Raw genomic sequence first — 118,629 nt, 5'->3', positions numbered from 1 at the left:
ATGTTAAACTGCTGTCTCTAGTAGTCCACATCAGGATTATTTTTATAGTGATGCTTGTTAGCTCTAACATAAACATTCACATGATAATAACTTCCTGACAAAAGTATACAGCTAAGCTAAAACTCCATTCCGCATGTTTCCTACTAGGACTTCCACAAAGACCATACAGATATATATTTTATTTACACACTTAAACAAATTACTTTGCATGTCATTGCACAGTCTCCATTTTATTCAACATCTAAAGCAAAATATGCTGGGAATAGAAATTAGATAAACAGGCATTCCTCATCCAACAATATCTTTGCAATTTTCAGAGATAAGCTGTGCGAAACTTGTGAGAGGAAAAAATCACTAGTATTTCTATTGAGCTTAATCAAAAATTGGAAAAGAAATACATACATTTAACTTTGTTAAGTATAATAAGCACCTTGTTATGACCCCCATTTCTCACTATGCATGGATCAAGTGAGCCAATGAAGTGCTGACTTCTTAACTATCCCAAATTTTGGACACTTATTTTTATTTAAGAGTATTTTAGGAAAATCACACTTGTTCTAATTTTCAGACAGTTATGGTGGCACTTTTCTATCAAGCTACTAAAAACTTTCACTTATATGCAATGGGTAGATAACATGGCATAATTACAGTTACACATATGAGTAGTTAGCAGAGGAGAAACTACCCTGTTCTTACACCAAGGGAAAAAATGTAAGGACTACATAGCTCATAAAGAATATTAACATTTTCTATCACAAAATAACTAATAAGACTGGAATTGTATCAATCCACATTATAGAGCTTAACATTTAATATTTTTTAATATATTTTCTTTTTTTGGCCACACTGCACGGCATGGAAGATATTAGTTCCCCAACCAGGGATCAAACCCTTGCCCCCTGCAGTGGAAGGGCAGAGTCTTAACCACTGGACCGCCAGGATGTTCTCAAGCTTAACATTTTAGTTGAGGTATTAAAATAAAATAAGGCTTTTAGCTTCATATCAAAACTTATTTGGATATTTACATAAGTATTAAAAGCATTTTCTCTCTTCATTTGTGGTTTGATTTCATGTAGTGCCTTATATGTTGCTATCTTAACAGTTTCTTAATATAATGGATAATTATTAGAATATAATTATAAGGAATGACAGAATTCTATATAGTTACTTGCAGAGACATTTCAGTGCAAAATCTCATTCACATGTAAACCCAAATTTATTTGTTATCTTAATCTATACTTTGTCAAATGCAAACAGTTTAATTTTTGCTAATTCTTAACTTTAACCAAAGGCCTTGACATTTTAAAAATTTATTCTTATCTACTACTGTATTTAGAAAATACTTTAGTTCACTTTTAGTAAGGTCATTAGAACCCAATTAATCAACCAACTTCTAAGTACATTAAATATTCTACTATAAAGTCTCTCCCAAGTAGAATACACAGATCAAGTATTTTCGTTATTTTTATTCCTTAAGCTTTTACACAGTATTTCAATGTTGTTTTGTCTACTGCTATAAAAAAAAAAGCCCACCTTCCTTCCACCAGTTACTATAATAGTAGTGTTACAGGTTTTTTGTTTGTTTGTCTGTCTTTTTGCGGTATGTGGGCCTCTCACTGTTGTGGCCTCTCCCATTGCGGAGCACAGGCTCCGGATGCGCAGGCTCAACGGCCATGGCTCATGGGCCCAGCCGCTCTGCGGCATGTGGGATCTTCCCGGACCAGGGCATGAACCCGTGTCCCCTGTATTGGCAGCGGACTCTCAACCACTGCACCACCAGGGAAGCCCAGTGTTACAGGTTTTTAAGGAAGTGGGTGGGCTCACTTGGGGATGATATGCTTCAAAAGAACAGATTTGCCAAGCTACTGATACGTACTTAGAACCATAATAGCATAATGTACAATTTAGTGGATTTAGGTATTTTAAAAAATATGCTTCCCACTTCCCTGCTAAATGAAATTAATCATCACCTTTGATTTAGTTCTGTCTCCAAGAGGTATGAATAGCATGTAATAAATCACCTCTTTTATTCACAAAGTCTAATGTGAGAAAAGCAAATATATGCTGTATATACCATGCACTAAACTGTTGTTTTTAATTCAATAGTATTGCTTTTTGTTGTTGTTAAAACACAGTATTTACTCTTGTAGCTAAATTGCACATCTAATATCATAGAAAAATCTTCTAATGGAATAACTTGTAAAATCTCTACCCCAACAAAGTTAATTCAGTGTCTAGGAAGCACCCTATTGAAAAATAGTGGATTAAGTCCTACAGTGCCTGTAATTGAGTTTTAAAAGTGGTGTCCCTTGTCAAGCAATTATACTCCAATAAAGATGTTAAAAAAAAAGTGGTGTGTTGCTATACTGAATATAAAAATGTGATAGAAAGGATTCAGGCCTTATAAATGGTTGGAGAAACTCTCATCTGTATATCTAATTAATTCCATTAGACTTCCTGGGTAGTAGCTTGGTTCAAAATATTGATTGGCTTTAGTTATGGAAAAATAACAAAGTACTAATGAAGACAAAAAAAATTTCCTTTGAGTTGGAGATTCATTCACGGCTAGAAAAGAAAAAAAAAGTCAGTTTAGAATGGGTTATAATTAATTTAAAACATTGTAATTGTATGCACACAGTTGTAAAAATGATTTAAATTGATATGAATAATACCAAGGGAAATGTATGGCACAGTTTGGGCAGTTTTTATATGTATATTCAATGAAACAATGGTTTGTCTGACTTTAGCCAAAGTATATGTTTCAAATGATTTTAAGCACAAGGGAGGGAGATGTGAGTAGATTTACTCCTTGGTGTCATAGTTAGAAGTTAAATATGTCCAAAAGTCTCTGTTAATAAGTACAGATCTATCATCTGTGAATTTACTTAAATATATTTTGAATTTGCTATCAGTATCTAGTTCCTTCAGATATTGAGTTTGATGTTCATTGCTGTATGCTGTTAATGAAAGGAGAAGTAATGACTATTATTCTGTAGACCCTTTATTTGGTAGGTCTTCACATTGATGCCACCTCTGAGACACATGTGGTTAGTAGCAGCAATTGCTTCTCAGTATTAAATTTCAGAATCAAATAAACTTTGAGTGACAAATTTTAAATCCTATGCTGACTTTCTCTTGTTGCTCAACTGGTTCTTGGGCCACAAAGCACCCTTTGTCAATTAATAATTAGTAATAAATAATTCTCAACTAATTAATGACCTAAGAAGCACAATATATTTCAAAGGTTAAATTTTTATCTTAGGATTACTAAGTGTTGGTTGCTTTCAGTGATGATAGATAATCATGTATACAAGATTGATGGCTTTATTGTAGTCAGAGAAGTGCTTCAGAGCTATCAACTTTCTGAATTTTTTGGTTTATTCAAATATTTGAGCTTGTTCAACCAAAAGATAATTTTTTAAAGTGAGTTATTTAACAGATATTTAATTTTATTAACTACATCTGTAGTAATTTATTAGTTATACATCTGTAGTATTTTATTAATGATAAATCTACATTTAAAAATTTCCTCAAAAGGTTGTACAGAATAATTGATTGACATACATTTATCTATTGCTCATCATGATATACTTAAGCATTTTAAGACTTTTATTGAAGTATAATAAACATAGGAAAAGTGCACATATAGGTGTACAACTAAATGAATTTTCCCAAACTGAACATGTATATGCAACTATCACTCAGATCAAGAAACAGCATATTATTAGTACCCCAGTAGTCCTCCTTTTGTTTCCTTCCAATCAGTACCCGACCTTGAGGATAACCAACCACTTCCTGACTTTAATAACCATGGATTAGTTTTACCTGCTTTCAGTACCTAAGAAGTTTTTAACATAACAAGACAAAGACTGTCATTTTCATAGTGTTAAAAGTGAGATTCTACATCATTTTAGAATGTCCTACAATGTGCAGGGAAGTCCCCCCACATCAAATTATCCAGCCCAAAATGTTAATAGTGCTGAGGTTGAGAAACTCTGCTAACACAACACAATGGCCTTAGGATTTTTTTCTCCCTAATTATATACTCGAAAAATGCCCAAGTGAACTTACACAAGTCCATTTGTCTTCTATTTTCTCAATCACAATAGTCTGTGTGTCACTACCTGGTGGTATATATTCATAGTCATCATACAGGAGGCCTAAGATAGGATATTGTGACCTGTACCTATATAGAAAAAAAAAGTTAGTTTACAAGCTGGACAAGAAAATAACTCTCATTACTTTTTAGTCACTCCTAGTTTGATCCTCCTTATTTAATTAATTTGGCTTTGAATGACTTTTAACTCTTTCTAAAAAGAAAATCACCTCTCAGTGGTACAAAGATTTACTATGGCTATTTTCAAGAGAGTAAGAGGGAAGTACTTTTGCTTCTGGCAATAATGGACCACTGGCTGCACAATACAGTGATCCCAGAGAAGGGAAGCAAATGACATGAGCACTACAAGTGCCTAGCTCATGGCCTGGAGTCAGAATATGTGGAGCAGAATACCAGACAGGAGAGAGCTACATAGTTGGAGAGAGGTCATGGGATCTGTAGAGAGTTCCCCCACAAGTCCTTGGGTGAGCACTGATCAGTATAGGCTTGTGAAAAAGCTACTGAGGCTAGGGAAAGAAGCACTGAAAAAGAGCACTCTTCAAATTCCTGGAGTTCACATAGTAAAGGGAACTCCAATCTGTGTTCCACTAACCAGAGTGGAAAGACCTCCTAATACCAGAGGGCATCAGGCAAATACTACAAAAGACTATCACCTTAGTAGTGAGAAAAATTACCAATGGCATTTTTCACAGAACTAGAACAAAATATTTCACAATTTGTATGGAAACACAAAAGATCCCAAATAGCCAAAGGAATCTTGAGACAGAAAAACGGAGCTGGAAGAAACAGGCTCCCTGACTTCAGACTATACTACAAAGCTACAGTCATCAAGAGAGTATGGTACTGGCACAAAAACAGAAAGATAGATCAATGGAACAAGATAGAAAGCCCAGAGATGAACCCACACATATGTGGCCTTCTCATTGATAAAGGAAGCAATAATATACAATGGAGAAAAGACAGTCTCTTCAATAAGTGGTGCTGGGAAAACTGGACAGTACATGTAAAAGAATGAAATTAGAACACTCCTTAACACCATACACAACAATAAACTCAAAATGGATTAAAGACCTAAAGGTAAGGCCAGACACTATAAAATTCTTAGAGGAAAACATAGGCAGAACATTCTATGCCATACATCACAGCAAGATCTTTTTTGACCCACCACCTAGAGAAATGGAAATAAAAACAAAAATAAACAAATGGGACCTAATGAAACTTAAAAGCTTTTGCACAGCAAAGGAAAACATAACACCAAAAGACAACCCTCAGAATGGGAGAAAATATTTGCTAATGAAGCAACTGACAAAGGATTAATCTCCAATATTTAAAAGCAGCTCATGCAGCTCAATTTCAAAAAACAAACAACCCAATCCAAAAATGGGCAGAAGACCTAAATAGACATTTCTCCAAAGATATACAGATTGCCAACAAACACATGAAAGGATGCTCAACGTCACTAATCATTTGAGAAATGCAAATCAAAACTACAATGAGGTATCACCTCACACCAGTCAGAATGGCCATCATCAAAATAATCTACAAACAATAAATGCTGGAGAGGGTGTGGAGAAAAGGGAACACTCTTGCACTGTTGTTGGGAATGTAAATTGATACAGCCACTATGAAGAAAAGTATGGAGGTTCCTTAAAAACTAAAAATAGAGCTACCATACGACCCAGCAATCCCACTACTGGGCATATACACCAAGAAAAACATAATTCAAAAAGAGTCATGTATCACAATGTTCATTGCAGCTCTGTTTACAATAGCCAGGACATGGAAGCAACCTAAGTGTCCATCGACAGATGAATGGATAAAGAAGATGTGGCATGTATATTCAATGGGATATTACTCAGCCATAAAAAGAAACGAAATTGAGTTATTTGTAGTGAGGTGGATGGACGTAGAGTCTGTCATACAAAGTAAGTCAGAAAGAGGAAAACAAATACCATATGCTAACACATATATATGGAATCTAAAAAAAAATTGTACTGAAGAACCTAGGAGCAGAACAGGAATAAAGATGCAGAGGTAGAGAATGGACTTGAGGACACGGGGAGGGGGAAGGGTCAGCTGAGACGAAGTGAGAGAGTGGCATGGACATATATACACTACCAAATGTAAAATAGATAGCTAGTAGGAAGCAGCCACATAGCACAGGGAGATCAGCTTGGTGCTTTGTATCCACCTAGAGGGGTGGGATAGGGAGGATAGGAGGGAGATGCAAGAGGGAGGAGATATAGAGATATATGTTTATGTATAGCTGATTCACTTTGTTATACAGCAGAAACTAACACACCATTGTAAAGCAATTATATTCCATTAAAGATGTTAAAAAAATAAAATGAAATAAGCTGTAAGGATATATTGTACAAAACAGGGAATATAGCCAATACTTTATAGTAACTAAAAATAGAATATACTTTAAAATTGTGAATCACTACATAGTGTACTTAAAACTTATTTAATATTGTAGATCAACTATACCTCAATAAAAAAATTTGGACTAAAAAAAGTACATATAAATGAAAAAAATAGCAAAAAATCATGAAGGGGAAATGGAAGTATACTACCATAAAGTTTGTATGCTACATGTGATGAGGTATATTATTTGAAGATAGACTGTGATAAGATAAAAAGGAATACTTTAAAACTTATACCAATTATAAGAAAGTAATATACGCAATAAGCCAATAAAATAGATAAAAATAATAATGAAAGAACATTTAAAATATCACTAAAATTGATATAGTTCTAAGCAGACTAGTTAGCAAAGAAAGAGCACACAATTAACTGATATTAAGAAAGAGAAGCTATCACCTCACACATGTCTTAGAACGGCTATTATCAATAAGACAAGAAATAGCAAGTGTTGGCAAGATGTGGAGAAAAGGGAACACTTGTGCACTGTTGGTGCGAATGCAAACTGGTGCAGCCACTATGGAAAACAGTATGGAGAGTCCTTAAAAAATTAAAAATAGAACTAGCATATGATCCAGCAATGTCACTTCTGGGTATTTATCAAGAGGAAATGAAAACACTATAATATATCTACACCCTCATGTTCACTGTGGCATTATTTACAATAGTCAAGACATGGAATCAATGTAAGTGTCCATCAATATTAGAATGGATAAATAAAATATTATATATATAATAAATGTATAATATATATATATACATATATTTACACACATACTGGAATATTCTTTTTAGTTTTTTAAAAATTTTATGTTTATTTTTAAAAAATACAGCCGGTTCTTGTTAGTTATCTATTTTATACATATTAGTGTATATATGTCAATCCCAATCTCCCAATTCATCCCACCACCACCCCGCCCCACACTAGAATATTATTCAGCCAAAAATGAAGGAAATCCTACCATTTATGACAGCATGGACGGACCTTGAGTGCATTAAACAAAGTGAAATAAGTCAGAGAGAGAAAGACAAATACCATATTTTCTCACTTATACATGGAATCTAAAACAAATGAACTCATAGATAAAGAGAATATATTGATGGTTGCTAGAGGTGGGGGGTGAGAGTGGGCAAAATGGGTGAAAGTGGTCAAAAAGTACAAACTTCCAGTTATAAAATAAATAAGTCCTGGGGATGTAATGAACAGTGTGGTGACTATAGTTAATAATACTGTATTGGATAATTGAAAGTTGCTAAAAGATTAGATCTTAAAACGTTCTCATCACAAGAAAAAAATTTGTAATTATGGATGGTGACGGGTGTTAACTAGACTTATTGTGGTGATCATTTAGCAGTATACACATAGTGAATCATTATTTTGTACATCCAAAACTAAAATAATGTTATGTTAATTATATCTCAATTTTTAAAATTTTAAAGGAGATACTTTGTCTTGAAAACATAATAAAGGAGTATTATGACAATTTTATGCCAAGAAAACTTGATAACTTAGATGACATGCACCAATTCCTCGAGAGACACAAACTACAAAACAGAGCTGACAGAAGACCTCAAACTTCCGAAAAGACAAGAAAACCTCCACATAACCTGATAAGACAAAAGGAAAAAAAAAAGGAATCAGGACAGGGAGGGAACTGGGAAAGAAGAAAGATTCCCGCACCTTGGAAAGTCTGCTCACCAGTGGAGAGATCAGACTGGATGAAGGGGGAGTTTCGGAGCCTAAGAGGGGAGAGCAAACAACCAGTTCGTGTAAGGCAAAATGGAGAGTAACCTGCACAGAGGGCTGGAACTGCCACCCTGCACTCCCCAATCTGAAACACTCCTCTGTTGGTGAGGGTGGGAGTTGGGTGCTTAAGCTCAGACTCTGAAGTTCGGTCCCAGGGAGAGGACCAGGGTTAGGTGTGGAAGCAGCCTGAAGAGGTCAGGCAGTGGCAACTGAAGGTATACCATGAAGAAGCCTTGGCCAACCAGAGAAACAAGGCACCATTATTGGGAGGTGCATGAGGAGAGGGATGTGACCACAAGCTTCTTTCCCTATGAGTGCTCCCAGTCAACAGGACACTGCCTAGAGGAGTTCTCAGGGTGGGCGTGAGTCACCACCTCCATCTTGGTCTCCAGAGGCAGGTACTGGCCACCTCTTCCAGACCCACAGGCAGACACTGGAACCCATCTGACTGTCTCAGGAGTGCCCTGATAGCTCTCACTACAAGGAAATCCACCAGTGGGTGCTGGGACTGTCAGTGTGTGCTAGGACTTCACCCGCTGTCCCAGGAGCACACAGAAACCTCTCACTACTAGGAAATTCATCAGCGGGTGCCAGGACCTGCCCCACTATCCAGGGAGCATGTGGATAGCTCTCGCTACAGGGAAATCTGACAGTGGGTGTCCGGACCTGCCCCACTGTCCCAGAAGGAGAGGGATAGCTCCCACCACTAGGAAATCCACCCAGAGTAGGGGCTGAAACCACCACTGAGAGCCAGGGGTTGTGTGACTAAGGAAGAAGAGCTGAAATCTCTCCTCGGAGCTGAACGAACTGTGGAGTTACACCTCTGCTGATGGCTTCCTAAATTCAGCACCTGTGAAACATCCAAAAGGACAACAAGAACTCCTGCACTTGGATGGATATGGCACTAGTAGCTGTGGGATTTGTGGGCATGTACACATGGGGAATGTGCCAGACCAGAGTCTGAGCAGCCTCCATAGCTCCCATGGCAGGTCCAGGTGAATGAATGCTGCAGTCCTAGGAACTGACCTCAGTGGATCTGTGCCAGTGACTGGGTGAAAAGAATGCCTGAGAGTCACCAGGGCCAATTGCTGGCATACCCACAGTTAAGGTGGGACCAAGAGCAGTGCCAACAACAGTGTACTTTGTGAGTCCACACAACGGATGAAAGGGGACACAACAGAGCACATTCACAGTGAACACCTCCAGAGGAGGAACACTCATTAGCTTCTCTCTCAGTGGGAGTCCTCCAATCCCACATACTTCACATCACACCACAGATCAGAATCACAGCAAAGAAAAAGATCTAGGGACCTCTACTCCAACAAATAGAGAAGACCCCACCCCTCACAGGGCAGTAACAGCCACTGGGAGCAAAGGAGAGGTCCTCTCAATATCCAGGGCAGGCTCTGATCACCACAACACCAATCAAACACCTTACCAACGGGATAACAGCAAAAGCCAATGGACCAACCTCACCCACCAGGCGGCAGACAACAGAAGCAAGAGGAAGTACAATCCTGCAGCCTGTGAAAAGGAGACCACAAACAGAATAAGTCTGACAAAATGAGATGACAAAGAAATATGTTGCAGGCAAAAGAACAAGAAAAAAACCTACAAGAACAACTAGATGAAGAGGAGATAAGTAATCTGTCTAAAAAAGTATTCAAAGTAATGATAGTAAAGATGATCCAAGATCACAGAAAAAGAATGGAGGCATGGATCGAGAAGATACAAGAAAATTTAACAAACACCTAGAAAAACTAAAGAACAAACAGAGCTGAACAACACAATAATGAAAATAAAAATACACTAGAGGCAGAGGACCTTTAAGAGGGCAGAGGAGTAAAAAGTGGAGAACACCTTCCTCCCCACAAATACATCAAAAATACATCTACATGTGAAACAACTCCTACACAACACCTACTGAACACTGGCAGAAGACCTCAGACTTCCCAAAAGGGTGTGTGAGGAGAGAGGATTCAGAGCACCGCCTAAACGAGCTTCAGAGACTGGTGTGAGCCTCAGTTATCAGTGCATACATCACAGACGGGCATGAAACGCTAACACTGCTGTTGCAGGCACCAAGAATCCTGTGTGCAAGCACAAGTCACTATCTACACCACCCATCCCAGGAGGCTGTGCAGCCCGCCACTGCTAGGGTCCTGTGATCCAGGGACAACTTCCTCAAGAGAACACACAGCACACCTCAGGCTGTGGCAATGTCACTGCGGGCCTCTGCCACCACAGGCTCGCCCTGCATTCTGTACCCCTCCCACCCCCTGGCCTGAGTGAGCCAGAGCCCCCTAATCACCTGATCCTTTAACCCCACCCTGCCTGGGCAAACAACAGATGCCAGAGGGTGACCTACATGCAGAGGTGGGGCCAACTCCAAAGCAGAATCCCAGGAGCTCTGTGAACAAAAAAGAGAAAGGGAAATTTCTCCCAGCAGCCTCAGGAGCAGCGGATTAAATCTCCACAATCAACTTGATGTACCCTGCATCAGTGGAACACCTGAATAGACAATGAATCCTCCCAAAACTGAGGTAGTGGACTTTGGGAGCAACTATAGAATTGGGGTTTTCTTTCTACGTCTAATTTGTTTCTAGTATTATGTTTATCTTAGTTTAGTATTTAGAGCTTATTACCATTGGTAGATTCGTTTATTGATTTGGTTTCTCTCTTCCTTATATATATATATGTATTTTGTTTGTTTGTTTTTTCCTTTTTCCATTTTTGTGAGTGTGTATGTATATGCTCCTTTGTGTGATTTTGTCTGTATAGGTTTGCTTTTACCATTTCTCCTAGGGTTCTGTCAGTCTGTTGTTTTTTACTATAGTTTCTAGCACTTCTTATAATTGGTGGATTAGTTTATTGGTTTAGTTGCTGTCTTCCTTCTTTTTATTAATTACTTAATTTTATTATAATAATATTTAAAAAAATTTTTTTACTTTAATAACTTTAGGGTTTTTTTTTTCTTTTTTCTTTTCTCACTTTTCTTCTGAGCTGTGTGGCTGACAGGGTCTTGGTTCTCTGGCCGGGTGTCAGACCTGAGCTTCTGAGTTGGGAGAGCCGAGTTCAGGACAATGGTCCACCAGAGACCTAAGAGCCCCTCATAAGATCAATCAGCAAGAGTTCTCCCACCGATTTCCATCTCAATGCTAAGACAAAGTTTCTCTCAATGACCAGGAAGCCCCAGTGCTGGACACCCCATGCAAAACAACCAGTAAGACAGGAACACAGCACCACCCACTAGCAGAGAAGCTGCCTAAAATCATAAAAAGTTCACACACACCCCAAAACACACCACTGGACATAGTCCTTCCCACCAGAAAGAAAAGATCTAGCCTCAGCCACTAGAACACAGCACCAGTCCCCTCCACCAGGAAGCCTACACAACCCATTGAACCAACCTTACCCACTGGGGGCAGACACCAAAAACAAAGGGAACTATGAACCTGCAGCCTGCAAAAAGGAGACCCCAAACACATCCGGTTAAGTAAAATGAGAAGACAGAGAAACACAAAGCAGATGAAGGAGCAAGGTAAAAACCCACCAGACCAAACAAATGAAGAGGAAATAGGCAGTCTACCTGAAAAAGAATTCAGAGTAATTATAGTAAAGATGATCCAAAATCTTGCAAGTACAATGGAGAAAATACAAGAAACATTCAACAAGGACCTAGAAGAACGAAAGAGCAAGCAAACAATGATGAACAACACAATAAATGAAATTAAAAATTCTCTAGAAGGAATTAACAGCAGAATAACTGAGGCAGAAGAATGGATAAGTGACCTGGAAGATAAAATAATGGAAATAACAACCACAGAGCAGAAAAAAGAAAAAGGAATGAAAAGAATAGAGGACAGTCTCAGAGACCTCAGGGACATTAAACACACCAACATGCGAATTATAGGGGTCACAGAAGAAGAGAAAAAGAAATGGACTGAGAAAATATTTGTAGAGATTATAGTTGAAAACTTCCCTAATATGGGAAAGGAAACAATCGAGTCCAGGAAGCGCAGAGAGTCCCATACAGAAAATATCCAAGGAGAAACATGCCAAGACACACAGTATTCAAACTATCAAAAATTAAATACAAAGAAAAAATATTAAAAGCAGCAAGGGAAAAGCAACAAATAACATACAAGGGAATCCCCATAAGGCTAACAGCTGATCCTTCAGCAGAAACTCTGCAAGCCAGAAGGGACTGGAAGGACATACTTAAAGTGATGAAAGGGAAAAATCTACAACCAAGATTGCTTGACCCAGCAAAGATCTCATTCAGATTCGAAAGAGAAATTAAAACATTCAGAGACAAGAAAAAGCTAAGAGAATTCAGCACCACCAAACCAGCTTTACAACAAACGCTAAAGGAACTTCTCTAGGCAGGAAACACAAGAGAAGGAAAAGACCTACAATAACAAACCCAAAACAATTTAGAAAATGGTAATAGTAACATACATATCGATAACTAACTTAAATATAAATGGATTAAATGCTCCAACCAAAAGACGTAGACTGGCTGAATGGATACAAAAACAAGACCCATATACATGCTGTCTACAAGAGGCCCACTTCAGACCTAGGGACACATACAGACTGAAAGTAAGGGAATGGAAAAAGATATTCTGTGCAAATGGAAATCAAAAGAAAGCTGGAGTAGAAATTCTCGTATCAGACATAATAGACTTTAAAATAAAGACTGTTATAAGAGACAAGGAAGGACACTACATAATGATCAAGGGATCAATCCAAGAAGAAGATATAACAATTGTAAATGTTTATGCACCCAGCATAGGAGCACCTCAACACTTAAGGCAAATGCTAACAGCCATAAGATGGGAAATTGACAGTAACACAATAATAGTAGGAGACATTAACACCCCACTTTCACCAATGGACAGATCATCCAAAATGAAAATAAATAAGGAAACACAAGCTTTATATGATACATTAAACAAGATGGACTTAATTGATATTTATAGGACATTCTGTCCAAAAACAACAGAATACACTTTCTTCGCAAGTGATCATGGAACATTCTGCAAGATAGGCCATATCTTGGGTCACAAATCAAGCCTTGGTTAATTTAAGAAAACTGAAATCGTATGAAATATGTTTTCTGACCACAACACTATGAAACTAGATGTCAATTACAGGAAAAAATCTGTAAAAAATACCAATACATGGAGGCTAAACAATACACTACTAAATAACCAAGAGATCACTGAAGAAATCAAAGAGGAAATCAAAAAATACCTAAAAACAAATGATAATGAAAACACGACTACCCAAAACTCATGGGATGCAGCAAAAGCACTTCTAAATGGGAAGTTTATAGCAATAAAATCCTACCTAAAGAAACAAAAAACACCTCAAATAAACAACCTAACCTTACACCTAAAGCAATTAGAGAAAGAATAAAATAACCCCACAGTTAGCAGAAGGAAAGAAATCATAAAGATCAGATCAGAAATAAATGAAAAAGAAATGAAGGAAACGATAGCAAAGATCAATGAAACTAAAAGCTGCTTGTATGAGAAGATAAACAAAATTGTTAACCATTAGCTGGACTCATGAAGAAAAAAAAGTAGAAGACTCAAATCAACAGAATTAGAAATGAAAAAGGAGAAGTAACAACTGACATTGCAGAAATACAAAGGATCATAAGAGATTACTAGAAGCAAGTGTATGCCAATAAAAAGGACAACGTGGAAGAAATGGACAAATTCTTAGAAAAGCACAACCTTCCCAGATTGAACCAGGAAGAAACAGAAAATATAAACAGACCAATCACAAGCACTGAAATTGAAACTGTGATTAAAAATCTTCCAACAGGGCTTCCCTGGTGGTGCAGTGATTGGGAGACCACCTTCCAATGCAGGGGACACAGGTTCGTGCCCCAGTCCGGGAATATCCTACATGCCACGGAGTGGCTGGGCCCGTGAGCCATGGATGCTGAGCCTGCGCATCCAGAGCCTGTGCTCCACAATGTGAGAGGCCACAACAGTGAGAGGCCCACGTACAGAAAAAAAAAAATCTTCCAATGAACAGAAGCCCAGGACCAGATGGCTTCACAGGTGAATTCTTTCAAACATTTACCGAAGAGCTAACACCTATCCTTCTCAAACTCTTCCAAAATATATCAGACGGTGGAAAACTCCCAAACTCATTCTACAAGGCCACCATCACCCTGATACCAAAACCAGACAAAGAGTTCACAGAGAAAGAAAACTACAGGCCAATATTAGTGATGAACATAGATGCAAAAATCCTCAACAAAATACTAGCAAACAGAATCCAACAGCACCTTAAAAGGATCATACACCATCATCAAGTGAGGTTTATATCAGGAATACAAGGATTCTTCAGTATAGGCAAATCAATCAATGTGATACACCGTATTAACAAATTGAAGGATAAAAAACATATGATAATCTCAATAGATACAAAAAAAGCTTTTGACGAATTTCAACACCCATTTATGATAAAAAATCTCCAGAAAGTAGGCATAGAGGGAACTTACCTCACCATAATAAAGGTGATATATGGCAAACCCACAGGAAACATCATTCTCAATAGTGAAAAACAAACCATTTCCACTAAGATCAGGAAGAAGACAGGGTTCCCCACTCTCACCACCGTTATTCAACATAGTTTTGGAAGTTTCAGCCACAGCAATCACAGAAGAAAAAAGAAATGAAAAGAATCCACACCAGAAAAGAAGAAGTAAAGCTGTCACTGTTTGCAGATGACATGATATATACATAAAATATCCTAAAGATTCTACCATTAAACTAGTAAAGCTAATCAGTGAATTTGGAAAAGTTGCAGGATACAAAATACACAGAAGTCTCTTGCATTCCTATACACTAACAATAAAAGTTCAGAAAGAGAAATTAAGGAAACAATCCCATTTACCATCACATCAAAAACAATAAAATAGCTAGGAATAAACATACCAAAGGAGGCAAAAGACCTGTACTCAGGAATCTACAAGATGTCGATGAAAGAAAACAAAGATGACACAAACAGCTGGAGATATACCATAGTCTTAGATTGGAAGAATCAATATTGAGAAAATGACTATACTACCCAAAGTAATCTACAGATTCAATGCAATCCTTAACAAATTACCAATGGCATTTTTCAAGGAAGTAGAACAAAAAATTTTACAATTTGTATGGAAACAGAAAAGACCATGAATAGTCACAGGAAACCTGAGACAGAAAAACAGAGCTAGAGGAATCAGGCTTCCTGATTTCAGACTATACTACAAAGCTACAGTCATCAAGACAGTATGGTACCAGCACAAAATAGAAATATAGATCAATGGAACAGGATAGAAAGCCCAGAGATAAACCCACACACCTATGGTCATGTAATCTATGACTAATGAGGCAAGAATATACAATGTAGAAAAAACAGTCTCTTCAAAAAGTGGTGCTGGGAAAACTGGAGAGCTACATGTAAAAGAATGAAGTTAGAACACTCCCTAACACCATACTCAAAAATAAACTCAAAATGGATTAAAGACCTAAATGTAAGGCCAAAAACTATAAAACTCTTAGAATAAAACATAGGTAGAATACTCTTTGATATGAAGCACAGCAAACTGTTTTTCAGTCCACCTCCTAGCATAGTGAAAGTGAAAACAAAAATAAACAAATGGGATCTAATTAAACTTAAAAACTTTTGCACAATGAAGGAAGCCATAAACAAAACAAAAAGAGAATCCACAGAGTGGGAGAAAATATTTCCAAATGAAGCAACCCACAAGGGGTTAATCTCCAAACTATACAAATAGTTCATGAAGCTCAATATCAAAAAAACAAAAAATCCCAATCGAAAAATGGGCTGAAAATCTAAATAGACATTTCTCCAAAGAAGACATACAGGTGGGCAAAAAGCACATGAAAAGATACTTAGCATTGCTAATTATTAGAAAAATGCAAATCAAAACTACAACGAGGGAGGCTTCCAGGAAGATGGCGAAAGAATAAAATGTGGAGATCACCTTCCTCCCCACAGATACGCCAGAAATACATCTACACATGGAACAACTCCCACAGAACACCTACTGAATGTTGGCAAAAGGCCTCCGACCTCCCCAAACACAAGAAACCCCCACGTACCTGGATAGGGCAAAAGAAAAAAGAATAAACAGAGACAAAAGGATAGGGACGGGACCTGCACCAGTGTGAGGGAGCTGTGAAGGAGGAAACGTTTCCACACACTAGGAAGCCCCTTCGTGGGCGGAGACTATGGGTGGTGGAGGGGGAAAGTTTTGGAGCCGCGGAGGAGAGCACAGCCACAGGGATGCAGAGGGCAAAGTGGGGATATTCCCGCACAAAGGATTGGTGCCGACTGGCACTCAGCAGCCCGAGAGGCTTGTCTGCCCACCCGCCCCAGTGGGCACGGCTGGGAGCTGAGCCTCGAGCTTCGGTCGGAGCTCCGGGAGAGGACTGGTGTTGGCGCCGTGAACACAGCCTGCAGAGGGTTAGTTCACCACAGCTAGCCAGAAGGGAGTCTGGGGAAAAGTCTGGACCTGCCGAAGAGGCAAGAGACTTTTTCTTCCCTCTTTGTTTCCTGGTGCGTGAGGAGAGGGGATTAAGAGCGCTGCTTAAAGGAGCTCCAGAGACAGGCGTGAGCCACGGCTAAAAACGCGGACCCCAGAGACGGGCATAAGATGCTAAAGCTGTTGCTGCCACCACCAAGAAGCCTGTGTGTGAGCCCAGGTCACTATCCACACCCCCTTTCCAGGGAGCCTGTGCAGCCCGCCACTGCCAGGATCCCAGAATCCAGGGACAACTTCCCTGGGAGAATGCACAGTTCACCTCAGGCTGGTACAATGTCACACCGGCGGCAGCGCGGGCTCGCCCGGCATTCCGTGCCCCTCCCTAACCCGCCCCCTGCCGGCCTGAGTGAGGCAGAGTCCCTGAAGCAGGGCTCCTTTAACCCCATCCTGTCTGAGCAAAGAACAGACGCCCTCTGGCGACCTACATGCAGAGGTGGGGCCAAATCCAAAGTTGAGCCCCGGGTGTTGTGAGAGCAAAGAACAGAAAAGGAAATCTCTCCCAGCAGCCTCAGAAGCAGCGGATTAAAGCTCCACAATCAACTTGATGTACCCTGCATCTGTGGAATACATGAATAGACAACGAATCATCCCAAATTGAGGAGGTGGACGTTGAGAGCAAGATTTATGATATTTTCCCCTTTTCCTCTTTTTGTGAATGTGTATGTGTATGCTTCTGTGTGAGATTTTGTCTGTATAGCTTTGCTTACACCATTTGTCCTAGGGTTCTATCCGTCCATTTATTATTTTTCTTAATAATTATTTTAATAAGTTTATTTTACCTTACTTTATTTTATTTTACTTTGTCTTCTTTCTTTCTTTTTTCCCTTCCCTCCTCCCTCCCTCCCTCCCTCCCTCCCTCCCTCCCTCCCTCCCTCCCTCCCTCCCTCCCTCCCTTCTTCTTTCTTTCTTTCTTTCTTTCTTTCTTTCTTTCTTTCTTTCTTTCTTTCTTTCTCTTCTCTTTCTTTCTTTCTTTCTTTCTTTCTTTCTTTCTTTCTTTCTTTCTTTCTTTTTCTTTCTTTCATTCTTCTTCTACTAATTCTTTCTTTCTACTTTTTCTCCCTTTTATTCTGAGACGTGTGGATGTAAGGCTCTTGTTGCTGCAGCCAAGAGTCACTGCTGTGCCTCTGAGGTGCGCAAGCCAACTTCAGGACACTGGGCCACAAGAGACCTCCCAGCTCCACATAATATCAAACAGCGAAAATCTCCCGGAGATATCCACCTCAACACCAGCAGCCAGCTTCACTCAACAACCAGCAAGCTACAGTGCTGGACACCCTATGCCAAACAACTAGCAAGACAGGAATACAACCCTAACTGTTAGCAGAGAGGCTGCCTAAAATCATAATAAGTCCACAGACACCCCAAAACACACCACCACACGTGGATCTTCCCACCAGAAAGACAAGATAGAGCCTCATTCACCAGAACACAGGCACTAGTCCCCTCCACCACGAAGCCTACACAACCAACAGAACCAACTTTAGACACTGGGGGAAGACACTAAAAACAATGGGAACTACGAACCTGCAGCCTGCAAAAAGGAGACCCCAAACACAGTAAGAAAAGCAAAATGAGAAGACAGAAAAACACACAGCAGTTGAAGGAAAAAGATAAAAACCCACCAGACCTAACAAATGAAGAGTAAATAGGCAGTCTACCTGAAAAAGAATTCAGAATAATGATAGTAAAGATGATCCAAAATATTGGAAATATAATAGACAAAAGGCAAGAAACATTTAACAAGGACCTAGAAGAACTAAAGATGAAACAAGCAATGATGAACAACACAATAAATGAAATTAAAAATACTTTAGATGGGATCAATAGCAGAATAACTGAGGCAGAAGAACGGGAAAGTGATGTGGAAGATAAAATAATGGCAATAACTACTGCAGAGCAGAATAAAGATAAAAGAATGAAAAGAACTGAGGACAGTCTCAGAGACCTCTGGGGCAACATTAAACACACCAACACTCGAATTATAGGGGTTCCAGATTAAGAGAAAAGGAAAGGGACTGAGAAAATATTTGAAGAGATTATAGTTGTAAACTTCCCTAAAATGGGAAAGGAAATAGTTAATCAAGTCCAGGAAGCACAGAGAGTGCTATACAGGATAAATCCAAGGAGAAATATGCCAAGACACATATTAATCAAACTGTCAAAAATTAAATACAAAGAAAACATATTAAAAGCAGCAAGGGAAAAACAACAAATAACACACAAGGGAATCCCCGTAAGGTTAACCACTGACCTTTCAGCAGAAACTCTGCAAGCCAAAAGGGACTGGCAGGATATATTTAAACTGATGAAGGAGAAAAACCTGCAACCAAGACTGCTCTACCCAGCAAGGATCTCATTCAGATTTGGTGGAGAAATAACAACCTTTACAGACAAGCAAAAGCTGAAAGAGTTCAGCACCACCAAACCAGCTTTTCAACAAATACTAAAGGAACTTATCTAGGCAAGAAACAGAAGAGAAGGAAAAGACCTACAATAACAAACACAAAACAATTAAGAAAATGGGAATAGGAACATCCGTATCCATAATTACCTTAAATGTAAATTGACTAAATGCTCCCATCACAGAAACAGATTGGCTGAATTGATACAAACACAAGACCCATATATATGCTGTCTACAAGACACCCACTTCAGACCTAGACACACATACAGACTGAAAGTAAGGGGATGGAAAAAGTTATTCCAAGCAAATGGAAACAAAAAGAAAGCTGGAGTAGCAGTTCTCATATCAGACAAAATAGACTTTAAAATAAAGACTATTAGAAGAGACAAAGTAGGACACTACATAATGATCAAGGGATCGATCCAAGAAGAAGATATAACAATTGTAAATATTTATGCACCCAAAATAGGAGTACCTCAATACATAAGGAAAATACTAACAGCAATAAAAGGGGAAATCGACAGTAACACATTCATAGTAGGGGACATAAACACCCCACTTACACCAATGGACAGATCATCCAAAATGAAAATAAATAAAGAAACACAAGCTTTATATGATACATTAAACAAGATGGACTTAATTGATATTTATAGGACATTCCATCCAAAACAACAGAATACACATTTTTCTCAAGTACTCATGGAACATTCTCCAGGATAGATCATATCTTGTGTCACAAATCAAGCCTTGGTAAATTTAAGAAAATTGAAGTTGTATCAAGTATCTTTTCTGATCACATGCTATGAGACTAGATATCAATTACAGGAAAAGATCTCTAAAAAATACAAACACATGGAGGCTAAACAATACACTACTTACTAACGAAGTGATCACTGAAGAAATAAAAGAGGAAATGAAAAAATACCTAGAAACAAATGATAATGGAGACACGATGACCCAAAACCTATGGGACGCAGCAAAAGCAGTTCTACAAGGGAAGTATTTAGCAATACAATCCTACCTTAAGAAACAGGAAACATCTCGAATAAACAACCTAACCTTGCACCTAAAGCAATTAGAGAAAGAAGAACAAAAAAATCCCGAAGTTAGCAAAAGGAAAGAAAGCATAAAGATCAAATCAGAAATAAATGATAAAGGAATGAAGGAAACGATAGCAAAGATCAATAAAACTAAAAGCTGGTTCTTTGAGAAGATAAACAAAAGTGATAAACCATTAGTCAGACTCATCAGGAAAAAAGGGAGAAGACTCAAATCAATAGAATTAGAAATGAAAAAGGAGAAGTAACAACTGACACTGCAGAAATAAAAAAGATCATGAGAGATTACTACAAGCAACTCTATGCCAATGAAATGGACAACCTGGAAGAAATGGACAAATTCTTAGAAATGCACAGCCTGCCAAGACTGAATCAGGAAGAAATAGAAAATATGAGCAGACCAATCACAAGCACTGAAATTGAAACTGCGATTAAAAATCTTCCAACAAACAAAAGCCCAGGACCAGATGGCTTCACAGGCGAATTCTATCAAACATTTAGAGAAGAGCTAACACCTATCCTTCTCAAACTCTTCCAAAATACAGCAGAGGGAGGAACACTCCCAAACTCATTCTATGAAGCCACCATCACCTTGATAACAAAACCAGACAAGGTTGTAACAAACAAAGAAAACTACAGGCCAATATCACTGATGAATATAGATGCAAAAATCCTCAACAAAATACTAGCAAACAGAATCCAACAGCACATTAAAAGGATCATACAACATGATCAAGTGGGGTTTATTCCAGGAATGCAAGGATTCTTCAATATACGCAAATCAATCACTGCGATACACCATATTAACAAATTGAAGGAAAAAAACCATATGATCATCTCAATAGATGCAGAGAAAGCTTTCGACAAAATTCAGCACCTACTTATGATAAAAACTCTGCAGAAAGTAGGCATAGAGGCAACTTTCTTCAACACAATAAAGGCCATATATGACAAACCCACAGCCAACATCATCCTCAATGGTGAAAAACTGAAACCATTTCCACTAAGATCCAGAACAAGACAAGGTTGCCCATTCTCACCACTCTTATTCAATATAGTTTTGGAAGTTTTAGCCACAGCAATCAGAGAAGAAAAGGAAATAAAAGGAATCCAAATTGGAAAAGAAGTAAATCTGTCACTGTTTGCAGATGACATAATACTATACATAGAGAATCCTAAAGGTGCTACCAGGAAACTACTACAACTAATCAATGAAATTGGTAAAGTAGAAGGATACAAAATTAATGCACAGAAATCTCTGGCATTCCTATACACCAATGATGAAAAATCTGAAAGTGAAATCAAGAAAACACTCTCATTTACCATTGCAACAAAAAGAACAAAATATCTAGGAATAAACCTACCTAAGGAGACAGAAGACCTGTACGCCGAAAATTATAAGACACTGATGAAAGAAATTAAATATGAAACAAATAGATGGAGAGATATACCATGTTCTTGCATTGGAAGAATCAACATTGTGAAAATGACTCTACTACCCAAAGCAATCTACACATTCAATGCAATCCCTATCAAAACACCATTGGCATTTTTCACAGGACTAGAACAAAAAATTTCACAATTTGTATGGAAACGCAAAAGACCCCGAATAGCAAAAGCAATCTTGAGAATGAAAAATGGTACTGGAGGAATCAGGCTCCCTGCCTTCAGATTATAGTACAAAGGTACAGTCATCAAGAAAGTATGGTACTGGCACAAAAACAGAAATATAGATCAACGGAGCAGGATAGAAAGCCCAGAGATAAACCCACACACATATGGTCACCTTATCTTTGATAAAGAAGGCAGGAATGTACAGTGGAGAAAGGACACCCTCTTCAATAAGTGGTGCTGGGAAAACTGGACAGGTACATGTAAAAGTATGAGATTTGATCACTCCCTAACACCATACACAAAAATAAGCTCAAAATGGATTAAAGACCTAAATGTAAGGCAAGAAACTATCAAACACTTAGAGGAAAACATAGGCAGGACACTCTATGACATAAATCACAGCAATATCCTTTATGACCCACTTCCTAGAGAAATGGAAATAAAAAGAAAAATAAACAAACGGGATCTAATGAAACTTCAAAGCTTTTGCACAGCAAAGGAAACCATAAACAAGACAAAAAGACAACCCTCAGAATGGGAGAAAATATTTGCAAATGAAGCAACTGACAAAGGATTAATCTCCAAAATTTTTAAGGAGCACATGCAGCTCAATAACAAAAAAAACAAATAACCCAATCCAAAAATGGGCAGAGGTCCTAAATAGACATTTCTCCAAAGAAGATATACAGACTGCCAACAAACACATGAAAGAATGCTCAACATCATTAATCATTAGAGAAATGAAAATCAAAAGTACAATGAGATATCATCTCACACCAATTAGAATCACCATCATCAAAAAATCTAGAAACAATAAATGCTGAATAGGGTGTGGAGAAAAGGGAACACTCTTGCACTGCCGGTGGTAATGTGAATTGGTACAGCCACTATGGAGAACAGTATGGAGGTTCCTTAAAAAAGTGCAAGTAGAACTACTATATGACCCAGCAATCCCACTACTGGGCATATACCCTGAGAAAACCATAATTCAAAAAGAGTCATGTACCAAAAGGTTCATTGCAGCTCTATATACAATAGCCCGGAGACAGAAACAACCTAAGTGTCCATCATTGGATGAATGGATAAAGAAGATGTGCCCCATATATACAATGGAATATTACTCAGCCATAAAAAGAAACAAAATTGAGCTATTTGTAATGAGGTGGATAGACCTAGAGTCTGTAATATAGAGTGAAGTTAGTCAGAAAGAGAAAGGCAAATACTGTATGCTAACACATATATATGGAATTTAAGAAAAAAAATGTCATGAAGAACCTAGGGGTAAGACAGGAATAAAGGCACGGACCTACTAGAGAATGAACTTGAGGATATGGGGAGGGGGAAGGGTAAGCTGTGAGAAAGCGAGAGAGAGGCGTGGACATATATACACTACCAAACGTAAGGTAGATAGCTAGTGGGAAGCAGCCGCATAGCACATGGAGAGCAGCTCGGTGCTTTGTGACCGCCTGGAGGGGTGGGATAGGGAAGTTGGGAGGGAGGGAGATGCAAGAGGGAAGAGATATGGGAACATATGTATATGTATAACTGATTCACTTTGTTGTGAAGCAGAAACTAACACATCATTGTAAAGCAATTATACTCCATTAAAGATGTAAAAACAAAACAAAACCAACAAAAAGACTACAATGAGGTTTCACCTCACACCAGTCAAAATGGCTATCATCAAAAAATTTACATACAATAAATGCTGGAGAGGGTATGGATAAAGGACAACCCTCCTACACTGTTGTTGGGAATGTCAATTGGTACAGCCACTATGGAGAGCAGTATGGAGGTTCCTTAAAAAACTAAAAATAGAACTACCATATTACCCAGCAACCCAACTCCTGGGCATATTTCTGGAGAAAACCATAATTCAAAAAATACATGCAGAACAGTGTTCACTGCATCGCTAGTTACAGAGCTGGGACATGGAAGCAACCTAAATGTTCATCAAAAGAGGAATGGATAAAGAAGATGCAGTACATATACACAGTGGACTCTTGCATAAATAACAAAATAATGCCATTTGTGGCAACATGGATGGACCTAGAGATTGTCATAGTGAGTAAAGTAAGTCAGACACAGAAAGACAAATACCATATCATATCGCTTATGTGTGGAATCTATAAAAAAGTGTACAAATGAACTTACTTAGAAAACAGAAGTAGAGTCACAGATGTAGAAAACAATCATTGTTACCAGGGGATAAGTGGGGGAGGGATACATTGGGAGGTTGAGATTGACATAAACACACTACTATATATAAAATAGATAACTAATAAGGACCTACTGTATAGCACAGGGAAATCTACTCAGTACTCTGTACTGGCCTGTATGGGAAAAGAATCTAAACAAAGAGTGGATATATGTATATGTATAACTGATTCACTTTGCTGTACACCTGAATGTTAACACAACATTGTAAATCGACTATACTCCAATAAAATTTTTAGAAAAAGAAATTAAAGAGGATCTAAATTGAAAAGGATCCCATGCTTATTGACCAGTTTTGTTTACATGGCAATAATACCTGAAGTGTCCTACATATTCAATGAATTTTCTGTAAAAATTCCAGTGGGATCTTTTTTAACAGAAATTAACAAGCTTAACCTAAATCCCATATGGAAAAGCAAAAGACCACAAACAGCTAAAGCTTTCTTGAAAAGAAAAGTTTAGAGACTCACACTCCTGCTTTCACAACTTCAATAAAATGCTATAATAATCAAGACAGTATGGTACTAGCATAAAGATAGATAAATAGATTAATGGAGTGAAACTGAAAGTCTACATATTTGCCCTTACATTTATGGTAGTTTGATTGACAAGGATGCCAAGTCAATTTAATGGGGGAAAGGATAGCATATTCCATAAATGAGTCTGGGACAACTGGATATCCCCATGCACAAGAATGAACTTGGATACCTAATTTACAATATATAAAAAATTAACTCAAATGGATCCTAAATCTAAATGTAATAGATAAAAATATAAAACTCTTTAGAAGACAATGTGGGTGTAAATATTAATGACCTTGTATTAGTCAATGGTTTCTTACATATGATACCAAAAGCACAAGTGAGTAAAGAAAAAAATAGATGTATTGGACTTTCTCAAAATTAAAAACTTGTGCTACAAATGATACAATCAAGATAGTGAAAAGACAATCCATGGAATGGAAGAAAATGTTTGCAAATCATATCTCTGATAAGGGACTTGTATCCAGAATATATAAATATCTCTTGCAATTCAACAATAAAATAGCAAATAATACAATTTAAAAATGAAGAAAGACTTTAGTCATTTCTTCAAGAAGATATACAAATGCTCAGTAAGCACATGAAAAAATACTATGCAACACTAATTATTGGAGAACTACAAATCAAGAGTGCAATGAGATACCACTTCCCACCCCTTAGAATGGCTACAATCCAACAGATGGACAATAACAAATGTTTGGGAGGATGGGAGAAATTGGAATCCTCTTACATCACTGGTGGGAATGTAAAATGGTGCAGCTGTTTTGGAAAAGTCTAGCAGTTCTTCAAAAAGTTAAACAGAGTTACCATGTGCTCAGCAATTCTACTCTTCTTTATATACTCAAAGAAATGAACACATATGTCCACACAGATTTGTACCCAGATATTTACAGTAGCATTTTTCAAAATTGAAAACAGCCCCTAAATGTCCATCAGTTGATGAATGGATAAATAAAAGGTTGTACATCCATAAAATGGACTATTATTTAGTAACAAAAATCAATGAAGTAGTGACACATGCTAAAACATGGATGAATCTTGAAAACATGCAAAGTGAAAGAATTCAGCCACCAAAGACCACATTTTGATTATCCCATTTATGTGAAATGTCAAAAACAGACTTTTGCTGAAACTATTCATAAAGAGTCACTTTCTATTTGGTTTTGCTAAATTGTTGAGATGTAAGCTATGGTCGTACTGCTAACATGAGGAGAGACCCTGCCTAAGAATGACGTCTATCCAGGAAAGAGCAGAGCCAAAAGATATACAGATTTCTGAAGATATATTTTGATCACACAAATCCATCTGGACACCAAGCAATCCCAATTACGTGAATTAACTAATTCCCAGTTTAAGTGGGGTTTCTGGCATGTGCAACTGAAAGAGCCCTGACTAATATGGTTGGTTAAACAACTAATTATTTGCTTTTCACTTTCATTGTATTTACTGTATTGTAAATACAGTAAAAGCGTGCTCTTGAATTTTATTGACCATAATAGCTATGTCTTTTTGTGAACATTCATTCTTCAGTAGAATTATTGGCCAGCAGAAAACACCAAACTCTGTCTAGGGGCATATATATCAGTTAAACATGCTATAACTTGGATTATAGCATAACCAAAGTCATATCCAAATTTCATTAAAAATACATTACTTTCTAGTGGTAATAGTTGTCCTTCCACCACTGGAGGGTTGGTTATGAGATGAATATATTTCTTGTCTCAACTTCGAGAGTTCCTTACAAATAAAAGACAATATAATCATTTGAAAACCATAGAAACATGAGGTAAGAGGTATGTTTGATAATTTAACAACGTTACTAAAGAATAATTACTTTTTTCCCTTCCTTTTTAGCCTTGAGGTAAGAATGTTCCAATCCCACTTGTTGAATTCCATATAGTCTTGCTTCATGGTACCTAATCAGTTACATTATAAGTCTCTGCAGTAATCCACTAACTGGTTCTATACTTAAGGGATAACATGAGATAGAATGGGCATGATTCTCAAGATGAAGATGTGAAAATTTTTGTTCCAAAAAGATTTAAATGTGTATCTATAGCAGAAAAATATGAAATTTCAATATGGAAGTAGATATTGTTTCATAACAGAAAATCTATCACTGAATGTTACTACAAATACCATTTGTTCAATAACAGCAATACAACATTAGCCACGATTTGGGTAGTTTCTTCCTTCAGTACCTATTTTATGACAGATCTTGGGCTACATGCTACAGACATAGAAAGGAATATAACACAGTCCCTTGCTGAAGCAGCTCACAGCCTTATTGGGAGTTTGACTGCCAATGAGGTAGAAAATCAATGTCTTAAAATTATTAAAGGCACAATAGCACATATTTTTTGCTTCAATTCTAGCTTTCATTTGAATTATTTCTCCTGAAATGTGAGTCTTCTACTTCTCGTAGGCACTCACATTCTACTTCATGAATAAAGTAAGTCTTGGAAACATGTCTTTTTATAGTTTGTGGGAAGTATTTATCCTACAGGGCTGAGTTGTATGGTTTGTCTCCACCTTGACCCCTTCTCTGTTACCTCCGATTGATGCTTTATAAGGGAATCCTTCTCTTCCAGCAAGCTTGTCAGTTCATGAATCTTGAATTGGAAGTCACTGCAACTTCCTTCTCTTCTTGAAACATCTTTTTGGTACTGATTTAATTGAGTCTAAGGATTTAAAAAGAACTAAGAATTATTATAATTCTCATTAACAAAATGGGTAACTGAGTTCCAGAGAGGTTAAGTGACATAAAGTCATACAGCTAGTTATGAAATGAAGAGCAAAATACCAATAGTTATAAACATTTAAAGAGCTTTATGAATGTAATATGTGAACTGAAATGCCAATTAGGAATTTCTCACTTTTTTAAGATTTATTGTTTATTTTTGGCTGTGTCGGATCTTAGTTGCAGTACATGGGATCTTCATTGAGGCTTCTACCTAATTGTGGCATGTGGGGTTTCTCTTCTCTAGTTGTGGCGCGCAGGTTCCAGAGCACATGGGCTCTGTAGTTTGTGGCAACGTGGGCTCTCTAGTTGAGGTGCACGAGCTCAGTAGTTGTAGCATGTGGGCTCTAGCTGCCCCATGGTATGTGGGATCTTAGTTCCCTGACCAGGAATCGAACCCGAGTCCCCTGCATTGTAAGGTGGATTCTTTATCACTGGACCACCAGGGAAGTCCAATAAATTTCTCATTTTTAAAAGGTGACTTTACTATTTAGGCTTAAGCATTACTTAAGTAAAAGTCCTAGGCAACAAGAATTAAAATAAAGCTAAGAAAACAGGTACTTTATATTCCTTCAAATACTAATTAAGGAAAACTCAATAACAAATACTATATCATAATTTGCAGTTCACAACATATTCCTCCTGCATGACTCATCTCAGTCCTCACAGCAGCCCTCCGAGATAAGTATTATTATAATCTTTATTTACAAAACAGGTAAATGAGATCCAGAGACACGAAGGCACAACAGCTACTAAGCAACATAGCTGCAACTCTATGACAAGTCTTCTGACTGCAAATCCTGTCCATTTCCCTTTTTACTGCATTATGTGTGCACAGATGGCTGTTTAGGTTAAAGTGTTATTAGTAACGTTCAGATGGAAAATAAACCAGTGGAGGACATCTGCAAGAAACATCAGCAGACTTTTGAACAAATTCTATTTTGTTTCATTTTGATTTTTGGTAAAGACTATACATTATATTTGGAGAGAAAAAACTGTGGTCAGTTTTTCTATTAAAATATTTGAGTTTATATAACTACAATTAGGAATCAGTAAATTAAGGGTTAGTCAATTTGACCTAGAATGACAAAATAAGGCAATGTATATTTATTCTCACAAATATCACCTTAATTTTGATGCCAATTACAGGTATATAATTCAACAGTTCTTATCCATGTGCTTGACAAAACTCTTGCTAGCTATCATCCTTCAAAATCAAGTGAGGATATTTATGAAGTCAAATGCGGCTTCACTGGATAATCTTGAAAGTTGCTTGGCTGCATAGAGCAAGCTTTAGGCAAGATCATAAAGTGTTCCCCTGTCACCATAAATAAATAAATAGAAATTAAAAATCAACAACCCTGCACTTAAGGTCTTCTTTTGCTTTCCTAGAAAAGATGAAGCTAAATTACAAGACAATTTAACAATATTCCCTACATAGTGATATGTATTTAAAGAAATGGTTCTATGGCATACTCCTAAAACTCTACCTTTGGTTGATTTTTCTTTGTAGCATTAAACTTGAGACTATCATTATCTTATTAGAAAGTTTGTGCTGAACTGTGTATTTATGCAGTGTAGGATCTACATACCCTTAGTTTGCAGATCTCTCTATCTTTCTCCATTCTTAAGCTTTTTACCATCTCCATGTAATAGTTGCCAATCTCAGCCATTTTAGCCTGCAGCATCGGGCCTGTGCAAGTCTCTGAGAACTACACAAGACAAAATAAATTTCTGTAGTTAGACTGTTATGAAGGAAACACATATTATATTACAAGACATTAATAGATGAAAACCACTTGATTAAACAAGACATTGAAATAATGAGAGTGATTTTTAGGAACTGCATTATACAGCTCAGATGGCAGTGAGTTAAGACCTAACTGCATGTGAGATCATCAGAAAGCAGTCTACATATTTTCTCGAGATGAATTGGATATATGTGTATATATATATATATATAGCCAATGCTAGGATTACAACCATATAACTAAGACAATAACACACATTTAAAACAAAATTTGAATACCTGCACTCTAAGATTTTTATTCTCTTGCTCTAAATTACGCTTACAGTATTCCAGTTCTTTTAGTTTATATTCTATGTCTGATAGTGTATGCCGAAGAGAAAGATTGTTTTCTTCCAATGCTTGGCATTTTGAGGTTGAGTCTTGAAGTCCTTGCTGTAAAGACACAGTAAATAAGACAAATGGATTCTACTTTTTGGGAGAGAGTGCTTTTAGTTGATTAATTCAATGAAACAAAGCAAATATTGATATTTTTCCATGCCCAGTTTTCTTATATATTTAACCTTAAAAGGTAAGTTAAGGGCTTCCCTGGTGGCGCAGTGGTTGAGAGTCCACCTGCCGATGCAGGGGACTCGGGTTCATGTCCCAGTCCGGGAAGATCCCACATGCCGTGGAGCGGTTAGGCCCGTGAGACATGGCCACTGAGCCTGCGCGTCTGGAGCCTGTGCTCCGCAACGGGAGAGGCCACAACAGTGAGAGGCCCGTGTACCGCAAAAAAAAAAAAAAAAAAAGGTAAGTTAAATCAGCTATGAAAGACATCATTACCTTCACTTGCCTATCTTGAGTGAGAAGGAATCAAGATCAGATGAATTTTCAGTGTACCAATCTAGCAACCTGACTCTTGCTGCTTTTTGACAATACCGTAACCTGCCTTTTAGTAGGCACCAAAATGACCATATGCCTGATTATGTGACAAATGAAAACTCAGCCAAATTTGGGACTGTCATGGGAATGAATTTTAAGAATGGACTGGCCTCAGAGACTCATTACGATTTCCTAAGAATCCTCTCTGCTCAGGTATCTGGAGAAATCTTCTAGAGTTCATTCATTCAGTTATTCATTGCACAAACATGTGTTAAGATCTACAAAAACTTTTTTATTGACACATTAGTAGATTAAATGAACGAGTGAACTTAGATTTTCAATATTTATACAATTTTTGTCACCCAACAAAACAGATAATTGTGGATAGTATATACTTTATATCTAAAATACTTGGGGTTATCTATTTTTCTGAGAGGGCTTCAGTATTTGGAAATACCTAAAGCCACTCAATTCCCATATGAACAAATTGTTCCATCATATTTAATTTTCTGGATTATATCTCATAACTCCAATGTGCTAGTAATTGTGCATATGAAAAACTATCAAATTTATTATCAAAGAAAATGTCAACTTACCTGCTGCTGGCGATTATTTGCTCTCACTGATGCTAAGAGTTCTTCATACTCTTTTATTTGAGTTTCTTTGAATGCCAAGTCTTTCTCAAGTCTTATCTTGTCATTTTCCAGTGACTAGAAGCAAAATTATTTATGACTCAGAATTACAGAATCCTGTCAACAGTTATGTAATACAAAGACCTGTTTACATTGGAAGGTTTAAATAAGCACTTGTTTCATTTGTAATTGTTTAATAAAACGGAATTCTTAAAAGTTAATCAAACTATGGGATACAAAGGATTGAAAATTTAAAAACCTGCATCAATGGACATTTTGATGAATTGACTAATTGTAAGTACAATGAAGCAGAACCTTTTGAATTATTTTAATGTTTTTCTTCAATCTACAAAGACCCTTGTTAATCCCAGCAGGTGGTGAATTTTCAAATTAAGAGTCTAAATGTGTTCATCAGAACCCAGAAACAAGAAAGCCCACTCCAAAGTCCCCAAGGAGTTATTCATTGTATGGAAAGTATTCTGAATGTATCTAGCTGATGTCATGAAGAGCACCAATTAAAATAGAAAATGTTAAGTTCTTAGAGAAAGAAGTTTTCAAGTATTCAAATAAATTCAAAGTATGCTTTATTATTACAGAAAAGGGGAAATTATGAATCAGAGTCAGATTATTGTAATTTTACAAACTACTCCCTGGTTTTAAGCATTAAATTACCTTAGCGGTAAACTAAGTAGTAAGTGTTCACCCAACTTTCATTTTCACATTGGATAATTCTTTACTCCTCTCTCCCAACCCCAATTAACTATTTCAGGAAAATAACTATATCTGGGTGAGCACAATGTTGATGTGTTGTATTAAATTTTAAAAAGGTATACTGAATGCTTTGATTTCTATGTTATGAAGCTAGGATCTAGAAAAGATTTGGAAAGAAAAATCAAAATAAATGTTACTGTCAAGTCATTCTGAAGATTTCCAAGTTCCTCCCGTATGTTGCTGAATGTGGACAGCACTAGCCGGAGTGATTTATCAGACATACCCCTCATCTGGAGGAAGAAAATTATTGATGGTTTATTTTTACTAGCATTTAAAAATAGGCAGTATAAGTAATAATAATCTTATTTTTTCTATTCCTACAAGCAAACTTATTAACAGTTTCATTTTTGATATGGCAATATTAGAATAGTGATGCAGGGCATTTGGTCAATAACATGCATTAGTAATCCAAGCAATATCACTGAAGAGTACCTGAAGAGATCATAGCTATGCTATTAAAACAAGGGTCTCTTATTTTTTCCATGATAAAGTATCATCTTTCTCATGACAGAAATGTATCATCAAATTCTTAAATTTACTTTTCTTCTCTATTTAAAGATTAGAAAAGATGAGACAGTCAACCTTCAAGTAATAAATTGCATCTCCCTAAGTGTGTTGTCAAATGCATAGATTTTGCCTGAGTTGAGAAGAATCTAATACAAATTAAGTTTAACCTTGAAGTATAGAAATGTCTCAAAATTTAAAGAGGGAGAAAAACCCTTTAACTAGATTAAACTCATTTCTTCAAAGAAAAGTGGTTTTGAAAACAGGCAACTTCTGTTTCTGAAAAGATGGAGCAGAAATACTTTTCTCTATTTTTCCTGCTAAGTCTAACTAAAACCCCTGCACTTTATGTATAAAACAAACATAAAAAGACTCTGAAAGTTAAAAAAGAAGAATGAAGTCTGGTTGAGAACATTGGGAGCTAAGGAATAATACGGAAGTGATTTCCTGGGTTTTCTTTTTGCTTCATATATGAGTGGTATTGGGCAAACCAATAACAAAGAAACACCAGTGGATACAGACAACAAAAGTCCCTAGAAAAGCCTGCTCTTTCTACCCAAAGTACCATGAAAAGGGCAGCCTAGCAAGGCAGATAGCATTTAGATAATAACCAGTCTACTCCAGCCAAACACCACAGAAAAAACCTGCAACTCTATTCTACGCCCACCCAAACCATCAAAAGCCAAGAAGGGAACGTAGACTCTCTCTCTCAACCTCCCTGCTTGGGTGATGTCAGAGAATTCTTAGTGAAGTGTCAAGACTTTCATCATTGCCCAACAGAAATGAGGCCACTCACATTGCAGTGTCAGTAGAGGCCAACAAGGGAACAGTAACACAACACACCTCCCCATCCAAACCAGGGTGTTTTCAGTGGAAGCCTAGTAGAGAGCCACACTTCCTACACCTGCCAAGGAAGAACAAAGAGCTACTCCCCCAACCTGTGTCAACAGAGGCAGAATGGGGAACCTGGACTTCCACCCCCACGTGGCAGTAACAAGTCATGCCCCTACTTTCCCTGTTGCTCAGTATCAGAGGAGGTCTGCTAAAACAGAAGATGTGAAAAAGATCCAAAGTCAGAAAACAGTACCCAAAATGTCCAGGTTTCAATTTTAAAAAAGTCACTTATTCTAAGAACCAGGAAATCTCAACTTGGTAAGAAAAAAGGGTTAATACATGCCAACATCAAGATATCAGAAAAGTTAGAATTATCTGATAAGGATTTTAAGGCAGCCATTTTAAAAAGGTTTCAAAGTGACTAAATGTCCATCAACAGAGGAATGGATAAAGAAGATGTGGCACATATATACAATGGAATATTACTCAGTCATAAAAAGGAACAAAATAGTGCCATTTGCAGAGACGTGGATGGATCTAGAAACAGTCATACAGAGTGAAGTAAGTCAAAAAGAGAAAAACAAATATCACATAATATCACTTATATGTGGAATCTAGAAAAATGGTAGAGAAGAACTTATTTGCAAAGTAGAAATAGAGTCACAGATGTAGAGAACAAACTTATGGTTACCAAGAGGGGAAGGGAGGGGTGGGATGAACTGAGAGATTGGGACTGACATAAATACACTACTATGTGTAAAATAGATAATGAATGAGAGCCTACTGTGTAGCACAGGGAACTCTACTCAGTGCTCTGTGGTGACCTAAATGGGAAGGAAATCTAAAAAAGAAGGGATATATGTGTATGTAAGACTGATTCACTTTGCTGTACAGCAAGAAACTAACACAACATTGTAAAGCAATGATACTCTAATAAAAAATTAATTTAAAAAACACACCAAATTAAAAAAAGTTTCAACAAGAAATTGCAAAGATTTAAAACAAATAAAAAATAGAAAGTCTCAGCAACAAAACAGAAAATCTCAGAAAACAAACAGAAGCTATAAAGAGTAACTAAATGAAAATTTTAGAACTGAAAACTCAATAATTAAAAAGCAAAACAAAAACAAAAACCTCAGTGGATGGACTAAAAAGCAGAAAGGAAAGCATAGAGCAAAGAATCAGTGAACTTGAAGACAGAACAATAGAAAATACTGAGTTCTGAACATCAGAGAGAAAATAGGTTGGAAGAAAATTGAACAGAGCCTCAGTGTCCAGTGGGAGTATGACATATATCTAACATTCATGTCATCAGAATCCTAGAAGGAAAAAAGAAAGAGGGGGGAGCTGAAAAAGTATATGAAGAAATAATGGCTGTAAACTTCCCCAAATTAGCAAAAAAAATACACAGATTTAAGAAGTTGAGCAAACCCTAAACAGGATAGACCCAAAGAAATCCATGCCTGGACATATGAGGCAAACTTCTTAAAACTGAAGATAAATTTAAAATCTTAAAAGCAGCAAAAGAAACCTTAACTATTGGGAATAGCAATTCAAATGACAGCCGATTTCTCATGAAAAATCATAGAGGCCAGAAGGAAGTGGCATACATTTTTAAAGTGATGAATGAAAAGAATTGTCAACTACAAATTCTGTATGCAATGAAAACAACCTTTAGGAATGAAGGAAAAATCACATTTTCAGAGGAAAAGAAAAAGAATTTTTCACTAGCAGACCTACCCTTAAAAAAATGGCTGAAGGAAGTTCTCTGAAGAAAAAGAAAATGATAAAAGAAGAAATTTGGAATATCAAGAAGGAAGAAGTAACACAATAAGCAAAAATATAGGTAAATACAGTAGGCTTTCCTTCTCCTTTTGAATTTTCTAAATTATATTTGAAGATTGAAGCAAAATATATATATATATATATATATATATATATATATATATATAACACTGTGTGATGTGGCTCTCAATGCCTGTAGAGGAAATATTTTAAAAATTATAAATGTGGAGGTTAAAGAAAGATAAAAGAAGCAAAATTTTCTGCAGTTCACTGAAACTGATAAAATGTTGACACCAATACACGGGGATAAGTTATGGGTATATAATGTAATACTTAGAGCAACCCCTAAAAAAGCTATACTACGTGATACACTCAGAAGCACTAGAGGTAAATCAAAATGGAATTCTAAAACATATTCAAGTAATCCACATGAAAGCAAGACAAAGAAAACAGAAACAAAAAACAGAACAAACAGAAAACACAATGGCAGATCTAGCCCTAACATATCAATAATTACAACTTGGTCTAAATACACCAGTTAAAAGACAGATTGACAGAATGATAAGAAAAAACATGACCTCACTATGTGTTTTCTATAAGAAATTCATTTCAAAGATAATGAAAATTAAAATATACATAATGAAATTTAAAAGTTGGGAAAAAAGATATACCATGCAAACATTAATCAAAAGAAAGGAGTGCTATTGATATTAGATAAAAATAACTTCAGAGCAAAGAAAATTACCAGGAACACAGAGGGACATTACATAATAAGAGTCAGTCCACCAAGAAGACATAGCAATCCTAAATGTTTATGCACCAGACAACAGAGCTACAAAATGTATCAAACAAAAACTGATAGAATTGAAAGGAGAAATAGACAAACCCATAGATATAACTGAAGACTTTTATACCCCTCTCTCGGCAACTGATAGTACTGCTTAGAAGAAAATGAGCAAGAATACATAATACAATAATTCAACAATACCATCAACCAAAGGATCTAATCAGCATTTATAGAATACTTCATCCAACAACAGATGCACATTCCTTTCATATACCCATGGAACATATACCAAAATAGATCATATCCTTGACTATCAAACTTAGCCATTTCAAAAAAATTAATCTCATATGGAGTATATTTTCTGCCCACAGTGGAATCAAACTAGAAATGAATAACAGAAAGACAATAGGAAAATCTCTAAACACTTAGAAAGTAAACAATAAACTTCTAAATAATCCACCAGTCAAAGCAGAAGTCTAAAGGGAAATAAAAATATATAAAACTGAAAGAAAATGAAAATACATATCATAACTTGTGGGACACAACTAAAGCCATGCTGAGAGGATATTTATAGCACTAAATGCTTACATTAGAAAATAGAAAAGGTGTGAAATCAATAATCTAACTTTCTATATCAAGAAACTAGACAAAGAAGATCAAAATAAACCAAAAGCAAGCAAAGGAAGGAAATAATACAGACGAGAAAAAAAATCAATGGAAGTGTAAACAGGAAAACAATAGAGATCAATAAACTAAAATATAGTTCTTTGAAAAAAATCAATAAAATTGATAAACCTCCAACAAGACGGACAACAAAAAAAGAAAGAAGACACAAATCACTAGTGTCAGGAGTTAAATAGGGAAGAGTAATACAGACCCCACAGACATCAAAAGGATAATAAGGGAATACTGTGAATAGTTATGCACATATAAATTTGATAATTTAGTTGAAATTGACTACTTCCTTGAAAAACACAGATTACCACAACTCACCCAACACGAAACAGATCATTAGACTAGACCTGTAACTACTAAGGAATTGAATTTAGAATTTTTTTAAACTGCTGAAAAATATATATCCATGCCCAGATATTTTCACTGAAGGATTATACCAAATGTTTAACGAAGAGTTAACACTATGTCTATACATTTTCTTCCAGAAAACAGAAAAGGAAGAGACATTTACCAATTCATTTCATGATGCTAGATTATCCTGACACCAAAATCAAAGCAAATACAAGAAAACTACAGACTAATGTTTCTCAGGAACTTAGATGCAAACATTCTCAGAGTTTTTTGAGGAAATAGGCCTTGAATGCACTTTGGATGGACATCCTGCCACCAGAAATAATATCAAGGATGTATCCAAGATTCAGGTTCTGCAGAGCATATGTGTTCCCCATACCACTGTCTCTTTATAATACAGACTGTGTGCCACTAAAAATATTTCATTTAAGTTTCACAGATAAGATGTCAGGTCCAATATCTGGATGATCAACAAAGATTTGAGACCAAATATCAAACTTAGAAATTTGCCTCACTAGACAAAACTAGAGTATCTTTAGAATCCTTTCTTGCAAACACATGTACTCTTCATTTTAGCCTTATTTCTTTAGCACCTATCTTGATCTGTCTTGGTCTGTCTCTCCCTTCAGTGTAGGGGAATTTACTGCTGCAGTGGTCTCTAGCATTCCACAATTCAGGAAAATCAAGTCATTGGCCTTTCCATCTGCCAGGGGTAGGGTAGGGAGGTATAGAAAGTAGAATGGAGAAGAGGAGGGCAAATCCTATAAGTTAGAGTCAGGTTGTGCTACAGCAGTGAGGAGAGAATAAGGGCATTCCACAGCCCGGAATATTTCTATAATGATTTCCTGAATGCTAGTCATTCAATACTAGTGTTTGATAGTCTGACCAAACTATAATGCAACCCTTGTTTAATCAAAATGCAATCAACTCTTGTGAAATAGGAATTTTATTTGGGACTTTCTGTCCTTAATTAAAGGAAACATCCTGGGCTAGTGGTTTGTTAGTGTTGCCTTCACAGCCACTCTTGACCCCATCTCACCTGCAGAATATAGCGAATTTGCTGTTTTGTAAATTCTGACAATCCTTTAGGAATCAACGATTCAGTGTCTTCTGACTGTAAGAAAAGAGAGGCTTATCTTTCAACAGATACATTTTAGTGTTTTAATCAGAGAGTCAGCAGACTTTTGTAGAGAGGGACGTGTTTTTATGGATATCAGAAGATTACTTCACTTTCTGGGTAATAGTTGCCACAAACTTTACTTCTAGCATTATCAGTTCTTACTTTTTAAAAAAATCATTGTACTACATACACCATGGAAAGAACCCTGAATTACAGGAAGTTTAGGGGGAAGTTTGGGGCAATCAATCAGATGTCCCATTTCTATTTTTTAAAAAGAGCAACTTAAAAACAAAAGGGTAGTCACTTAAATCCCATTACCACTTTATTTCCATGTATTTTTTAACAACTGGAAGTTTAGTTGGGTGGTAGATATGACACTTTAAAGGCTGATTTTTTAAATAATGAAAATTTGAGTAAATAAAATAAAATTAAAGGTTTACTGAGAATTTGCATAGAGCTGCGGTGACTTTTGAAAGATTATGATGTTGCCACAGCAACATTAAGAAGCTTCAACAAATTTTAAGTGAGAAGCTGAATTGAATTCAGTACTTCATAAAGACAATTTAGGGCTTACTGAATTATTGTAACAAATGCAGTACGTCAATACTTTGGAAATAAAGATGAAAATTAACATAAAAGAAGCCATTGTGATTGTTACTTTGAAATCAGTTCTTTCTCTATTTGATGACTTATTCCATTAAAAGTAACTATTACCAAAATGTATATACATAATATTTAGAATTGATACTTGAAAATATTTACTTCAAGTTGCTGGCTATTTGGCATGGGACATACAAGTTTTCGAAATACATTAAAACTAAATTTGCTATTTAATTAGTTAACGTAGATTTCAGTTTTGTAAAACAGAATATGTAGTCAATGAACTTTTAAATGTTCTCATAAGCAAAGACAAGCTAAATCATAAGGTGACAGCTGATAAAACATTTTTTGTGTGAATGATTATTACTTTTACAATTATCACCTTTAAAGCCATTACAAAGATATAAATGGTTATATCATTTTAAAGGCAAAAGGATCATTATTTCTTTCACTAACCTGTTTCCAGTCTAATAAAAATACCAAACTAAAAACAATATTATTAATGCAAGTATCTGCTTTGTTATCTGCTTTGTTATCAACTATATTTGATTTTCAACTCTTTTTGCACTTACCTCATCTGTAGACTCAAAGTCCTGTTTGCTGCAAGAATGAAAAAAAAAAAACAGACAACCTTAGGAAAATATATACATTGATCATATATAAATGTTAGTGTTCTAAATATTTTACCTTACTTTTTGATATATAACATATCAAGTGAAATTTATAATCCTAATGAAAAATTTAAAGCTAACTAAAATGGCACTTGACAAAAATAAAGTTAATTTTCCTGGAATTAGCTAATCTATTAAAAATGAACAACATCCAAATAACAAGCCAATATAATATGCAGAATTACTACCATTCATTAACACCGGTTTATTTGTGACTAGATGTAGAAGTCTTCAGTTTGGCAAAAAATACTATCTGAGTGAACAAATAACAATAAGTCATTTTCTATTTCCACCTTATTTTTCTCCTTGTATTGCTCCCTTTTAATGCTGATTCCAGCTTCTCCCTACAGTGTCTTTAAGTTATTCATACCCTTTTAGTCAAAACCAAAACTTGTAAGACTTCGCAATCTACACTAATCATTCAATCTACACTACAGTATGTATAGCAATGACAAAGCTTAAAAGGATATTGGAATGTTTACATAGGGACATAGCCTTAAGCAACATCACCAAAATTCTAGTGGGAAAGTAGAATTTCCAGCATCAAAATGAAGGTTTGTCCATGAGGGTTGGAAGGCCCTTTGTGAAGCCATGTTAGGTAGGCAAATGCTGCAAGCGAATTGTTAGTTGTTATACCAGTCCGGCACTGGCTCCTTTGGGGAATGGTGAAAGCTGGGAAGGATACAGTTCTAGCGTTGCCAGTGGCAACAGATAGGCCTTTATTTTTGCCTACTTGTTCCCCCTGCACTTCGTGGAAAAATTGGGTCCAAAATACATACGATGAACATACTTCTCAAACAAACAAACAAAAAACTGTACACATGTTCTGACAGCAAGACAAAGTATGTTAAAGTAAGACTATCTTAGGAAATCATAGATATATGACTGCCATATTGTCAGGTACAACAGAAACATATTTTAGAGATATAAGCTAGTACATTAGCTCCTACCTTTACCTTCTAAGTAAGTGCTTATGAGTAATATATTGCTTACAGAGATAAGTGGGTCACTCACTGTGCGAAACCTCTCGCATGCATTTATAGAAATACACAAGCTAATGTGGAGAATGAGAACTGAAGATTTCATTTCCTGAGGCACGACTGCATATGTGCAATTGTCTGTATGTATGTATGTGGTATTTCCTGGGTTGCTCAAAATATAAATTTTGGGGAGGCCCTAGCGAAAAAAAATGAAGTATCTTCTACTTTTTTAGTGTGTTACTGAAGTAACTGCATGCATATATTGGAAGCTAAAAGAAGTTAAAATATGACTCACAATGCAGGTATAGTAGTCTTGCATTACTGTTAACTGGAATTATTATCACAATATTAATAGACCTTTTATGTTTAAAATCCCAATTCCAATGCCAACCTAGTACACATGTCCCTAGCCACTTACTTCTTTCTACAAATAAGAAAACAAAACAAAGAAACAAACAAGGAGCAATCAACAGCACTTAATACTGGAATTTACAAATGTAACCAAAATGGTTTCATAAGACAACCTTTCTTAATTCTGACCTTCCAGTCTACTTATTGCTGAATTGCAATTTAGAAAGAGAAGAAAAGTGGAGACAAAGGGGTGGGAGAGAGAGAGAGAGTGGAAACAAAGAGAGCAGAGGCGGGAGGTGGAAAGACCATTGTGGATTATATCTCCATTCAGTACAAGGTGATGGTGACTATAATTACAGTGGGCAGAAAAAAAAAAAGAGAGGCACTCACTATGTCATCTCACCTCCTAGGAAGGAAGGAATGCAATAAGGAAAAAAACAAAAGAAGAAATAAAAGGCAGGTGGAATGAAGAAAAAGAAACTGACAACCTTCTGACAAACAAAAACTCTTAAGCACCAAAATTTTATGAGACCCTCTCCACTCTGGAGTGTTTACTAATGTGGAGACCCCAGCTTTCTATTTTCTTTTTAGTATTTTTAGCTACTCTAGAAATTAAACTCAATGTTTTTCAGTGCTTAATTACACATTTAGGTCACCCATATACATTTATCAAAACCCTCAATGACAGGGAGTTATTTCAAAACCCCAGATTACATCTCTACCTGGTTGGTCATTATAAAACAATTTAACTTCCCTTGCTCAGTTACTTTGTCTACTTCTAATTAGTATGAGACTAATACATTTGGAATATATTTAACTCTCATTCTATAAACCTTTACTGAGTAGCGACTTTGTCAAGGCCATGTGCTCTGGATTTCAGCAATCCAAACACAAATATTATCTTGTCCTGTACGTGACACAAACATAAGTGATCTAAGGCAAAATTTGAGCAATGTAAAATTGGTCTAAGTCCTCCAACGTTTTCAAATTTGATGATTCAAAAATTGATAATTTCTTTAATGTGTCTGCAATATGTTAAATAATTTAGAGACACATATCTAGTATGAAAGGTTAAGTGATTTGCCTAAGGTAAAAAGGTTCTCCCATAGGTTCTAGTCCCAGATTTGCCACTTTTGTGGCCTTAGGTCAGTGGTTCTCATACTTTAACATGTATCAGAATCCTCCAGAGGGCTTGCTGCTTGGCCTTACCCCAGAGTTTTTGATTCTACAGGTCTGTTTCCAGACCTGCATTTCACATGATGCTCCTGCTGCTTGTAAGTACATGTCTTAAATAAATCACTTATTGCTTATAACAAATCTATGAAATAAGCATTATTATAATCCCTATTTCACAGATGAAGAAACTGAGGTACAGAGAGGTTAAACAGGTTGCCTGATATTACACATCTAGTATGTAACAAAAGCTGGGACATGAACCCAGGGTATGAACCCTGCATCTACAATCAGGGTACTTAAGAATATATGTCTCTATAGGCTCTTGATTTTACCATGTGATACTTTAACAGAAATATTCACAAGACATGATTAATACACAGAAGAGGAACATCTAGACAAAACAGTATCTAGAGAAGGCTTTGCAGAAAAGCTGAGTCATGGCTTATAGGTATAAGAGTACTCAAAACTGTTTGAATCCATCTCAAGCACTTAGTAGCTATGTGATCTTAATAACTTATTCTCTTTGGGTGTCCATTTGAAACTTTCTATGGTTACTGTACAAATTAGATAATATTCAAAAAGCACTTAGCACAGTGTCTGGCACAATAGTGGACACTCAATACATAATAGAGTACTCAGAATGAGGGGAAAGATTTTAAGGTAGTGACATTATGCAAATGAATGAATGTGTGAAATAGTTGTTTGGATAAGGGGAGAGGATATTGATTAGTATAAAACACTGATGAAGGCCTAGCTGAAGATGGAAACCATGCGTTAATAATTACCATGCGCTTTTCTCTGTGCTCAACTGCATGGATGTAGCATAAAGAAGGCATTCATTCATTCATTCAACAAATATTTATTAAGCACCACACTAAATCAGTCACCACACTAGGCACCAAGGAAACCAGGGTAAATGAAACAGCCCTCGGGGGGTAGTGTCTGAATTCTAGGGGTAGTGGGCAGTGAGTACTGGATAGAGGAAAAAAAGAAAACAATAGATAAAGCAGAGAGCTAGACTGATCCAGAGTTGGGATTTTGCTAAGTGGCAGGGACAATATGATAAAGAGGCAAGGCAGTTGAGGGTGATGCTAAGAGAATGGTTGCAATCATGAATAAGAAAGCAAGAAAAGTTGGGGAGGAGGGAGCTAATAAACAGAATTGTAATAAGCAGAGAGAAAAGAGAGAAGAGATTAAAGATCTCTGAGAAGTAGAAGAATCTAGTTGGTGAAGTTTATACTGACTTTTCTTTAACCTCCAGATTTTTCTGAGTTTATGGAGCTTTCCTAAATTTTGCCTGACAGATGACCACATATATGATGTGACTATGTAGTAGAAGGCAACTTTTGGAGTATAGCTTATGAAATTCATTTCATGACATAATGTGCTCTCATCTACACATGAATAGTTGATAAATTGTTTATGTTTATATATTTAAATAAGTATTATATATTATTATATAATATTATTGTATAATATACATATTTACATTAACTTATAAATAGATATTTGTATAATTTATATTTCATACATTATATGTAATATATAATATTAAAATAATACATGACATTTATAATAATACACAACCCTAAATGTATATTAAACTCTGGTCTTCATATGTTGAGCACACATCAATGGAAGATAAACAGTAGTGTGTTGGCAATGGGACTGTATCTTATATCATCAGTGTAATATCTTAAAACAAGTCATCGTATGCCACACATTTTTGGAGCTCCTTGTCTAAGTGGTTGCATTTTTCATCAAAGTACGTTAGAAAAGAAGATCCACGTAATTCTTTACTGACCCCAAAATAGCTGGTAAGATATCTTCAATGATTTTCATTAAGTACATTAACTCTTAAAATGAGATATTTCCTCAGATCTGCTCATACAGTTGCCTGTTTCCCCATTAAAAGTACTCAATTTTTGCTGTAAACCTAAAATTGCTCTAAAAAATAAAGTCTATTAAAAAATACCAGGGTATTGTAAAATGTTTGAAAGCTACAACGCCAAGCAAATGATATATTTACAGTACCTTCCTCCAATTCTCTGCAAATGTTCTAATAAGCAGTGATATAGATTTGTATTTTTACGGCATAGATCAGCAAGCAACTCTCCAAAATACTTGGGGTCCAATTTTTCAGGGCCATCATCCTGAATTATCACCTGAAGAAAATATCAATCACAATTATAAACAATATTAAGTTCACAGATATTTTGCTGTGAAATGAAAAAAGTGAAATAACCTATTAATACAAGTAACTCATCACAAAGTCATCACATAAATGAAGCCACTAAATTTTCTTTGTAGCTGATGTATACATTTTTCAATATGGGAGGAATTTAAAGGAAAAGCAACATTGTAATGGCATTTTCAGTTTCATTTCACTCAAGCCTAAGTGATCTAATGAATGCAAACCTTGAATAATTTACATAAAAATTCTTGAATATAGATGCTTAAATGAAAAGTAAAACAAGTAAATCAAAATCTCTGAGTTGCTCATTATCATCACATGGCTTATCCATCTGTCAGTGTCATTCCACTGATCCTCAGGTTATCTCATTGCTATAGCTAGCCAGGTAGATAACGCCTTCCGGCCTCACCTCTCTATATGTGTTCCTTCCAAAACCATTAACTTTCCCAAGTAGAAAAGGGCATTTCTTTAGCCAAGGACATTCAAGTACTGAGCTCCCTGTTAGAATCTGCACACAAGTAATTTGATACACTTAGTATTTTGCCTATTTTTCTCTCTTAGCCAATTATAATGCCCTCATAACGCTGTGAAAACCATGGAGTTTTTATTTCCTTCCAGTTTAATTTGACAGAGTAATTTTATAGTTTCAAATTATCTTAAAGTATTTATTCCTTTTTTTATTTTTGCACAAATATTCTCCTGTCATTGCACTGTACACTAGTTAACATGTTGGGTATACAATTCTTTGCCCACATTAGTAATTTGTGCCATTACTAAAACTCTTGCTCTTGTGATTTCAGTGTGGCACCCAAATAAAGAGTCACAGAGTCCAGGACGGGGAACGATTTGCATCAGCCTCGTGTCTGTGTTCATAGATAAAAAGAGGTGTTAAAAGTTACCAAAGGAAAAAAAAATAGTTACCAAAGGGAGGTGATTTTATTTTGAGAAATGATAACAATAACTAATATTTATTTAGCTCTTACTATGTGCCAGCCATTGTGCTATGAACTTGACATAAAGATTAAATGAGGTAATGTTCTCTTGTAACCACTACACAATATTGCCTCCCAGAAGACCTCTTGTGTTTGTTTTCTCAGCAACTTAGGAATTACACTGCCCCTAACTGCATTATTTTGGAGGTTAGCTGGGCTAGGAGTTGAAACAGTCAAGAGTTTGATTTTCTTATTGTGAAACCATGTAAAATATGGCTGAAATTCAGTTAATAAATTTTAATCAGTTAGAGAAAAGGTGAGAGCATTAAAATTGAAGAATGGGTTCTTTTGACCAAACAGCCATCAAGGTAGAATAGCAAGAAACAAAATTTCACTCCTTTGTATATATATTCCTCCTTAGTTGTATACAGTCCACAAGTTACAGTAAATTTGAGTAACACAGTAAAAACCAAAACCCACTTGGGTTCAAAAGTGTGGAGGGGAGAGGACAGACAGAAATCAGATTCTCTTCTGCTGTTAAGTCTTTGACAGGACTACACTCAATAATAAAATGAAATTTCCTAACCATAAACTATGACATGCCAGTTAGCAATATTTTCATTACTAAATCACAGGTCAGTAGATTTTAGTTTTATTGGAACTGTTTGTAGGTGTGCTTTGACATTTCTTTTAGAGCTGGCTCAAAACCATGTTCTTGTTGACTTGAAAAAGCCAAGACAGGGAGCCTCCCAAGGAAACATGAATGTTTTCAGTCAGAATGGTAGCTCTAATGGATGGAGGTTTTCTCTCTGTGACAATATTGAGTTGATAGGATACTTGAAATAAAATTACCTCACATCAGCATTTCTGCCTGATGAATGAGAGCTATCTTGAATGTCAATCTAAGATAATAGCTTTAGCTTTCACATAAAAATAGGGCAGGAATACAAACTGTGCTGAAGAATAGTTGTTCCAAGATACACAAAATGTGATATTTCTCAAAAAATTACAAAAATTATTAAAGATTCTTCAGCATGCATCAATCAAATACCTTTAATCAGATCACTATTTGACCATAATAATGGCTAAGCAGTCCAACTCCTTGCGTCTGATTGCTAGTAAAAGCCTCTGATTAGAATTACTGCCACAAACCCAAGGCAAGCAACAATGTTTAAGTGTGAAACCAGAGGCAAATCAGCAGTCATTTTTCAGAAAATCTATAGAAAGGAAGTACCTTGTAAAGGAAAACCATGGGCTTCACCTCACTACTGCCTTGGAAGTTCTTGTCTTGTTTCTAGTCTGGAGTTTTGTTTCTTATTTGTGGTCTATGAGATTCCAGGTGTGGAATTTCTTTTGTTAGTATCTACATTATATAAACTTTGATATTCAAAGATGATACTTTTGACCAACCATATTTACAAAGTTCAGTGGTAGTGATTATAGAGTCCTACCGATAGTAGACACACAATAGTTGCAGATTTCAGCTGAGCTATCTATATTTTCTTCCCTGGCCCCCTTCAAGCTTAGTGACACACATTTTTGAGAATACTGTTCAGGACTAGGGATAGCCTGTGATGAAGGCACAAATCACAATCTAGTAGTAATCTCGTAGTAGAGGGTACTGGCTTAATTAAATTTATCCCCACTAGGTAACTGGCTTATGTATGCATTTTTCACCTATTTAGAATGGTTGCTTAGTGGATTCAAAAGTGCTTAAAATGCCATATTATATAAAAGCAATTATACATAAATGCCTAACCCTCTAAAAGGTCATGGACATGTTAACTAATAAGGTCTTCTGTGCTTAGACCCTCCTGGGTAGTAACTTTTTGCTACATGACAACAGAAAACATCACTATTAAGGAAAGTTTACAACGTATAGGTTGTAATAATAGGATAGGATAATAGGATTAATAATAATCCTAATAATAGGATAATAGGATTATTATTAATATAATATATTATAATATATATTATATATATATAAAATATATATATATTATATATATATTATATTAAGGAAAGTTTACAACGTATAGGTTGTAATAATAGGATAGGATAATAGGATTAATAATAATCCTAATAATAGGATAATAGGATTATTATTAATATAATATATTATAATATATATTATAATATATTATATATATATAATATATATATAATATATTATATATATAATATCCTAATAATAGGAGAATAGGATTATTATCCTGCAAACCTTATATGGTGACACTTGTAGATAAATAAGGTTACTGCTTCATTAATTTTGCTTTGATTTGGGACGTTTAATAGCTGTCAGATAGATTGAAACCATAGTTAATCCAGTTGGCATTAATCCCCATGAAATGAAATGCATTTTATGTACAATGTCATTTAGCTAACAAGGTAAAAAAAAAGCAATAATTGGTCTCTTCCTATTTTGTACCACAAGAAGAAATCCTAGGAGAAAAAGTATCAGAATTTTAGGTTCTGAAAATCCTCAGTGCTATTTTAATCTCCATAGATATTTTAGTAAAGAAATGTTGCACTATACAGTACCTGGTACACAGAAGATTTTCAATAAATGTTGTCACTGAATTGAATGTACTGTACAATAATTATAATTCTAAAATGAAGACTTGACTCATAACAACAGTCCTGTACTTGAAATAAAGACCTAATTTAATTTCCTGTGAGTAACTCTAGGCAGAAAAGTGTTGCAATGAAGAAAGAATGGAAATTGGAGCCAAAAGTGGAGCGCCCACTTCCTAGTTGTGGCCTAAGTGTATGTACTGCTTAACCTCTCTGAACCTCGGGTTGCTCAACTGTAAAATGCAGGTAATTTAGTACTTATTTTATAAAGTTGCTGGAGGTATTACCTTGGAGGGGGGCAGGTAAATTATTAAACTGTCATGTAAAAACCATTGTATAAATAATGGTTTTATTTAACTTAACACATATGGACAATTGGTTATTTGAATAATGATAGGAGTGGAAGATGGTTATAAATTTTCTACATGACTCTCAGCTACTGGAGAGTAGAGACACTCTTTTTATACATTTCTTTAATTCCAGCACATACCATAGAGTCTGAGTATAGTAGATCCTCAGTAAACATTTGTTGCATGAGGAAGTTGTCATAAAGGATGCAATTTGGGCTAAATGTTAACTATAATAGATGGAAAAGCACTAATTGGAAGAGGTGCTTTAACAAGGCAACTGAAGGGCTTCCCTGGTAGTACAGTGGTTAGGAATCTGCTTGCCAATGCAGGAGACACAGGTTCGAGCCCTGGTCCGGGAAGATCCCTCATGCCTGGAACAACTAAGCCTGGGCGCCACAACTACTGAGCCCACGTGCCACAACTACTGAAGCCCATGTGCCTAGAGCCCATGCTCCACAACAAGAGGAGCCACGGGAATGAGAAGCCTGCACTCCGCAACGAAGAGTAGCCCCTGCTCACTGCTACTAGAGAAAAGCCCGTGTGCAGCAACAAAGACCCAATGCAGCCATAAATAAATAAATAAATAAATTTTTTTTAAAAAGCAGCTGAAATTGACTTTATCCGAAACCTAGTCAATGCTGTCCTTGCTCCCTTTTTAGTGTATATGTATAGCTTTTGACATGTTAGTATAAAACAAGATGATTCTTCCACTCCTCTAACAACTAAAAATAAGTAGATGGTTTGGATTGTCATTTTATAATGAATCCAGGTGACTAATTTGTAACTGCTTAAATTATTCTCTCTGACTGGAAAATAAAATATATTTTCCTATAACACACGTGACTACTGAAAACTTATGAAGCTTTTTCTCATGAACAATGGGAATTTTGCCACTAATCATGTTTTTCCCCCTTGTGGCTTCCAGAAATCTCAGAGCCAAGTTTTTAGCCCATTTTTACTAATGACATGGAACTCTGTGGCCTGCATTTCTGTGTACTCTATTTTCCTTCTGGTGTTATTGCCCCATTATATTTACACTGTCCTTGACATTTCTTTTTCTGTTCTATTACATCTTATTTGTTCTTTTAAGCCACTCTAAATACTTTTTGTAATGAAGCAGGAGATATATCCCAATGAAATTAATTTTAAATGAATATGTATTTTTTAATGCATAACTTCTTGGAAACATCTTTGTTGCTACTTTTGTCTCTTCTCCACCTCTCTGCCATTTCTCTATTCTGCCATTCCTTAGTATGTAATTTGTTCAAGGAATGGAACCAGTTCTTTATTATGTAAGTAAAGCCAATGGAGGAACTCACTGCACATATGTAGTAGCTCTTTCAGTGTACTGATAATTTATCTTACATTCTAACATTTATTCTTAACACAAAGGCTAAAATCTATACCCCCAAGCCACATGCAGGATTTAAAAGGTCTCAGTGGCATGATGCTTTCATTCATTCAGCACACATTTACTGAGAACTTACTAAGTACTGCCTTATGGTACAGTTTTAAGCACTACTGGGGGAAAAGACATAAGATACTCTCTCCTCCTCTCTCAAGGACCTTATGGTCTTTTAGAAGAGCTAAGATATGTATCTAAATAACTTTATATGATAGATTGCCCAGTTCATAAGAGATACGAAGAGAAGCACAGATCAAATGGTAAAAGAGTGCTCTCTTCTCTTCGGCAGCACATACACTAAAATCGGAACGATACACAGAATATTAGCATGGCCCCTGCGCAAGGATGACACACAAATTAATGAAGCGTTCCATATTTCTATGGGCGGGATGTGAGCCCCGGAGCCTTCTCCCCGTCCTGTGGTGTCTCCCCAGGTCTTCCACAAGCTGGCCTCCTACAAGGGCTGTTTGTTGTCTAGCCTCAGCATGATGCTGAAGACGTGGGTTAGACTGCAGCCCAGGGCAGTCTCCTGAGAGCCCTTGTTGCCGAGAAAGCCAACTGTGAGACGCCTTGCTGGCTGCTTGGAGAAAAAACCCTAAATACCTGCTGGCCGAGTACTGCGAGTGGCTCCCGCAGGCCATGCAGGTTGACCTCGAGAAAGCCTGGCCACCCACCCCTGACTGCTGACCCAGTGCCTGCCTGAGGGGCCAAGGACTGGCCTGCGGACCCAGGGGGACTGGCAGCGGCCGGTGTCCGGCACAGTCACCCTGACCCCAGACCGCGCCCAGGAGGCAAGTCGAGCCTCTGGACACCCTCGTTCATCATGGCTCGATTCTGCGCACGACGTGCTGCCTTCCCTGAGCAGTCTGACCCAGGGGTGACTTTTGTAACTAGTTATCACAGGGTGGATAATGGTTTTATCTCCCATGCTGGCCCCATTTTAAATGTGCTCTATGTACTACATTAGTCCCTGTAGAGCAGCAGGGCTGCTGGGCAAAGGCAACCACAGGCCCTTCCTCTGCTCTCCGTTTCCTGTGAGTGTGGTGCACCCTCCCCACAGCCAGGGAGGGCCCCCAAAGCAACTGCTGGCTCCTGTGGAGTGGGTGTCTCCTCCCCAGGGGTCAGCCCCCCACTGGCTATATTACTGTATAAACCTTAGCTATGATGACAACAACAAAAATGGTAAAAGAGTTATAGGAAGGAAACCCAACTTTCAGCTATATGAGAGTGGTTTTATGTAGGAAGATTCTTCAGACTATGACAACTGATTAGGTGTGAGGTGGCAAATGAGAGGGAAAGTAAAAAATAATCCTAAGGGACTTCCCTGGTGGTCCAGTGGTAAAGAATCTGCCTTCCAATGCAGAGAATGTGGGTTCAATCCCTCGTCAAGGAACTAAGATTCCACATGCCGCGGGGCAACATGCCAAAACGTGCCCGCATGCCGCAACTACTGAGCTCACGCACCTCAACTAGAGCCTGCGTGCTGCAAACTACAGAGCCTATGCACTCTGGAACCTGGGCGCCACAACTACAGAGGCCATGCGTCCTGGAGCCTGCAAGTCACAACTAGAGAAGAGAAAAACCGCTGCCACAACTAGAGAGAGGCCTGTGCACAACAACAAAGAGCCCACATGCCACAATGAAAGATACACGCACCTCAACAAAGATCCTGCGTGCCACAACTAAAACCTGATGCAGCAAAAATAATAATAATAAAATAAATAAATAAATAAATAAATAATCTAAAAAAAATAATGCTGATTTTTTTCTTTTTTTGGCGGTACGCGGGCCTCTCACTGTTGTGGCCTCTCCCGTTGCGGAGCACAGGCTCTGGACGTGCAGGCTCAGCGGCCATGGCTCACGGGCCCAGCTGCTCCGTGGCATGTGGGATCCTCCCGGACCGGGGTACGAACCCGCGTCCCCTGCATCAGCAGGCGGACTGTCAACCACCGCGCCACCAGGGAAGCCCAATAATGCTAAATTTTAAGTCTGGTGATTAGTGCACTGAAGATATCATTAATAGAAATGGAGGGCATAGAATGAAAAGCTGGTATATGGTCAGTTGGAGGTGACTGTGGGATAGCCAAGTAGAGACATCAACTAGTCCATTAAAAATTATGGATTAGGGCTTCCCTGGTGGCACAGTGGTTGGGAGTCCTCCTGCCGATGCAGGGGACGCGGGTTCGTGCTCTGGTCCGGGAGGATCCCGCAAGCCGCGGAGCGGCTGGGCCCGTGAGCCATGGCCGCTGGGCCTGCGTATCCAGAGCCTGTGCTCCTTGGCAGGAGGGGCCACAGTGGTGAGAGGCCCGCGTCCCACACACACACAAAAAATTATAGATTAGAGCTTCGGAGGGAAGTTTGGGGAGTTGTCCATGTAAAGGTGATATGTAAAGGTAATAGAAGTCAAGCTTTTACACCATATAGTCAAGGCAGAAGGGGTAGAGAAAGGAGAAGAAGGCCAAGGGGATGTGTCTTTGGGGAAGATCTGATGAAAGAAGGAAGAGGAGACTGAGAAGAATTAGAAGCAGCAGTACAGTATAATGGAAAGAAAGAATATCAAGAATACAATGGATCAACATTATCAACTATTCCATCTTATTCGAACTGGAATAAGATGAAAATGAAGCAAAAAAGGAAGTGGAATTTGCAACTTAGAGGTCAATAAAAGCAGTTTCAGAAGAATGTTGAAACTAGAAACTGGTTTTCAAGGTGTTAAGGAATCTGTGGGTAATGAGGAAATGGCAGCAGTGAGTATGCCTTCCTCCTTCAGGGATTTTGCAAGTGAAGGGAACAAAAATGATTGAGATCATAAGTCAGTAGATTGGTAGGGTTGCTAATGGAGTCACCTTGAAGACAAGGTTAGATTATTAATTCTCAAAGATCAGAAGAATCAAAAGTTCACCGAAAGTACAGAGAAATTTTTCAATGAAGTAGGGTGTTGAAGGAGTTCGCATAGTGAACTCAAATTGTGGTCCCTGGACCAAGTAGCATTAGGATAACGAGTGAACTTGGAAATGCAAACTATCAAGTCCCAGCAATCTATATTTAAGCAGGTCAGCCAACTGATTCTGGTACACATTAAAATCTGAGTTCCACTGCCCATTCTTGGTAGAAGGGAAGGCTACCTGCAGAAAGTAAGAGAACAGCAATGGGACCTGGAGTGTGAAGAGGGAAAAATAAAGACTATATACTGAGGACTGGGGTGGCAAGTCAATCAGAATTAACTAAAAGGACTGTCTAGCAACAGAAGGAATCCAGCAAGACAGAGATAATCTGTACTAGAATAAATTGGCCTAGTTTGCGAACTTTCTCTAGCACACGAAGTCAAAATCTAGGTGCAGAGAAAGTGGATGGCAGTCTATCCAAAGTAAGAGATTAGCAAAATGAGGACTAATCAGAGAAGGCAACAATTTTAAGGGTTTCTAGCAAGAGCATTGTTGAATCAGCTGACAGGGGACACCAGCCTTGTTTGGAACTGAGGGCTGGAGAGCTTGTTGAGGGCAAGGCTCAATGGGAATTAGGGAGGAGGAGATGAAGTAAGAAAGTGATGATAAGAGAAAGAGAGATTCAGAATTCCAGATGAAACAGTTTCAAGTGATGTGGAGGTTCAAGGAGTGGCCAAAGTCTATGAGAGCTGAAGATGTAGTAGAAATGAAGAAATTAAAGGTGATGAAGAACCATGAGGACAGAGCATGAGAAAGATCTATCATTTGAGTGGAGAAGTTCTCATAGATGATTCCAGGGCAGGGGTCAGGGGAAAGTGGGGAGAAGATTGTAAGCGTGCCAGTGAAACTGTTGAAGGATGATGAGAGTGACTAGAAGGTCAGTAGTAGTGATAATATGAGCCAAGAGGAGAGGTGTATATGGATTGCAGGGTTTTAAAGAGAGGAAATGGTTGATCAACAAAAACCAGAAGACTTGACTGTATAAAATTGTACTGAGAGGGCTTCCCTGGTGGCGTAGTGGTTGAGAGTCCGCCTGCCGATTCAGGGGACACAGGTTCGTGCCCCGGTCCAGGAAGATCCCACATGCCGCGGAGCGGCTGGGTCCGTGAGCCATGGCTGCTGAGCCTGTGCATCCGGAGCCTGTGCTGTGCAACAGGAGAGGCCACAACAGTGAGAGACCCGCGTACCGAAAAAAAAAAATTGTACTCAGAAAATAATTAGCAATAGATACATAGAAAACCAAACAAATGAAAACATTTAGGGAATTATTAACACCAGCAAATAATAGTTATACTAATAAAAGCAGCAAAATAGTACACAAATTGGTTCAGCAGTAAATAATACTTTCATAGCAATAATAATATAAACACTGAATAATGATTTAGCCCAAAATATGGGGATTTAACTATACTGAGATGATGAAAGGGATGTAAACAGGTAGATGGGTAATTAATAGAACTAAATCCTTATGTACCAGAATTACCAACAGATAATATACAACGTTGATAAATCAAAAAAATAGCAGCATAAGTATACCCATATTATTTAGCTATATGGAAGTAAAGACAAGAAGAAAAAAAGCTGAGTTGAAAATTGTTGCCTCTAACTTCCGCCCTTTTGGCTCTCTGAGCAGCACCATGGCAGTCGGCAAGAACAAGCGCCTTACAAAAGGGGGTAAAAAGGGAGCCAAGAAGAAAGTCGTTGACCCATTTTCTAAGAAAGATTGGTATGATGTGAAAGCACCAGCTATGTTCAATATAAGAAATATTGGGAAAACACTATCACAAGAACTCAAGGAACCCAAATCGCATCTGATGGCCTCAAGGGTCATGTTTTTGAAGTGAGCCTTGTTGATCTGCAGAATGATGAAGTTGCATTTAGAAAATTCAAGCTTATTACTGAGGATGTTCAGGGCAAAAACTGCCTAATTTCCATGGCATGGATCTTACCCATGACAAAATATGCTCCATGGTAAAAAAATGGCAGACCATGCCTGAAGCTCACGTTGATGTCAAGACTACCGATGGTTATTTGCTTCGTCTATTCTGTGTGGGTTTTACTAAAAAATGCAACAATCAGATTCAGAAGACCTCTTATGCCCAGCACCAGCAGGTCTGCCAGATCTTCAAGAAGATGATGGAAATCATGACCCAAGAGGTGCAGACAAATGACTCGAAAGAGATGGTCAATCAGTTGATTCCAGACAGCACTGGAAAAGACATAGAAAAGGCCTGCCAATCTATTTATCCACTCCATGATGTCTTTGTTAGAAAAGTAAAAATGCTGAAGAGCCCAAGTTTGAATTGGGAAAACTCATGGAGCTACATGGTGAAGGTAGTAGTTCTGGAGAAGCTGCTGGGGATGAGACAGGTGCTAAAGTTGAAAGAGCTAATGGATGTGAGCCACCAGTCCAAGAATCTGTTTAAAAATCAGACTTTTAATGGTGACAAATAAAAGATCTTATTTGTGATAAAACAAAACAAAACAAAAGAGAAAATGGTTTCCTCTGGGCATCAGGCGTGCATGGAAAGGGTTGGGACAGGAACTTGCTGTTTGTTTTATGCCATTTAATAATATTTGACCTTTTATGCTATCTATATGTATTATTTTGATTAAAAAAATAAAAACTTTTTAAAAGAGTAAATAAATAACAATTCTTGTTTGCCACAGAACAAGAGTTCAAAAGGGCACAAGAGCAGGAGGTAGCTGGAGACAGATAAGGGTGGTGTTGGAGAAAAAATGGGTCCAAAACAGATATCAATTAAATTTGGGGAAAGGATAGCAGGGAATAGAGTTTTGCACAAAAGACACTCATTTTCAATAATGGGGATGGAGAAGGCAATAAAGATGGAGAAGAGGGCTTCACTGGTGGTGCAGTGGTTGAGAGTCCACCTGCCGATGCAGGGGACATGGGTTCGTGCCCTGGTCCGGGAGGATCCCACATGCCGCTGAGCGGCTGGGCCCGTGAGCCATGGCCGCTGAGCCTGCGCGTCCGGAGCCTGTGCTGTGCAATGGGAGAGGCCACAACAGTGAGAGGCCCGCGTACCGAAGGAAAAAAAAAAAAAGATGGAGAAGGACTGGAGTCACATGTGACTGAATGAGGGAACAGGCAGAAATGCTGAGTTTATTAAGCTAAGCAGCCCAGAGTTTCCATAATTAGTGAACGACTTATGTTAAATAAACATTGTAACAAGCTTCCTGGATACTTGTCAGAGAAAGCACCTGACACTAAGATCTGTGCTGTCTTGATGTTGACAAAAATTAAATTTTCAAATGACAGAAGAAAGGCATCACAAGTTGGAGAATTTTCCATTGGCAATAGCACTATCCAAGTGAGCAGGACTCTTCCCTTGACATCTTCCCATGACTCAAAGTTTTCTTGGAAGCCTCAAGCCAAGTGCAAAAGAGTTGTACATGCAATATATATAATTATTTGAGTCTTTCTTATAAACACCACCTGTATAACAACTTGTAAAACGAGTCCAGCTGAGCTTTTCCCTGTCACTAACATATGTGAAATTATCTGTTCCTTGCTAATGGCAGGAAAATGATCACAGCATGTTATTCTTAATGTCCTCGGGGAAAGAAATGTGATTGGTGCTGTTTCGAATTTGAAACCAAAATAATGATCTTTCTAAGGAGAACCATGGAAAACATACATAAATTAGTTTTATTAGAAATATTTTGGAGCCAGGTTTTTGGACATCTAATTTTCAAAAATATTTTAATGCCTTTTGCTTCTTGGAAAGCACTTTAAAGGTGATTTAGTTTCATTTAAAAATATCATTACAGGGACTTCCCTGGTGGTGCTGTGGTAAAAAAAAAATCCGCCTTACAATGCAGGGGACGCGGGTTCAATCCCTGGTCAGGGAACTAAGATCCCACATGCGGAGCAACTAAAGCCCGCGAGCCACAGCTGAGCTCTTGCGCTTCAACTAGAGAGCCCGCGTGCCGCAAACTACAGTACCCATGCACCCTGGAGCCCGTGTGCCACAACTAGAGAAGAGAAAACCCACACACCACAACTAGAGAGAAGCCTTCGTGCCGCAACGAACGATCCCACATGCCTCAACTAAGACCAGATGCAGCCAAAAATAAATAAAATAAGGAAATAAATAATAAATCTTAAAAAGAATATCATTACAATGGAAACCAATTTTTTATTTTGATGCTTTGAAAGATTTGGGGACTGGGGATGGGGGAGGAAAAGGCAGAGAATCAAACATTCATTTGTGTACCTAGTATGTGCTTGGCACTAAGCTGGATACTTTACATATTTTACCTCATTTAATCCATTGTAGATACACTGCACATTAAGTGTGATTCTCCCCCTCTTTTATAGATGGGGAAATTGAGGTGCAGTCCAGTTAAGTCGATTACCTCAGTCCAGTTAAAGTCAATTACCTAGGATCATGCAACTCAGTAGAATCAGGTTTTATAAACCCAGATAATTGAATTGAAAGTCTGTGTTCTTTCTACCTTATTATACTACCTCTGAATTACAATTTAACTCTAAACACAAACTGAAAATGGGTCATCCTTTAGTTTTAAAGAAGCCTAACTGACATCTGCTCTATTACTCTTCAGAGACTCTTCCACTCATGTGGAAGACACATGTAAACACCAAGGAGCCTAGGTGAGACAACTCATTCTCTGCCCTACTTTGTCCATGGGATCTGCACAATCGGGTTACCCCATCCCTACTCTGACCAGAAATGGATCCAATCCTGTGTAATCCACATAGGTGGAAATTACCAGCTCTAAGCTTCCCAGGGCACTATTCCATTTTCAGAAGCACTTCAACTTTATCCATATAAAATACTGAAAAACCAGAAGAAAAGTATACAAAAAGCCTCCAGCCTTTAACAAAGCTAAGTCGGAATCTCAAACTAAAAGATGAATAATAAAATAGAAAGTAATATATTAGTTACCAATCTCTGCCTATTTTCTAAACAGACAATATCTGGTCTGGTCAAATATATTATTAGTTGCACTAAGCTAATGAAAGGATATCATAGCATTACCATTGTCACTGTACAAGATTCTTAATCCTATGATATTTTTCCCATCTCTGATAATTGTTCCTCACTCCATTCCTACTGTCATTTTCCTAGTTTAAGTTTTACACTTTGACTACTGGAATATTTAGCTTTTAATAATCTCTCTGCAACTTCTTCTCTGTGGTATTTTTTCATGTTGTAGGCTTTATAGTTTATAAAGCATGTCAAACATATATTTTCATTTAGTCTTTGCATCAACCCTGTGAGGTAGACATCACTACCAAAATTTATGGATGAGGATATTTCTGAGAGATTTAGTATCTATTAAGAACACAAAGCTTAGAAGGGACATAGCTGGAACTGGAACCCAGGTCTTCCTACCCTGAAGCTAGTCCACTTTCTGTTATAGCATGAATATCTCCCCAGTGGCAGACTATTAATCCACTGTCCTATTCATGTTTACATTATTGACCAAGGACTCTCCACATTACTGACTCAACTTCCAGAGGGAACTCTCAATAAGCTCTGGAGTCAGGCTACCTATATATGAATCCTGGCTCTACCACATGCTAGAGCTATGCAAGCCTTCACAAGTAACAACTTCTCTGAACCTCAGTTTCCTTCTCTTGAACAATAAAGGCAACAATGATACCTTCTTCATCTGATCATTGTGAGAAGAAAACTAATCAATATTTCAATCTATCTTGTGCAAAGCTTCTAGAATTAACCTCCTAAATCATACCTATCAATATTTTCCTACTCAATAACCTTCAACTTTTCTCCATTGTCTGCCAAATAAAGTTCAAAATTTTAAACTTAACATTCGGGAATTCCCTGGTGGTCCAGTGGTCAGGACTCTGTGCTTTCACTGACGAGGGCCTGGGTTCAATCCCTGGTTGGGGAGCTAAGATCCTGCAGTGGGAAGGACCTCATGATCTGGCCTTAAGGTATCATTTTAACCCTACACTCTAGTACTCTTCATCTCATGTCTTCCTTGCCATACAAACCAAACCACTATTCCTGAAACCCAAAGTGTACTTTCCCAAATATATGACTTTTTTCATGTGATTCCCTGTTCTTAGGATGTCCATGCCACACACCACAATACCACGTTTGGAAATTCTGCTCACTCTTCAAAACCCAGGACAATCTCTTCTTCCTCAACAAAGCTTTCCTAGATCTCCCAGCTGAAATTAATTTCTTCTCTCTTCTGTTCCCAAAGCACACTGCATGATCCTCTTTTATAACAGACAACACTTTGCTTTGTATAATGTTTTATGTGTTTGCGACTTTCCCCTATTAGACAATAAGCACCTAAGAGAAATGTGACAATGTCTTACCCACATTTGTATTTTTCATAGTACCTGGCATGAAGATTTAATGCTTACAAATAATAATTACTACTAAAAATTAGTAATTACCATTTAAGTACTTACCATCAGCACTCAACAATGGTTAAGTGCTTAACATACATGACATAATTTATTCTTACAATAACCCGGTAAGAAATGGATGATGAATCTTTATTTTATGATGAAGAAACTGAAGCGTAATGAAGTTAAGTATTAGACTGAACCGTATGAAACTGTTGCTCTTTGATCAACTTTGACCTATAAAAATGACAATTTCAAATTATTTAACCTAATAAAATGTCTTTCTAATGGCTATTACTAATCCATTTAATTTAAGAAATTCAACACCATCTGGACCATGTTTTAGAGTAATTCTAAAGACCAGTATTTCCATACATGATAATTTAAGGCTTTTTTAGATTGGAAAAACGTGGGTATTAAATTTTTTGTGCTTCTTTTTTACCAATATGGCCAAAGTGTATATTTCAAGTTTCAGTCCTTAGAAATAATCTCATTCATATTTAATATAAAACAATCATATTCTTATGTGGGCAGGCTCCCTCTTTATTTTTTCTTATTCTTTTTCTTTTGTCTTTCTGTAGGAGTTGCCTATGAGAGCGGTCAATTTGAGCAAGCTATTCTTTATTAGAAAAAAATATGAAAAAATACAAAGGGTGGATTATTCCCCACAGTTCCAGTTATAATTGTTAGTTTTTCCAAGAAACAAGACAATCTTTTTTCCTTTAACACATGTATAACAGAGGTTTACAAGATTCTAAAGTATTCAGAACATAAATTAGTCACTGATGATTGCATCCCAAGATACTTCTTCTTAGCAAGTAAGTTTTAGTTTCTATTTTGTTGATGTAACAAATAATAAAATGTATGCCTATTCTGACTTAATATGCCATATTTTCAAAGAAAACATAAAAAAATAATGGTCACATGGTAACCATTATAATCATCTTAGACAATATCACTTCCAATTCATTATTCACTTAAATATCATACTTCATGAAAATATTTAATGTTGCACAACTGTTGGACCCATTTCAGAACTGAGGATCAGCTAGAAATTAAGTGTTCATTGATCAGTTCTTAACTCCCCTCATAGATTTAATGTATTAATAAACCTGAATTATTTTGTCTTCTGAGAAGAGATGGAAAATTTTGTTTTAAAAATGCCATAATACATATACCCTGAGAAAACCATAATTCAAAAATAGTCATATACCACAAGTTCATTGCAGCACTATTTACAATAGCCAGGACATGGAAGCAACCTAAGTGTCTATCAACAGATGAATGGATAAAGAGGATGTGGCACATATATATAATGGAATATTAGCCATAAAAAGAAACAAAATTGAGTTATTTGTAGTGAGGTGGATGGACCTAGAGTCTGTCGTACAGAGTGAAGTAAGTCAGAAAGAGAAAAACAAATACTGTATGCTAACACATATATATGGAATCTAAAAAAAAGTGGCTCTGATGAACCTAGGGGCAAGACAGGAATAAAGACACAGACGTAGAGAATAGACTTGAGGACACGGGGAGGGGGAAGGGTAAGCTGGGACGAAGTGAGAGAGTAGCACTGACATATATGCACTACCAAATGTAAAATAAATAGCTAGTGGGAAGCAGCTGCATGGCACAGGGAGATCAGCTCAGTGCTTTGTGACCACCTAGAGGGGTGGGAGGGAGACGCAAGAGAGAGGGGATATGGGGATATATGTATGCATATAGCTGATTCACTTTTTTTTTTTAACATCTTTATTGGAGTATAATTGCTTTACAATGGTATGTTAGCTTCAGCTTCACAACAAAATGAATCAGTTATATACACACATATATTCCCATATCTCTTCCCGCCTGCGTCTCCCTCCCTCCCACCCTCCCCATCCCACCCCCCCAGGCGGTCACAAAGCACCGAGCTGATCTCCCTGTGCTATGCGGCTGCTTCCCACTAGCTATCCACCTTACGTTTGGTAGTGTATATATGTCCATGCCTCTTTATCGCTTTGTCACCGTTTACCCTTCCCCCTCCCCATAACCTCAAGTCCATTCTCTAGTAAGTCTGTGTCTTTATTCCTGTTTCACCCCTAGGTTTTTCATGACATTTTTTTTTAAATTCCATATATATGTGTTAGCATACGGTATTTGTCTCTCTCTTTCTGACTTACTTCACTCTGTATGACAGACTCTAGGTCTATCCACCTCATTACAAATAGCTCAATTTCGTCTCTTTTTATGGCTGAGTAATATTCCATTGTATATATGTGCCACATCTTCTTTATCCATTCATCCGATGATGGACACTTAGGTTGTTTCCATCTTGATTCACTTTTTATACAGCAGAAACTAACACTACACTGTAGAGCAATTATACTCCAATAAAGATGTTAAAAAATAAATATATAAAAATGCCATAATAAAACATGAATCTTCATGGTATAACTCCTCAATATTTTGATGAAAAAATAATGTGGGTACCTATACAGTGGTGTGAGCAGTGTTTAAGAGATTATTTCAGTTTTACAAGGAATCAGCTCATTAATCTTACCTGCTCATGTGTATGGTTTGAGTCACTATGATACAGTTCAATTCCAGTGTTTGTAGAAATTGAATCACTTCCTGTGATGGTTTGGATTTGCTGGCTAGAATGGGATTGTTGATAGTGTAGAGAGTGGAAGATCTGGGGCTGTTAGACAATGTGATGATGGCACTGAACCTGAGGATAGCATTCCTAAAATACATGCACATGCCAAAAACAGTCACTCAGAATAAAAATAACTAATAAAAGAAAAGCCAACTGAATCCACTTTAAAAAATTTAATGTGTTCTTTCACAAGATAATTCAAGCCCTAGGATTTATAGTTTTAATAAGTGATATATTATTTTTTCCAATTATTCCATTGCGAAAAATTGTATTGAACTCTATTTTTATTTGACCAGGTGGCTGTAAACATCCAAATACTTACCTAAGTTGGCTAGAGAATTGCATGTTCTGATTAAATTAATATTACAGTTATACTTAACACTAAAACTATAATGAATATTAATATTAATATTTCTTTGATGATTCAACAGGCACTTCAGGATCTAATTACAAAATAATACTGAAGATGTTGATGGATATAAATTAGAAAATAATATAATGTAGTGATTTTCAATGTCAGGAAGCATATTAGAAACACAGTGGGGGTAGGTGAAGTTCTTATGCTTGTGAAAATCAAGCATAAATTTAAAAAGATTGGAAAACAGTGACTAAGCCTTCAGATTCAGAAAACATGGATTTTAACTCTGATTCTACCACTTACTCTGTGATCTTGAGAAACTGTATATGCAACCTTTATAAGCTTCAGTTTCCTCATGTGTAAAAGTGGAGATAGTATGTACCTCACTGGGTTGCTATGAGGAGTAAATTAACTAATGTTTGTTAAGTGCTTAGTACAAAGTAGGTGGGTAATTAACATTTATTATTATTATTATCATATATTATCATTGTCATCATCATCATCAACTTAATAATCATCCACCCCATTAATTCTGCAGGTGAAAAAAAAATAACCATGAGGTCCAGAGAAGTAAGATGATTTACTTATAATGACACAAATAATTAATGGCAAAATTGGGACTGGAACTCACGATTTCTTGCTCAGAGTTCTGTCAGAACATTAAACTGAATTTGTACTGTCTTCAAAATATTTTGGAACTTCTTTTCAAACTAAATCTTTGCTATCTGCTTGCTTATTTACCATGGCTTTTTTCTGGTAAGTGTAGAGCACAGAATAAAAATAGATATCTGGTTATAGTTTGGGGGATTTCAGGTATGCTTGAATTTTCTATATTATTTTGTTATTATCCTACTTTGAAAGCAGGCACCCGAAAGCCAGTTTTCAAAGAAAAACATACTCTATTTGAATCATAATGCTACATTCATGCACATACAATTAACTTTGAAAGTATAAATTCAATGCTCTATTTCCTTTTGACTGTTGGAAAGGTGACCTATATTAATAAAGTAAGGCACTTCAAATTTTAAGTTTTATATGGAACAATTTTCAAGCTATATTAAATGAAGAAAGCAAGATGCATAAGGATGAATATAATATGCTCCTTTTGTATAATATTTTTAATGTACATACATGTGTATTTACAAATATATACAGCTGCTTTTAAATGCATTAATAGAGCAAAAAACATTTTAAGAGTAACTGCCTCTGGGAGGAAGAACTGAGGGACAAGAGGATCAAGATAAAGAAGCTGTTTTTTCACTATATACATTTTAATTCTCTTTTCACACTCTTTTTGTACCTTTTTATACTTTTTATGCTTTGAAATTTTTTACCATGTATACAAATATCTTTTCATGTATACAAAAATTTTTTGAAAGAAAAAAATATATATATAAAGAAACACATTTTACAAGTAGACACTGCCTTGGTAGACATATAGATAATAAAGGTCATAGAATCAGTTCATAGAATTATTTTCTCTAGGCTCTTTTCAAATATGACCTACTTTACAAATATGCTAGCACTAAGTAAGAGCTCTACAGTTTAGAAGCCTGACTGTGTACTATCAGTAACTTTTGTACAAATTTTGGGGGTGAATGTATCATCTGTTCTTTTATGTTACAAAATACCTTCATACACTAGATTAGGATAAAGTCAGAGTGATAGTCAGAGAACGCTTTCACCAGTGGGGAGCTTGTACACTACTGAAGTAGAATTCCTCCTGAAAAAATAAATGTGTCCCTTAAAAAGCAGATTAGGAAAAAACTTGAAAGGACAATAAATAAAACAAAACCCATTTCTCAATCATCTTTCTTTATTAACGCATCAGTTGAATAGAATGCTGACAGTTTCTCCATCTGGGATGTCTTGTGGTTTTCCTGAGCCTATTTGGCATCTGAACCACTCATTGGTACCACTAAAGTCTTAGCAGGTTTTCAGTTTCCATTCCTCACACCTGACTACTAAAATTATTGTTCCAAAGCAAGATATTCATACATTTCTCATACTTTTGAAGTATACCACAAGCTGAGTTTTTAATGTACAAAAGATCAAACATTTCTGATTTACCATATATCTTATCTTTTTTGCTCAAGAAAAATATACACAGAGTACAATTTATATGAATTGGATAATTATCTTGAAACTGACACCACTTTACCACCCTTCTACTATAAATACCTCTTTTTTTGGACAGGTCCCATCTCCTAAGAGCTAGTCCCATTTGGATTAGTTTCATATGACATTAAACAGGTTCATCCAGACTCTGGCTTTATCCAGCCCATCCCACTGTATTTCTGTCACTGAGGAAACTCAGCTAGGTCAAAGCAGTTGTATGCATGTTTCCTTTTACCTTGGGCAGCCTCCCATGGCAGTTCCAAAACTCCCAAATCATTTAAGTCATTAATAAGAAAAGTGGACATGTAAAAGTAAATATTCTAGTTAACAGTAAGTAGCAGCAATGTTCTATTAAAGGAATTCTTCTTTAATTGTTCCAGATGCATAGCAATAATAATGTATAGGATATTCAATATTTTCTTCTAGGGCCAAGATTTAGAAAAGCTGTTTATTCTCTTTGAAACAAGAAGTTGGAAGCAGCATGAAATGATGTGTCTCAAACATTCCTTCCTATTTAAAGTGTGTCAGACATTGTTTTGGCTGTCCAGTTAGATAAAGGACAGATGTTATAATCTGGTAGCTTGAGGAAAATGCCTTTTGAAGAACTAAAATATTTTGAGAAATTTTTCTATTTGGTATCATAATGTCCAGAAATATTCTGCAGTTCTTTTGGAAAATATGTATTTAATATGTACTCTACTAAACCCTTCAGACTATATACAGTTTTCCAAGCAGACTAGAATCTTAAAGATTTGGATATTTATGATCCTGAGAGTTTACTCTTTTTCATTTTTATTGGGTATCAAATGAGTAATGATGTATTAGTTCCTATGAATTGGGTAACAACTGCCCATAAATGCTCATAAAAATAAGACATGTTCTCATGCCAAGAAAAATGAAAAAAAGAGAATTTAGTATATTTTAATGTTTCAGTTGTATATGAGAAAAATGATTTTGTGATCAAAATTCATTTGATAATATTTAACTGCCTGTTTTGGGTTGAATTGTGCCTCCCAAAAAAAGATTCATTGAAGTCCTAACTCCCAGTACTTCGGAATGTGAACTTATTTGGAAACAGGGTCTTTACAGAGGTAATCAAGTTAAAATGAGGTCAACAGGATGGGTCCTAATCAAACATGACTGGTGTCCTCATAAAAAGAGGAAATTTGACACAGAGACAAACATGCACAGAGGGAAGACCAGGTGAAGACACAGAGGGAGGGTGCTATGTGACACTAGAGAATTAAAATTACACACCTACAACCTGAGGAACACTTGAGGCCACCAGAAACTAAGAGATAGGCAGGGAAGAGTTCCTTCTATAGAGGCTCTAGAGGGGGCATCGCCCTTTAAACATGGCAATTTCATAGTCCTGGCCTCCAGAACTGTGAGACAATAAATCTCTGTTGTTTCAAGCCACCCAGATTGTGATACTTTGTTACCACAGCCCTAAGAAGCTAATACACTGTCCTAGTTCAAGAGATAAATCCCAGGATTTGTCTGGGCTGCGAATGCTTGTACCCACTGAGGAGATCAATGTGAAACCTCTTCTGGTTACAGTAACAACTCTGCTTAAAGGACGGAAGGGCAGAGGGAGAGAGGAGCTCTAGATGCCATGGAATTACCATCACCCTGCTGCAGTTTTGTACTCTGTACTTGGTCTCTCAATTTAGCTTAATGGAATTTCAAAAACTGACTTCAAGCTTTAGCTTTCTAGACCTTTTACAGTATACAGTATTTTACAGATCTGTTCATAGATAGTGTTCATTTAAAAATTCACTTCATATTAAATGAATTAAGATAAAATTGCAATGTTTTATGATTTTTGTGAGCCTCGTTTAAAAGAAATATACAAAGCGTTGATATATCTATATTAAGTTCAGATTCTTAATTTTCCCCGTGACTGGACATATCTTTATTTTAGTTTCCCTTTCAGTAAAATGCGGACAATACTTCAAATGAGGAAATGGAAATGAAAGTGTTAAGGATAATACAAAGGGCTGTAGATATAATGAGGTATCATTATATAGCGAGCTTGCCTGGCACTTGACAATTGAAGGTCATTTTAGCTCTATTAAAATATTCATAATTCAAAAGTATACACATAAAATAAGCCTTAAAACAAATTTCACTTACCGGATCCGTATTTAGCTTCTCCACTTTTCTTATAGTTTTTTCATAAATGACATTATTTCCTGGAAAGAAATGGCCTCCTCTTAGGAATGGCGACAGTGGTTCCTATAAAGACAGTAAAGACTGTGTTTTGCTTTGAAAGTTACCTTTTCAGAGGAATCTGAACTTAAGCAAATATGCATTCTCCAATAAAATCTGAAGTAGTGGCAGACTTTAGGAGGAAAGTGGAATGACATCCCAAAAAGGTTCTGAGAGATATAAGGATATAGTAATAAAAATAGTCCATTTTCTCAAACAGAGCAAAATGTATCTCCCACTACATTTTACTAAGCCTAACAGTGTTTTGGGGAAATTGGAAGAGTGGTAAAGATTTTTTTTCTGTTCCTAAGGCAAGATAAGTTTCCTCTGAGGTAGACAGGCATGAGGTCAACCTCATCTAAACTGCGTTCACTGGCAAGTTACTTTCTATGCCAAAGTATTATTAGAGAAATGCAAAATAAACATAATTCAGCACCACTGAGCCATAAAGTAGGTAGAACTGTATTAAAAATTTTTTTTCTTGGAACTCAGTTTGGGTTCCCTTGAAGTGTACAATTCCTACTTGTGATTACAATCAAAGCTAAGGCTCTCAGTACAAAGTATGTTTTGAATACTGAGAATAGAGTAGAGGCTTTAAGAGCCACTGTATCTCCATATAATCAACTAAATTGATGTAGGATTATCCAAGTGCTTAGAAGTTGTCACCAATGTAATAATGTGTGGTGACATATCCAAGATCTGAAAGAAACCAGGAAGGGTTAATAAGAATCAGACCAGGAGTCCAAAATAAATGTACTGTGTATTATACTCCTCTCCTTTCTTTTGGTTTTCATATGACTTTTCACTTGTATAGGGAGAGTGAGGGTTATTTTGTTACAAACCAAAAATTGCATTCATTTATTTTTGTAATGCAAGGGAACAGTAGAGAAGGGGATTGGCTAAACCTATTACCAGTTAATGTGCTTAGGACCATTTCAAAACCAACAAAATATGATAGCATTTTTGTAGTCTGCTATTGTAAAAACTGTTAGAACTGGACTAAAACACTGGTTGTTGAGAAAGCAAGACACTCTTGAACCCAAAGTATACACTTCTTGTATTCAAGTTTGGATAAAGGGTGCTTTAACTTAATGTTCCTGGGATACTTTGGTAAAACAAACATATAAGTGATTCATTTTGACTAGCTGATGAATTACCAAATCTAAAGATGGATATATATTTAAAAATTCCCCTAGAAACTATTTTGTGTTTGTTTTTGTAAAAAAAAGCCTCTTTGGTAATACATGTAACACATGTTTACATTCATGTAACATGTTTAAGAGCTTACTATGCACAATACACTTTGCTAAGTATTATAAGGCATGAAGCAAAGTTAGATTATTACTAGGAGCACTGAATATTGATCAGGGTTCAAACTGTAGCCAGCAGCCTATACTTGTAATATTCTCAAGCTAAGAATGGTATTTATATTTTTAAAGGATTTTAAGTAAAAAGAAGGAAGACCAAGACCCTATATTTCTAAAGGACTATAAGTAAAAAGAAAGAAGACCAAGACCCCATGTGGCCAACAAAGCCTAAAATATTTACTATATTGCCCTTTACAGGAAAAGTTTGCTAATCCCTAGTCTAGATGATATATGAACACAAATACCTATAATACAAGGGAGAAAGAGGCAAGGGCCAATAAAAAGTACAGAGAAATAACTTATGGGATGGAATTCAGAAGAAGAAAAACCAAGTTCCATTGGCAGTGCTTGGGTAGGTTACTTGGATCAGGTAGCATTTAAGAGAAGGTAAAGGTGGGCTTTAAATATAAGGAGGTGAAAGAAAATGGTATTTGAAGTGACGGAAACAAAGTCAAGACACCAAGGTTGGAAAAGTGTAAAGTTATATGTAGGGGTCATACTTGGCAGATGGAGCTTGGTTCTGCAAGCAGTGAGATGCCTTTGAATGCTTTTAAACGGGGCTGTGATTTGAACATAGGTCTACTTCAAGAAGATTAATTGGGGAATGGAAAGAATACAGGTGAGGAGACCAGTTAGAAAATTATCCTAAATCAAGGACAGCACTTTTCAAAGAAGACTCCGAGGTCTTGAACCTGAGGAATCTACTATATGGTAAATGGGCTCAAAAACTAAAACAGTAAAAGTGGAGACACATGGAGTTTTCTGTGCTCCTGGTAAGAATCTAGGTCAGATTCATGTTTTTATTCCTCATAACACTTAGCAAAGTATATAGTGCATAGTAATCCCTTAAACATGTATTAACTTATGGCAAATAACTAGCAAAAGAACTCTTTTACAGCACACAGTTGAAAACACATGTCTGGAACTAAGTGGGGATTTCATGGCTATTGTTCTAGATTTCAGAATCATATGTTTAGAAGTTCTAGTTAAAACCATGCAATTGCTGAAAAGGCAAATGAAGATCAAAGACAGAACTACAAATCTTCAGACATGAGAATCATAAGAGAAAAATGTCATACAGTCAAGAGAAGAGAAGTTTTTAAGAAGCAATAGGAAGGTGAGTGAAGGTATAAATGCTTCAGGGAGGTCAACAGGTGAGAAATACAAAGTAGATTGGATTTGAACTACTATGAATCTATTGGATTTGACTACTAAAATTAATGGAAATAGGTATAATAAAAAAAATTTCTGGGTTAATAAAACCTATATTCAGTTCTGCCTCTATCACCTACATGCTGTGGAAAGTTAGGTAAGTCATTTACCTTCTCTGAGGCTCAGTTCCTTTATCATAAGGATAGTAATGCAGGGTACTTTATGCCAAGCAAAATATGTATGTTAAAGTACCTTTAATCTGTCATGTAAATATATAAAAGGCATTGGTTTTGAATAATACAGTAATATAATATTTAAAATCAATACTGGTTTTAAAATAATTTATGAGAATCTTGTTAGAACTTTTCTAGGATATCGAGTTTAAAAATACACAAAAGTAAGCTTGTTGAGGACAGGAACTTTATCCATCTTAAATACCCCATAGTGAATGAACAGATGATTGGATGAGAAGGGACGATATGAACTTTTATATAAGGATATAAGCATCTTCTAATAGGGGAAAAAAATTTAACAAAAGCATGAAATTTTCTTCTCTATGAACTAAAATTCACTCTAAATGCTGAACTATTATTTTTTAAGAAGAAAAAGGACTTAGGTGCTAAGAGTATTAATTCTCCCTAAACTGTGTGTTGGACTTATTTTAGACGATCTACTGAAAGAAAAACTTCTAAATTTAGGGAACTATTATTTTCCCCAAATCTATAAGAAAGTAAAACCAAATATTAATATGAATAGATCACTCTGCATAAAACAGGTCAGCAAAATTAATCAAAAGTTTTAGATTTCTAACAAATGAGTTGCTTAACAGTTTCACTATTTGGTAGCTTATTTTATTTTTCTACCTATACATTGGAATTGGTGCCAGACCCACCCTAAAATTTAACAGGTGTTTTCAAAGATGGCTGATCTTATAATTTAATTGTTACTTTTAGAACCTCTGGGAGTAGTTCTCACATCTAACAAAGTACATATTCCCCAGCATCCACTTTACTGTTTCCAGGCCATGAAACCTTGTTGGAGAACATTTTTTTAAAAAGATTTGCTGATGTGGCTCAGTACGAAATCAAGTTATCCAACTTTAAGAGGCCCTCCGACATTCATGGTCATACTTGTATTCACCAAGTTCTCTATAACTACTGTTAACAAATATTTTTTTTTCCTCAAAGCCCCATGCTCATGTTCGTTCATTCACCTTCTACTTACTGAGAAAACCAATATAATCTGTCCAATGAGATTCCTCCATTTTCCTCCCCATCTCAAAAATCTCTTCAGTTTCTGCTCGTTCCACTCATTATGGAATAACAGACCCCTCTTTTATCTGGAAGTCACTTCTCTGTCTGCACCTGGAATCCTATCCACTCGACTCTTCCAGAATTGTGTCCCCTTTCTTCCCTTTCTCTGCTGCATCATAACTTTTCCTTACTACTAGTTATTTCCCTGTCTATAAATCTCTCAGATCTCCAAGATTCTGTGCTACTATCCCACCTCTCCTCCTTTGACCAATATCCTTTTTAGGAGAGTAATCCTCACTTATTTCCTCCACTTCGTGATCCAGTCACCCATTAACTTCTTGCATCTGGATTTTGCCTCCATATGTATACCACAACTGCTCTCTCAAACATCACCATTGCTTTCTTAATGGTCAAACTCTATTTTCAAACCTCATCCTCCTTGGCCCTTTGGCCATTTGAGATGGTTGACCACCCCCTTTCTCTATTTGCTTCAGTTAGTCTGTGTTCACATCCCTCTCTGACCGCTCCTCTACCTGTGAAAGTGGTTCCTTCCTTCTGTTCCTTTAGAGTAGGCATTTTAGGTTCTGACCTCAACCCCTTCCATTACCCCTCAGTGATCTCACTCATTCCCACAGCTACAAAGATAACTTTAAGAGGAATAACTCCTATATCCTTATCACAAATGTGACCTTCCTCAAGTCACTTTTTAACTGCCTGTTGGGCATCTTCGCTGCCATGTGTCTCAAAGGCTACTGGTTCAAACAGATCTCAGTCTCCCCGTTTCCAAAACCAGCTTCTCCTCTCCCCTACTTCTTACTCCTTTTAATTGGGCTACCATGTTCCCTGTATCTCAAACTGAAAAGCTTAAGTCATATGTGACTTTTCTTCTTTTAACCCCAAATCTAATATAGGTTATCAAAACTTGTCAAAATTACCCCCAGAATAACTGTCAGAAAAGATAGAGAGTGACACATTTAGTCAGAAAACCTAAGCAAGTCACACTTATTTAAGCTTTTGTTTCCACATTAGTAAAATGGTACCAATAATGATGTTCATTGTAATATTTCCTTAAATACCACAATAAATCATTTTCTGATTTCCCAAACAAATGTGTTATCTCCAGCCTCTGAACTTCAGTAAGACTTCATCTGTATTTCTCTTATGGCATCTATCATACACCTCATCATATATTTTACATAGCTGTTTGTGGACATAATCTTATTCCCCTTCCTGAGAGGAACTGTAAGCCCCTTTAATTCAGGAACCATGTCTTATTTCCTTTTATTTTCCAATTTGAAGGCTGTAGAGTGCCATTCTCAAAGTAGGAGTCTGTGAGTGGAAAATTAATGAAAATGATTAATATAAATTGGGTTATATCTACTGATTGAATAAAAATACTTCCCCATTTCTGAGTCATGTTATATACCAGAATGCATAAATCCCTTGACTAAAATGACAATAAATGGAAAATAAGGAAGATCAGGAGCAACCAAAAATAAAAAGGCTGAACAGAGTTAGGATATCATGAGAGAAGTGGATTGAGATCAGTTTAATTATGGGGAGAAGAAGTAAAGATTAGACAAACTGGAAGGTGAAAGAGGATAAAGTTGCCATTTAGGAGGCTCAGCTTATTATAAGTATTGTAATTTAGCCAGAATCTTCTCCTGAGAGAATTTAAAAGAACAAACAAAAAGCCATATACTTAGATAAATAAAATGTATCTGGACAGGATTTTCAAGCTGCTCTGCAAAACCAGTTAGATTATTTTTGTTTACAAAGCATGGGGATTGAAATTTGTTTTACCCCTCAATAATGTAGAGTTAAAAGCTGAAAATGTTAAAGTTAAAATGATCATTTTTCTTTAACCCTCTGCTGCATCTTCTCCCTGAGAAACTATTTGCTTCTTTGCAGTTGAACACAACCATAATGAGGCAGGCTCAGTGTTACAAATGTTATGTACTTGCATACATAATTCTGATTTCTCTGCTTTTGTGATTACACTCTAGCTGGTGAGGATGGGGGAGAGAAGTGGTATGTGGGTGGGTCTCTGGATCCTAGTTCACCTACATCATCAATCATCCTTAATTCCCAAATGTTCCTCTCCCATATCTGCATTGTTCAATTTCAGTCCAAACTCTGCTGTTTTGTAACCGAATGGTTTGGGGTCAATTAAGAACTTCAGTTCCAAGAAGGTTGCAACCTTGTTTTGTTCACTAGTCAATCTCCAGTTCTTGGGGTAATTTTTGGTGCATAGTGGGCAATCGATAAAAATTCACTGAATAGGTGGGAGCTTCAACAAAAATTCACTGATAGGTGGTAGTGGGCGGCCGGGCATGGAGGGGCAAAGCTGCCGGGTCCTTCATGGTGAAAGATTTGGGGGCATTTCTCTCTCCATTGTGTAGTTGATAGTTTGGGCATTGAAGAGATGGCGGACAGTGTCAAAATTTTTCTACAGGACCTTGCCAGGGGAATCAAAGACTCCATCTGGGGAATTTGTACCATCTCAAAGCTAGATGGTCAAAGTCAACAAAAGAGAGAGGAGCAGCATCGAAGAAGGGCAAGCAGTGTCCTGGCTCAGAGGAGAGCCCAGAGTACAGAGAGGAAGCAAGACAGTGAACCACATATTGTTAGAATTTTTCAGTGCTGCACTTGGAATGGCGGAGTATTCTGGTTGTCTCCTCTTGTTTTATTGAGTGTTTATTCCTGTGCTTCAGTCAGCAGTGGGCCAAATTTTGGTGAACCATCACTCCCTCGGGATGTTTTGTTGTGGCTAGAATTCTTCCTCACGTCAATTTTCAGTACTCTTTGGGTGCTCCCCGTTTGTGCTTAGCAAAGTTGTGAACGTAATCTGGTTTCAGGGTATAACTGATCTGGCATTCGAGGTATCAAGGATGAAGGCTCACCATTCGTTAGTTTCAGCAAAATAATTGCTGACATGCTCTTCAACCTATTGCTGCAGGCTCTTTTTCTCCTCCAGGGGATGTTTATGAGTCTCTTCCCCATCCATCTTGTTAGTCAGCTGGTTAGTCTCCTGCACATGTCTCTTCTCTACTCGCTATACTGCTTCAAATATCGTTGGTTCAATAAAGGAATTGAAATTCACCAACAGTTGTCAAACATAGAAAGAATTGGCCTTACTACTTTGCATTTGGTTTGCCCTCATCTTTCCTCAAAGCAATGCAGTACTCCTACGTTGTCAGTGCCTGCCTCTTCTCTATCCTCATTCCTTTATTCATTATCAGTGTCTTCCCAATTGCACCTCTTCTCCTTGGTGGTTTTCTTAAGCAACAGATTCTTCTGCAAGACAGTCTACCTGCAGTCTGCCCTGAGTAGCTCAACTTCTGCAGAGAACTTCCCCTCACCTCACCCATGCCCTGCCAAACTGAAAGCTGTTGTAGGCCACTGAGTCAACTGCCATCAAGAGGAGATGGGCGGGATTACAGGAGCACCATGGCAGCTCTTTTCCTTGTTCACCTCCCTGACCAGGGAAGGCAACAACTCTGCCAAGGGCACTGTGCATATTCCGCTCTTTCTGAGAAATCGGGCATTTTTTGTTTAACATCTTTATTGGACTATAATTGCTTTACAATGGTGTGTTAGCTTCTGCTTTATAACAAAGTGAATCAGCTATACATATACATATATCCTCATATCTCTTCCCTCTTGCATCTCCCTCCCTCCCACCCTCCATATCACATCTCTCTAGGTGGTCACAAAGCACAAAGCTGATCTCCCTGTGCCATGCAGCTGCTTCCCACTAGCTATCTTTTTTATATTTGGTAATGTATATAAGTCCATGCCACTCTCTTTGACTCAGCTTACCATTCCCCCTCCCCGAGGCCTCAAGTCCATTCTCTAGTAGGTTTGAGTATTTATTCCTGTCCTGTCCCTAAGTTCTTCATGACAATTTTTATTTTTTTTATTCCATATATATGTGTTAGGATACAGTATTTGTTATTCTCTTTCTGACTTACTTCACTCTGTATGACAGACTCTAGGTCCATCCACCTCACTACAAATAACTCAATTTTGTTTCTTTTTATAGTTGAGTAATAGTCCATCGTATATATGGGCCATATCTTCTTTATCCATTCACCTGTCGAAGGACACTTAGGTTGCTTCCATGTCCTGGCTATTGTAAATAGAGATGAAATGAACATGGTGGTACATGACTCTTTTTAAATTATGGTTTTCTCAGGGTATATGCCCAGTAGTGGGATTGCTGGGTCTTATGGTAGTTCTATTTTTAGTTTTTCAAGGAACCTCCATACAGTTCTCAATAGTGGCTGTATCAACTTACATTCCCACCAAAAGTGCAAGAAGTTCCCTATTCTCCACACCCTCTCCAGCCTTTATTGCTAGTAGATTTTTTTGGTGATGGCCATTCTGAACGGTGAGAGGTGATATCTCATTGTAGTTTTGATTTGCATTTCTCGAATGATGAATGATGTTGAGCATTCTCTCATGTGTTTGTTCACAATCTTTATATCTTCTTTGGAGAAATGTCTACTTAGGTCTTCTGTCAATTTTTGGATTTGGTTGTTTGCTTTTTTGATATTGAACTGCTTGAGCTACTTGTACATTTTGGAGATTAATCCTTTATCAGTTGCTTCATTTGCAAATATTTTCTCCCATTCTGAGGGTTGTCTTTTGGTCTTGTTTATGGTTTCCTTTGTTGTGCAAAAGCTTTGAAGTTTCATTGGGTCCCATTTGCTTAGTTTTGTTTTTATTTCCATTTCTCTAAGAGGTGGGTCAAAAAGGATCTTGCTTTGATTTATGTCAGAGTGTTCTGCCAATGTTTTCCTCTAAGAGTTTGATAGTATCTGGTCTTACATTTAGGTATTTAATTCATTTTGAGTTTATTTTTGTGTATGGTGTTAGGGAGTGTTCTAATTTCATACTTTACATGTACCTGTCCAGTTTTCCCAGCACCACTTATTGAAGAGGTTGTCTTTTCTCTGCTGTGTATATTCTTGACTCCTTTATCAAAGACAAGGTGACCATATGTGCATGGGTTTATCTCTGGGCCTTCTATCCTGTTCTGTTGATCAATATTTCTGCTTTTCTGCCAGTACCATACTGTCTTCATTGCTGTAGCTTTGCAGTATAGTGTGAAGTCAGGGAGCCTGATTCCTCCAGCTCTGTTTCTCTTTCTCAAGATTGCTTTTGCTATTCGGGGTCTTTTGTGTCTCCATACAAATTGTGAAAATTTTTGTTCTTGTTCTGTGAAAAATGCCATTGGTAGTTTGATAGGGATTGCATTGAATCTGTAGATTGCTTTCGGTAGTAGAGTCATTTTCACAATGTTGATTCTTCCAATCTAAGAACATGGTATATCTCTCCATCTGTTTGTATTATCTTTAATTTCTTTTATCAGTGTCTTAAAGTTTTATGCATACAGGTCTTTTGTCTCCTTAGGTAGGTGTATTCGTAGATAACATTCTTTTTCTTGCAATGGTAAATGGGACTGTTTTCTTAATTTCACTTTCCGATTTTTCATCATTAGTGTATAGGAATGCCAGAGATATCTGTGCATTAATTTTGTACCCTGCTACTTTATCAAATTCATTGATTAGCTCTATTAGTTTTCTGGTAGCATCTTTAGGGCTCTCTATGTATAGTATCATGTCATCTGCAAACGTGACAGCTTTACATCTTTTCCGATTTGGATTCCTTTTATTTCTTTTCCTTCTCCGATTGCTGTGGCTAAAACTTCCAAACCCATGTTGAATAATAGTAGTCACAGTGGGCAAAATCGTCTTGTTCCTGATCTTAGTGTTAACGGTTTCAGTTTTTCACCATTGAGGATGATGTTGGCTGTGGGCTTGGCTTATATATGGCATTTATTATGTTGAGGAAAGTTCCCTCTAAGCCTAGTTTCTGGAGGGTTTTTATCATAAATGGGTGTTGAATTTTGTCATAAGCTCTCTCTGCATCTATTGAGATGATCTTATGATTTTTCTCCTTCAATTTGTTAATATGGTGTATCACATTGATTGATTGGCATATATTGATAGTCCTTGCATTCCTGGGATAAACCCCACTTGATCATGGTGTATGATCCGTTTAAAATGCTGTTGGATTCTGTTTACTAGTATTTTGTTGAGGATTTTTGCATCTATATTCCTCAATGATATTGGCCTGTAGTTTTCTTTCTTTTTGACATCTTTGTCTGCTTTTGGTATCAAGGTGATGGTGGCCTCATAGAATGAGTTTGGGAGTGTTCCTCCCTCTGCTATATTTTGGAAGAGTTTGAGAAGGGTAGGTGTTAACTCTTCTCTAAATGTTTGATAGAATACCCCTGTGAAGCCATCTGGTCCTGGGCTTTTTTTTTGTTGGAAGATTTTTAATCACAGTTTCAATTTCCTTACTTATGCTTGCTCTGTTCATATTTTCTATATCTTCCTGGTTCGGTCTTGGAGGGTTATACCTTTCTAAGAATTTGTCCATTTCTTCCAGGTTGTCCATTTCATTGGCATACAGTTGCTTGTAGTAATCTCTCATGATCCTTTGTATTTCTGCAATGTCAGTTGTTACTTCTCATTTTTCATTTCTAATTCTATTGATTTGAGTCTTCTCCCTTTTTTTGCTGAGTCTGGCTAATGGTTTATCAATTTTGTTTATCTTCTCAAGAAACCAGCTTTTAGTTTTATTGATCTTTGCTATTGTTTTCTTTGTTTCTATTTCATTTATTTCTGCTCTGATATTTATGATTTCCTTCCTTCTGCTAAATTTGGAGGTTTTTTCTTCCTCTTTTTATAATTGTTTTAGGTGTAAGGTTATGTTGTTTATTTGAGATGTTTCTTCTTTCTTAAGGTAGGATTGTAATGCTAAAAACTTCCCTCTTATAACTTATAACTCTTATAACTGCATTTGCTGCATCCCATAAGTTTTGGGTCATCGTGTTTTCACTGTCATATGTTTGTAGGTAGTTTTTGATTTCCTGCTTGATTTCTTCAGTGATCTCTTGGTTATTTAGTAGTGTATTGTTTAGCCTCCATGTGTTTGTATTTTTTACAGATTTTCCTGTAACTGATATATACTCTCATAGTGTTGTGGTCAGAAAAGATAACGTGATATGATTTCAATTTTCTTAAATTCACCAAGGCTTGACTTGTGACCCAAGATATGATCTATCCTGGAGAGTGTTCCATGAGCACTTGCGAAAAATGTGTATACTGTGGTTTTTGGATGGAATATTCTATAAATATCAGTGAAGTCCATCTTGATTAATGTATCATTTAAACCTTGTGTTTCCTTATTTATTTTCATTTTGGATGATCTGCCCATTGCTGAAAGTGGGGTGTAAAAGTCCCCTACTATGATTGTTACTGTCGATTTCCCTTTTTATGGCTGTTAGTATTTGCATTATGTATTGAGGTGCTCCTATGTTGGGTACATAAATATTTACAATTCTTATATCTTCTTCTTGGATTCATCCCTTGATTATTATGTAGTGTCCTTCTTTCTGTCTTGTAATAGTCTTTGTTTTAAAGTCTATTTTGTCTGATACGAGAAATGCTACTCCAGCTTTCTTTGAGTTCAATTTGCTTAGAATATCTTTTTCTATCCCCTCACTTTGAGTCTGTATGCGTCCCCAGGTCTGAAGTGAGGTTTTTTGTACACAGCATATGTACGGGTCTTGTTTTTGTTTCCATTCAGCCAGTCTATGTCTTTTGGTTAGAGCACTTAGTCCATTTACATTTAAGGTAATTATCGATATGTATGTTCCTATTCCCATTTTCTTAATTGTTTTGGGATTATTATTGTAGGTCTTTTCCTTCTCTTGTGCTTCCTGCCTAGAGAAATTCCTTTAGTATTTCTTGTAACGCTGGTTTGGTGGTGCTGAATTCTCTTAGCTTTAGCTTGTCTTTAAAGGTTTTAATTTCTCCTTCAAATCTGAACCAAATCCTTGCTGGTAGAGTAGCGTTGGTTGTAGATTTTTCCATTTCATCACTTTAATATGTCCTGCCACTCCCTTCTGGCTTGCAGGGTTTCTGATGAAATATCAGCTGTTAACCTTATGGGGATTCCCTTGTATGTTATTTGTTGTTTCCCCCTTGCTGCTTTTAATACTTTTTCTTTGTGTTTAGTTTTTGATAGTTTGATTAATATGTGTCTTAGCATCTTTCTCCTTGGATTTATCCTGCATGGGACTCTGTGCTTCCTGGACTTGATTGACTATTTCCTTTCCCATATTAGGGAAGTTTTCAACTATAATCTCTACAAATATTTTCTCAGTCCCTTTCTTTTTCTATTCTTCTATGACCCCTATAATTCTCATGTTTGTGCATTTAATGTTGTCCCAGATGTCTCTGAGACTGTCCTCAATTCTTTTCATTCTTTTTTGTTTATTCTTCTCTGCAGTATTTAATTCCACTCTTTTATCTTCCAGGTCACTTATCCATTCTTCTGCCTCAGTTATTCCGCTATTAATCCTTGTGGAGAATTTTTATTTTCTTTTATTGTGTTGTTCATCATTGTTTGCTCTTTAGTTCTTCTAGGTCCTTGTTAAACGTTTCCTGTACTGTCTTCATTCTATTTCCAAGATTTTGGATTATCTTACTATCATTATTCTGAATTCTTTTTAAGGTAGACTTCCCATTTCCTCTTCATTTGTTTGGTCTGGTTTGTTTTTGCCTTGCTCCATCATCTGCTGTGTTTTTCTCTGTCTTCTCATTTTGCGTAACTTACTGTGTTTGGGTCTCCTTTTCACAGGCTGCAGGTTCATAGTTCCCATTGGTTTTGGTGTCTGCCCTAAGTGGCTAAGGTTTGTTCAGTGGGTTGTGTAGGCTTCCTGGTCAAAGGGACTAGTGCCTGTGTTCTGGTGGATGAGGCTAGATCTTGTCTTTGTGGTGGGTAGGTCCATGTCTGGTGGTGTGTTTTAGGATGTTTGTGACCTTATGATTTTAGGCAGCCTCTCTGCTAATGAGTGTTATGTTCCTGTCTTGCTAGTTGTTTGTCATAGGGTGTCCAGCACTGTAGCTTGCTGGTCGTTGAGTGGAGTTGGGTGTTGATGTTGAGGAGGAGATCTCTGGGAGATATTTGCTGTTTGATATTACATGGAGCTGGATGGTCTCTGGTGGACTAATGTCCTGAACTTGGCTCTCCCACCTCAGAGGCACAGCCTGACAACTGGCCGGTGCACAAATTGCCTGTTATCCACACAGCTCAGAATAAAAGCGAGAAAAAAAGAAATAAAGAAAAAGATAAAATAAATAATATAAAATAAAATGAAATAAAATTAAGTTATAAAAATTAAAAATAATTATTAAAAAATTTTTAAATAAAAAGAAAGAAGAGAGCAACCAAACCAAAAAAAAAAAATCTACCAATGATAACAAGTGCTAAAAGCTATACTAAAAAAAAGAAAAACAAAAACAGACAGAACCCTAGGACAAATGGTAAAAGCAAAGCTATACAGACAAAATCACACACATAAGCATACATATGCACACTCGCAAAAAGAGAAAAAGGGAAAAAAATATACATATCTTTGCTCCCAAAGTCCACCTCCTCAATTTGTGATGATTCATTATCTATTCAGGTATTCCAAAGATTCAGGATAGATCACATTGCTGGTGGAGATTTAATTTGCTGCTCCTGAGGCTGCTGGAAGAGATTTCCCTTTCTCTTCTTTGTTCACACAGCTCCTGGGGTTCAGCTTTGGATTTGGCCCCGCCTCTGCATGTAGGCCACCTGAGGGCGTCTATTCTTCGCTCAGACAAGACAGGGTTAAAGGAGCAGCTGATTCGGGGGCTCTGGCTCTTTCAGGCAGGGAGAGGGAGGGATATGGGAATGTGGGGGAGCCTGTGGCAGCAGAGGCCAGCATGACATTACAACAGCCTGAGGTGAGCCATGTGCTCTCCCGTGGAAGTTGTCCCTGGATTCTGGGACCCTGGCAGTGGCAGGCTGCACAGGCTCCCAGGAGGGGAGGTGTGGATAGTGACCTGTGCTTGCACACAGGCTTCTTGGTGGCTTCAGCAGCAGCCTTGGCATCCCACGCCCTTCTTTGGGGTCTGCGCTGATAGCCGCACTTCACGCCTGTCTCTGGAGCTCAGTTAAGCAGCGCTCTGTATCCCCTCTCCTTGCTCACCACAAAACAAAGAGGCAAGAAAAATTCTCTTGCCTCTTTGGCAGCTCCAGACTTTTTCCAGGACTCCCTCCAAGTTAGCTGTGGCACACTAGCCCACTTCAGGCTGTGTTCATGCAGCAAACCCCAGTCCTCTCCCTGGTATCTGACCTCCAAAGCCCAAGCCTCAGCTCACAGCCCCTGCCCACTCCAGGGGGTGAGCAGACAAGCCTCTCGGGCTGGTGAGTCCTGGTTGGTACCAATCCTCTGTGCAGGGATCTCTCTTCTTTGCCCTCTGCACCCTGTTGCTGCTCTCTCCTCTGTGGCTCCAAAGCTTCCCCCCTCTGCCACCCAGTCTCCACCTGCAAAGGGGCTTCTTAGTGTGTGGAAACCTTTTCTCATTCACATCTCCTTCCCAGACGTGCAGGTCCTATCCCTATTGTTTTGTCTGTTTTTTCTTTTTCCCTACCCAGGTATGTGGGGAGTTTCTTGCCTTTTGGGAAGTCTGAGGTCTTCTGCCAGCGTTCAGCAGGTGTTCTGTAGGGGTTGTTCTACATGTAGATTTATTCCTGATGTATTTGTGGGGTGGAAGGTTATCTCCATGTCCTACTCTTCTGCCATTTTCAGGAATCGGGATTTTTGTCTCCAGTGCAGGTAAGGCAGAATCTTCCTGACATCAGTATGGATTTTAAACACCGGTGAGTATGAAAGGACCACAGGGTTTTCTGCAGTTCTTTTCTAGCATTTGCCAGCCCCCATGCCTAGACTGATTTGAATTTCTCCCTGTGCCATTTATCTTCCCACTTCCCCTTCCTGCCTTCCACCACCCTTTGATGAATGGGTTTTTGTAATTCTAGCTGTTGTATTTTGTGGACTTGTTATTTTTGTTTTTCTGTGAAGTACATATATTGGATGTGGGAGGTAAAGGAGGCTCTGCTGCTCCTGGTCACTCCCTTTATAGCCATCACTGTCTTGTTTCTTGTAACTCAGGTTACATTTGTTCTCTTGCTGCACTACAAGGAAAACAAGCCTGAAGAGATGGAACAGGAGTTAAGACCTCACAGCTAGATCCTCACAGCTAGATCTGCTGGGTTTTGAGAAGTGATTTTCTTTCTTCCCCTTCTAGCGGAAAAAGATTTTTTCACAGGTACATTTAACGTGCCCCCAACTATAGGGAGGTACCAATTTTGTACAAGTGCTATTGCAACACAGAATGCTCAGAGAACCTGAACTTTTAAACTCTGGAGGTCTGAACTTTACTGTTGGCCACTGATGGGTCTTTCTGGTATTGCAAAGGATATTGGGTGCTGCAAATAGGAACTGAAACGGTAAACTTATTAAACCCATTAAACCTGAGGGAAAAAAATTCACTGAATAAATGATAACTTCTCTGTGCTGCTGTTTTCTCACTTTTTTAGAACTAAATGAGATAAAATATGTAAATTGCCTAGCATGGAGTGTATATCCAATAAGTATTAATTCTTCCATTTCCTCATTAACTAAAGAATAAGAATGCATCCAAAGTCACATAAGAATCACTTGCAAAGAAGGCTGGAATTCAAATGATTCGATATTTAAAATCTCTCCATGGATATATCTTAGGCAAACACAATACTTCTCACATCGTGAAAAAAAAGTGCTATCTAGAACTAATTCTTTGAGAACCAGGGGTGTCAAGTGTAATATGAATTCAAATATGCATATTCCCCAGTTTATTTGTGAAAGGAAGAAAAAGAGAATGAGAGGAAAAAGGGGAAAGCATAAAGTGATTGGCTAAGTTGTAGAAAGAGGCACAGTCTCATCTCCGAGGCCTTCCTCATGTCTCCCTTCCCCCACACACATTTTTCAGATTTTTTGCTTAAACATTTGATTCTGCAAAAGGAGCAAGCAGCTGCTTTACTATAATCACATTCTCTCTTGATTTTTACATAGATGTATGAAAACTCAAAGAAATGTCCAAAACAATCAACCCCTCCAACACAGAGCTTGTAAGCTCATAGGTTCACACATGCGCATGTGCACAACTGACAGCCTCTCTAGCTAAAGAGACATGAGACGATAATTTTTAAATGAATAAAGAAAGAAGATGGGAGATAGATAGATACAAGCAGAAGTATAGTATTAATATATACTTCCCACTCAACTAGACTAGTACCAAGTGTGTTACCCTAATTTAACCCTTTGTTTTCCACAGCTGAAGAAAATGATCAGTTTTATTTTTGAGAGAGAGAACTGTTTCCTGCAGTAGTAGAAAAATAAAATAAAGAGAAAAGCAAAGAATTGTGGTATTATCCGGGGCACAGTTTCTATTTGTGAAACTTTTGTCCTTATAACCACATAGAAGAACCTCCTTTTGCAGCTAAAGTAAGGCCGTGTGTGTGTGTGTGTGTGTGTGTGTGTATGTGTTGAGGAAGGCTTATTACTATGGGAAAAATATTTTTCTTAATTTTCTCCTCAAAATGAGTCAAAGAATAATATCCTAGTTTGTATAATATAAAGTTAAATATCTTTGTAGAAAATATAATAATGTAATTTTCAAAAGACCTCATTTCTAGGCACAAAAGTTCATACACTGTAGGAAACAAAGGCATGGAGGCATTTTTGAACTTTTGACTTTTCATTTTCTTCTTCCTAGCCCATATCTCAATGGCAAATCTAAATAGACTAAAGACTCCAACTGCCGATGCAACAGGTGATAGTTTTATATGAAGCCTGTGAAAGAACTTTGTCCCTTTTTTCTTTGGTTCAAAGTGCACAAAGGGTGGTGCTATAGAAGCAGAAAGACTTTATAACCCAACAATTTCCATGTTACTTGGAACTGTTGCATCTCTGAGGCACATGGTTGTCTGGAGCTAAAGATGACTTTGTTAATATTAATAATCAGAAAGTAACTTTATAACTGGAAGAACTCCAACAGTCTGATTTTAGGAATCTAGTAGCTGACTCACCCTTCTTGTTTAAGCTATCAACTTCTGAGGAATTACTAGGTTGTGACAAGAGTTTGCATGATATAGCTTACCTGTTCAGGATTTTGCACTACATATTGCCTAATAGTGGTCTGCGGATATGTAGTGACTTTCACTGTTGGAGAATGGAGTTCCTGTGAAGAAAAGATAAAAGCTGTATATAATCATAGTTATTTAGTGACCTTGCAGCCAGAATAATAGGGAGCAATTTTCAGAGTGAAATTTTAAAAACCATTTACATAAATGATGACATATGAATTTATGTTTTGGTTAATTTCAGTCTGAAAAACATACATGAAGGAGTGTGTTTATGGGCTCAGCACCATGCTAGGTATTTCTATTATACTCATTGCATAGTAATTCATCACACATTCCAAACTATATTTGATGAGAGTTTCAAAATATTTGTTTCATTGTAAATGCCCCCACGTGATTAGAAGAAAATATAGCTTAATATTTATTAATCAGAGTTTCTGTTTGGAAAGGACATCCTATATTTTAAAAAATGAAAGGAGACGCAAAGAGAAAACTGTGTGTGTGTACACTTAAACATTTAAATCTTCAGTGTGGTGGTGGGCGAGGGCCATAAATAATGTTAAAAGGGAGACAAAACACAAGAACAAAGTCATTTGTAAATTTTGGATGGAAAAAGAGTGGTATCATTAATATAAAGAGAGTTTTATACCTTGGTGAGAAAAAAAATCTTCACACTAATAGAAAAATGAGCAAACGGTATGAAAGCAGAAAAGAAGAAAAGCAAACGATTAACAAACAACAAAAATTATTCAAACAAACTAAGAATCAAGTAAACATAACAAAAGAATACCATATTTTAACTGAGAAAATGTTAAAATAATAATGCTGATGAGGGCACAGTAGGAGGAGCATTTTCCTGTGGAGAGGGGAAAGATTAAATAATCATGCATAAGCTGAAATATGTAGCCATCGAAATAATGATCTTGATAATACAAATTTACATTAAAAACTCATAACATTATGTAAGATTAAATGAGAATGAAGATATAAAACTGCATATATGGTATGATCTTAATTTTTTATTTGAATGGAAGAAAACACAACAAAATGCTAAGAGTACCATCTCTGGGTAGAGGATTGGTCATGAGTGAATTTTATTTTTTCTTCTTTATGTTCTTTTGTATTTCCAAATTTTCTAGAAAAAACATTTTTTGTCAGAAGTAAAATTTACAGCAAACTTAATTATAGAGCCATTTATTATGAAAAATAACAGTAAATGCAATTTTATGACTGAATTTCAGTGTAGTGAACAGCTCTGTGATTTAAGTAGACTTACTTTTCTGAGCTAATCCTATCTTGGTGGTCCATCCCATGGGGCTCCCCTTTTAACTCAGTTGTAACCTTTATTCCACTGTCCTATGTTTTGTTAGTGTGTGACCCATGTTAGTCTGAGGTCTTTGGGAGTAGTGATTGGTTCCTATTCACCTTTGTGCAATATTTGGTACACACTTGGCAGTCAGCAAATGTTCGCTGAATAAATGCATGACTCTAACTGACCTAGCTCTAGGCCAGGCCGAATTGGTACATGGTAGGCAAACTTTTCTTTGATAATCTTACTTGTTCTGCATAATATCACCTTTTCCTCACTGTACCCCAGGTCTAGAGACCAGCTTTTGTCCATTTGTCCCTTCACTATTCAAGTTCACATCGTGACACTTCAGTCTGGGCAGGCATGTTTTCTCAGAACAGTATCTTTCTCCCTCCTATCTTCCAAATCCTGCAGCCTTTATACTCCCCTCCTGTGTACTAACAAACTTAAGATGTCATATGGTTTATTTACTCAGAATTTACTTTTTAATATGTGGGACTAGCTCATTAAACACATATTTGTTAATATGGTATTTAATTATTATTACAGGTACCTACCTTTTGGAGATATAATGTGTACACTCAAAAATAATCTTAAAAGTGGGATTATTAGGTCACAAAGGTTAAGGGAACTTGAACTTGTGTGTCTTTCAAATCATGCACCTTGGAGAAGGGCTAGTTCTGACCCTGCAAGTTATTCTCTCTGGATATAAATGTACAGTATTATCATTCACAAAGCCACGTCCTCACTCAATCCAAGATCTAGGTACTTCATTTCTGCTCAGATCAAAGACCCTTAAAATATACATAATCAGTGGGAGATCCTTGGAGAAAAATAAACTGCACTCAAACAAAAGCAATCAGATTGAGTAGATAATGAAATTGAAAAACCTCAATCCACAGCACTTGCTTCACATTCCTATAATGGGCTGAGCTGACTTTCATATGTAAGGCTCTCCTTTCCAGTTTTATGTTCCTGAATTTTTGTGAATGTGTAAAGTTTTATGAGGGCCTAAACATCACTTAAACAGACAAGCAAGGTTTACACAAAAAGAAAGTAATCTGATCTAACCCATATCTTATTTTACCTGTTCAATATTTGGGGTTATATGTACAGTGTTTGGGGCACAAGTAGATATTTTCAGAGTTGTAGAATGAAGTTCCTGTTGATAGAAACAAAAGGGGGTTCAGAAACTGTTACTGAGCAGTGTCGTTTAAATGTCTTAGGTTCTTGGGCTTCCCTGGTGGTGCAGTGGTTGAGAGTCTGCCTGCTGATGCAGGGGACACGGGTTCGTGCCCCGGTCCGGGAAGATCCCACATGCCGTGGAGCGGCTGGGCCGGTGAGCAATGGCTGCTGAGCCTGCACGTCCAGAGCCTGTGCTCTGCAACAGGAGAGGCCACAACAGTGAGAGGCCCACGTACGGCAAAAAAAAAAAAAAAAAAAAAAGTCTTACGTCCTTAAGGTATTATTATTTCCTTTATTTTTATAATAATCCAAATTTGTCAGAAATAAGAACGTTATTTAGTGCTTTCTTAGATGATGTCCATCTCTCCAAAGAGCACATTACCAATTCCTTTGTCAGCATTGCAAGTAATCTAATGAAAAATAATTTCTAGAATGCTTTCATAACAGTACATACTTCTTTCACTTTTAGTTTGCATCCTTTTTTTTGCTTTTTTGAGAACTCGCCTGATGTATCCCCCGATGTTATTGTATGTCTGCAATTAACAAGATTTAAAGTTTAACAAACAAAAACATTAAATGTAAAAATATCTGAAACCAATATAGGAAACTACCTTTGAAAACTCAACTAAGACTACTGCTCTTATATTACTTCAAGCTGATTTTTAATTATGCTTCATGTGATCTGCTTCTAGTTTAATTTCAAAGAGTAGATTCTAATGTTAAAGAATGATCCATAAAGATGAGAGTATGATTTTTGATAATGTTTAGATAAAATGTTCACTCTATCGATTATGCTGGCATTCTTAACATTTTTCCCAGATCAGCAAATTGCATAACTTTATCAGTGTGCAAAGAGTCGACAGCATTACTCAATTTCTTCATACATTACTATAATTTACAACCAATTGACACAACTCCAGGATATATTCCTAAAACGATAAAAATAGTGTTTTCTTCAGATCAAGGAGGTATTAAAAATCAGAATCACAGACTTACAAGGGAAACACTGACAGACTCATATCAAAATATAGCTATAATGTAGGTGTAACGTGCTGTTCTTAAAACAGGACTGTGCATTTACTCAGACTGCCAAATGTTCTGCATGCTGTGGTTTTCCTTTTGGTGCAACTTGTAACATTTTCATCCTTCCTCCCTCTGTTACATCAACAGCAATACTGCAAGCTTAATGTTTCTAGGCAGACTTTGAATAGGTTCCCAGATTTCCTGCTGGTAGCTGAGGATAATTGCTCAGACAAATGCACAGAATTAAAGACTTTAGACCAAAAATGTACGTGTTCTTCAGTTTAGGAAAATGGTTACAAATACAACCAAGTGCAGGTGGATTTGGCCCAGAGATCCAACAGGAATAAGTTCAGAAAGACAAAAAATGTGATTTTTAGTTATACAACAGTGCATGAATACACTCTAACATAAAAATTTATAAAGTCAAAAATCTTCCCTTAACCATCCTCCCTTCATTCAAATCTCTTACCCATATTTATACATATATGTATAAATAATATTTACTGCTTTTATTATTCTGCAATATAAGCCTAACAATATCTCATATTATAGATTAATGTCTTAATTCATTATTTTAAATTATAGTGTTCCATAATGTTTGTTTGATAGTTTATTTATCTATCTTTTTAAAATTGTTTCCAGGTTTCCACTATGCTGCAAAGAGCATCCTTGTGCAATGTGAGTACTTCTCTAGAATCCCACAAAGTGGAATTACTAGAGCACAGAGTATGTGCATTATTCATTTTAATACATACTGCCCAATTGATTTCTCAAATGGCTATGCCAATTCCACATCCATCAGCAAGTGTAAAATTACTCATGTGTGAAAGATGCTTTTATGAAAACTTTTAGCCTTTTTAGGCTGTAGCTAGTAATACTAGGGTTATTTTGAGAATACAGTTAGTGCACACTGCCTGGTACCTGGTTCTATAGATGGTAGTTCTTTCCCCTTCCCTTTATCCTATTCAAATATGATGACATCAGAAAATTAAACAGAATGAAACTTCACTAGCTATGTGGAGTAGCTTTTAAGATGAAAGAGTGTACTGAGAAGTTTTATAAACTTGCTGAAATTAACCCAAGTAAGAATACACACACATACACAAATATGTGTGTGTGTGTGTATGTATCTTACATATTTAAGGCATATATTGATAGGCAGTTACTTTACTCAGATGCCAAGATAGCAGATATTCAAAAGGCAAATTGGTGTATTTACACAAAGACTAGTCTAGTGCTAAAATGAAGAAATTATTCAATCTTCTTATATTTGGAAAGCTGGTACATTAATTCCACAAATTATGCTTTACTTAATTGTTCTGAGCCTTCATTATTAGAATTGATCTAGGCAAATGTGGCTTTTCCCATACAATCGTTATGGAAACGAAGGACAAATGGAATGACTTCAAAAAGTAAAATATTAAGGTGGTAGCTTAATATGGGTCAAAGAGATTAAGACGTATGGCAGTGACCAGAATGAGTTTAAATTACAGCAGTATTAGACTTATCATAAGATGGGAAAAAACCTATCTGAATATAAGGTATATTAATTTCAGAAAAACTTGCTAAAGAAAACCCTTTTCCCCTGAAAGTCTACAGAATTAGGTAAGTAGGGTGAGTAAAGGTCCAAAATGAACATTGTCTTGATGATGGAAGTTACTTTCAGTGGCATCTAGAGCTAGGCAGGATTGCAGCAAGTCATCCCACAAGTAGTCATTGCCTATTCTACAGGAAGTGATCAAAAATGTTTGTGAATGAATGAATGGATGAATGAAGAGGATGTCTTAGTTTTAAAGGCATCTCAGGAATAGAAATCTAAATCTCTCTCTTGATAACCTACATCAATGTTTAATTTTCAGCATCACTCATCTGTACAGAGCTTCCCTAAATCCTTCATGTTGAAATCATTAAATCTAATGAATAGTTACATCTTTTGTACTTATGCCCTCTATGCCATAGCCCCATGTTCCTTATAACAAAATAACTGAAGGCTGGGGAAGGGGTGGTGGTGACTATCATAATATAGTGGAAAGAGTCCTGTGCTTGAAGTCCAGAGCCCTAGGTTCTACTTCTAGTTATACCACTATACCACCAGCCAGTTATGATAATGAACACTCATGCCATCTTCCTGAGCTTGTTTCCTCATGTGAGAAACGGGATGTGGGTATGTTTAAGTGTGGACTGGAGGATCTTTAAGCCTCATTCTATTTCCGACATTCTGTGAATATAAGAGATCACTCCCAGCTTATTTTTCCATACAGACAAGACAATTTCAAATCCTTTCAACTTGTCAGTCTTGTTTTCCTTTGATGAAGATAATGACAACTAACACCTATTAAGAGCTTTCTATGCCAAATATATTACATAGATCATCTTATTTAACACTCAGAAAAACTGTCATCAGAAAGGTACTATTATAATAACCCCATTTTACATATGAGTAAAGTTAGACAAAGATAAGTTAAGTAGCTAGCTGAAGATCACACAGCTAATACTAAGGTGTTGGGATTCCAACTCAAATAGCATGATGCTACTTAATCACTAAATCCAGAACTCATAACCTTAATCACTATACGTTCCCACACCTATAGCCTGCCTCATTATATTTTCTGTTCAAGTTGTGGAACAAAATTCTACTGTTAGATTTGAGTAATTCCCATAATAGGAGACTAGATATTTGACTCTTTTTATTATTTACTATCAAAAGTAACTTTTTGGTGCCTGAAAACAAGAAATCCACCTATAACTGACCGTGTGAGAGAATAGCCCTGATTAAATATTTTAAACTTCTACAAATACAATAGGGTTTTTTTTAAAGTAGACAGCATTATATATTTAGATTGTACATACAGAACTCTAAACTTAATAAAACATTGAATTTTTATTTAATTTTCATATCATTTAAGCCCTTTGATTTTGCAGGAAGGCCCTACATTTTCTAATCAAATATTCAGCCTAGTATTGAGTCGTTTATTCCTGTGGCTCATATTTGCTAAATACATAAATATTGCCTGTTGGCAACATTCTTTAGGTAGAGTTTTGTTGAAAAATAATTTTGTTTATAATTAGTAGATTTAAGCTTAGTATGAAATCCAAGGGTGTTTTTCCCACGATGACTAAAGTCATTTTCTACTTTGGGAAAGTTGTAGCAGCCCTCTTCCCTCTTCCTCCTCCTCCCCACCTTTTTCCTTCTCCTTCTCCTCCTCACCCTTCTCTTTCCGTTTTTCTCCTCCTTCTCCTCTTATAAGTACATGTGGCATTACCAATTTTAAGATCAGAGTGGATTAAAATCAGTCTGCTTTTCTGGGATAATTTTACAACATCACTTGAGATAATTGTTCATACCTTTGTTTAACCTAAATCCGAGTTGGGATACAGGAATCAGATATCAGAGACTGTATGACATAAATAAGAGTCAAATATATAGATCAGGAATATCCAGTATAGCATGGTGGTTACAAGCATAGACCTAGAACTAGACTGCTTAGATTTAAATCCCAGTTCTACCACATACTAGCTCCATGAACTTGAGCAAGTTACATAGCACTCCTGTGCCTTTGTTACCTCATCAGGAAAAATGGGAATGATATTTGAACATTACTTACTAAAGTTTAAAATTAATTCAGTAGCTTAAGGGACATAGGCAGTTCCAGAGAGGCTATGAAACCCAGATCATGTGCTAAAAGAAAGGGAGGTGCATTTTTATTGAGGAGGGTTATTTCATCATTTTCCTCTATTTAAATATTTACTCTTTCAAAAAGTAAGGTTCTGGGGAAATTATATAAAGGATAGATACAGTCACCCCTCCGTATCCACAGGTTCTGCATCTGCAAATTCAACCAACGAAGGATTGAAAATATAAAAAAAATCTGGAAGTTTCAAAAAGCAAAACTTAAATTTGGTGTGCTCTCTCAACTATTTATATAGTATTTACACTGTATTTACAAATCTAAAGATGATTTTAAATACGGGCAAGGATATGCATAGGTTATATAAGATACTTGACAATCAGTTAGAAGAGGGCTTCCGGGAAGATGGCGGAAGAGTAAGACGTGGAGATCACCTTCCTCCCCACAGATACACCAGAAATACATCTACACGTGGAACAACTCCTACAGAACACCTACTGAATGCTGGCAGAAGACCTGAGACCTCCCAAAAGGCAAGAAACCCCCCCACGTACCTGGGTAGGGCAAAAGAAAAAAGAATAAACAGAGACAAAAGGATAGGGACAAGACCTGCACCAGTGCGAGGGAGCTGTGAAGGAGGAAAGGTTTCCACACACTAGGAAGCCCCTTCATGGGCGGAGACGGCAGGTGGCGGAGGGGGGAAAGCTTCGGAGCAGAGGAGGAGAGCACAGCAACAGCGGTGCTGAGGGCAAAACGGAGAGATTCCCGCAAAGAGGATCGGTGCCAACCGGCACTCACCAGCCTGAGAGGCTTGTCGGCTCACCCGCCGGGGCGGGCAGGGCTGGGAGTTGAGGCTCGGGCTTTGGTTGGAGCGCTGGGAGAGGACTGGGGTTGGCAGCAAGAACACAGCCTGCAGGGGTTAGTGCACCACAGCTAGCCGGGAGGGAGTCTGGGGAAAAGTCTGGACTTGTCCAACAGGCAAGAGGCTTTTGCTTCCATCTTTGTTTCCTGGTGTGTGAGGAGAGGGGATTAAGAGCACTGCTTAAAGGAACTCCAGAGAAAGGGCGCGAGCCGCTGCTAAAAGCGTGGACCCCAGAAATGGGCATGAGACGCTAAGGCTGCTGCTGCCACCACCAAGAAGCCTGTGTGCGAGCACAGGTTACTATCCACAACCCCCTTCTGGGGAGCCTGTGCAGCCCGCCACTGCCAGGGTCCCTGGATCCAGGGACAACTCCCCCGGGAGAACGCACGGTGCACCTCAGGCTGCTGTGACGTCATGCCGGCCTCTGCCGCCGCAGGCTCGCCCCGCACTCCGTGCCCCTCCCTCCCCCTGGCCGGAGTGAGCCAGAGCCCCCGAATCAGCGGCTCCTTTAACCCCGTCCAGTCTAAGCGAAGAACAGACGCCTACGTGGCGACCTACACGTAGAGGCGGGTCCAAATCCAAAACTGAGCCCCTGGGAGCTGTGCAAACAAACAAGAGAAAGGGAAATCTCTCCCAGCAGCCTCAGAAGCAGCGGACTAAAACTCCACACTAAACTTGATGTACCCTGCATTGGTGGAGTACATGCATAGATAACGAATCATTCCAAATTGAGAAGGTGGACTTTGAGAGAAAGATTTATGATTTTTTCCCCTTTTCCTCTTTTTGTGAGTGTGTATGTGTATGCTTCTGTGTGAGATTTTGTCTGTATAGCTTTGCTTCCACCTTTTGTCCTAGGGTTCTATCCGACCGTGTTTTGTTTGTTTTTTAATATTTTTTTTCCTTAATTATTTTTTCTATTTTAATAACTTTATTACATTTTATCTTACGTTATTTTATTTTATCTTCTTTCTTTTTTTCCTTCCTTCCCTCCTTCTTCCCTTCCTTTCCCCCTCCCTCCCTCCCTCCTTTCTTTCTTACTACTTCTACTCATTCTTTCATTTTACTTTTTCTCCCTTTTATTCTGAGCCGAGTGGATGAAAGGCTCTTGGTGCTGCAGCCAGGAGTCAATGCTGTGCCTCTGAGGTGGGAGAGCCAACTTCAGGACATTGGTCCACAAGAGACATCCCAGCTCCACACAATAACAAACGGCAAAAGCTCCCAGAGATCTCCACCTCAACACCAGCACCCAGCTTCACTTAACAACCAGCAAGCTACAGTGCTGGACATACTATGCCAAAAAACTAGCAAGACAGGAACACAACCCCACCCATTAGCAAAAAGGCTGCCTAAAATCATAATAAGTCCACAGACACCCCAAAACCCACCAACAAATGTGGACCTGCCCACCAGAAAGAGAAGATCCAGCCTCATCCACAAGAACACAGGCACTAGTCCCCTCCACCATGAAGCCTACACAACCCACTGAACGAACTTTAGCCACTGGGGACAGACACCAAAAACAATGGGAACTACGAACCTGCAGCCTGTGAAAAGGAGACCCCAAACACAGTAAGATAAGCAAAATGAGAAGACAGAAAAACACACAGCTGATGAAGGAGCAAGATAAAAACCCACCAGACCTAACAAATGAAGATGAAATAGGCAGTCTACCTGAAAAAGAATTCAGAATAATAATAGTAAAGATAATTCAAAATCTTGGAAATAGAATAGACAAAATGCAAGAAACATTTAACAAGGACCTAGAAGAACTAAAGATGAAACAAGCAACGATGAACAGCACAATAAATGAAATTAAAAATACTCTAGATGGGATCAAGAGCAGAATAACTGAGGCAGAAGAACAGATAAGTTCTTATTCCACGGATAAAATAGTGGAAATAACTACTGCAGAGCAGAATAAAGAAAAATGAATGAAAAGAACTGAGGACAGTCTCAGAGACCTCTGGGACAACATTAAATGCACCAACATTTGAATTATAGGGATTCCAGAAGAACAAGAGAAAAAGAAAGGGACTGAGAAAATATTTGAAGAGATTATAGTTGAAGAGATTATAGTTGAAAACTTACCTAATATGGGAAAGGAAAGAGTTAATCAAGTCCAGGAAGCACAGAGAGTCCCATACAGGTTAAATCCAAGGAGAAATACACCAAGACACATATTAATCAAACTGTCAAAAATTAAATACAAAGAAAACATATTAAAAGCAGCAAGGGAAAAACAACAAATAACACACGAAGGAATCCCCATAAGGTTAACAGCTGATCTTTCAGCAGAAACTCTACAAGCCAGAAGGGACTGGCAGGACATATTTAAAGTGATGAAGGAGAAGAACCTGCAACCAAGATTACTCTACATAGCAAGGATCTCATTCAGATTTGATGGTGAAATTAAAACCTTTACAGACAAGCAAATGTTGAGAGAGTTCAGCACCACCAAACCAGCTTTACAACAACTGCTAAAGAAACTTTTCTAGGCAAGAAACACAAGAGAAGGAAAAGAGCTACAATAATGAACCCAAAACAATTAGGAAAATGGGAATAGGAACATACATGTTGATAATTACCTTAAATGTAAGTGGACTAAATGCTCCCAGCAAAAGACAGGATCGGCTGAATGGATACAAAAACAAGACCATATATATGCTGTCTACAAGGGACCAACTTCAGACCTAGAGACACATACAGACTGAAAGTAAGGGGATGGAAAAAGATATTTCATGCAATTGGAAACCAAAGAAAGCTGAAGTAGCTATTCTCATATCAGACAAAATAGACTTTAAAATAAAGACTATTAGAAGAGACAACATAGGACACTACATAATGATCAAGGGATCAATCCAAGAAGATATAACAATTGTAAATATTTATGCACCCAATACAGGAGCACCTCAATACATAAGGCACATGCTAACAGCCATAAAAGGGCAAATCAGCAGTAACACATCCATAGTAGGGGACTTTAACACCCCACTTTCACCAATGGACAGATCATCCAAAATGAAAAGAAATAATGAAACACAAGCTTTAAATGATACATTAAACAAGATGGACTTAATTGATATTTAAAGGACACTCCATCCAAAAATAAGAGAATACACATTTTTTTCAAGTGCTCATGGAACATTCTCCAGGATAGATCATATCTTGGGTCACAAGTCAACCCTTGGTAAATTTAAGAAAATTGAAATTGTTTCAAGTATCATTTCCGACAACAAAGCTATGAGACTAGATATCAATTAAAGGAAAAGATCTGTAAAAAAATACAAACTCATGGAGGCTAAACAATACACTACTTAATAACGAAGTGGTCACTGAAGAAATCAAAGAGGAAATAAAAAAATACCTAGAAAGAAATGAAAATGGAGACACGATGACCCCAAATCTATGTGATGCAGCAAAAGAAGTTCTAAGAAGGAAGTTTATAGCAATGCAATCCTACCTTAAGAAACAGGAAACAACTCGAATAAACAACCTAACCTTGCACCTAAAACAATTAGAGAAAGAAGAACAAAAAAAACCCAAAGTTAGCTGAAGGAAAGAAATCATAAAAATAAGATCAGAAATGAAATGAAGGAATCGACAGCAAAGATCAACAAAACTAAATGCTGGTACTTGGAAAAGATAAACAAAACTGATAAACCATTAGCCAGACTCATCAAGAAAAAAAGGGAGAAGACTCAAATCAATAGCATTAGAAATGAAAAAGGAGAAGTAACAACTGACACTGCAAAAATACAAAACATCATGAGAGATTACTACAAGCAATTCTATGCCAATAAAATGGACAACCTGGAAGAAATGGACAAATTCTTAGAAATGCACAACCTGCCAAGACTGAATCAGGAAGAAATAGAAAATATGAACAGACAAATCACAAGCACTGAAATGAAACTGTGATTAAAAATCTTCCAACAAACAAAAGCCCAGGATCAGATGGCTTCACAGGCTAATTCTATCAAATATTTAGAAAACAGCTAACAACTACCCTTCTCAAACTCTTCCAAAATATAGCAGAGGGAGGAACACTCCCAAACTCATTCTACGAGGCCACCATCACCTTGATACCAAAACCAGACAAGGATGTCACAGAGAAAGAAAACTACAAGCTAATATCACTGATAAACATAGATGCAAAAATCCTCAACAAAATACTAGCAAACAGAATCCAACAGCACATTAAAAGGATCATACAACATGATCAAGTGGGGTTTATTCCAGGAATGCAAGGATTCTTCAATATATGCAAAACAATCAATGTTATAAACTATATTAAAAAAGTGGAGGAGAAAAACCATATGATCATCTCAATAGATGCAGAGAAAGCTTTCGACAAAATTCAACACCCATTTATGATAAAATCCCTGTGGAAAGTAGGCATACAGGGAACTTTCCTCAGAATAATAAAGGCCACATATGACAAATCCCCAGCCAACATTGTCCTCGATGGTGAAAAACTGAAAGCATTTCCACTAAGATCAGGAACAAGAAAAGGTTGCCCACTCTCACCACTGTTATTCAACATAGTTTTGGCAGTTTTATCCACAGCAATCAGGGAATAAAAGGAAATAAAAGGAATCCAAATCGGAAAAGAAGTAAAGCTGTCACTGTTTGCAGATGACATGATACTATACATAGAGAATCCTAAACATGCTACCAGAAAACTACTAGAGCTAATCAATAAATTTGGTAAATTGGCAGGACACAAAATTAATGCACAGAAATCTCTGGCATTCCTATACACTAATGATGAAACATCTGAAAGTGAAATCAAGAAAACACTCCCATTTACCATTGCAACAAAAAGAATAAAATATCTAGGAATAAACCTACCTAAGGAGACAAAAGACCTGTATGTAGAAAATTATAAGACACTGATGAAAGAAATTAAAAATGATACAAATAGTTGGAGAGATATACCATGTTCTTAGATTGGAAGAATCAACATTGTGAAAATGACTCTACTACCCAAAGCAATCTACAGATTTAATGCAATCCCTATCCAGCTACCACTGACATTTTTCAAAGAACTAGAACAAAAAATTTCACAATTTGTATGGAAACACAAAAGACTCTGAATAGCCAAAGCAATGTTGAGAACGAAAAACGGAACTGGAGGAATCAGTCTCCCTGACTTCAGACAATACTACAAAGCTACAGTAATCATGACAGTATGGTACTGGCACAAAAACAGAAATATAGATCAATGGAAGAGGATAGAAAGCCCAGAGATAAACCCATGCCCATATGGTCACCTTATCTTTGATAAAGGAGGCAGGAATGTATAGTGGATAAAGGACAGCCTCTTCAATAAGTGGTGCTGGGAAAACTGGACAGGTACATGTAAAAGTATGAGATTAGATCACTCCCTAACACCTTACACAAAAATAAACTCAAAATGGATTAAAGACCTAAATGTAAGGCCAGAAACTATCAAACTCTTAGAGGAAAACATAGGTAAAACACTCTAAGACATAAATCACAGCAAGATCCTTTTTGACCCACCTCCTAGAGAAATGGAAATAAAAACAAAAATAAACAAATGAGGCCTAATTAAACTTCAAAGCTTTTGCACAGCAAAGGAAACCACAAACAAGACCAAAAGACAGCCCTCAGAATGGGAGAAAATATTTGCAAATGAAGCAACTGACAAAGAATTAATCTCCAAAATTTATAAACAGCTCATGCAGCTCAATAACAAAAAAAACAAACAACCCAATCCAATGGGCAGAAGACCTAAATAGACATTTCGCCAAAGAAGATATACAGACTGCCAACAAACACATTAAAGAATGCTCAACTTCATTAATCATTAGAGAAATGCACATCAAAACTACAATGAGATATCATCTCACCAGTCAGAATGGCCATCATCAAAAAATCTAGAAACAATAAATGCTGAAGAGGGTGTGGAGGAAAGGGAACCATCTTGCACTGTTGGTTAGAATGTAAATTGATACAGCCACTGTGGAGAACAGTATGGAGGTTCCTTAAAAAACTACAAATAGAACTACCATATGACCCAGCAATCCCACTACTGGGCATATACCCTGAGAATACCATAATTTAAAGAGTCATGTACCAAAATGTTCATTGCAGCTCTATTTACAATAGCCCGGAGATGGAAACAACCTACGTGTCCATCATCAGATGAATGGATAAAGAAGATGTGGCACATATATACAGTGGAATATTACTCAGCCATAAAAAGAAACGAAATTGAGCGGTTTGTAATTAGATGGATAGACCTGGAGTCTGTCATACAGAGTGAAGTAAGCCAGAAAGAGAAAGACAAATACCATATGCTAACACATATATATGGAATTTAAGAAAAAAAATGTCATGAAAAACCTAGGGGTAAGACAGGAATAAATACACAGACCTACTAGAGAATGGACTTGAGGATATGTGGAGGGGGAAGGGTAAGCTGTGACAAAGTGAGAGAGTGGCATGGACACTACCAAACCTAAAATAGATAGCTAGTGGGAAACAGCCACATAACACAGGGAGATAAGCTCGGCGCTTTGAGACCACCTGAATGGGTGGGATAGGGAGGATGGGAGGGAAGGAGACGCAAGAGGGAAGAGATTTGGGAACATTTTTATATGTATAACTGATTCACTTTGTTATAAAGCAGAAACGAACAACAAAATAAAGATACTTGAGCATAAGTGGATTTTGGTGTCCGGAGCAGAGGTCCAAGTATCAATCCTCCTCAGATAGCAAAGGATGACTATACCTGCATACATACAGAAAAATATTTCATTCAGCTCTTTTCAAAAATTTTATGAATTTAATTCTTCTTCTACTGAAATTGTCATTCTAAACTTGTACTTTGAAAGTTTGTGGCTTCCTTTTTTGTTTCATTCCTATGTTTCCGTTAAAGCTGACCCTGTACTTTGGCAGCCCTTTGATCGCACATTTGCACCACCATGAATTTCTTTGAATTGTAATGATCTTAGAGGTAGTTCTATACGTAAATGAGTAGCTTGGATATATAGTATATTCTATATGAATATGAATATTCATATATGAATATTCTATATGAATATATAGTATAGTATATAGTATATAGGACTGTAGTGTCCAGTAGAACTCTCTGCAGTGGTGGAAATGCCCTGTGTCTGTGCTGTACAGTTCAGTAGTCACTAGCCACATGTGGCTGTTGAGCACTTAAAATGTGGCTATTGCAGCTGAGGAACTGAATAATTAGTTTTATTGGATTTGAATTAATTTAAATGTTAATGTAATTAACCACATACTACCCTACTGGAAGTGTAGCTCTAGAGGAAGTATTAAGTGCATTAGGTAAGAGGCAGACTGCAAGCAAGCTTTAATGTCAGCATCACTACATTTTAAAAAGGAAAAAAAAAACACACACTAAAAAAAACTTCATTTCAAATATTGAGGTTCAAGTTCAAAGACTCTAAGAGCATGGGAACTTCCAAATTACTCTTTCTAAAGGATATTTATGCCAGTAAACATTATAAATACATCCCTGCTGCTCCAGTCTTTTGATCATATACCATGTTTCAGAAAATTGCTTTAATGGTTTTCCTTGTTAGTCTTTCTTAGCTAGTAGAGCCCTAATAAGCCTTTCAAGCATATGTGTTTACCTAATCTTCCCAGTGTCAAAGGAACCCTTACTTTATAGTCTATTCATTTAGTTTATTACCGTAGTTTGTGCAGCTATCAGCTTTTGTTGGCTATATTTTTATAAATCAATAATACAAACAGAAAGAATTATCCAGTGCTAACTCTGTGCTGGACACCTTCACATGTTATCTCAATACTCACTACAACTCTGAAGGAAGGTATTATTGTCCCCACTTTACAAATGAGGACACTAGGTCATGAGAGGTCAAGTCATTTATTCTGGGTAATACAACATTAACATGATGTGTCAGGCACTGTGCTGTGTAATTTTCACCGTATATTATCGCATTTGACTCTAATAACAATCCTATGACTTAGGTGTTATTATCACCCCATTTTATAGATGAGGCAACTGAAGCATATAGCTAGCAAGTCCCTGAACCAGGAATTAAACCAAAGAATTTTAAAACCTAAGCTTACACTATTAGCCACTACACTTGACTGTTTCATAGTTCAGTTCTCCCCAAGTCTACCTCATCAATGCACATTTATTATTTGTAGTTCTCTCTGGGACACTACACATAGATTCATTTGCATGGGCACTTTCTCCACACAATGTTCTCTGTGACTGATCTTTAGGCTCTACGTAATATGAACATTTTCAGTCAATACCTATTGGCTTTCATTTTCCTATTGATAGCTCTGATCAAAGAGTTCAAGACCTCGGTGCAATATGTAAGGGAGAGACAGCAAGACTGCTGGGAACGAGAATTAGGTAATAGAAAAGATTACATGCATAGTACAGGACTTTGTTCTTTAAATATTTGGAATCTTGTTGAAATAAACATGGCACTCTTTCCTGTTGCCTAATTTGAATTTTAAAACTTTACTTAAAAACTAATACATAATATAATGTTCCAAGAAGGAAAACCATGGGAATACGCTCCTGTCAGTTTTAATGACTATGAGAATCACTGAAAGTAATGAGTGACTTAGGAAAAGGCTAGGCTGAATAGTTTCAAAAGAAGCAGTATCTTTAAAAACCACCTGAAATTTATGCTGACAGAATTTGCCAAGGCAAACGGCCATTTAAATAGGCCATTTAAATAAATTTTCGGAATAGTTTGGGAGATGCTTTTGTTAGAAACTGTCAAAGACAGTAACATGGTTAAACACTTGCCTTAGGTTATTGTTGAGATGCTGTTCTGAACTTTGTACAGGAAGAAACATGTAAATTATAATGACCTCTGTTTATATGAAACAAACACTTCCTTAATTTAGGATAAAATCTGTGATTCTGTTCTCATGTAAAGAAAGCAATAGAATGTAATAGTAATAGAACTCCTTCCACTCATCCCTTCCCTCCAAGGAAAATCTCTCATTTAAGAGACCCATTCCTGGATTCTTTCTTTTCTTGAAGGCAACTAGGAGAGAAAATAAAGTATACAGTCCCTTTGTAGCGCATGCTTTTTGACTTAATTTAAAAACTCAAAGTACATACGTTCCATTGGAAGCCAAAAAAGGATGGCTATTAAGATAGCTGCTGTTGTGAAGAAAAAGTTAGCTCAAATATACCTGTTTAGAAAGGTTTTCACTTTTAAGTAGGGTTTAAGAGTATGGCAAACTTGCAGTTATTTTACCAAGAATTGTCAAGAAAAAAAATTTGGATCACAACAGTTAAAGGAAAAGTTCACCTCCCTCCCTTTTGCCCCCACCACTCTTCTCTCTCTCTCTCTCTCTCTCTCTCTCTCTCTCTCTCTCTCACACACACACACACACACACACACACATATACACACACACACACACACACACACACACAATGATAGCTCATGAGTGCCATTGACTCAAAACAGGCCTAGCAATTTATCAGACCTCCCTTAAACAAGAGACAATTGGCAAGGACATTTTCACCCAGCAATTACTTGCACTCAATTTCTATAGCTTCATTTAATTGTAAGTACAAAAGGGATGACCAAAGCTGAAAACTGGGCCTCTTTATCCTTTAACCTCATTGCTTTCTCAGGCAACCTACTTCCCTGAATAATCATTCACTTTAGTGACCACTCCTTTGAACAACAATTTTTCAAAGCAACACACCCATCCCCACAGAACAGGAAAATTTTATGATAGTGTATATAAATCCTGGCACAGTAAGGGAACTAGCCACTAACTCTGTAACCAAAGAAAAAGGAAAAAAGTCATGTAAACAAAGAAAAGCCCAAGCTGGGTAATTATTGAGAGCAGAGGCCATTCATAAACTCACTCACATTCTCCCCTGGGCTGCTTTCTGGAGCTAAATTTGGTTGCAAGTTTCAAATTAAAAAAAAATGGTAATCCATAAAACACAATCTCTAAGAGATCCCTTCTTGCACCAAAATGTTTTATTCAATAAAATATTGATGGCAAAAGCACAAAATTATATTTTAAAATGAAATCTAAACATATAGGACACCTACAGATCAGGTCGTGTATATTTGTCCTCAATATGAACTCTCCCTGGATAAGCAAATGGTATTTATCCAGATAATCATGGTACTTCTTATATAATAGGCATTTAATAAATATGTGTTCAATTAATGAATGGTATTAAAAATATTTTATTTTGATCAATTTCTCTCTCACACAACAGAACTCTTCTGTATATGTGGAAAATATCTTGAACTTCATAAAAAGCTAAAATTAATGGAAGAGAAATACATATGTTCAATGCATATTAACATCAATGCTGTTCATCTGAGGCAGTGTTTCATTCTGAGTTAATGACGGTTGTTTAATATTTAGGCCTTTTAAAAGGTTGAGCCATAAGGTTTTTGTTTTCTTTAGTTTTATGTAGTTTCTAGAATTCCATTTATTTACAAGACTATATTCAGTTCTAAAATGCACATATGACCTTGATTACACCTGCTTTTGATTTTTTCCTGTTCATATGGATAAACTTAGTAATTTTAATTCTACCATCAATTTAGACAATTTCACCATACCTGGTTTCTATAGTCAGTTTTCTCTGAGAAACACTTTATCAGTCAGACAAAATAATAACTGAGGGAATCATAAAATATATCTGATAAATTTTAGACAAGAAGCAAAGCAACATTATATCTGGAGAAATTTAAAATATGTTTATGTCCATAAGCACTATTTTAGTGCACAAGAAAGGAAAAACATGGGCCAAAAAGCCAGAAATAGAAAATACTAAAGTGCTGCAAAAAGCATTTGGTTAAATCCAAAATGTCTATTACATAAGCGAAAATTAAGATTCAGGAAGCAAAGCAGAGTGACATCAATTTCGGTTTCTCAAAGGGAACATATTTTACTACTGGCAATTATATATTTTTTTAATCTTAGGAATTCTTTTACTATCATCCAAACACAAAAATGCTAAAAACAATTCAAGTAAAAGTTTAATTGAATTCATGATAACTAACAATTGATTATAATACTTATCTTCCTAGCTGCCATGGTCACAAACTTTAGCATCAGAATAATTGCTATATACCAACTCAAAATGTCATTGAAACATGGCATATTAAGGAGAGAATTTTAAAGCATAAAACAAAAAGTGTTTTAAGTAATGTGTACTACTTGCTTGTGCTTGGCATGGTATATAATAAAGCTGCCACTACATTTTACTCATTTTGTTAACATGAAGGTAATTTCAGATCAATTTTAGGTTCTACTTTATATAATGCCATCCTGCCACTAAACAGGGAGAAAAGAAATAAAATAATAGAATAATAGTTTCCTAGTCACATTCTTTGTGGCAGCTATCTAAAAGTTTTCTTGCCAAATTACCTTTTAGTGGATTTATGAATGCCCATTGATATTGAACTCAGTTTGAAATTTTATAGTCAAATTTTCTTTCTAATTTCACTAAGAGAATGAAGATTCTTATTTTTTTTCCTTTACCACATATCTAGAAGTTCACCTCCCTCTTCCTTACCCAGCCCTTTTCTTTCTTTTCAATTATAAATCACTTCAGACTTCACAACACCCTCCATTCCAATTTCTTTTCCCTGTTTCTGAGGCCATACTTTCTGTCCCTAAGGCTCTTTATAAACTCCTTTGGGGAACTACATTTCAGGATAGAGCTAGTCTTGTGAGGATCACTTAGCAAATATCAGATAGAAAGGTGAGTCTCGTAAAAAACTCAACCAGCTTGGTCCCAAGAATATTAAAAAGGAAAGTTGAACCATGGAGTATACAATAAAGTGTGACCCTAAAAGTTATTCTGTGGTCAATGTTTATAATTTGCCAAATTTAAGCTTTTTAAATTTTTATCTATTTATTTTTCTTTTACTAGGAAGTTGATAAGAAAAGAGGTTAACGTATTTAAATAACTACGCCAGATAGGGTGATTTTAGCATTCGTATGATAATGATAACTGTTGTTTCAACTTCCCCATTGTTTTGGGGCTACTCAGGAACATAGGTGACACCCACTTTGTTGTTCATTAACATCACTGAATACTGGAATGTACATTTGCACTATTATTATCACAAACTAGTAGTTTTGACCTTTTATTTTTCTTCCCTTTGACTTCAATGCAGGTGGAGTTTTTCTCAAATAGGAAATTACTGACAGTGAATACTGGGTTTTTCTTCATATTTTTCCCTCAAATTAAGCTAGGAGTGAAATAAAACAGGAAAATTGTGGCCTTTGTAGTTGTTGGGTTACCTATATCTTTTAAAACTTCTTTTTAAAATAGTTTCATTATATACTTTAGAAATGTTGCTTCATATCCTAATTAAAATTATTGTTTTGGGAAAAATAATCCATTTTATTCCAGATCAGCATAACAATGCAACATAGGATATCATCCCGATGGTTGCTTTTTGAGCTTTTCACAGTACTACTTGTATCTTGAAACATAATTTTAGTTTGGACTGAAGTTTCCAGAAAGCTTAAAGACATGCAAATTTAATATAAAGAGAGTCAAAGATGAAAACAGACATAGAGCTGTTAATTTTGTATTGTCTTACAGTGTTCTTTCATACTCATTGGCAAGTTTATTAACACAGATACTGATGTTAAACTAACCCCTTTAAAAACAAATTTGTTTCATTTTAAAGGGTGTCTTAGACTTCCACAATTTTTAGCTTTCATGTAACAATTGCTTACATCTTGCCTTCCTCAATCTTATATTCACTCTTTCAATATTCCTTCTACTAATATTCATAAATTATCCACCTTGACTATGCAAGAACAAATGCATCATTTTCAAAAGATGAAACACATATGACAATTGAAATAGACATTGTGCCTGTCACTTATCCTGGAGTAGCATCCTATTTGCTAAACACAAATAATTGCTCGTCACTCCATACATGCCATTGCCCCTGCACCGCCATATTTGATACAAAAAAACCTGTTTACTTTTGATATGAAGTGAATCAGTGGGAACCTATTTTATAAAAATGATGGTATTCTAGTTGAGGATTGCTTTGTGGTAGGAGCAAAAGAATACCTCAGGTCATATATTCCAATCTAATTCAACAAAAAATGAACCATCCTATGCTCTAGTTAGATTATGAAAATCACTGGAACTCATAAACAAATGGCTACAAGAACTAGTAAATGAAAGAACAGCCAAGAGATGGAATTTGGGTGACCGTACATTGCGTATATAGCTGCAATCCAAGAGATAATATCCTGTAGAACAGAGCCAGAGAAGCAGAAGAAAAGAAATGAGGTTCAAAAGCAAACAAAGGCAACAAAGATTTCCCTTTTCTGGCATAGCTGTCTTTGTGGTACCTGGGAACGGTCGCTCCAAAGCAAGCTTTGGTAGGAGGAGGCAGTTTTGAGAGGGGAGCACACTTCCCGTGAGCCGATGGGGTCCAAGGCCTCAACCACCTTGTTCATGGGCCCACTGTAGGTCCTCACTCGCTCATACACTACATTTTTTTCTGGAGGCTGCTGGGCTTGTCTTGACTGATGGTAGCAGCGGTAATGCTGGGGCTGGCACTGCAGCACTTCTGGGGATTGCTGAGTCCCACAGCTGCTGCTGCTCATCTCACTCCAATAGTTTGAGCTCATCATCTTCTCAGTGGTCACCAAGGTACTCCCCAGATGCTCTCCCTAAGGAACAAACAGAGAGAGATCATGAAAGAAAGGGGTAGGAAAGCAGGCAGGCAGGCACACGTTAGAAGCCTTTTATCAACCACCTCTGCCTATAGTGGTGCCAGGGAGAGATGGGAGTTACCTGAGCAACAGCAGAAGCAGGTCTGGCAGCTACAGAGGAGGCAGCAAATAAAGTAATTGAGTGCAAATGCAAAGTGGAACCACCCTGTGAGATTGCTCCAGGAAATAGTACTGCCACGCCCCTGAGGGGAGGAATCACTGGGTAGGTTTACCTGCCGGGAGAGGCCCTGCTTTGTTATGGAGATAGCTACTAGGCTGTCCAGTAGGGTAAGGAAGTCTGGAAAGAGCAGGAATGTGGAATTTCAGGGCTAAAGCCAGAGCTTCCAAATTCACAGTCTTGGAAATTCACTTGAACTGTAAATAGGCAAACAAAGACATGCCCATGCCAAAACTTACTGCAGAAAAAAGGTCACAAATATCACATGAAAGTGGCTTTCCCATGGTTCTTAAGCTTAGCAAAGGTAATTACAAACATGAGTATTATCATTCCAGAGTCCCAGACCAAAATAAGGGGTATTAGCCTAAGGACACATTAGTTTTCACAGATAAATCTGCATTCTTTGCAAAACCCAGCTAGTAATTGCAGTTAAGGGAGATTGCTATGAGGTTTCCTTCTAGCAACACTCTCTAATTTGTGGACCTGTTTATCTTGCTCCAGGCCTCGTGTGGCTTTCTAATTTAAATTGAGGAAGATTTGTCTAAATGATTAAATTGCTGTCTGTAGGTGGGAGATTTGGTCAAGAAAAATCTAACCATTCCAGAAACCCTTTGCATTTTAGCACTTATATTTATTGTTTCACATTTTTTTTTTTGTTTCACATTTTTACAAAGGAATGTACCCTGACTTGATTTGTGCCTTAGGAAACACTGAGTTTGATTGCCTTTTTAATATCTAGTTGTTAAGGGAGCTGCAAGTCCTGAGAGGTGCCTTACCTGATATAATGAGATTAAATATGCTCAGCACTTATATTTATCACTACTTGAAATTACAATCATAAGGCCTACTTAACCACCAGGTTTTTCCCTGCAAGATATTTCAGCACCACGGAACTCTAGAATATTCACTGAGGGTGTCTTCAGAAAAGGGACATCTTCCTAGTGTGTATATATACCATAGAACCCAAGCACACCACCACCATTCTGGAGAGGAAGAGAATATCATCAAGCTGTCTAGCCAGGTTTTTAATCTGCTAAGTAAACAAAAGGTAGTGACTTACTGGTCATTCACTCTGACCATGCGAGAAGCTTTACATGGAATATCTGTCATCCTCACAAATTTATGAGGGTTTATAGGTGAGGAACTGAGGCAGAGACACAGAGAGGCTGAAAAACTTCCCAAAGTTAAACTACTAGTAAAAAATGAGTCTGGGATTTGAACATAGAGCCTATAGCTCTACTATATTATACTGCTAAGTAAAAATTTAAATTATGTTCTGTATCTGGGCATCCAATACATCTTCTAAGTGGAAACCTAAAACAGTTTTGAACCATTAGCACGTTAAGTGACTTTAAAAAGAATCTATGGATTTTTTATGGAGGAGAGGTATGCAAAACCGACCTTAAAAACTCTTTAAAATAATTTATTGTATATTTATGTTTATATTTGCATACTGTGTGCAAAGCTTTCAAATCTAATCCTTGTTCATTATAATGCTGTTCCTCAAGGATCAATGAAAATTTAATTAGGAACACATGACCTACCAAACAGCCTGGCAAAATATCAGATCAATAACTTGTTAATATCATTAGCAGTATCATTTTGAATAAGCTTTATATGTGAATAGGGAATGGGTATTAAGTGGGGTAATCCAGTCAGCTCTGATTGTTGAAATCTGAACTTAAACTACACACAAACACATATACACAGTGCTGTTAATATCTGCATCCAGTGCTATTAATATCTGTATCCTAGTAACTAAAGTAAGAGATTGAGATGAAGAATAAAAATTCCTTCATCCATATCTGCCCTTTACATTTCTTGGATATATAGCATTTTAAGGCAACCACCTTAATGCAGTTGGGCAAAGAGTAAAGTGTGAAACTGACACCCTCTTTCAATTCCTGAGCCTCATCCATCACTTTTCCACATGCCTGGATATGAGGAAAAGAGAGCTTGAAGCTCAGGGATACTATATAAGAAATGAGATTAGACACTCTCTGGCAGACAGACTACATCTAAATATGAAACAGATGTTGACCACCCTTGCACACCTCAGAGAGACTTACCAATCATTCTCACCAAAGTTTGTGCTCCTTCTCTGAGAATGCATTTGTGCCTTCGTTGATCTGCTTCTCCAATTGTTTTATTTCTCCTTTATGCAGATAATGTTAATACTCACCTATTTTTATTAATAAATGCATATAAATTATTTGACCATTTAATAATGGTAATTGCTCTGTTTTCTACTTGAAAACCCAAGGGCTTGACACTCTGCATTCCTCAGGCTTCATGATTATGCTACACTTCTTACACTGGTGGATGAGACAGTAAGAGTTGATTTCTTATTCTCAGCTCCAGACTTGTTCAGAGAATCCTTAATTATATTTCTGGCAGTTATTTTGTTTCACTCAGTAATATAGATATTTTATGTTTAGTACTGAAAAAACCTCATTTATGATGATGAATTTGATTTCCCCTTAGACGTGATATCCCTTTAGAAGCTAATTCAGTTCTAACAGACTTTTAAAATCCTTTAGTGTTTTTGATTATAAAAATAATTTATTCTTTAAAAATTAAAATAACTGAAGACATGGAAAAAGTAGAAAATGAAACTTCCCATATTGATGGTAAGAGCAAGGGATAGAGTAAGGATCAGGAATGTCTGCCATATACATTACTGGTAATAAAAATAACAACATATATACACTACCAAACGTAAGGTAGATAGCTAGTGGGAAGCAGCCGCATAGCACAGGGAGATCAGCTCCGTGCTTTGTGAAGGCCTGGAGGGGTGGGATAGGGAGGGTGGGAGGGAGGGAGATGCAAGAGGGAAGAGATATGGGAACATATGTATATGTATAACTGATTCACTTTGTTATAAAGCAGAAACTAACACACCATTGTAAAGCAATTATACCCCAATAAAGATGTTAAAAAAAAATAACAACAGTGATTTGCATTTTGACTAAGCTGTTTCGAAGGTCATCTGAAGTCTTGACTTTACTTACCTCATAAAATTGTTATTAGGTTTAAATGAAAAAGTGCCTGCGAATTGTAATGCACTATCCAGATACAAACATTTTTAAATATACTATTAACAGATGGTGTTGTGTGATTTTTGTGAAATAGAAGGCTTTGAAAAGCAAAGCAAATATGAATGTCCCAAGAGGCTATAGGTCTGGTTTTTTAAAAGCTTAGCTACATAAAACCATTAAGGTAAAATAGTTCAGTTATTTATCAAAATTGATATACAGAACTATCTTAGAATATTAAATAATAACACTAATTATAAATTTAACACCAAATGAATTTTATAAGCATCAGCAGTGGAGTTTTCATTGTATAACTAATCCTGTACTCCACCTCTTGTTTTATGAGGCTGACTCTCAAATCTATCTCTAGCCCTGGCCCATTGCTTCAGGCTAATGGTGTAATGGTAAAAGATAGAGTTAAAAGCAAAGTTATTCAAATATTTTTACTTTTGATTTCTCTATGATCAGGGAGAAGTATGTTCGTATAAAAAGGGTCGACAAACAATGGTCAGAGGGAGCTAAAGGCCAAGGTAGTGAGATGATTGTAGGAAAGCACCTATGTTTTATTAAATAGGTCCAAGTCACTTGATCCAACAGAACTCCATTCCAGCCTTCTGACAGAACTAAAAGTTGAGCTTGCTTAACTGTTGTTGGGAAAGTTTAGACTAGGCAATGTTTCAGAATATCAGATATGAAAAATCATTGTCTTGATTTTTAAAAAACTGAATGGCGAAGTTTACATACTGAACAGTTTAGTCTGATATCAATTCAGGTCAAAAGTCTGTATTGTATTATCAAGTGTCTGATGATACACATACTTAGAATAGAGATAGTTGATACCTGAAAGTCCTTTGGTATCCCCTATTATGGTTTCTGAATCTCTGTCCTTAAGTAAATTTTAAGTGTGACATAATTTTGCTCAGAAATAACTAACTCCGACATTCTAAGAGTCACACTAGAGAAAATCAGACCTCGATTCTGAACAGAGTAAATAACTCCTCTGTATGATATGAATGCAGCTGAACAGGCACCAAGCCACTATGATTCTGGCAGATCCCCAGGGATGCCTGACCTTTCCTGTGAAAGAGATTATTTTAGAACAGCATTTCTCAAAGTGTGTCCTGAATAACACTAGTGTACAGCATGTTATACCTGGAAAAGTGTTTTATGACCAAATAAGTTTAAGAAACACTTGGTTAAATATATTGCAAGAAGTAGCTTTATTGACATAATTCTTATAGGCTTTCATAAGCTAATGGACACTGTGATATTCTAAATGGGTCAACGATGTTTAGATATTTTCAAGTTTTGTTGGTGATGAAATATATTTTGTGTGGAAAAACTTTAGTGACTGGTGCTTTTCAGACTTTTTTCTTCTCTATGCTTTTTTCTTGCTTTGTTTTTTTTTTTTTTTTTTGCAGTACATGGGCCTCTCACTGTTGTGGACTCTCCCGTTGCGGACCACAGGCTCCGGACATGCAGGCTCAGCTGCCATGGCTCACGGGCCCAGCCGCTCCGTGGCACGTGGGATCCTCCCGGACCGGGGCATGAACCCGTGTCCCCTGCATTGGCAGGTGGACTCTCAACCACTGCACCACCAGGGAAGTCCCTTCCATATGTTTTAAACTAAACTCATTAGGTGGAAATTCATAACTAGTTTATAATTCTACCAATATTATGAAAACGTACCAAAGACCATTTGATCAGCCATATCACTATACCAGTGATACTTGAAGTTAGGTCCCTGAACCAGAAGCAGCAGCTTCACCTGGAAAATTTTCAGAAATGCAAATTCTTGGCCCCCACACCAGATCTACTGAGTCAGAGACTCTAGTGGTGGGACACAGCAATCTGTTTAACAAGACCTTCTGGTGATTCTGATGCACAAAAAAGTATGAAAATCCATGAATTATACCAATATGTTGGGGGCAGGCTTGGACAAAAGTGGAAGGCAGTAGTGCCAGAGAGATGAGACTTCCTGTGTATTGGGTAAGAAATTGTAAGCAGCTCAGGAGTGGGCGATTAAAAGTCTATGAGGTGATATCTCATTGTAGTTTTGATTTGCATTTCTCTAATGATTAATGATGTTGAGCATTCTTTCATGTGTTTGTTGGCAATCTGTATATCTTCTTTGGAGAAATGTCTATTTAGGTCTTCTGCCCATTTTTGGATTGGGTTGTTTGTTTTTTTGTCATTGAGCTGTTTGTAAATTTTGGAGATTAATCCTTTGTCAGTTGCTTCATTTGCAAATATTTTCTCCCATTCTGAGGGCTGTCTTTTGGTCTTGTTTATGGTTTCCTTTGCTGTGCAAAAGCTTTGAAGCTTCATTAGGTCCCATTTGTTTATTTTTGTTTTTATTTCCATTTCTCTAGGAGGTGGGTCAAAAAGGATCTTGCTGTGATTTATGTCATAGAGTGTTCTGCCTATGTTTTCCTCTAAGAGTTTGATAGTGTCTGGCCATACATTTAGGTCTTTAATCCATTTTTACTTTACTTTTGTGTATGGTGTTAGGGAGTGTTCTAATTTCATACTTTTACATGTACCTGTCTAGTTTTCCGAGCACCACTTATTGAAGAGGCATCTCACACCGGTCAGAATGGCCATCATCAAAAAATCTAGAAACAATAAATGCTGGAGAGGGTGTGGAGAAAAGGGAACCCTCTTGCACTGTTGGTGGGAATGTAAATTGATACAGCCACTATGGAAAACAGTATGGAGTTTCCTTAAAAAACTACAAATAGAATGACCATATGACCCAGCAATCCAACTACTGGGCGTGTACCCTGAGAAAACCATAATTCAAAAAGAGTCATGTACCAAAATGTTCATTGCAGCTCTATTTACAATAGGCAGGACATGGAAGCAACCTAAGTGTCCATCAACAGATGAATGGATAAAGAAAATGTGGCACATATATACAATGGAATATTACTCAACCATAAAAAGAAACGAAATTGAGTTATTTGTAGTGAGGTGGATGGACCTAGGGTCTGTCACACAGAGTGAAGTAAGTCAGAAAGAGAAAAACAAATACCATAAGCTAACACATATATATGGAATCTAAGAAAAAAAAAAGGTCATGAAGAACCTAGGGATAAGATGGGAATAAAGACACAGACCTACTAGAACATGGACTTGAGGATATGGGGAGGGGGAAGGGTAAGCTGTGACAAAGTGACAGAGTGGCATGGACATATATACACTACCAAACGTAAAATAGATAGCGAGTATGAGGTAGCCGCATAGCACAGGGAGATCAGCTAGGTGGTATGTGACCACCTAGAGGGGTGGGATAGGGAGGGTGGGAGGGAGGGAGACACAAGAGGGAAGAGATACGGGATCATATGTATATGTATAACTGATTCAGTTTATTATAAAGTAGAAACTAACACACCATTGTAAAGCAATTATACTCCAATAAAGATATTTAAAAAAAAAGTCTATGAGGAAGTAGAGGTGAGCTACAAACTTGGGTAAGAGTCTCTCTGTTCTATGTATATAAAGAAGTTAGAATAAGAATGAACTACAGTGTAGTACATTAATTATAGCTATCTAAGGTATTCTGATATTAATATTTTCATCTTAATAAAAGGAGAATATTGAAGGTTATATAGTGTAGTGTCGATGAGCATAACTTTGCATTCAGACAGACCTGGATTTAAAATTTTGCTCTACCACGTATTAGCTCTATGGCCTGGCAAATCATGTTACTTCTCTGAGCTTCTGTTATTCTCAATGAAATGGATAATAGCCCCTAACAAATGGCTTGCTGTGTAGATTAGATAAAATGCATGTAAAGTGTTTAGCATGGTGTCTGGTATCTAGTAGCTATACAATAAATGGGAGTTCTTAACATTATGTTCTAGATTTGGCTTGGGATAAAGAAAGAAAGGGCTTGCCATGGCTTTGCAGATAGAAACCTGCCTATAGTAGAAAGTATCATATGATACAGGTCTGACTTGAGAAAAGGGAAAACATCAAAAGTGGGGAAATGCCAGATGACATAGCCACAGAGAAGGCTCAGTCAACTTAACAAAAAGGAGAGATAGAATGATGCTTGATTGTAAGGTTTTCATTTATAATTTTAAAAGCTTGGCTAGAATGGAAGAGCTTAGCTAGAAGGTAAAGTCCCATGGTGTCTGTTCTAGGTATCTGTGTTGTAATGTAGAGAAACTATAAGGAGTAATTTTAATGTAATCAAATTACTTAAAGTATATGTACAAAAGTATCCAAAGCAAACATAAGAAGGGAAATAATAAGAACTGAAATCAATAAGATTGAGAACAGAAAAACAATGGAGAAAATCAGTAACACCAAAAGATGGTTCTTTGAAGAAAAATCAATGAAATTGATAATCCTCTAACAAGATAAAGAAAAAAGTAAAAATAACCAAAATCATGAATAAAAGAAGAGATATCACTACTGACTCCACAGACATTAATAGGATAATAAAGTACCCTATGAACAACTCTATGCACATACATTCTCCAATTTAGATGAAATGGACCAATTCCTTGAAAACCACAAACTACCACAACTCAGACAAGATGAGATAGATAAACTGATTAACCCTATATCTATAAAAGAACTAGAATTCATAATAGTAAACCTTCCAAAAAGAAAAATGCTGAATTTCACCAAATATTTAGGGGAAAAATCAATACATTTTCTATACAATCTCATCCAGAAAACAGAAGAGGAAGGAACACTTACTAATGCTGGTAAGTGTTTTGAGACCAGCATCAAAAGAGACAAAGACAATACAAAAAAGAAAACTATAAAACAAAAACCCTCATGAATATAAACTCAAAAATCCTCAACAAAATGTTAATTCAAATCCAACAATATATAAAAAGAATAATATATTATCAACAAGTAGAGTTTATCCCAGGAATGCAAGACTGACTCAACATTTGAAAATCAATCAATATAATTCACCATATTAACAAACCAAAAAAGAAAAAAAATGTATAGTCGTCTCAGTTGATGCAGATAAAGCAGTTGACAGGATCCTACATTCATGGTTGATGATAAATCTGATAAAGGATATCCAAAAAAAAGACCTACAGCAAATATACTTAATGGTGAAAGCCTGAATGTTTTCCCCCTACAATCAGAAACCAGCAAGAACATCTGCTCTCATCACTCCTTGAAGTCACTGACAATGGAAAAAGGGAAGAAAACAAAATAAAAGAATTCCAAATTTGAAAGGAAAAGAATAAAACTCCCCTATTAGCAAATGACATGATTGTCTATGTAGACAATCCCAAGGAATCTACAAAAAACCTCTTGGAACTAATGTAAGTAAGTTTGGGACGACTGCAGGTTGGTAAGATGAACATACAAAAATCAATAGTATTTCTATACACTACCAATGAACAAGTGGAAATTGAAATAAAAACAAACAATATCATTCACAATACCTCCCAGGGAAATATTAAAGTATATATCAAAAAATATATGAACTGTATGCTGAAAACTACAGAACACTGATGAAAGATATCAAACAAGGCCTAAGTAAACAGAAAACACCCCATGTTGATGGACTGGAAGATTCCATATAGTTATAATGCCAATTGTCTCCAAATTCATCTATAATTTTTTTAACATCATTATTGGAGTATAATTCCTTTACAATGGTGTGTTAGTTTCTGCTTTATAACAAAGTGAATCAGTTATACATATACATAAGTTCCCATATCTCTTTGCTCTTGCGTCTTCCTCCCTCCCACCCTCCCTATCCCACCCCTCTAGGTGGTCACATACCACCTAGCTGATCTCCCTGTGCTATGCGGCTGCTTCACACTAGCTATCTATTTTACGTTTGGTAGTGCATATATGTCCATGCCACTCTCTCACTTTGTCACAGCTTACCCTTCCCCCTCCCCATATCCTCAAGTCCATGTTCTAGTAGGTCTGTGTCTTTATTCCCATCTTACCCCTAGGTTCTTCATGACCTTTTTTTTCTTCTTCTTCTTCTTATGTTCCATATATATGTGTTAGGATATGGTATTAGTTTTTCTCTTTCTGACTTACTTCACTCTGTATGACAGACTCTAGGTCCACCCACCTCACTACAAATAACTCAAATTTGTTTCTTTTTATGGCTGAGTAATATTCCATTGTATATATGTGCCACATCTTCTTTATCCATTCATCTGTTGATGGACACTTAGGTTGCTTCCATGTCCTGCCTATTGTAAATAGAGCTGCAATGAATATTTTGGTACATGACTCTTGTTGAATTATGGTTTTCTCAGGGTACATGCCCAGTAGTTGAATTGCTGGGTCGTATGGTAGTTCTATTTTTTTAGTTTTTTAAGAAAACTCCATACTGTTCTCCATAGTGGCTGTATCAATTTACATTCCCACCAACAGTGCAAGAGGGTTCCCTTTTCTCCACACCCTCTCCAGCATTTATTGTTTCTAGATTTTTTGATGATGGCCATTCTGACCTGTGTGAGATGATATCTCATTGTAGTTTTGATTTTCATTTCTCTAATGATTAATTATGTTGAGCATTCTTTCATGTGTTTGTTGGCAATCTGTATATCTTCTTTGGAGAAATGTATTTAGGTCTTCTGCCCATTTTTGGTTTGGGTTGTTTCTTTTTTGATATTGAGCTGCATGAGCTGCTTGTAAATTTTGGAGATTAAACCTTTGTCAGTTGCTTCATTTGCAAATATTTTCTCCCATTCTGAGGGTTGTCTTTTGGTCTTGTTTATGGTTTCCTTTGCTATCAAAAGCTTTGAAGTTTCATTAGGTCCCATTTGTTTATTTTTGTTTTTATTTCCATTTCTCTAGGAGGTGGGTCAAAAAGGATCTTGCTGTGATTTATGTCATAGAGTGTTCTGCCTATGTTTTCTTCTAAGAGTTTGATAGTGTCTGGCCTTACATTTAGGTCTTTAATCCATTTTTAGTTTAGTTGTGTGTATGGTGTTAGGGAGTGTTCTAATTTCATACTTTTACATGTACCTGTCCAGTTTTTCCAGCACCATTTATTGAAGAGGCTGTCTTTTCTCCACTGTATATTCTTGCCTCCTTTATCAAAGATAAGGTGACCATATATGTGTTGGTTTATCTCTGGTCTTTCTATCCTGTTCCATTGATCTATATTTCTGTTTTTGTGCCAGTACCATACTGTCTTGATTACTGTAGCTTTGTAGTATAGTCTGAAGTCAGGGAGCCTGATTCTTCCAGCTCCATTTTTCATTCTCAAGATTGCTTTGGACATATGGGAGCATATGTATATGTATAACTGGTTCACTTTGTTATAAAGCAGAAACTAACACACCATTGTAAAGCAATTATACTCCAATAAAGATGTAAAAAAAAAAACGATTGCTTTGGCTCTTTGGGGTCTTTTGTGTTTCCATACAAATTGTGAAATTTTTTGTTCTAGTTCTGTGAAAAATGCCTGTGGTAGTTTGATAGGGATTGCATTCATCTATAAATTTAATGCAATCTCAGTAAAAACTCCAACAATATTCTTTGTATATATACACAAGTGGATTATAATACTTATATGGAAGGATAATGGTACTAGAATAGCCATAACCATACTAATTTTGAAAAAAAAAAGCAAAGTTGGAGGACACACACTACTCAATATTAAGATCTATTGTAAAGCGACAATAATCAAGACTGTGGTATTGGAGAAAAGATAGATACATAGATTGATGAAATCAGAAGAAAGAGTCCAGATACAGACCCAAGATGTAAAGACAATTCTATGGAGAAAGGCAAGTCTTTTCAACAAATGGTACTGGAACACTGAATATACACATGCAAAAATAAAAGATGAACGTAAACCTGAACTTTTCACTATATACAAAATTTAACCCATAATGGATCATAGGCCTAAATCTATGAAACTACAGTTTATAGTTTATAAAAAAACTGTAAAACTATAAAAACTCATAGAAGAATACATAGGAACAAATTTTCATACCCTTGGGTAAGCAAAGACTTCTTAATTATGACATCAAAAGCAAAATTTGTAAAAGAAAAACTCACTAAATTGGATTTCACCAAAATTAAATCCACTAAATTGAGTTTCACCAAAATTAAAAACTTTGCTCTGCTAAGTACACCATAAATAGAATGAGAAGACAAGCCACAGTCTGGCAGACAATATTTGCAAATTGCATATCTGATAAAAGACTTGTATCCAGAATACATTTTAAAAACTCCCGAACTTCAACAATAAGAAAACAAACAACCCAATTACTAAAGATGGACAAAAGATTTTGACAAACAATTCACCAAAGAAGATAAAAGGATGACAAATAAGCTTGTGAAATATGCTCAGCATCACGAGTCATCAGGGAAATTTAAATTAAAGCCATGAGATACCATTAAATACTTATTAGATTGGAAATAAATAGTAATAAAAACCTGACACTAGCAAGTGCTGACAAGGATGAGAAACAATTGGAACACTCTACCATTGCTGGTGGAAGTACAAAGTGGGTGCAGCCACTTTGAAAAAGAGTTTGGCAGTTTCTTACAAATTTAAATATAGACTTACCATGTGACTCATCAATCAAACTTCCAGATACTTATCCTAGAGAAGTTAAAACTTATGTTTACAAAAAAGCCTACATGCAAATGTTTATTACAGCTTTATTCATAATTGCTCCAAACTGGAAACAGCCCAGAGGCCCTTCAACTGTTGGACATCCATACAATGGAACACTACTCAGCAGTAAAAAGGAATGGATTTTATACATGTAACAACATAGATGAATCTTAAGTGTACTTTACTAAGTTAAAGAATGCAGACCCAAAAGGATACATATTATATTATTCCATTTATGAGTTTATGGAAAAGATAAATCTATAGGACAATGGATACCAGGGGTTAGTGCTGAGAAGAGGGTCTGAATACAAAGCGGGTAGCATGAGGGAATTCTTTGGGGTATTGGAATTGTTCTTTATTCTATCAGTGATGGTGATTTCAAGGATTCATGCATGCATTAAAATTCATAGAACAGTACACTAACAGAAAATTTAATTTTACTGTATGTCAACTAAAAATAATAGTAATGAACACTTTTTTAAAAAAAATCCAGATAGCCATTAGCACTGGGATTATGACTTCCTGATGGGCAGTCAGGCATACATGGCCCAAAGTAAGCCTTCAGTCTCCTTGGTGAGTACTTTCTTGAAGGAGAGAGATAGTATTAACTGTGAGGTCATGAATTACTAACAGGTTATATCCAAAGAAAACAGTTATCTATTATCAAGTAGGCATTCCTTACTCTGATGATAGGAAGAAGTCATGGGGGGGGGGCATTTCCCCCGGTTTTCTGTCCTCTCAGACCTTTTTTCAAGACTCACCAAATGTGCATTTGTGTAGCTACATAAAAAGGTTGATATTTGTCAGTGTCATTCTTTGGGAGAAATTAACTACTTGTGAGTAGAGTAACCATGACTACCTTTCATTTTCTTCTTCTCCCTTCTCCCTTTTAAAAGCAAAACAAAAATATTAAAATTGTCATATGCTTCTGTATAGGTAATTCTGCAACCGATTAGAAATGACTATAAATATACACACGAGTCAGAGGTGTTACAGTTCATTCATAGTGTACCCTGCTAATTTTTATGATTTAAACAATAAAAAGTATGGCAATTAGTCACTTTCATTTTCTGTCAATGTTAAATGCAGCAGATTATTTAGGATCTAAAATAAACAGGTTTATTTTATTATAAATCAAAGTCAAATGGACATTCCAAGTGGGCTAACAACTTTCTTTTTAAGCATGGCATTTGCAACATCAAAATCTTCTATCTGCTTTATTTTTAGTTAAATTAGATAAAATTGAAGTGATTCCCTTAGAAAGGACATTTTTCTAAAGGAGCCATTTACTCTAAAAGTCCAGATAGTAAATAATTTAGGATTTACAGGCCATAGAGTCTCTTACTTAACTACTCAACTTTGCCTTGCACTGCAAAAGCAACCATAGATGGGGCTTCCCTGGTGGCGCAGTGGTTGAGAGTCCGCCTGCCGATGCAGGCGACATGGGTTCGTGCCCTGGTCCGGGAGTATCCCACATGCCGCGGAGTGGCTAGGCCCGTGAGCCATGGCCGCTGAGCCTGCATGTCCGCAGCCTGTGCTCCGCAGCGGGAGAGGCCACAGCAGTGAGAGGCCCGCTTACCGCAAAAAAAAAAAAAAAAAAAGCAGGCATAGATAACGTGCAAAGAAATGAAAGTGGCTGTGTTACAATAAGATTTTATTTACAAAAAAATGTGTCAGCCATAGCTTGCCAACCCCTGCAATATAGGGGATGATAAGTTTTCTTTGATGTTGCTGCAATGGATAGAATGGCTGAACAATGAAAATGGGTCTTTTCTCATACCGCTCAGAAAATTTAACTCCAAACGGGTCAACGACTTAACATTAGACCTGATGTCATAAAACTCCTGGAAGAAAATGTAAAGAAGAAGCTCCTCGACATTGGTCCTGGCAATGATTTCTTGGATATGACACCAAAAACAGAAACAACAAAAGCAAAAATGAACCAGTGGGACTGCATCAAACTTAAAAGCATCTGCACAGCAAAAGAAGCAGTCAATAAAATAAAAAAGCAGCCTACAGAATGGGAGAAAAATTTTGCAAACTGTATATCAAATAAGAGGTTAATATTCAAAAAAGAACTCACACCACTCAATAACAACAACAACAGTCCAGTTAAAAATGGGCAGTGAACTAATTAGACATTTTTACAAATATGACATCCAAATGGCCAACAGATACATGAAAAGATTCTCAACATCACTAATCATCAGGGTAATGCAAATCAAAACCACAGTGAGATATCACCTCATACTTGTTAGAATGGCCATCATCAAGAAGACAAGGAAGGGACTTCCCTGGTGGTCCAGTGGGTAGGACTCTGCGCTTCCACTTGCAGGTTCGATCCCTGGTCAGGGACCTGCAAGCTGTGCAGCATGGCCAAAGAAACAAAAATGAAAAAAGAAAAGAAAAATGGAGGATTCTCAAAATTTTAAAAGTTCATCTACCATATGATCCAGCAATTCCACTTCTGGGCAAAGATCAACCCAAATATCCAAGAATGCCTTGCTCTATTCGTAATATGGACAATTATGCAACCATTAATATTATATCATAGAAACATTTAATTTCATGGATAATGTTCATAAAATAATAAATTAACAAGTGGAAAAGTAGGTCACATAAGATGTGATTTCATTTTGGTAAAGAAAAAAATATGCATATATAGAAAAAAGACTAGAAGGACACAGCAAAATGCCATTTTGAAATAATGTATTTATAAGAATTTTTATTTGCTTTGTGTTTTACTGTTTTCCATATTTCCTACAATTAATATATGTTTATTTTGTAATATGAAATATTATTTTAAAGCAACATTTATTTTTCTTTCCTAATTCTAGCAGTAATTCATGTCTACTGT

The 118,629-nt window shown here is 36.9% G+C and overlaps 1 protein-coding gene, 1 non-coding gene and 2 pseudogenes across 7 annotated transcripts; 3 read left to right on the top strand and 1 right to left on the bottom strand.

The window, feature by feature from the left end:
• Nucleotides 1-1,453: 1,453 nt before the first annotated feature.
• On the bottom strand, nucleotides 1,454-104,128 carry POF1B (POF1B actin binding protein). 6 transcript variants are annotated; one of them, XM_060138246.1, is made up of 17 exons: nucleotides 103,613-103,676; nucleotides 92,830-92,875; nucleotides 85,185-85,263; nucleotides 84,633-84,707; nucleotides 82,254-82,334; nucleotides 65,316-65,417; nucleotides 43,327-43,457; nucleotides 38,687-38,714; nucleotides 37,434-37,508; nucleotides 31,596-31,688; nucleotides 30,652-30,765; nucleotides 29,474-29,626; nucleotides 29,037-29,156; nucleotides 27,257-27,385; nucleotides 26,359-26,441; nucleotides 4,072-4,186; nucleotides 1,454-2,565 (listed from the first exon to the last, which is right to left on the bottom strand). In XM_060138246.1, the coding sequence occupies exons 10-17, from the start codon at nucleotides 31,686-31,688 to the stop codon at nucleotides 2,560-2,562; spliced, it is 813 nt and encodes a 270-aa protein (XP_059994229.1). In that variant the 5' UTR covers nucleotides 37,434-37,508; nucleotides 38,687-38,714; nucleotides 43,327-43,457; nucleotides 65,316-65,417; nucleotides 82,254-82,334; nucleotides 84,633-84,707; nucleotides 85,185-85,263; nucleotides 92,830-92,875; nucleotides 103,613-103,676; the 3' UTR covers nucleotides 1,454-2,559. The 6 variants fall into 6 exon arrangements, with proteins under 6 accessions (XP_059994229.1, XP_059994224.1, XP_059994230.1 ...); XM_060138241.1 differs by lacking the exons at nucleotides 85,185-85,263; nucleotides 92,830-92,875 and adding an exon at nucleotides 104,061-104,128 and having other exon boundaries at nucleotides 103,613-103,936; XM_060138247.1 differs by lacking the exon at nucleotides 92,830-92,875 and having other exon boundaries at nucleotides 103,613-103,666.
• On the top strand, nucleotides 49,023-49,127 carry LOC132514214 (U6 spliceosomal RNA). The gene has a single exon (XR_009538700.1). It is a non-coding gene; the product is annotated as a U6 spliceosomal RNA (small nuclear RNA).
• Nucleotides 53,330-54,118, top strand: LOC132513369 (small ribosomal subunit protein eS1-like; annotated as a pseudogene).
• LOC132513691 (etoposide-induced protein 2.4 homolog) lies at nucleotides 71,573-72,568 on the top strand (annotated as a pseudogene).
• Nucleotides 104,129-118,629: the final 14,501 nt, after the last annotated feature.

Source organism: Lagenorhynchus albirostris, chromosome X (genome assembly GCF_949774975.1).
Source record: "Lagenorhynchus albirostris chromosome X, mLagAlb1.1, whole genome shotgun sequence".
NCBI lineage: Eukaryota > Metazoa > Chordata > Mammalia > Artiodactyla > Delphinidae > Lagenorhynchus > Lagenorhynchus albirostris.
Note: the sequence above shows the minus strand (reverse complement) of the source record. Positions and strands in the feature narration are given on the sequence as shown.

Bases quoted from the DNA above. Each gene is read 5' to 3' on its own strand.
- POF1B (XM_060138241.1), bottom strand. From the start codon at position 103,897: ATGATGAGCTCAAACTATTGGAGTGAGATGAGCAGCAGCAGCTGTGGG. The intron at 31,689-37,433 runs GTGAGATGGGGT...TTCTTCCTCCAG, and splicing joins AAATTCGCTATATTCTGCAG to ATGAGGGGTATGTCTGATAA. The intron at 4,187-26,358 runs GTAATGTATTTT...TTTTCTATATAG, and splicing joins ACAACTATTACCACTAGAAA to GTACAGGTCACAATATCCTA.